A 144,179-nucleotide genomic window follows, 5' to 3' on the forward strand; every position below is an offset into this window, starting at 1 on the left:
AAGTTTGGCTTTAATTTTTAGTGTTTATATTTGATGGGAGAATATTCTAATAGATAACAGGATACTTGCTTTGTGATGTCAAAATTGTAGCTGCTTTTTTTTTTTTTTTTTAACGCAAACAGAACTCCTGTGGATCACCACCCAGTGGTTCAAAAGCTTCTGGAGACAGCCTAATGGGACCTTGGGTTTGAAACCCTGCTGGCTGTCTCTAGCGTCTGACTCGTCTTTCTTCATGCTGATAACCTTTTCTTGGCTTCCCGATCTTATTTTCCTGTACATTTTTTTGTAGGCAACCGCAATCCCTCTTTGGAATGAGGAAGGGCTAAACTGATCAATAAATAAATTAGTTTTGTGATGGAAGGCAAACCATGACCTCTCAGTGAGAAATGGTTTTCTTGTCTGTAAAATGTGTCTAGTTGAAACCCATTCTGGCTACCTCACAGGTTCCCATGCAGATCAAATAAGACAATGGTTGTTATAAAAGTACTCTGTCAAACCTTAAATTGTTATAGACTTCTAAAGAATTATTTTATTGACCCAAATAGGGGCCAATCTCATTACTAACCTGTTTAACTTTCCCTTTCACAAGGATCCAGTAGCTCCCTGTTCCTAGTTCAATGACTGAATGACATAGTTCTATTTATAATTAAAACACGGCCACCCTCCACCATGAGTTGCACAAGAACCTACTTTTTCAAAATAGACCTGTCCTTCATTTCATTGCTCTAGGTGCCTACTCTCTGCATTCTAAATGGAGAAGGAAGAGTTAGCGAATTCATTTAGCCATGAAACTATTGTTTTTTGAGTCCCTACTCTGTCTAGATGTGGGGATCCAGAGATGAAGTCCCAGTCCCTGTCTCAGGGAGTTCTCTGTTTGGTGGGCGTGACAGACAAGTCGACAGAAATAAATAGTATAAATGCCATAATAACTATATGCATAGGATCCTACAGAGCAGAGAAAACTCTCTTTACATGGGGATTGTTAGGGAAGGTTTCCCAGAGGATATGATGCCAGAGATAAATCCTGAAGGGTTTGCCGAGGAGGAGGGAGTGGAGTTTTCAAAGATATAGCAGTTGGAGTGGCTAGTGGGCTGGAGGGGGTCGTTTTGGGGAAGGTAAGTACTTTGCTATGCCTGAAATACAGTGTGTCTGAGGCAGGAAGTAAGGGTGACAAGGAAGTCTGGGGACAGATTGTGGAGGGCTTCTACGTGGAGAGCCACTGAGACTTGTTAACAACATGATCAGATTTGTCTGTTAAAATTGTAGCAGTGAGCAAAGTAGTCTGATCACCGGCCACAGAGGAGGCTGTAGTGAAATTCAGGCAAGAAATGAAATAGGCATAGGTGCAAATTTTAACAATAGGAATTTAGAAACAATATTAAGAAAGTAGAACTTGCACTACTCACTTATTCCTTGGATGTGAGGTTGTGGAAGGAAGACTTCAGGATAATGTTCAAATCTCTATCTTGGGTGAGATGGTGAATGAATCCAGAAAGGAGCATGATAGAAGAAAAAAAACTTAGTAGCCATATGAAATAAAAGAAGAGGAATCAATTTGGGGAGATGAGTTCAACTTTGGATTTGTTGAGTTTGAGGTCTTGAGTGCCATTTGGGTAAAAGTATCCATGTATAGACTTCAGAGGAGCTGTGTGAGCCAATGAAAGAGTAGGGGAAGAAAAAGTTTCCTATGCCCTCTTAGAGTTCCTGCCTGGATCTGAAAATTAGACAAACAAAAGACAAACTAACAAGAGAAAAACAAAAGATTTCATACAAGTTTCACATGACATAGGAGTCTTCAAAAGAAAATGAAGACCTGAACAATTAGACCTGAGTACTTTTATACTAGGTTTGATGAAGACTGGGCAGTCAGGTAGAACTACGATATGCCAAAGAGTATGAAGTAAATGTAGTAAACCAGGGGAAACTTAGCAAGCCCTGTCAGTATTCTTCCTGGCGTCGCTTGTCTTTGGAGATATGATGCTTTTTTCCTGCAGGTACAAAGAGGTCACTTTTCACATGAGGGGTTTATGGCCTGTAGCAGGGGAGAAGGGAGGAGGGAAGATCACAGTGACCTTTCTGCTTCCGCTGTTTTCTCAAATTCCTTTAGCTTTAAATATTCAATATGCCAAAGTGCCATATTTGGGGGTAGCATGGTCTGAACCCCGTCACGAGCACTGGAGATTTTTAGAGTTGTTACAGTAGAAAAAATAGTGATTTCCTGCACTATTCACAAGGCTAGGTCATTATCATATTTCAAGAGTCCACAAATGTCATCCCCTTCTAGAGACCTTCCTTGTTCACTGCTAAATGCCTGTAACTCAGCCTGGCACAGAACAAATGCTCAAAGAACATTTGTTGAATGGATGAATGAAGAATAAATACTTAGAAAGAGAAGAATAGGGAAGAAAATTAGAGGACATAGGCCAGAATCCTAAAGAACTCAAGTTGTCAGTAAGAGGAAAAGAAAACCGAGAAGGCGCAAAGGCAGGAGGAAAATCAGGAAAATGTAGTCTGGGAGAAGTCTATGGAAAAGTGTCCAAAATTGGAAGGGGAGGTGAACCATGCATGAGAGACTATGGACTCTGAAAAACAATCTGAGGGTTTTGAAGGGGCGGGGGGTGGGAGGTTGGGGGAACCAGGTGGTGGGTATTAGAGAGGGCACGGATTGCATGGAGCACTGGGTGTGGTGCAAAAACAATGAATACTGTTACGCTGAAAATAAAAAATTAAAAACAAAACAAAAAAACCCATAATGGCCAATAGTATGCAATACGGCTGAAAGGTTGTGGGAGGTAATGACTGAGAAGCCATCATCAGTTGTGACAATAAGGCTTTTGATCATCTTAGTAAAAGCAATTTTAGTGCCATGGTGGAAGTAGGTCGAATAGGGACTTCTAGTCAATGCATTAAATTAAGGTATGGCAGGAACCCCTAACCTTCCATAAAGACATAGAAATAGTGGATAAAATACTATCTTAAGTCTGACAATACACACAAAAAAATAAAAAACAAAAAAGGGAAATTTCCTGGTCATAGAGACAAGGCGGCAGTTTAAAGCTGAAGTAAAGTGTCACAGTTGGAACTGAATGGCCATCAAGAGTATCAGAAATGTATGTATGCCCTGGGGCTTAAGGTGAAGTCACAGCCCTGACACTGAACCCTTAGCTTCCTCTATAAAGCGAGGAGCCAGGACATCCTGTCCAGTTGGTGATACATTAGGACTCAAGGCCTAGGGTCACAGAATATAAGCAGAGTGTTCATTCTGGGCCTAGAGGACAAGAAATTGGAATCCCACATCTTAATTTGTATTAAAAAGCTGGGAAATTAAAAACTGACGTTCATCCAGTGGAATCCATAGCATGCTGGCAGAGAAAGAACATGGAGCGGTAGAAGTAGATAACTCTGCTATCCAGGGCTCACGCAGGACTTCTACAGAAAACAGCTCTCACGCTAAAGGTGAGTCCACAGTCAAGTGGACAGAGCAAGAAGAGAAATCAATCACTGCAGGGAGGGTCAGCAGCAACAATAAGGAGAGTAATCCAGGTTCCAGAAAAGTTGTATAATAAGGCAGTCTAAAAGAGACTTTAACTTAAGTACCTTCAAAACATTCAGTAACATAAAGGAAGGTCTAGAATCCATAAGGTATGAACCACACATCATGAAAAGAATAGCAGACATATTAGAAAAGATAAAAAAAAATTGTAAGAATTATGTATATATATGCACATGTGTGCATGTATGTATATAATTTCTAACATGTCATATATATTATCATGTAATCAGTAATATATTAATGTATTGTATCACATTGATTGGTTTGTGGATGTTGAATGAACCTTGCAGCCCAAGAATAAATGCCACTTGGTCATGGTGAATAAACCTTTTAATGTACTGTTGGATCCTATTAGCTAGTATCTTGGTGAGAATTTTTGCATCTGTGTTCATCAGGGATATTGGTCTGTAATTCTCCTTTTAGATAGGGTCTTTGTCTGGTTTCAGGATCAAGGTAATGTTGGCCTCATAAAAGGAGTTTGGAAGTTTTCCTTCCATTTCTATTTTTTGGAACAGTTTCGGGAGAATAGGTATTAATTCTTCTTTAAATGCTTGGTAGAATTCCCCTGGGAAGCCGTCTGGTCCTGGGCTCTTGTTTTTTGGGAGATTTTTTGATGACTGCTTCAATATAATCAGTAATATTGTATATGTGTGTCTGTCGATGAGATCAAACAAAATCAAACAATAGACTAAGCTCAGAGTGGGGATAAGTGAAGCACCCAGATTCTACACAGAGAGATGAAGAGAAGGAACTGGGGAAGAGAAGTAAGGACCCATGAGGAGAGAATGAAGTCTCACATCTATCTAACAGAAGTTTCAGAAGAATATTAGAGAGAGCTTTAAGGACAGGCAGTAGATGAAGAGTTAGCAGTAAACTCCTAGAATGGAAGAAAAATAATTGAACCATGGAAGGCACACAACTGAAGAGGCATACGATGAGTAGGAATATTTTTAATGTTTTAAGTATATTTAAATACCAAGCAAATACTATCTGTCCATCTCAAAAGGGATATTGAAATCTATGTAGAGGAATTACTAGGAATATATATACACATACACACACATGCATATAATTATAATAAAATCAGAGTGAGTGGCGAATGGAAGTAAGGAAATGAGGTTGTTGGTAAAGACTTTCAAGAATCTTGGCTGTGAAGAGAAGGAAAAATTGAACTGGAGCTAAATGAGCGTGTCTGACTAGTTAATTTCTGCCGTGTGACACTCACATGCACACACATTCATAGAACCAGTGCTACAAAACGGCAGGGAACTTTCATTTTTATTTATTTATTTATTTATTTTTATTATGTTATGTTAGTCACCATACAGTACATCATTAGTTTTTGATGTCGTGTTCCGTGATTCATTGTTTATGTATAACACCCAGTGCTCTGTGCGATCCCTGCCCTCCTTAATACCCATCACTGGGCCATCCCATCCCCTCTGAAACCCTCGGTGTGTTTCTCAGAGTCCATATTTTAAACTGAGGTGTTCTCCAAAGCTCTTCCTTCCTCAAAGCTACTCCCGCAGCCTTTTCTGCCATTTAAAATGTCACCCTTAGAGGCACCCTTTTGTTAGTATAATTGTGCCTCCATAAAATCCCCATCAGAATGAACCCATTGGGGGTAAAGGGGAGAGGTCATGCGGAGATACTGGAACTTATCCCAGCTCTGATGAGAGTATCCGATCAACTATCTGTCATCTTGGAAAGCACTGACCCGGGGATGGGATATAGGAAAGGACAATTTTAATGAAGAAGAATTAGGACAGCCTGGATCCTAGGGTTTTATGTGGAAGAGCAGTTTCCTGTGGGGCCCCACAAGGACAGTGGGCATCTGGGCTGAGGCGCTGGCTTTACAGCATTGCCAGAGGCCTGCCTGGAGTGTGTGTACACACACACACACACACACACACACGTGTGTGTGTGTGTGCACAGTGTGTTGGTTTGGTTATTTTTTTAATGTAGGTGATATAAATATTATATTAGTTTCAGGTAAACGACATAGTGATTCAACAGTTACTTACATTATAAAATGCTCACCATGATAAGGGTAATTAGCATCAGTCACCACATAAAGTTATTACAGTATAATTGACTAGATTTCCTATGCTGTACTTTTCATCCCTGTGACCTATTTATTTTATAATTGCAAGTTTGTATCTCTTAATTCCCTTTTCCTTTTACATCCATTCCCCTAACCCCCTCCCTTCTGGCAACTACCAATTTGTTCTCTATATTTTTGAGTCTGCTTTTGTTGGTTGGTTGGTTGGTTGGTTGGTTGGTTGGTTTTAGATTTCACTTATGAGTGAAATCATTTGGTGCTTGTCTTCTCTGACTGATTTTACTCAGGATAATACCATCTAGGTCCATCCATGTTGTCTCAAATGACGCTATTTCATTCTTTTTACGGCTTAGTAATAATCCAGTGTGTGTGTGTGTGTGTGTGTGTGTGTGTGTGTGTGTGTGTGTGGCATCTTCTTTACCCATTCATCCATTGATGGATACTCGGGTTGCTTCCATGTCTTGGCCATTGAATGTGGTGCTGCAATGAACATAGTGGCACATATATCTTTTCAAATTAGTGTTCCTCTTTTCATTGGTAAATACCCAGAAGTGGAATTACTTTATCGTATGGTATTTCTGTTTACAACTTTTTTGGGAACATCCGTACTGTTTTCTTCTGTGCCAGCTTACATTTCCACCAATAGTGCACAAGTTTTCCATTCTCTCCACATCCTTGCCCACGCTTGTTATTTCTTATCTTTTTGATACTAGCCATTGTGACAGGAGTGAGGTAATGACATCTCACTGTGGTTTGGATCTGCATCTCCCTGATGATGAGTGATGCTGAGCATCTTTTCGCTTATCTGTTGGCATCTGTACATCTTCTTTGGAAAAATGTCTATTCAGGTCTTCTGCCCACCTTTTAATTGTATTATTCGTTTTGGTTTGGTTCTTTTTACAGTGAAATAAAGCACTGTTGTTTCCCTAAACAATTCTTTAAAGTATATATTTTTTCAGACCTAAGGATACTAAGATTCAGACAGAGCAAGCAGGTGTGGGTTTTTTAGTGGCCGGAAGAGGAATGTAGTAAGTAGGAAGATTCTTCAAATACGTTTTTAGTATATTCAAATACCAACCAAATCCTAGTTGTCCCTCTCCAATCGGAACTACTAGGATTTTCTGGCTTGGACAGTCATTTTTCTATCATCTTTAATTCCTTTGTTAGGTTCAAATTTTATCACCACCATAATGAAATTATTTAATAACTGCCCACATGCAAATATCTGGTCCCTAAGTTCACCCCAGTCATTGCAGGAGATGGCTTGCCTCACTGTGGCATACATGCCAATTGAATTTTCATTTTGTTTGGCATCTTTCCAAAGGGATTACTTCTACTAAACCTCTGCCCATGGCGGTTGTAAATCAGTAAACTACTGTACACTTGAACATCACCAGTCACAATACGTACTGAACACAATCAGTGGGAAAGGGAAGACAATTGGTTTACAAACATGAAATAAACAACTCACGAATGTCCATCAGAATATCCACATAGTACATCTTATCTCTCCCAATCCCCAAAATGCTTCAGGGCCACACCAGTAATCAATATTTCCCAGAAAAGTAGTTTCCCTGGAGAACGGTTGAGATAAGAGATCCACTTGTTGCCGAGTGATTTAAAGTGGAGGGGCGTAAAAATGCAAAGTTTTGTAAGTTCTCAGCTGAGGGAAAGTCATATGGCCTGCTAAGAATTTAGCATCAAGAGTAATTTTTAGCCAGGTTGGAAGTCTGGCTTTACCCAATTTTGTTCCCCAACTTTCTAGCTCTTTCTCATCCTCCAAAATTCATCTTCGGTGAGACGATTTGGTGGCAGTGGTGGTGGTGGTGGTTCTTTCTGAAGCGGTTCCCAGTTCCTGTGCCCCCTACCCACAGAGTTAGCTGTGCCTTTTTTTTTTTTTTTAGTGCCCCACCCACTTTGGACATTTGGCGCCATCTTACACTGCTCAATCACACTTGTGGTTTAGTTATTTTATTTCCTTCTCTTTATCCTCCGCTTGCAGCCAGGGGGCAGTGATGGAGGGGGGCAGGAGAGCAGTTTCAGGGACATGGGATATGAAGTCAGAATGCATGGATTTGAGTCCCCTTAGCTCTATGTCTTACTACTTGCATGAACTCATTAACCTCTCTTTTGCCTCAGCTTCTTCATCTGTAAAATGGGGGTAAGTTGTAAGTATTAAGTGAGTAAAGCAGGATAAAGTACTTACTGCCGGCGATAGAGGTAGCGCTCAATAAATAAATTATAGCTCATGTGTACCTTTGCATCCCTTAGGTTTTAACTCAGTGCACAGCAGAGAGTTCTCCATAAATTTTGAATGAACGAATGAACAGCGTAGCCTCAGAAAAACTCATTTACTTCTCTTGCCTCGCGTCTCTTTGCTAAAATGAGATTGTTAATTGAGCATCAAGGTCCCTGTTATGAAATCAGGTTCTCAAATTGCTCGAGGTCTTCAGTGGTGGCAGGAGAAGTTATTAAACAATTTCAATCTGTTGATTATACTTACAGCTGCTTGTCAAAAGGGACAAGCCAGAGCAAATCAGTCCGAATGGATACCAGAGAAATCCTCGAGCTCAAAACCATAGTCCTGGGCTTCAGACCATGTAACCGAATACACTGTGTGCAATATTTTTCACTCTTTGGCTGAACTCAAGCTTCCCATAGCTGAAAGCAGATGGCATGAAATATCTTATGGTGTGGAGAGCCAGTTTTCCGGGTATGAAAAGAACCAAGCAAACTGGAGTGCTTAAACTTCCTGCTTCTGCTAAGGAGTGATGAAGATAAAGTACCAAGTGTCCTTGGGGTCTCCTCGCACTCCAAAACCCCAGATTATATGACTCTGACCGGGTTCTGGTGTTAAAGGACTCCCTGGGCTGAGAAACCCAGAAGGATATAAAGCAGTGATTTATAGTCCTTTAATTTTAGTGAGAAAGGGGGCAATGTTTTCTTAAAATGTCACTCTAAGAAGTTATTATTCAAAGCGCACAGACTAGGCTGTGTACAGATCATATCTGTTGTTTGCTTCAAAATTCACTTTTGTTTTTTAAAAAAGGAAAACACATAACTGAGTTGAAAGTCATGCTAGATTCCATCTTCTCCCAGTGCCCAAGCCAAGAGATAGCCATATCCAGGCATCACTGATCAGGAAGCCAAATTCCAGACTCAGTGCCAAGGAAGAAAAAGTCATATGTAAAGGACTTGACTTGTACACATAGACTGTATTGACAGAGGATCTTTAGTTGAAATCCTGGCACTGCCACCGATGGACACGGCAGGAGATCATTGACGGATCTATCTCTTCGTTTCTCTAGACTTCGCTTTCCTCATCTGTAAAATGGCAATGCCTACCTTATAGGTTGTTAGAAGGATGAAAGAAAATAGCATAACAGCACTGAAGTTCCTTGTCCAATTATAACCACAGCATTTATTGACTGTTCTCTCCATTTGAAACCCGTTTCGTCCCCCCCCCCCAAAAAAAGAAGAAGAAAAGAAAAAAGAAAGCAGAGTTGTGGAGTTTGAGACCACCTAGGACTTCTGCAGAGTTCTCAGATGAATTGTGGACCTGTCCTTCATCCCCTCCTTCGAATCTAGAGGATACCTTTCCTTCCAAATTCAGCTGGTTTCCAGCCCATATCCTGGTCAGTGTCTGAAAAGAAGTATGTTAGGCCTGCTAATCCTGAGAGAGCCCTGAAATAGTTTCCCATTACCTCTCTGCTTCTTTAAAAAATGGCAAATCTCGGTAGGAAACTGGTGGAAACACCGCCACTGGCAAATAGGAAATCAGTCCAGAGTTCCTTATGCTGGTCGCGGATCCCGCCCCCATATGCTACGTAATACTGAACATTAGATCATTTGCAAACACTGCATTCCCTTCTTCAGATCTTGAGTTTAGGTCACCTTCCTCCAGAAATCCTATTTCCTGAAATAGCTTAGATCCAGAAAAATTACCGATTGCCTGCTTTTGCCTCAAATCCTCACGTCATCCCCCCCCGCCAGCTTTTCATTTAGATTATTTGGTTCACTGGGCAAGAAATGAACTCAGTGTTACAGATATTTTGCCTCTGAGTTTTGCACATTTCTAGTCTGCCATAAATGTTTCATCATAGAAACACTTCATTTATGTCTGTTAGCCACCAGTCAGTTCACAAAATAGCAATTGTTCCTTCAAAATCTTTGAATATTATTGAAGAAAAATGAATAGAACTCAGAGAATCTGGGGCTTTTGTTGGCTCTGGACGCTCTGTTAGCACTGAGGCAACTCGTTTGGTTAAGAATAAATTTACTATTATCTGCAAAGTATTTCCTACCCCTTGGATGACAAACTTCACGAAATGATTGTGACTGCCTTGACTCACAATGATCCAAGTTCACTCAGTATGATCTTCCAAAGACAAAGGTACTATCTCATACCCTTGAGTTCAGCACCTTGAACTTTCTCAATAATGGTTGTTGGTGCCCCCTTTCCAGGGACCACTTCTTGGTTGTAGCCCATGGCTGTATTAATCGTCGTGCAGTCTGAATGACAGAATGAGAGCCGAGACGGGAATCAACTCACATACCCAATGAGATAGAGAACGTTTCTGTTGTACTGATAAAACTTCCATAGGATGGGTGCCCGGGTGGCTCAGTGGGTTAAAGCCTCTGCTTTTGGCTCAGGTCATGATCCCAGGGTCCTGGGATCGAGCCCCACATCGGGCTCTCTGCTCAGCGGGGAGCCTGCTTCCCTTCCTCTCTCTCTGCCTTCCTCTCTGCCTACTTGCAATCTCTATCAAATAAATAAATTAAAAAAAACACAAAACAACAACAAAAAATTTCCATAGGAGAATCAGCACTCAATAATGTTTTTTAAAGTTTGTATCTATTTATTTATTTGAGAGAGAGAGAGAAAGCACACTCGAGCTGGAGTGGGGAGCAGAGGGGTGGGAGAGAGAAGCAGACTCCACGCTGAGTGTGGAGCCATATTCCAGCCTCAACCCGGGGACCTTGAGATCATAACCTGAGCGGAAACCAAGAGCCAGACGTTCAACCGACTGAGCCACCCAGGCTGAGCCCTCAATTATGGTTTCTAACAGCCCTTACTGAAAAAGATGTTTTACTTGTACAAAACTTAAATCCCCACATACTGAAGCTTCAGCTCATTTCCTTGTGTTCTCTTTTTATGATAAAGGGAGAGACCTCCACCCCAGCAATCCTATACTTCTCTCCAGGTTTTCTTGATTAAATGACCAAGCAGGTAATCAGAGGCCTTGAACTCTTGATGCTGCAGCTGCTATGGCTAATTAAATGGCAAATAGCTGAATTCATAGATATGATTAATAAATACCATCAGGGTGCTCTATGGTTTTAATGTTCATAAATTATGACTGAACAATAACATTTTTATATGGGTTATAGGATTTTTCTTAAGGATCAGAATTAATCAGTGTGTCCCCCATTGATTTTGTTTATTTGCTTTTATTTTTTTAAGATTTTATTTATTTGAGAGACAGAGTGAGCGAGAGAGAGAGAGAGAGAGAGAGAGAGCACACGAGAGCGAGAGAGCAAGCACGTGAGTAGAGGCAGAGGGAGAAGCAGACTCCCCTCTGAGCAGGGAATCCAAGAGGATACTCGATCCCAGAACCCTAGGATCACGAGCAGGGCTGAAGGCAGACGCTCAAACGGCTGAGCCACCCAGGTGCCCTCTTTATTTGCTTTTAAGTATAAAGCAGAGGTAGCTTCAGGAAACTCTGTAACTGAAGTATTTAGAGAATGATCCCAGACAGAGGACACAGTGGGGACCAAGCCACCATCCTGGTGCAGTGCAAATCAGGAGAGCCGATCCATTTCTAGAAAAGTGGTTCTGGAGACCTTTATTTCTGAAGCATAATTCCCCCAAATGATCTGACTAGGAGAGACTCTTTGCCAGCTGATTAATGTGTCAGGTACAGTAGTCACTCTTTCTGTCCCTGGAATTCCAGTGGGACATTGACAGGATTTCTTTAAATTGTGTTTTTCTTCCTGCTTGGAGTTAAGTGGCGAGAACCTTGGCTAATGGCTTTTCTCTAATCTCCTCATTTGTATTTCTGTCCAGTCGTTTCTCTGGAATTTTGTACATAATTAGGTGGACACGAAGGGTTGGCACTTGCGGCCCAGTCTCTTAAATGCCGCCTCTGCTGCCCTACCCGGTGAATGGTGAGATCCCCGCGTTGCTTGACCTTGGTGCACTAGAACCTGTCTCCCTTTCCTCCGTTTGAGCTCATCATCAGTCCTTGCCCTGGTAACTAACTGGTCACTGAGGGGTTCTGAGGGACCGCTGAAGTGAAGGCGGAGAGCTAACCGGCAAGTGGCTCCAATTATGTTTATCTTCACGAATGATGGGTGTTTGAAATCTCTCATTTGCAGAGTTTCAGAAAGACAGCCAACTCCTTCCTGCTCAGAAGGTACTAAGGCTGCTCCTGATTAGGCTGTCTGAGTTCTCTCATTTTTACTCATCACAGTCACATCTGTTTGGGTTTCTGTCTCTCTCCTGGAGATGCCTCTTGAGAGCAGATCCCCCCAGCTTCTTTACAGAGGCTTGCCAAAAGAGATTGGCAGAGAACGACCAGCATTCTATAATCTGATAACTCAAATAACTCCCCCTGAAAAGAACGCTAAAACCTGGTTCTTCAGTGAACCCGTGAGGAACGGAGCCAAAGAGACTTGTGGTAGTTCTCTCCAGAGGCCAATTTAGGGTTTATGTTCTGGTGGCGTGAGAGGGGAATGGGGAGGGGTGGGGAGGATGAGGAGGGGAAGAATAAGAGGGAGCAGGGACAGGGGCGTATACCAAGAAATCGTAGGCTTCAGAGGCAGGAAAACTTTAAGGAAGATCTCATCCAGAGATTTTCAAACGTTTTGGTTTTAGCAGTGGAATCGTTCTTGCTGTTTTTCTAAATGAGAAATCATAAAAGGGTGCCTGGGTGGCTCTGTGGGTTGGGCATCCGACTCTTGGTTTCAGCTCAGGTCACGATCTCAGGGTCCTGGGATGGAGCCCCAAGTCCTTGGGTTCCATCCGCGCCTAGTGGGGAGTCTGCTTGAGATTCTCTTCCTCTCCCTCTGCCCTGCGTCCAGCTTGTGCACTCTCTCTCTCTCTTTCTCAAATAAATGAATAGGTCTTAAAAAAAAAAAAAGAAAGAAAGAAATCATACTGTGAGCCCAGGTATATAAAATAGATGAAAGCAGAGGTGCTGCTGTTGAAACACAGGTGAGGGAACGTATATCCCCTCCACCCACTCTCAGGGCTCTGCAGAATACGATTTGAAAGCCATTAAGATTGTCTGAAGGATGACGTTAAGGATGGGAAAACTGTAGCCCCAGCGGAAGAAATGACATACCCAAGGTCACATAGCCGATTAGCGGCAGAGACAGGATTAAAAACGCATGCCTCTTGTCACCCAGGCTAGAACTCTGTGTGAGTGAGTCCGCAGAAAGCAGCTAAGGGCGCTTTCCTCCTGAACATGATTAAGGAGAGGGCTTGGTGGAGAGTCTGCTTGCACTCAGTGGGAAGAGGAGGTCCAGGAGGAACAAAGGGGAGCGGACCCACCAGCGCAGGGCAAATGGGAGCCCTGGGATTAAGCACAGTGTGAACTGGTAGGAAGAAAGCAAGACAGGAGACAAAGACACTGTGGAAATAAGTGGGGAAAGAAAGTTCTTCACTCTCCCCCTCAGATGCCATCCTACTGGTGGAGTGGCAGTAAGACAGAAAGGAAAGGCAAAATATCCTTCTCTAGGGTGGCCTGTGGTTCTTTCTTTCATTCTGCCTTCCTAAGGTGAGTGGGGTTTGGGCACAGTTCTCGGAGAATTTGAGACTTACATTCATTCTTCTCTGAGTTGACAAGCACCTGTGAAATACATATGGGAGTTAGGAAAGGAGGAGAAATCTCCACTAACTAATGGCTAAGCCGATTGGATAGTATGATTGCATAGTATGGACCCAAAGTCAAATGGCTTTCCTTCGCCTTCCCCCTGGGTGAATCCCCCTCCAGCCACAGGCCTCTGTGAGTTCTCTTAAGCCAGGAGACAGGAAAATTCTTGCAGTCTATGGGCAGACAGGTCCCAGAGCGTTAGAGGCCCAGGGGCTCAGTGGAAGGTAACAGCATGCCGAGAGGGAGTAGAAGCCTCTTAAGGTCCATTCCACACCCCAGATATTTGGCCCTGGTCACATCGTCTTCTGAGGCCTCTTTTGGTGAGATTATTTCCCTTCATGGTAACTGGAATTTGAATCCCATTCATTCCGAGCCAGGAAACATCCTGCTCCTCTTAAGAAGCAATGTAAATCAGTCCCTCGTCAATTATTTTCAACAAACTGTTTATTGAACACAATCTATATGACAGGAGCTGTGCCAGCAGATGGGAATGTAGTGCTGACCGAGACCCAGTTCAGATTCTCAAGGCGTTCGAAGTCCAACGGGAGCCAACCAGGGTTTTTCCCTTATGAATCAATGTCTCAAGTGGCTGCTTGAATTGGCTTGAGGCGCTGAAACTCTCTTGCACCCCGTCCTCCGTGAGCTTTTGGGAAAGCCAAAAACAGAGGAGTCGACTAACCTGCAGAAAATTGCAGACCGTTAGAATGACGACTCTCCTGCAACCCTCCACCTCCATCCCTGCAACCTTCACCCAAGCCTGTCTTCGCACACCGCTATCAGAGCTTCTGATGGGGCCGCTGACATTTCAAGACTGGGGACAAGTGGAAGGGGGAGGTGGCAGCTGTTTCCCCTCTGGAGCAGGGAAATCTCCAGAAGGGTCAGGTGATACAGCTCTGATGGGCTAAGAAGGCTGAACGAGTCTCCTAGTTGGGAGCTCAGGCAAGAAAAGAGGGACAGGGGTCTGGGCATTTGGTTCTGTTTGCGTCTGTATCAATTTGGAAAAGATCTGGGAAAGGGGGAAGGGAGAGGTCCAGTAAGGAGTGTAGTGGCAGCCCCCAGACAGAGCAGCCCTACTCTTGGCAGCTTCCTTTCTGGCGTTAGAAATCAAGTAAAAGAGTAAAAGAGTAGTGCCCCTTTGAAGATGGGGTTGTGGATGGATCATTCTCTTTGTTGCATTTTTGACCTCGAAACTCCTCTTTCTTCTCCAGGTTAAAATATAGAACAGGGAAAGGACAGAACCTGTGAATAGAGAGAGGCGAACAAAAAGCCAGATTTGATTCCCGAATTGGAGGGAGAGAGGCTGCTAGATCTGGAGGAGCAGGGAAAAAAGAAAGAAAAACGTTAGGAGATCGGAGATGGGGCCAGGGCTTCAATAACGAGGTTCGGTGCCGCGTTTCCCCAGCACCGCTTTCTGTACACCACCCAAGCTCTCAAAGCAATGATTTGGGGCGGGAGGAAAAGCGGGATTCGGACCGCACATCTTGGCCTGTAATGGGAAGTCAGCGAAAACCGCTGGGTGGCAGCGTGGTGTGCGGGCGCCGCTCTGCAGTGCCCGCCGCCGCCGCCGCGAGGGCTGAACCCGTCTGCGAGCCCTGGCCTCTCTCCCGGAGGGCTGAAAGTGTCGCCGCGCGAAATGCCTCCGCGGGTGTATGTGTGTTGGGGGGAGGGGGCTGTTGTGAGTCGCAGACTGGGGCGGGGGCGCGGGGGTCTGGCGAACTTCCCAGGGGCGCCAGCCCGGGGCAGTGTGGCCCACTAAGAGTCCAACGCTAACGAAACAGCCGCCCCCCCTACCGCCCCCCACCTCCAGGCAACCCCCGGCTCCCCCGGCCCCACGACCTCCTCCCGGGGCCCCCTGCATCCCGGCCTCCCCCCGCATGCTCCGCTCTGGAAGAGGAGGGCAGGGAGCCGCGGGCGGTGGGGCAGCGCCCGAGCCCCTACAGGTGTTCGGCGGCGCGGCCCGCCGGGGCCTCGGGGGGCGGGGCGGCGGGGAGCCCGCGGGCTGGGCTCCGGGAGGGAGGGGCCGCCGGGGGAGGGGGGCCTCGGGGAGGCCGCGGCGCGCTTCCGGAGGGTGCCTGCGGCGACCGGATTGCTATGCAGAGCCTGTGCCGCGCCCAGAGCAGCAGTCGCCGCCGCCGCCGCCGCCGCCGCCACCACCGCCGCCGCCGCCGAGATGCGAGGCCGTTACCTGTTTGATCCCCGTCGGCCAGCCGGCGCGGGCCAACTTTTCCCGATCGTCAGGCCCCGAAGTTGCAAGGACTAGTCGGAGGCTCGGAGGGGCCAGGGCGAGGGCGCGCTCCCCCGCGCGCTGCCTCCTCCCCCCGCCCTCCCGCCGCCCGCGCTCGCGGCCTCTCTCCCGCCCGCGCCGCTCCCTCTGCCCGCCTCCCCGCTCCGGCCCCCTCCGCGCGGCACAGGGCGGGGGGTGCCGCCAAACTCCGACCCGAGCCACTTGGACTCGCACAGTGTCCTCGGGGCGCAGAGGCCGAGCGCACGCAGCCGCGCCGCGCTGCCTCCGCCGCCAGTCTCGCCGCGATCCCGGCCCGGGGCTGTGGCGTCGGCTCGGACCCAGGCCGCCCGCCCGCCCGCGCGGGAGCCGGACCCCCGCCGCAGGAGCCCGGACGGCATGCTGAGCCCCCTCCTCGGCTGACGGGCCGAGCGCCGAGAAGCCCGGGCGAGCGCCGGCCGGGGAGACGAGGGCGGCCGCGGCGCGAGACCGAGCGGACGCGCCGCGGAGGAGCGGGAGGCGGAGGCGAAGGCGAAGCCGGAGAGGGGCCGCCAAAGAAGTGGTGGTGGTGGGCGTCGTGGCCATGGCGGCGGCTATCGCCAGCTCGCTGATCCGTCAGAAGAGACAAGCCCGCGAGCGCGAGAAATCCAACGCCTGCAAGTGTGTCAGCAGCCCCAGCAAAGGCAAGACCAGCTGCGACAAAAACAAGTTAAACGTCTTTTCCCGGGTCAAACTCTTCGGCTCCAAGAAGAGGCGCAGAAGGAGACCAGGTTGGAAGGGGCGCTTGGCCGGCTTGGGCTGGGGTGGGTTGGGGTTCCCCCCCATACTTTACGAGTGTGGAGGGGGCTGGAGAGCGTGTATGTAAGCGTAGGTGAGTTTGTCGGGGGCCCATCTGGTGCGGATGCGGCCACCTAGCCGGTGTGCGTGCGTGGGAAGCGATGGCTTTCTCGCCGCGTTCGTAGCGGTAACTGGCTTGCTGCATTGCAACTGCCGTGGGACAGGCGCAGAGCCGGGAGCCAGAGCCGGCGGGGGGGCGCGCCCTCAGCTTCAGACGTGCCCCGTGTGTGCACGCCCGGGGGCTCTGGCACGCGTGACCCAGACGTGGCCGCCGTGTGTGTGTGTGTCAGTGTGTGGCGTGGAAACTGCAGGCGCCGAGCTGGGCAGACACCACCGCCCGCCCTAGCAATCCCGGGGAAACCCTCCTTTGCCTTTACCCCTGCAGCTCTGACCCTTCCCCTGATCCAGCTTCCACCGCCCCCGCCCCCCCCCAAACGCCGTGGGCTTCGGCTCTCTAGGCATTCTGTTTCTTCGATCACTTCTGAGCTTATCGGGACAGACTTGACTTGTGGTGCACCCTTGAAATATTTGCTGGAGAGGGGGGAGTGGATCCCTAGAACCTTGTGGCCAAGAGCTTAGTGATCTGGTTAGACTCGTGAAACTGGTTACTTGCTACTAAAATGCTGGATTGAAGAGAGAACTCACAGCCAGATTGTAGGTCCTTTGGAACCTATTCCGCGAGAAGAGTAGCGCGGTATCCCTGTGCCAGGGGAAATTTCACACAGCTCTAGGTGTTAAGGTAGAGCTTCAAGGTAGAGCTTCAAGGAGAACATACAGCTTATTTGGCCGTTCTTCCCCAAATGCATCCTTTACGCTGTTTTCTTACTTTTAACGAGCTAAATAATACTGAATTTCAGACTTACTCATCAATTTGTTCTCTCTGTATGTGTTCCACACACTATGGACTGGAAAGGCAGACATCCATTTTCTGTTTGCACGAAGTTTGCAAGGCATTCGCTGTGAATTGGGCTTGTTTTAAAAAGGCTGAAGTAGTTGCAAAGCATGATTATGTGGCCTGAATGATCACATACATATGATTTCTGTGCAGGTATCTGCATTCAGTTAAAAGCAAATTTTTGATAACATGGCTCTTATGGTAAATTAGGTACTTTATTAAATCTGTGGTGATTCATAATTGAAAATCATTGTAACTGAGAACCCAACTCATATTGCTGTATAAACTAATTTCCTTTTCCTCCCCACCAACAAACACCTTGCTCTTTTTGCCTCCCTTTTCCCTAAGGATAATTAACACGATAGGGTATGGTAATGGATTTTTTTTTCCTCCTCTCCCCTTTTCTCTGTATCACAGCTCCAATTTCCAAATGTAAGTCCTTTTTGATGGGCTTTCAGATTGTTGATGCATTTTCAACGCTCTCAGAATGGAGGGGACTAATTATTCGAAGAGCGATAATGCTGAGAGAAGTCTTTGTGAGTGTGTTTTTGGTTCCTGGTTGTCAAACCACTGGAAATTATCTTTGTATTTCTCCTTCTCCTTCCTCATGAGAAGTGGCACATCGTTAAAAGGCAGAACATGCCATTTGCCAACCTGTTCCGAACGCTCAGTGAGCTAGAGTCCCACTCTGTAAGCCAGGGGGCACGCTCTCAGAAACTAGCTGCCCTCAGAAGCTTTAGGGCTTTACCAAGGTGCCGAGGTAGAAATCAAAGCTTTCTTCAGCTTGGAGATTCCCTCCAAAACTTGGGAGTTTGTTGCCTGTTTCCTTTCAGAGGACTCTTTAAAGTTGTGGTATGACCTTTTCCACTAAAGTTTGTAAATGAAATCAGAATTTAACTTCTGAGTCTTTTCAACTACATAAGCGCAACTTATCGACTGATCCAAATCCTCCTTCTCTTCGCAGAGCCTCAGCTTAAGGGCATAGTTACCAAACTCTACAGCCGCCAAGGTTACCACTTGCAGCTGCAGGCAGATGGAACCATCGATGGCACAAAAGACGAGGACAGCACTTACAGTAAGTGACCGCGAAATAAATAGGATCTCCCAGCGAGTGCCCTGTTGACATTGCGTGTTTTCTTTGTGATTATTACTATTTTGAAATTAACAACCCTTGTGAATTTCTCCCCCGAAGGCAAAAATACAGTCAACACTTCCACACTGTTGGTGCAGGTTAACCTAAGGGAAGTTGAATGTGAAAATATGTAAAATAGTGAACTGTAGCAAATAATGCTGACACCATCTGAAGAACCATCCAAATGTCATCTCCATGGTAATCTGGATAGATTTATGGCTGTCCTTTGGATTTTATTACTTTTTTCCCACAGAAAATTTACTCACCCACACACTGATCCTGAAATAGCACGTTATCTCTACTCTTAAGAACCGGTCTCATCCCAAGAGGGAGGAGTGGTTTTGTTTCATGAGAATTCATCATTACAAGCTTCCACTTCTGCTCCCCACCCCGCCCCTCCACACACACTGATAACTCTGAGACTAATTGGGATTTTAACAATTGAGATACGTCCACAGGTGGGTGAAGGGATTTCTCTTAGTGCTTTATTTATTTTTTTCTAAGCCATGGTTTGAGTAAAGACCAAGTTGGGACCATCACGGTGAACCTAATAAAGGAAACACATCAAAAATAAAGTCAATTTTATTTCTAATTATTGAAATAATGTGATTATAAGATGTTACATAACCTTTTTATCACGTATGCTTTTATTTATCGGAAGTCATAAAAACAAACTCACAAACAATGAAGCCCTCTCTTCCCTAATAATTGGTGTTTTCTTGCCATTGGAAGATTTCTGCATACCCATTAAATGCTCCATGAGGCCGAAACACCTGGTTCTCACAATTCATTCTCTGTTTTCCCTAATTTATATTGCACTTCCTTCAGACTTTGATAATTTCCTAGAAACATCCCCTCTATCGGCTAAGAAGACAGCAAGGAAAGCCAGTGAGAAGGCTAACGAGTCCTCTGCAGCATTTTGAGAGATGGTCGGCTGCAGACAGCAAAGCCATAGACAGGGGTCCCAGTGTTAGGTGTCAAAAGAGTTTCTCACCTTTTAATAATGTTTCCTGGGCTGATGGCCAAGCTATGACCCCAAGAGGAAGTCACCTTTAATTACCCTTGAAGAAAGCCCTGGTGGTACCAAGGATGAGAAACATCCATACTGAATGGTTCTTCACTGTTTTTGCAAAATGCTGTGTTACTCTTGCGATGTTCAAGTTCTACAGTGAGTATCTTAGATGTTGTTTTGTGTATACTCCTCTGTTTGAAAAACTTAGTCAAATGTGAATAGAAGGTTTTACTGTAATTGTGTAACAGACATTAGTACATAATGATCAGCTAGAAAACATTCCGATAAATTTTAGGTACAGATCAGTATCTAGGGAAGGAATTGGGGGGAGGGGGTTGTGAGCCGGTCTGTTTTCATAAGTGCTTCTGCAAAATGGGTCCACTGGGCATCACTGAAAGGAAGTTTATGATTAGTTGCCCATGAGCTCCCCCCCCACCCAGTCAAGTTTTCCCCCCATCTATTTGTAACATCTTTCCTACATTAAAATCAGAGAAAAAAATTATTTTGGTTCTAGTGTTCACATGTGTTTCTTGAAAAGGAAAAACTTTAAAATCAGTGCATTGGTTGTGTTTTGTGAACAGCAATGTGCCAAATGTATCAAGATCACATGCTAGGCAGTCCTTTTAAGATAAACACACATTCACACATATATACACACACACGGGCACACACATATATGTATGTAAATCAAGACTCTGTTCCCTACAGTGGAGCTCTAAATCACGTAGTAGGTTTTACTCTTCAATTCCTGTGTATTCATAGCTTCTGCCTTTGGTTGCCTTATACCTCTGACTGATATGAATGGCATTTGTGTGTACTAAAGATACTCTAAGACCTTGAACGAGTGTTAGCCTGATTATCAGAATCAGTATTTAGGCAGAATGAAATAATAAGGGGGAAAGCGGTGGTGGTAAGTATTACCAGAACATGAAGCATTCAAGTGAAAAGTACCTCAAAAGAAATAGCAGGTCTGTGGGGCTTGACCCTTCCCCAGCCGCCGAATGCGACCAGAGGCCAGGGGACTAGCTAATCTTCCCCAGTGAGGATATTGTAGGGCATAAGTCCTCAGGAAACAGTCTTGTTTCATGATTAAAATGATTATTCACATGATCATCATTACAATGGAAGTGTAGCCATGTAAATTTATTCTTTTTTCTCGAAAGCCAGGCAATTTCCTTGACATTCATTAATTATTTTAAATGAGTAGAACAAGAATACAAGTTGTTTTTTCTTCAACGGTAACTCGTTTATGTAGTGTTTCCTTAACACGTATTCCTGATACTGTGTTTATTTTTTTGTTGTTTTGTTTTTAATACTTTTTAGTACCTTTTGTCATTTTTTTTCTCACTTAGTTCAAAATGATTTGATGATATTTTCATTCTGTGGTGATAAGCATAATACGATGAAACACATTCGTTCACATTTGCCCAACTAGATTTATTCCTATAAACGTATGTTGGATATTATGCATTTAAGCTGACCTTTGATGAATTTATTACAAGGGTAGATGTCAGTTCAGTAAAATCTCATCATGAGCAAACCAGCCATTGTAAATTATGTATTTCCCTCTAAAAAGGAAAAGTTGATAGACATTTCGTGGCAGCAGTTTTATTATTATCTGCCTTGGGTGCAATGAGGGCTATTTTAAAAGAATAGGCAACGTTCCCTGCACATCTCCGGCAGTGTTACTAGTTCAGTGTGTCAGGTCTCCCCAGTCTGCAGTAAGATACACTTCTATTAATTGCTCCCTTTGAAAAATTGACCTTAGCCCAGCTAACGAAGAAGGATATGTGTATCCAGTGTGTATCCAGTAAACCTTAAGTGTCAACTTACGCATGTCTCTGAGAAAGTGGTCCCTTCAAGGTAGTAGACTGAGTTTAATTGGTTTTATGTAGACACAGTAGAATAAACAAGAAACAAAAGCCCTTTTATTTATTAAAAGCTTATGCGAAACTTCCACAGAGAAGGAAGAAGAGATTTTTGGTATTTAATCAATGTGTTTTAGATACACAAATGAAATCAATTGTTTTCTTCTCATATGTAGAATAGTTTCATCCTAATTGAAATGATATCTTGTGTCCAGGAGGAAGTACTCCAGATTTAGAGAAACACAGGCACATAGGAAATTATCGATTCTGCCTAAGCTTACCCCTGATGTAATTTCTTCGAGTTTTTATCTGGAAACTGTTTTATCTGACCCTTTACACTTTCAACCAACCTAGTTTATGATCTATCTTGAATGTCTAAAGAAAAGAAAAGACTGAACTAGAATGATTAGCTGCTGTCTACTTTTGCTGCCTTCTTCAGTTTTGTTTTGTTTTGTTTGGTTTTAGAGTGCTGATTTTTGTTTTTGAATGGGGTGTCACAGAAATTTATGGTGCATAGTGAAAAATTTATGTTCTCCTCCATAGTTAACACCATTAATCAGGAATAGATAATCCCAGGCATGGATTACTGATGGATTTTGCTTCTCTTCTACCTCCTGCTATCTGATGTTTGGAATTCTGACATTTTATTGCTCATTAAAACCCACACCAGAGATGTTGAGGCATGTGGTGAAGATCAAATCTTTTTCTCTCTCTTCTTCTTTTTTTTTTTTTTTTTGCTTTTTACAAGCTACATTAAGAGAACTAAGGAGGCTCTGAGTGTTGTGATAAACGAGGTTCTAGACACAGTTCTGAATTTTATTTATCACTCCCTGTCCTCTATGACTATAACTAAACTAGGATTCAGACACAGGCTGGGTTTCTAGTTGTCTGGTGATACACCAAACCCATATGGAAGTTTTCGGTTGGTTTTTTAGATCTCAGATTTTTTTTTAAACAAGAACTTTTATGTAATGGGATTGTGAACTGTCGCATTCCAAAAGTATCATATTGTCATGTTGTCACCATTCCGATTGCTGTCAATCCGCAGATGTGTGTTGAGCACCTCTGCGAGCAAGGCATCATCAACAGAAAGAGATACATACATAAGCAAAGAGACAGACTCCTTTCCTGTGCATTGCATCGTCAAATATAGCATGCGATCCTGGCTTGCAATCTGTGCGATCACTTTCCTTTACCTCACATAACAGAAGGGCACAGCTTTTAATACGATGAGCATTGAACGAGGCGCCATCAGTGGCATGTGGCGGGAACACTTGTATTTTGAACTGTACAATATGTCCTCGCTCCTCTCTGGCAACACCCTGATTTTAAGGGAAATATACATTGGAGGCTCCCCCAAGGAGTATTCATTTCCTCACTAATATTTTTCACCCATATTGCCCCACCTACTGCAGCAGGATAGATATGCATCAAGGTAAGAGATCGCAGAAAAGCTGTTCTTACCCACATGGTGACTCTTTTACATTCTTGTTCACAGAAATGATAGCAGACCGATGTATCCTCTTCAGTAAACTTACACACCAAGGCAACAATCATCAACATTGGTCTATGACTCTTGAAAGGTGCACAGGCTAGCTTCAAAAGATGTGTGTGGCAAGCACTACGTTTTAAAAATGTACTGTTTTATTTTTATTCGCAGTGTAGGAGGGAGTAGACAGCTGGTAGGGGGAGGACGCCCACTGGTTTTCTCCAGTGAGTGGTTTGTGATTGTGAGGAGAGGCTGGGTGTAAGTTTCACGCAATCAAACCTTCAAATGGAGAAATGAAGGCCTCTTTGGTACCAGCTGGCTGCCTACTTACAACTATTTTGCTAAATAAACAAACAAACCTCTTAAGTTCATTATTGGTATTCTTTTCACCTTTGCTACTAGATGCGCAAAGCTAGGCACTGCCCCTCCACCCCCAACCCTATCTTGGAAAATGTTGGTTCTTTAAGAAATACTGAAATACTACTCTGGGAACATAAGACTACAAAATGACTTTTTTTTCAAGGCCTGGATTTATTTTTGGGTTGTTGCATTGGAAATAATACAGATAATTTAGATGAGGGAGTTAGACTAGTATCTTTTCTAAGATTCTAGGAATCTCTCCCCAACTGGTAGATCATAACCATGTCTGTGAATTTTAGCTGTCATCTAGGGGAGCGGTTTAAAATAGTTCGTTGAGGATAAAGCCATTTAATATATAGACCAGTTCCTGAAACTGTAGCTCTCCAAAAGCATCGGGATTCCCTACTTCCGACACTACACAAACCACGGGCTTGTCTCCCATTTCCCCAGGGTGTCTAACAGTATGTGGCCGTGGCACAGCCCCACTCATGCGACTGTAGCCAGACACCAAGCACACTAAAAGGGAGAAGAGGCCCTATCTATCTATGTGTAAATACACAGACATCGTTTTACCCAGCACACATTACTTTTGGAGGGCCACACCTGCTGGGAACATTGTAAAGCTATGGAATTCAGAATGATGACATCGCTTTCGCATTCTTTTTGATTCCAGCTCTGTTTAACCTCATCCCTGTGGGTCTTCGAGTGGTGGCTATCCAAGGAGTTCAAACCAAGCTATATTTGGCAATGAACAGCGAGGGATACCTGTACACCTCGGTAAGCGTTTCACGATGCTCATGCTTTGAGCATCGGGTTTCATCCGATGTGAAATAAAACATGTTGTGTATGTGTTATTGCAGATTTCTGTGATGAGGAAGAATGTTTTTGATGGAAAGATCTCATTTGAAAGGACAAATCAACTTCCAGGGAAAGTTCTGTCTATTGCTAGTTAATCGCTTGAGGCTAACATTTTTGGTATAAAATCAAAGATCCACTAAACTTTTTTTTGCGCATATGATGACATTTGGGTTATTAGTTTACATAGAATATCATAGAATGCTCTGTCTTGCTGTCCTGCTTGGCAATTCAATATATATGTATCCATGTTTCCTCCTAAAGAAACGAAGGAGACCTCTTCCTCAAATGAACTCTAGGACATGAAAGACAGTTCTGCAACTATCTCTGTTCCTTATCTTCCGTTCAACTAGGTCACATTTGCTGTCTCTACCCTTTTTCCTTCAGGCACATTTCAACCTCTCCCTGTGTGCACATTCCTGCTTTTCCCAGGAAATATGTAAACAGTGTAGACAACAATTCAGTTAGGAACGCAAGGCCAAACTAGAAAGCTTTTTAAAAATATGTTTCACATTTAAATACAGGCAGGAACAGTACAGTTCTCAGAGCAAGGATTTCATTCTTACCAGTAGACCTAGTTACCGATTACAGGAGAGCACTTAATCTAGGAATACTTTGTAATCTTCATTTCAAGTTGCAGGTATTTTCAGAAGAGGCTAGGATGTTTAAAATGGAGAGAACTGCTTGTCAGACTTCCTACTAGATAACCTTCATGGAGGCTATTACCATGGCTGGAGAAACCTGGTCCCCAGTCGGCCTGAGTGGTTAATCTATAAATACTTGGGCTCTCGCCTGTTCCCTGAATTTATTGCAAAGCCAGGTGTGTAGAGAGACTGTTGACAGATGTTTCATAGCCCCGGTTTTCAGAGGCCGGGCTGGGAAAGAGGTGGGAGAAGACGAAGACCACAAAGGGCCCATTCATTTGGCAAACCGGGTAGTCCGTTTCACATTACCGTAGACGATCAGTCACCAGCAGAACCCTCCAGCCCTGGTCACTGTCCGCTTCTTATCAGGCCACGGCAGTGGTCTTGTTGAATAAATGCAGGGGCTTTATGATTTTTACAAAGGCAAAACTTGGATTTATCACTATATTCGTGAAATCTGTCACTCATTAATACATTGCTATTATTATAAAGGATAGGAAAGAGGATTTGTTCTTCAGATCTGTGAGTTAAGGTAAGAGAATGTAATAATGTAGGATTTTAATTAACCTCATTTAGATCCACAGACTGCCTCAGCAGGGCCAAATACAAAGGTAGGTGTTTAATGAAAGAAATGCTTGTTTTCTGAAACCACTGTGCAGGCATGGGAAGGAATGGAATATACGAAGCATACTTTTGGGAAGGTGAATACCAGACGGGACAGAAGCTTATCACTAGGAAATAATTACTGGTCAAGAATCCAGAAGGTTGAATTTTTTTAAATCTTGCAACAATAATTTTAATTTTGGCAATAACCTTTAAGTTAGAGTGAGGAAAAAGTCATGTTAAGTAATATGTCAGGTGTCGCCACTCAAGAAAATGAGGGCATTTGGTATTACATTTAAGGAACCGATGTAAAAAATTCACAGCCTACCGTTCGAATTGACCATCATTTTGGCAAGTAGGTAAATGCCAACATGAGCTCATTTCTAAAGAAGACTTCCCAGGAGGAATCAGCATTGTAGATCGATGGGCTTTCTTTCTCTCTGTGATGGGCAAGCTGTGAGGGAAATGTGGGACACTTTGTACGCGTTTCCCATTAAGGTAAAGGAACCTTAAGTGATCATTTCCCATTAAAGGAAAAGGAACCTTAAGTGAGCATTTCCTATTAAGGAAAAGAAGCTGTGTTTTCGTTAAGGAGGAAGAATGTCTGATTGACATCATTGAACCCTGGAGTTCAATTGGGGAAAAAATCCAGCAAAGATTCCAAATTTTCTCCAGGATAGATTTTCCACTTCTTACTACTCCTCCTGGATCGTGGTTTGGAGTCCCTTCCCCATGCTGATCACCCATTTCGTTATCATTTCAAGTATGGTGCCCAGATGCCATCAGGATAGAATCTGTCTTAGTAATGTCCGCATCTTGTGTCGTTGTGACCAAAAAGTGACAGGAAATATTATGCCTCATCCAAAAAGAGAGGATCGCACTGCTCTTACATGAAACCATGGCAGTTCTACCACTGAAACATTGTAGGCAGTTCTGTTAAGTGCGACGTAGCAAAGAGAAAACGGGTTTCGTCGGTGACCTAAGGAGGGAGCAAAAATAAGGAAGTGAGGACTACTGACATGGGCAAGTAAAAAAAAAAATCTATTAGGACATTGCTGAAAATCATCTTGGTGGGGAATGACTAAGGGCTGCCTTAGGGCATCGGCAGTGACATTGGCCAAAGGGACGTGTACTTGTGAGCTGTTTCAGAGGTAGAATCATCAGGATTTGGTGGCCGACTGGATTTGGAGAGAACGCAGGACCCCCGTGGGTGGTCCAACATGTAGGCTCGCCACTCACTACACACAGACGTCAGTGAAGGAGCTGCCGTACAGATGCTTTTAAAAATGTGCACAATGGCAGGTTATGCGGGGGCCCGGGGGGAGAGGGAGAATCTTACCTCTGGCAACTGGTCTGATGGTGAAGCTGTTAACCATGATGTAGAGTAAAGGAGAAAGCAAACCCGGGAAGGAAGGTACCCGAGTGGAGCTTGCTATAGATCCTTGAAAATATGAACGTGGAGTTGGAGAAAGATGTGAGCTAGGGATACAGTGTGGGAGCTCCTGCATGTAGGTGGTGGTTGCTGGCGTGGAAATAGTCGAGAGAATATGTAGCACAGGAAGAGACGAGCGTTTGTCAAATAATATTAGGGAATACCATCGCGCAAGTGCCGGCAGCAGCAGCAGAACTAATGGAGGCAGATCGCACAAGAGAGAGTTTTCAGAAGAGCCCGCAATGTCAAATACTTCGGAGAAAATAAGTCAAACAAGAACTAGGACTCTATCATAGGAAGGTCTTCCGTGATCTTGACAAGAGCACTTTCAGCGGAGTCATGGAGACAGAAACCAGACTGTAGTGGGTGACTTGAGGAGGGTGAATGGGAAGGGGGAAGTAGGGGCGGTAGGTATGACATTTCTAACAGGAGACATGTGAGTATTTAGAGGAGGACATAGGACTGAGGGACGAATGCTTTTGGGGTTATTTGGTTAAGACACTTGAATCTACTTGTTACGGGAAGGAAAAGAGCCAGTCGAGAGGAAGGAATTAAAAACATAGGAAATGGGGTCCAGAAGGAGTTGAAGAGACTGACGGAATTGAGTGTAAGTGAAAGGATTAGATTGACCTTGGTAAGAGGGAGCCCACTGCTACAATAGGAGCCAAAGAGATGAGGACAGATGCAGATGGACATAGGTATACGAAGCCGGCTGGTGATGGAGAAGAAAGTTGAGGGATTTCCAGCCAAATGCCCTGTGTATTCCCACTGAAGCAGACTGAGAGGTCACCGGCTGAAAAACAGAGCCCTGGGGTGGCATGGGTGGAGATTTGAAACAGCTGTTTTGGGAAATGGGGCGTGGAAACGGTCTAATTACCAGGGCTGTGTAAACCACAGCACATGAGCCCAATCCAGGCTATAACCTGTCTTTTTAAATAAAGTTTTATTGGAACACAGTCACACCCATTCATTTACTTACAGTCTCGGACTGCTTTTATGCTACAACAGCAGAGCTGAATAGTTGCAACAGAGGCCTGAGGGCCCACAAAGGCAAAATTATTTACTATCTTAACCCTTTACCAAAAAAAGTTGGCTGACTCCTAGTCGGATAGCCAGTCTCAACTTAGCTACCTATTAGAATCACCTGGGGACCTTTAAAAAAATTCCAGTCGCTCTGCTACACTCAAACCAATTATATCAAACTATCTAAAGGGGGACGGGTCTGTGCATGAATATTTTCTAAAACTCTGCAGCTGATGCTATGGGTAGCTCGGGTTGAAAACCACTGATCTAGGGCCAAGAAAAATGATTGCTGAATAGCACTGAGAACCACCCCCGCCCCTACCATGAAGTCAGAAACCATGAACTCATATGCACTTTGTCCTTTATCTGAAATATCTGATGCTGATCATCTCACTCTGCTCTTGCAAACAAATTGACTTTATATTTCTGAAGGACTGTTTCTTGAGAGGAAGGAAAATGCTGACTCTCGGGAAAGCTCTCTTATTTTATTTCCTTGTATTTCTTTGTATACTTGGGAATTTCTGCCTGTACATCCTTCCATTTCTTTGAAATTCAGTTTTTCATTTTTTTACCATTTCTTCCCCCTCTTGTCCATTGCATAAAGAAACAATACCTCCATGTCGTGATTGCTATAGAGATAGTAATTTATTTTCCATGATTTATCTCTGAATTCCTGCACTGCACCCTCCCCCCCCCTTTTTTTCTTGTTGCCACGGGGGACAGACTTGATGTAGGCTCAAGTGGCAGTGAGAAACCATCTGTGGCACAGAGAATCATAATTAGCCATTATTTCATAACATACTTACTTTTGTTGATGATAGAACTAAGGCTTACTGGAACTGTAAGGAAATGATTATTCATTATGCATCAAGAACTTTGTTGATACCTTGGGTTTTTCTTTACCAATAATGAGTTACACATAAGCTTTTGAGAGTTCCTCAAAACTTCTTAGTATAAATATTTAATAGCATAAAGCTGTTCATAATACATATTTCAGAACTGGTTGAAATAAATAAACATTAACTGCAGAAAATCAAGGCTCTTAAATGTGAAAATATTAACAACACCCTAGTACCTGTTTTAATAAAGGAGTAATAGCAGATACTAGAAACAGAATAAACTCAAAGCTAAACCAAAAGCATTTTGCTTTGATTTTGGAATGTTCCAGAACTAGTGGCAGTCTTTTTACCTGCCTAATCACTTAACCTCTCATCAACACTACTTTTCCGTTTCCAGAGTGCGTGGTGTTGCTTGAGTTGTGTCTGGTTTGGGGGCACATGAAGACAAGTAGAAATCCTTTGACAAGTAAACTTTTCCATCCACATGCTTCTAGGGAGGACTTACAGGAGTGATTTTACTGCCTTGTTTGATGGTCTTGGGGTGACCATAGCAAATTAGATGCAAGATCAGAAAGCAGGTCTCTCTGAGAGTCAGCTTGATGCCATGGGAATGAGGTAGCGTGTCTTACTGATCCCGGGGGCCCAGTCTGTCTTGAAATCTGAAATGCGGGGGCAGATTTTGACTTCTCTACTGGATTATTTACACATACCTCAAAGTTACCAAGTTTCTTCTCCTATCACACGTGTTAATTTTGATGATCCAATCAAGATGTTGTCTGATTTTCCACTGTATAGTTCTTGCTCTTTTTTTTTTTTTCTTTTGCAACTAGTAAACAATCCACCAGGAAATGCTTTTAGTAAATACTGTGCCCTTAAAAACCCGGTTTTTAATGTTATATTTTTAGGAACCCCAAACCTCTTTATTTTTATTTTTTTTTAATTATGTTATGTTAGTCACAAAACCTCTTTAGAAAAATAAGATAATTAGTCAAAAATTTGAGAAATGACTAATGATTTTTAGGTAAGCCATATAAAGTTTACCAACACTTAAACTGAGGTTGAGAAAAATGAACATGTTTTTCGCAAAGCAAGGAAGCATCATAAAAAGTAGGATCTTCTGACAGCAGAGGATTTTCTGGGTTTAGGCACCGGGCTTAAATAGACCGTGGTTTAATGGAAGGTTAGTTTACATCGTTTGAGTGAATTAAAGTCAGTTCTGATACGTGTTTTAACTTCAGACTCTGGGTGGGGGGTTGGTTTATGTTAAAAGGCCTTAGCAGTCAAGTGCACGCGAACTCTTGTACACATTTGTTCTCTTTCTCAGATTTTAACATGTGACGATTTCAGGTCTAATTTTCAGTGATACGACTTCACAGCTCTAGCCCATGTTCTAATATAGGAAGGATGTTAAAGTTTAGATGAACTCCTCCATCAACTCAGTGTGACGAATATCCTCCTAGCCAACATTTGTAACATGGACAGTGTTCAAGTTCTGTCAAATCTATAGATCAGCAAGTTCATATAATGTAACTTCTAGGGTTATTGTCATAGAAACTTATAAATTGAAATAGAATTAAAAGGAGGACCCTGGTTTTAAACATTAAAACTGTTTAGGGAAGGGGGTGGACCCCATTATAAAAGGAAATAGATTTAAAATAACCACAAACACGATTAATATCCAGTATGGAAGAATGTGATCATTATTAAATCAAAATTGATTTCTTGGATGGATTTTGCTTATAACCAGTAGCCATCATACATAACAACCCTACAAAACTAGTAGACACAAATTCTAGCGTCTAATTAAAACTTTAGCTTCTTTATGTACTTCAGTTAATTCACAAAGTATTGAATTTGATTTGTTTATATTAATATAAAGTTAGAAAAGGGTTGACTACAAAAACTTAGATTCCCAATTTTGATGCCCATATCTAACAGGCTTTTTTGTTTTCAGTGGCCATGGAATTAAACATTTTTTAAAAAGATTTTATTTATTTATTTGACAGACAGAGATCACAAGTAGAGGGGCGGGGGAGGGGGTGTGAGCAGGCTCCCCGCTGAGCAGAGAGCCTGATGCGGGGCTCGATCCCAGGACCCTGAGATCATGACCTGAGCCGAAGGTAGAGGCTTAAACCCACTGAGCCACCCAGGTACCCCGAAATTAAACATTTTTGATGGGCATTTTCGTTTCAGATTAAGGGAATGGTAAAGGTAATTAAATGCATATACACATACTTTGGAGCGGTATCACTAAAAATGGAATATAAAGAAAATGAAATTATTTTAGGGAAAGAAAAGCAGAGAAAACAAGCACATTTTATTTGTTAATGAATGGCTCTGCTAGCTCAAGGAGCTAAATTTTACATTTTGTTTATTTATTTATTATGTTCACTTAGCCCCTGTATAGTACATCATTAGGTTTTGATGTAGTGTTCAGTGATTCATTAGTTACATATAACACCCAGTGCCCTCCTTAATACCCATCGTTTTAAAGAGGCTTTTAATTATTGTGTTGGTGCTGTTGAGGCCGAGGTCATTATATTTACTGTACTGAAAAATAAACCGTATTTAGCTGTATTCATCTTCGATATTTCTTCAGAATACCAGTGAACCAGCATAATTTTCAAACCCAAAATACATTTCCCAAGTCACAGATTATTTCACATGTTCAGTTCTCTCTCCATTTCATGGAAGTTTCATTCAAATGTGAAAGAAAATCTGGCTTGGCAGGATTTGAATATGAAATTAGATAAATCTGATTGTACGTTCACAGTCAAGTGCCTTCTCTTTATGGTCTCTGTAAAAATGTAGCCCAGATTGGTAAATTTTTCAGGATGAAGGTATAGTTTCTTAGGTAGAAGAATGACTGAGGATGGTGCTTTCTCAGAAATCAAGGAGACAATAGTAGTTGTAGCTAAATAGAGCGAGATTGGCTCCATATTCTGTTTTTGAGGCCAAGTTGAAAAAGTAATCCAAAGGAGAGGTCATGGGGCACGTATTTAAAAGAGTATCTCTCGGCTTTAATTCAGAAGCTAAATTCATATTTGTAGGAAAAAAGCCAGTCTCTTGGAGCTAAAGAATAAAGTAATTGGCAGGAATGAGGAAGAAGAATTTTAGCAAGTAAAGCCAGATGCAGGGGGGTAATTCATGCGTGCACACATGTGCGCACGTACTTACGCGCACACACAACACACATACACAAAGGCAAATGGAAGAAACCAGTCTTATGTTCATTGCTCTGTTGCTATTATGGGACTAGTTATTTTGGAATTCCCAAAATAAATCTGTTTTAAATATATGTCCTACGCTGAACATATAATACCTTTGGAGATTGCTCTAGCAACATATTTGGTAATGCTTACTAGCTTTATAGAACTGAGCAAATAAGACCTTTTAGCGACATTTCGTGTAATTATCCAGGGAGTCTCATGTCTTGGAGCTGACAGTGCTTTTAGTCCCTCCCTTCTTATTTGTATAATTTTAGTCCACAATGTGGCAGAAACAAACAGCCCGTCAGGCCCTTTTTTCTTATTATCCTTTCCATGAAAGTTGTGTCTTCAAATAGTTTACCTACTAATCTTATACTCTGTAAGTAGTAACTGATTTTTCTCCACCGCCCCCTTAGTCATACAACACTGTGTAGCAAAAATTACCTTTTTAGTAAATATTCAACTAATTAATAAAGATGTATGTAAAAAAATAAAAACAAATCATACTATTTGTGTCAGGCCTTTTGAATGTGTAAAATAAGTGAAAGGGCCCAATTACAACCTTTATGGATCCTTTCGAGTGTTAACGTTTTCAGATTACCTAAGGAAGTGAATTACTCAGGGGCCCCTGAGTGGCTCAGTCAGTTAAGCGTCCGATTCTTGATCTCAACTCAGGTCGTCATCTCAGGATCGTGAGTTCAAGCTCTGTTTTGGGCTCTGTGCTGGGTGTGGAGCCTGCCTAAAAAAAAAAAAAAAAAGTGTGTTACCGATACACAAAAAAACTTGGAAGGCAGCAGTACTGGTTTCAGTGGTTACCCCACTTAAAGGGAATTGTGACTTCCGAACAGGGAAACTTTAAATGAAAGCATTTCTCTGATCATTATAATAGCTTTAAGCAAGGTTAATAACTGGCAGGCCCCTGACTAATACATTTAATGTGTTTTGCCCAGGCTGAATGTGTGAATAGATAACATGTCTGTGCTAAAATTCTGATTAAGTTATTCATCAGATACTCTGATGCTAACTGCTTTTGACAGTCTGGATGTTGAACTGCTGGGAAAGCCTCAATTGATTTCTTGGGTAGATTTTGCATATAGCCAGTAGCCGTAATATAGAATGCCCCTTTCCATAAGGGCCCCAGATGTGGATAGGAATTCTGGCTCAGTGTAGAGCAGGTGTAGCCAGAATTAGAGGTCATGTCCATTTTTACCCAAGAACAAAATTCTTATAGATATTTGGAAATGTCAAATGTAAATAACAACCCCAAGGCATTAACAACTTAGACAACAACAAGACAGAGGATGAAAAAAGCTTAACAAGGGGAGGGTATGAATCATCCCACAATACTTTCATAATTGACGATGAGACACCAGAAAGTGACAGTGATCACTTTCAGAAAAGGGATTCCAACTGGTAAAACTCCATTATATATAGCAAACACTGTAACAAAAAAGCCTGTGCATAACAAATCCATTGTTCTCATCTGGCCACAAAATCAGCAAGGCTACAACAACAACAGTGTTTTGGTTGTTTGGCTAAAGAATTCTCTAAAATGTTGTGTAAAGTATTCCCTGGTTCCTGTCCATGACGTGATGATTCCCTGTAATACAAGTGCTCATGCAAGAACCTCTCTGCGGGCTGTTTGCCCCAAAGAAGAGTGAAGTCGAGCTTCCAAGAGACCTGGGAGCCGAGACATTCTTTACTGTATCACAGTGTTTAAGGTAGAGATCTGAAAGCTACCCCCCAACAGACACTTCTGGTCTCAGAAAGCCCCTTCGCACGTCTCAACTACCAGAGAACCGGAGGCATGAGATGGTCTAGATTTGTCAGCCAATCAATTCCCAGCTATCCGGGGAACCTCCGTAAGGTACGAGGCTAGAATCTGGCCACAAACAGTGATCACATTGCTCCGTATGGTGGCTGGAGTTTACAGTCATTTGTCCTACATTCAGAGTCCTGATTGTTAGTAGTTGATCTACCGCCGGAAGGATTGGCATAAACTCTTCCTCCCCAACTTCTGCAGCCTGGCAATGCTATTTTTAGTCCCGAACTCACTGTAAGAAAATGCCATCTAGGGAAACAATTTGAATGTCCTTGGGGATGGGGGTGGGTTGAGGGTGCCTCCTGATGGAAATTTACCAGTTGTATTAAATAATATATATTGGATATATGGCACCACAGTCTTTAGCAGATCACATTAAGACTGTGTTTCTATGTCATGGAACAGTAATGTTGAATATGATGGGAAAATGGTTGTCAGTCATAGCAAGAAATGCTGCAAGTTGGAGTGCTTTAAAAGTCTTGTAAACGAGTGGCTCCACTTGCATAACACGAGTGGGTTACAGGGGGTTCATCCAGCCAAAGCCTCGATGTATGCCCGAGCCCCCATCCCATGTTTGGGCAATGCCACTGGGGAATCTTTCCCTCTGGTTTTCTACAGTTTCATCCTGCGGTAGTAGGCGGAGCGAAGAGAAACGATGCCGACCCGTAGACCCATATACAACTTCTTGGAGCTATAATATGCAGGCTCTAGTCACACCTGCTATTTTGAGGAATACAAAGTACATATTTCTCCAGAAGGGAATGATTATTTCCTACCAGCGACTTTCATGATTGCTGAAGAAACGGAGTAAGGTTTTGATGCTACCATCTCCTTTTGCTCTGAGATCCCTGTTACTCGTGTTACTTCTCTCTGATTAGATGGACGGTTACAGGGGTGGTTAGCACTAGAGACATTAGGTGGATCAAAAAAGCACATTTAGGAAAGCTGTTTATTACATTTGCGTTCCTCATATCCCACCAACAAGAGACGCCACCCAGCCAACTCAGTGTTTCTTCGTTCTCCTCTATTCCCAAATAAAAGTATTTGCTCAAACACAGTTCCGCTCCCAGTAGCACTGTCAATAAATCAAAGCATTTGTATGCCACAAGGATATTGAATCTGGCAATTCTTAAATTTCACGGAACAGGCTCAGGAAACACTGGAACTGCTAGTGTCTCTGATCTAGGCGTGAGGACTTTATTTAAACTGATAATTAGCCTTGAGGGCAGAGCTCAACAGAACTGTGATGAGTAATTTCGCGCAGTACATTTCTTCGCCCTGGACCTTGCTGTGATTTCCGTTCACACAGAGGCCTTGCAGAGCAACATTTTAGTTTATGTGCTGTGGAATCTCTTTTGGTCTGCCTCCTCTCCAGATTTTGAGGTGCGGCTCTTTTCCCCGCCACAACTCATCATTTTTTTTTTTTTTAAAGATTTTACCTATTTATTTGACAGGCAGAGATCACAAGTAGGCAGAGAGGCAGGCAGAGAAAGAGAGAGGAGGAAGCAGGCTCCCTGCCGAGGGGAGAGCCAGATGTGGGGCTCAATCCCAAGAACCTGGGATCATGACCTGAGCCAAAGGCAGAGGCTTTAACCCACTGAGCCACCCAGGCGCCACAACTCATCATTTTACTTACCACCCGTCACTAACAGGATCTGTCTCGAACCTCTGAAACCTTAGCGAGACTAGCAGAGTTTGGACCTCAAGGGTGGTTTTTGTTTGTTTGTTTGTTTTCCAATATCTCTAACACATTCTGGTGATGTTCATCAATTTGCATGGTTCTTGCTTTTGGAGGGGTGAGGGCGTCTCCGTCTCTGGGGGCTCATTGTCATAACCCCACACGATGGGAGAAAATACATGATTTCCCTTCCTCTGTTAATATCAGGTTTTCCTTTGTGCTGGCTTGTTTAGTTTTCCCCCATAGCACAGTCTTCCAAACATTTGTGTGGACACACAGAGACCATCGTTTTATAAGCCGCTGGGTGCTAGTGTCGCTTTGGTGTTGTGGTCCATCAAAACATGCAAAAGAGGAAGTGGACAGGAGAGGAATCCTAATAGTAAAGAAATGGAAGGACTCCATGTGTGTTTGAAACAATTCTGATTAGATTTGAGTCAGACCTTATTTATTTATTTATTTATTTTGGTGGTTGGGACCCCTCTGCCTTGGCAGTGTTAGGGAGCCAAAATGAAAATGAAATGCAGTTTCTTCCCCGAGGTTATTGGTACTCTGAGGTTCCGACTAGCCTCTAAGTGCTAGGTTCTACCGTCAGGATTCAGCAGTGTGGGAGCAAGTGGCCCAGGCATGTCAGTGGTAAAGATACACCACGAGATTACAGACATTTAGTGAGTCAGCAGACAAGATTATCGGATGGCACGTAGTTTCAGAAAGGTTTACCATCATTGCCCTTTTCCCCTCATTTGTGCTAATATTCCAACAAGGAGCTATGCAAACAGGTTTTAAATGGTTTGATTACCTCCTTTAAAGGTCAGGCTTTCCTATTGTTTTATTTAGCATTTTCTGTCAGAATATTTGACAAAGGGTTTTTTATGGTAAATCTAGAAGCATGTGTACAATAGCCTTTTTATGTGGTCAGTCTCCCACTTGGGAGAGGGAAGGATTTGCCATTTTTGCCTTCATTTAAAAATGGAACCATAGTGAGATTTGGTTGGTGTAATGGCAGGTTCTTGTATTGGTTACAGCTCACATAAAAAAAAGCATGCTGATGGGAGCCTGGGTGGCTCAGTGGGTTAGGCCTCTGCCTTCAGCTCAGGTCATGATCTCAGGGTCCTGGGTTCGAGCCCCGCATCGGGCTCTCTGCTCAGCAGGGAGGCTGCTTCCCCCTCTCTCTCTGCCTGCCTCTCTGCCTACTTGTGATCTCTGTCTCTGTCAAATAAATAAAAATCTAAAAAAAAAGCATGCCGAAGGAAGACGGGCAGTTAGCTGGTTTGGACTTTTACTTTGCTTTAACCCCCAACACTTAATTAGCTGTTTTTCTAATTTTTTTTTTATTATTATTACACATTATGGTTACACATCCCTGAATGGTGACCTAAGTCAACCTTTGAGAAGCCTTACAAACATACAATCTAGCCTCTTTCCATGTCTAACTAATCCTTAAGTATAGGTGTCGTTTACACAATCTGTTGGAATCCCTCCTTTAATGGCATAATTTTCTTGGCTGACATTACGTAGACTTCATCAAGTCCAAAATTCAATAACCCAAGAAATTCTACCAAGACATCAATGTCATAATAAGATCTGTCTATGTAAAGTGTGTCGTCAACAGTATGAGATACTGACCCCCACTGATACCCTGAATCAACAGCATTTATTAGTAGTTAAATCCCACCTTTTTATGGCTCTGCACACCTCAGCCCAAGAGATCTCAAACCTCCCATGGTGTGTTCGAGTCAGGGGAAATGAAAACAGGGCCCACTGTGAAAAAAACCTGACAAATAACCTTCAGCAAGTTGCTCATTTCTGGCACATTAGTTAATTACTTCACAAATTGTTCATCGTGTTCCCATTTCTCTTTTATAAGCACACTAACACTTCCTAAATGTTACCTACATTTAATTTCTTAATGAATCGGTGACTCTTTCATAGGTTATGAATTAGCATATGGATTCACCCAACCCAGTGGCTACACTACATTTTCAGACTTTTGTTGGAGCATGAGGGAAAAGTCTAAGCCAGCTCATAACACTTGTACGGATTAAACTTTGTTCTTAAAAGTTAGCAGCAAGACATTAAAAAAAAACAAAACAAGATTCTTTTTCATGGCGAGTTTAAGTATTACAGTAATAGAAAAAATTTGTCTTTTTTATTCAGTTTTATTAAACCTCTGTTTGCTCTTACTTTTGCCACCCAACCTATTGCCGTTTCATCACGAACCAGTGTTTTATTCAATATATTGAGAAAATTGATCTTTCAGGAAGCTACATGCAGAGCTGTTATCCCACAATCCATGAGGGGTCCACAGTCCAAGGGGGACCTGCGATATAAATATACTCTCTCTGTATAGGAAGATCCCATTTGAAAGGGTTTAGTGTCATGCCAGAGAAATTTTGCTCTAAAAAGAATTTCCATTCCAAGTTCGTCCTGTCTCTAGGACTCTTAACGAATTTTGCAGAGGCAGTCCAGCATAATCATAATATTAAAATGATAATGTTAAGTATGGTGATGCGTTCATTCGGAGCCCTTCTGACTTACATCACCTTACATCACAGTATGTGTACTTGACAAGTGGTCAAGAAAAACTATCGAATTTGGATTACTGTTTTGTACTGCTGAATGAAATGCAAAGTCAAAAATAGGTATTTTTTAACAACAAATAAGCAAACAAACAAAAAACCCAGTAGCCTGAAATTCATCATTCTGTCTATTTAATTTTTTTTTTTTTTATCACTGTGGCCCAGGTTACACTAATAGGGTTCTTCGTCCTTCTAGATGTTCTCAGTGTGTATGTAATCTTTATATATTAGGCAATGCTGGCCAGGAAACATTAAGTGGCTTTCCTACAAGATACGTGAACTTTTCTTTAACTGTTTTGTGAGTCTTAGTCTTCCACAGAATTCCAGAATCCCTGCCTCTGATATGATCTTGTGGCAGACTCCTAGAGTTTCCAGAGTTTTTCTTGCTGTGATGGCAACAGTCCTTCCCAAGGCAATTACGTATCATATGTGGTCATCCTGTGTTAGTCAAGGGAAAATTGTTCCTCTAGACTGTTTTGTTGTATTTCCTCATGGGTGCTAAAAGAAGCTTTCTGACCAACTGAGTTTCAAGTCCTGCTTTTAACTGAAATTTTCTTTTATAAGAAAATAGTAGTAGTAGTTCATTTTTCCCTTCCATTGTGACATTCTGATTTCAAATGAGAGGAATTTTTTGTGCCGTTATTGTTTTGTCTGCGGTCATTTTTCTCTCTCCTGAATCGCTCCTGGAAGGTCTCACTGCCTCTGCATTTTTATTTAGCACAAGCCCCTCGATAGAAGCTAGATTACACGTCGTTTAAGGCCATACTCTGTGTGGGCTTCATTGAGTTAATTGTAAACAGAGAGATTTCAGAAGTATCTGATAGTATCAGACTGTTTCCTGGTAATGTAACAGCCTCATAAAAGCCCAAACAGGCGTCCCAGACCCCTCCCTTTGTCACCTCACATATTAAGTGAGGGTTTTGAATTTGATGCCCGTGGTCTGTAGAATCCCTTTTGCAAGTCATAAATAACCTCAGCTTTGCATCCATCATTACATTTTTAAGAAAGTCCACAGTGATGGGCTTGAGGAGAGTACAGACCCCGTGAGTACTCCTTACTACTGCTGGGCCAGGGGCTCATCTTTGAAATCTAGGGGTGCTACCTGGGGAAGGGGACAGTTTTATTTTTGTATTCATGATCCAAATAGCCAACATGGGCTTCTGATGAATCTTTCACGATAATGTTATTTTCTTTTTCGCTGCCTTGGATTATCTGGCTTACTTCTATGAAAGTTAACGTTGGGATTCTACTGGGGACGTAACTGGGCTTGACCAGTAAAGGATGACAGTTCGTGTCTTCTAATTGCCTCCACTTAATGGTCCTTCTCTTCATCTCACTGAACTGTGGAAAATGTCACATTTCCATGGTCTATGACTCAGATAATAAATGAATGTGTGAACAGAGTCAAAATACAGCAATTTGCTGTATGTTCAGCGAGGTAGACAGCTTTTGAAAATGGTAAGGTACATAGCTAGATATTTTGAAACTGAAAAATATCTCACTGGGACTAAAAAATACGGTTTTGGAGTACCCTTAGTTATCACATCCCCTAATGAGGGCTCATTTGCTTACTCTGTATCTGTGCCCCACTGGTAATGGCTGAGGAAGCGAATTAAGTAGACTTAAAGCTCCATTGTCATTACCCCACACGATGGGAGAAAATACATGATTTCCCTTCCTCTGTTAATATCAGGTTTTCCTTTGTGCTGGCTTGTTTAGTTTTCCCCCATAGCACAGTCTTCCAAACATTTGTTATTTCTCTTTTCATGCAATTTGAATTAATGTGGATAATTGTGGTCTTTAGACTCTTTACTCTCTCGGATGGTAATTATCCATTATGTAGTTTCATTCCAGACCCAGTAAAACAGTATTAGAAAAGTAGATGTTAATTGGAAGGGATCTCTGGGTGTAGCTCAATGTGTAAGATTTAACAAATATATACTCATAGGTCACATTTAAATTAAATTAAAACAAATTTACCCCCAGAGTTACCCTAGTTATATACTATGCTAACAGGTTTTACTAGTGTTACTACAAAATATTAGCAAGCTTCCAAAATATTCATGGCAATCTTCTGTCTTCTATGAATTTATCAAGTCATGATTCCCCAGAATTTATATTGGTTTTGCTGGCAGGAAAACATGCTTGAAATTTCTTTGGAGGAATTGTTAGCAGATAAACTATCCAAGTTTTGGTGGTCTGAAGAGAGAGGAAGGGCTAATGTACCCGATTTGACTTAGTTTTGCTGATCTCTTCCTTTATATTTAATTTCACTGAGAATCAAAAATGCTGATGTTTGGGATTTCCAAAAACTGAACCCAAGGAGTCCTGTCCTTATAATTCCCTTATAAATGAGCCAGGAAAAGCTATTTCACAGTATCGTTTCCTCTCATTGATCTCCAAATGGCAGTGAAATTAAAGACAACTTTTAGAGGACATCAAATCTGTCATAAAATTTTTATTTGTGCACAAATTTTTTCATTTTAGAGAAACATAGTGAGATAAACGTTCTCAGGTTCCTCCTCTGAAAATGTTTGAAGATGGAGTTGCGTATGAGTCTGTCAGGAACTGTGAGGATTCTGAGTACATTTAACTGGTAGGATAATGCTGAGGAGTTCGTGGGGTAGCTTTCGAGTGTTGATGAGTTCTTTTTCTGTCTTAGGGAGACAGCCCACCTCAGCGGTACCACTTTAGGGACGGTGTAAATGGTCCTTAGGCATGGCTAATGCAACAAATTTTCTCTCATATTTATGGAGACGTAGCAGAAGGAATTACAGTGGTAACCACAGACGGCCTTATTTTCCATGTTCAGAAGGTCCCAGAAAATAGGGGAACACCTCTGAAACCCAATACGGGCATCACAGGCATATACATCCTGGACTATGGCTTGCCGGCCCTGTAGCCTTGAGCAGTTATCTTACGTTTCTGATTTTCAGGCTCCTCATCTTAGAAATTGGGTATTACATATTCCTGGGGTTCAGTGAGATTACTTACATGAATTGTCTGGTGTACGGGTGGCTCAGTAAATGTTTGCACTCCTGTCCCAGTGGTTGAATGAACATTGGACAAAGGCAGGCTTCTGTGTAACAGAAGTTTGGGAAACATTCCTTGAGGTTCATGCAATTGTAGAGTCTAAAATTTAATTTTAGCTAAGAAGTATAGCTTATGGCAAAGGCAATCCGTTTTATAGAGTTTTTTGATGAAACATGTTTATAAAAGACATCTCTGGTGGGTGCTTTGTTACCCTGGTTCTCTCAGTTGAGTGGATTTTGTTTGTTATAGGCTAGCAGCTCTTCTAAGTTCAATGAACTAAGGAATATCGGTGAGAAAAGAAAAAAAAAAAAAACACGACACTCCTGAGAGTTTTGGTTATATAAGTCTGGGATCATTTCAGAGCTAAGAATTTCCCTGGCTCACCTCTCTGTCATGAAAACACAAGGTCCCCTCCTAAGTGTGTGCAGATGGGTTGTGACAGCTCACAGTCATGGATCGCTTTTCTTCTTTCTAGCTTTGTTGTGGACCCAAGTTAGGTTTGAATGGTATATGCCTTGTATTAGAAAGGAGCAGAGATCACAGAAAAGCTACTAAAAAAATAAAATGACATGACCGAATCTAACAGCTTTAGTTATTTATTGCAAGCGATAATTTATTTGGAGCACTACTTTATTCCCCAAGATAGCATCCCATAGTCCATCACCATCCCCACCATTCTGTTTTGCAGAGGTGTCCTAGCAGTGTGTGACTGTAACAGGCAGAACCTAAAATGAAAAGCTCTCTGGGAAAGGATCAACCAAATCGGAAGGAAGAGCTGGTTTGAAATGTTAATCATATTCCCAAGCTTTGAAATTCCTTATTGGCTGATTTATGGGTTAGGAGTTCATAGTGTGGTGAATTCCTTGCAAGGCAATCGTGACAGCCTCCGTAAAGAGAATCCACTGGAATTCCAATAATAGACCATTTTCCATTCGTAGCCCACCTGTTTTACAGATCGGGAGACTGAGGATCCAGTTAAGGCTCTCGGAATCCAGTGATAAATAGTGGGGAAGGAAACATTTATTCATGGAAATAAGCCATTACTAGACATTGAGCTGGGTTTTCTGGGAGCGTTAATCCCATCCGTGTTTAAACATACCTTTGAACCCGGAATGGCCCCACGAACCTATCCTGTACCTAGTTCCAGCTCACCCTGTTCCCTCAGGCTCCTGGACTAGTAGACCTTGTCAGGACCTAGAAACTGCAGGTTCTCCGGAGGGTGCATTTTTCGGCTTCCGTCACCCCCGTACATCTGTACCAAACCATTCAATGACACACGGAAGGTGTTTCTATTCCTTTAAAGCAAACATTTCTCGTCTATGACAAAAGCTTTTGTGATTAGTAATGATGCCTTAGCAACTAGCATGTATGTTCCCCGTAATGTAACAAGAGCTTGAATTACTATAAAATGCAGAGATCGAGAAGGTACAACAGAAATGCCTCTCAGAGGCCTCAGGCCCCATCTCGCGGCTCTCACTCCGTATACAGGAGGCACATACCTCAAAACACTCAAAATGGTTACCACATGGGAGAATCATATTAAGAATTTTATGCCTTTATAAGAGTTTCTAAAATTAGTTTTATTATGTTACCTTTATAAAAGATTTTTTAAAAAAGCCAAACAGTGGGCTCTTTAAATTGTGTCTAATTTCCCTCAGTTTTCCACTCCCCTTTGTTTGTAGTGTTGATTTAATATGCAACATTGTCACTAAGTTGTGTAGGAGATGATCAGAATTGCCTTAGTATGAAAAAAGGGCGTAAAATAAATACTAAAATAGACATAAAAGTCAGAGAATTTTCCTTTTGCGGAATTACTGTTACATAGAGTTCAAAACAGAGCAGATGACCATTATGATTTCTTGGGCTTTTCATAGCAAAATCACACAAATAGTTCAAAGTTTAAGGAATATTTAGATTTCATTTCTCCTTTGCCTTGGCATTTATTCAGGAAATCCTATTTCTTGGGCTGGGTGATGAGGACTTTTAAAAAAGTATGTATATCTAACCAACATTTCTGTTGGGAGCTCTTCACACTTGAGCTAGGCTTTCACATCCTACAGAGCCTAGCTTGCTTCGTTGGAATAAAAAAAGGGCATGAAAGAGTATTCATAGAATTAACAAGCTCCGAGCAGCAGAAGTTTGCAAGTAGCAAATTGATGGGAACGATGAACTGATTACTTGGGAAAGTGGCCAGAGTCTCGGGTGCTCTTCGGAATCATAACCGTGCCACGTACCACTACTTGGTCTCCCTGCTCGCACCTCCTCTGAAGGGGACAACTTTTTTAAAGATTCATACCTTCATTTGTTTATATTCGAGAGTATGTGCGCATGCGTGTGAATGGCAGGGGCGGGGGTGCGGGGCAGACGGAGAGAACCTTAAGCAGATTCCCCACTAAGCGTGGAGCCCTTCTGGTGGTCTCACGCCCCATGAGATCATGACCTGAGCTGAAGTCTGACACTTAACCAACTGAGCCACCCAGGCGCCACCCCCCCACCCCACAGCCCTTTGACAATTGTAGCTCCTAGATCATTGCCACACCCTACAACCTTACTCTTGGTGTAAATCTTGATGATTTCATCATTCATGTAGATCATTGCCACACCCTACAACCTTACTCTTGGTGTAAATCTTGATGATTTCATCATTCATGTAGATTACTCTCAAGTACTCTAACGTCTCAGTTCCTTGACCTTTTTCTGTAGTGATCTTGTCCATCTTACCTCAGCCATCACTCTTACAGAAAACTTAAAAGTAACCTCTAACCCCCCCCCATCTCCATTTCAACCATCCCACCCTTGACTATCCCTTTCTACCTTTACACCTCCCTCCTTCTAGTCCCCAGCCCTAACAGTGTCTTATTCCCAGCAGGAGAGCTGTGTGTTTACTCAAAAACCTTTTCACAATTTCTCAACACCCGCTGCCTCTCACTCATCTCCTTCCTCAGCTTACGTGACACAGTCTGTCATGATAATTGCCCCTTCATACACCACCAATTTAATGTAACTTTCTTGCTCTCCCCCCATTTTAAGTGACTGGCAGCTCCCCAACCCCAGTTAAATTTACATCTGTATCAGTTCAACGTCTCCACTAGCGCTCCTGGAGGAAAGCTATTCTACGGACTCTTTTTGCTTTTTATATTGATGACCACTGATGGGCCGTCAGCTGCCCAGTAAGCCTCCTGCACAGACCAGTTGCTAACTTTTGTTTTATCATCTATAATGTGGGGATAATCATGGAAAACTATGTCCTAGAATTGAGAGATTTAAATATGGTCTCATCCCCAAAGCCCCTAAAACAGTGCCTGGGACATACTAAGTGCTTCTTTCTCCTCCTCTTACCCCCTCTCCTCTTTCTTTACCTCCTTCTCCTTATTAGTATTAGTATTATTTGAATTTCTCTAGTTGAATTACTTTTATACCAACCTAGTTGATTATTTCATAACTTCTTTCTCCTGAAATCCTGAGTGTCTCACCTCCCTCCTCTGGCTAAGATTCTTGTGTCACAGAGAAAATAGAAAGAATAAAATTGCCTTGTACTTCCACCTCCATATCTACTTACCCACTGATATCTGTACCCACATAGTCTGCTTTTTCTCCCTGTTATTATGGATCCCTTCTCTTTGCTCCCACATAGGGCCAGCCCTTACAATTTTGCCCTGGATTCAACCCTGTATCTCTTACTCAAGATCATCCCTCCATAAATTGTCTTGCCCGTCCTGTGTATATCAGATTTCCCTCTCTCATGTATAATCCCCATCAGCACATAACCATACTCTTACTTTTCCCATTTAAATACGAAAAATCTCCCTTTATTTTATATCCCTCACCAGCTCCCCTTCCATTTGTTAGTTTTCTATTAGAACAAACCCCCTCAAAGAAGTGTAGACCTGTCTTCACCTCATCTCCTCGAATTCCCTCTTAAGCCTCTTCCGGCCTGTCTTTTACCACCCCTAACCCCATTATTCTACCCAGTTACTCTACACAAAATCACCAAATACCTCTGTACTTCCAAATCTAGTCACCAGTGCTCAGTCTTCCTCTTATTTGACCTAACAGTAGGATTTGATGTCATTTACCACTCCTTCCTCCTGAAAACACTTTCTTCACTTGGCTTCCAGGACACCACACTCTCTTGGCTCCCAGCCCCCCAACCTTACTGGCCCATCCTTGAGTCTCCTTGCCAGTTCTTTTCTCATCTTCCTCACCTTTAGACGTAGATCTAAAGTCTTTGGGTAGGTCCTACCTTGGGTATGTCCCATGGCTCAGATCTTGGACCTATTCTTTATCTACATTCTCTCTCTTGATGTGCCATTCTCATGACTTTAAGCACTGCCAGTGTATGAGTGGCTCTCCAAATTCTCCAGCCCAACACTCTTATCTAAAATCCAGAATCCTATCTCCAACTATTTCCTTGACCTCGCCATTTGGATGCCTAATTAGCATCTTTCAGCTAAATTGTCCCAAATAGAAGTCTTCATATCCCTTCCCCAGATTTGCTCTTCCTACAGTTTTCTCCATCTCAACAAATGGCAGAACTAGCCTTCCAGTTGCTTAGGTCAACATCTTTGGAATTGCCCTGCTTCTTTTCTGTCTCTAACATTACACACCCGGTGCGGCAGCAAATGGCTTTTCCTTCACAGTACGTGCACTTAAAAACCAAACCACTTTTCATCCCCTTCGTTTCTACCCCTTAGGTCCACCCTCTCATACCTGGATTATGGCAACAGCCTCTTAGTCTTCCCTCTTATGTTCTGTGCCTCCCCACTCTGTCCTCCATATAGTCATTCTTTTCACATGTGAGTCAGATCATAGAATAACTGCTCTGTGACATGGGCCCCCAGCCTTCTGTCTGACTGCACCCTCTTAACGCTACCTAGCTTTTCGCTCACCACTCACTATGCTCAAAGTCCTGTTGGCTTTCATGCTCTTCCTTCATCCCATCACGACCAGCCCTCCCCTGCTCTAGAGCCTTCATAACTGGCTGTTCCCTCTCTCTGGATTCCTCTTCCACAGGTAGCCCCATTGCTCGCTCTCAGTACCTTCGGGTCTCTTTTAAAATACCACTTTATCCAAGAGGCTTCCCTGACTAACATAAAATAGCACGTAGCCCCCCTCATTCTCTGTCTCCTGTCATCCATTATTTCTGTAGCACTTATGAATAGGTCAAGTCATGACAAATATGTTGAATGTATATTGGTTGACTAAAATGTTGATTTGTATATTTTATTTGTATGGTTCGTTATAGATGTACTAGAATGTAAGTTACTTGCATGGGGGCATTTCGTGTTCACTGTTTTTGTTGAATGAATGAATACGCACATGCATGTTTATTGTCTCGCTCTACTAGAATGTCAGCTCCTTGAGGGCAGGGTCTCAATTTTGTTCGGTATTCTATCCCCAGTGCCTGGAACAGTGCCTGGCTTATAGTGTGTGCTCAGTTACATGTGTGTTGAAATAGTCAACGAACTGGCTAATTTGTTTAGGCTTGCAAATTGATTCAGCATGTTTCAACAGCAATGGGCAAACTGAGGTCAATGTGGTGGGTAAACATCCAGGGGCTGTATGAAGAAAATGTAGTGATAACTGTTGACTGTCGTTTTAAGATTCATAATTTTATCTGGCTCTATGATATGGAAATGCTGACTTCTTTTTAAAAATTGCTAAATATAAATTTAAAAGGCAAAGTTTTTTCTTGCCAAGAGTGTTTCACCCTATGATGCAGAGATGTCATTCAACGGAATTGATAACTGAACCTCTATAGTCCAACCATTGTGTTTTTCTCACTTGTTTAGATTTGTTGCTAGAAAGCACTGTGAGTATTTTTGGTATACGTTTATTTCCACTAAGAATTATGTAATCAGTTTTAATATCTTTTTAATATTCTTTATGCTGATATAGATTAATAATGAGAAATAACGGGAACGATGATGGTGGTGGTGGTGTGGGTGCGTGTGTGTGCGTGCGTGCATGTGTGTGTGTGTGCGTGCGTGCATGCCACAACCAAAGAACAACTTTGAGGCTTGCATTCCAATTCACGCGCACACACACACACACACACACACACAACCCACTCACTACTAAAAAAGAATTACAAAGTGGGTCAGTCTTACAAAGTATTTTTAAGACATGCAATCATACCTATTCCCTAGATTAACCAAACTATCTAATTCTTTTATTTAGTAAGGGTCCTGAGATGACCTGTTTTAATGCAATGATGTACAGTGAACGCCTCCGTTATTTACATGTGAATTTAGGTTATTTGAGGACTCCAGAAAAGTTTGCTCACAGATACTTTTTTACCTCTGATTTTTATGTGACATGGAAGTGCAAAGAAAAACATTACGCCAAAGTCAGCACCCAGAGATTCTTGTGTCTGTCATTGATGTGCCTCTTTATGTATATAGACGCATATATGTACTCGATGGTACATAAATGTGGTAATTTTCTATATGCTGTTCTGTAACTTTTATCACTTCACATATGTCTTATATACCTATATCTATGTCAGGAAGTACACATGGACATTTTTAAAAAGTAGATAATATCCTATTATGTATGTACCAGAGTTTGCCTATCCAATCCTCTGTTGATGAATGTTTAGATTGTTTGCTTTTTTATTGTTGTTAGAAAACAACTTGTGGTGAACATCCTTGTTCATGTTGTCAATTTGAATTACAAGTATTTTTCAAGTTTCTTCTTCAGCGTCATTATTTTGTCCGCTCTATAAATGGATCATTAAACAAAAGTAAGTTTCTCCCCTATGCTCTTCTTTAATCACTGTTAAGTCTCAAAGTAGTGAAATTTGAATAAATGAGATTTTACTCTGTACTTTGTCCCAAAGCCCTCTCTTAGTATGTATTCAAAGGGAATGAAAGGGCTCATTAACGAATAGAGCTATTTGAGTTAAAGATCAACTCTGTTGAACATTTTCTCTTAAATATACCAATCTTATCTTCTTGACATTTTGTGTTATGTTTGGTGCTGACAATAAAAACTTTGGAATAAGCTATAATTTCTGCATCCATGCATATTCAGGTCTGAAAATGAAAGGAGAATATGACAGGTTTGCATGTAGCAACTTCCCACCCACACATTTCTTTCCTTTCTGATTCTGACGCTTCAGCCTTTGAAACAGTTCCCATGAGCAATACTGAGACTCAGACTACTATTTAGATCTAAAGGAAAAAACACAAGATCTTCCACTGCTTCTATCTAGCACCTGGAAACCTCTTTGAAGAAGTGCTGAAATGTAGTTATTTGTTATGCACACAGGAGAAGTCTTAAAGGTATTTTGAGGAGTAGCAAGAGGGGTAGTCTAGAGATAGGAAGGCCTGCTTGGAGCCAGAAGTGAGGGAGGGAACCCCAATCCACATTATTAAAGTGACTTATTTCTGATATATTCTTGTCAACGTAAATGGAGATTGTGTGTCACTTTAAAGCAAAGGTATCTTACTTCATTCTTGGCTCCTAGAAGAAAATGGGTAAGACAGGAAAGAGAGAGAGAGACCTTTGTTGGAAACAGTCGAAGTTTAGGGTCTGGGGAAGGGGTTTATTGGTAGTTGTCTGAAGTAGACCTTGTTCTGTGCCGGATAGAGGCAGCCCAAGTCCATAGGAGCACATTTCCTTCTTCACTATCCAAAATTCACTACAGTAGCTATTAAGACTTTTTTCATCCTTGGGGGCGCCTGGGTGGCTCAGTTGGTTAAGCGACTGCCTTCGGCTCAGGTCTTGATCCTGGAGTCCTGGAATCGAGTCCCACATCAGGTTCCCTGCTCAGCAGGGAGTCCGCTTCTCCCGCTGACCTCCTCTCCTCTCATGCTCTCTCTCTCTCAAATAAATAAATAAAATCCTTTAAAAAAAGATTTTTTTCATCCTTCATCAAAGAATAGTAACGAAAGTTCTTACAGGTCATTCAGTTCAACTTCCTTCTCCCAAAAGACGGCCTCCTCTTCCATTTCAGGTTTGAGCCCTCTCATCTTTCCCTTGATCATATCCTTTTCCCAAACCATTAGATCTATATCCATCCATTATCTTTTTTCCCATGTTTTTACTACCTCGTTGACCACTGGCTTTTTCCCATTGGCACACAGATCGTTCCAGGACTATCATAAAGAGCCCCTCCTGAGACTCTCTTTCTCCCTCAAACTGTGTTTGCCTATTTCCCTTAGTAGCCAGGGGCCCGCTCAATTTGTCTTTGCTTTCTTTTCTTTTTTTTTCTTACCTGCATCCTAAGTCTTCAGCCCTTTCCCTTCTATCTCTGCCCTCATCCCCATCCTTAAACTCCTGTTGTGGGGGCCACCCGTGGCTGCCAAATAAAATCCATGGTCCCTTCCGTCCTCACCTCTTTTCTCCTTTCTGCAGCATAGGACCGTGTTGTCACTTCCTCCTCATTGAAACTAACCCTTCTCTTCGGATTTCCGCTCTTTTTCTTTTGACTCCTCCCTTTCTTTCACCTCTTCTTAATGTCGATGTCTTCCCTGCCCCCCAGGTTCCAGCCTCAGTGGCTGTCTTCTCTTCCCCAGCTGATTAAACAACTTCTCCTGGCTCCAGTCACCATCCACGTGCCAACAGCTTCCCTCTCCAGAGGCAGGCAGACGTGTGCATCCCAGCTGGCTGCGGCACCTCTTCATTTGTCTGTCATTGATGGTGCTTCACAATAGCCAACAGTGGGTCGTTGCCTCTGTCCCCAGGTCCCCAGAGTAGAACAGAATACCCTGCTTCTTACTCTGGGGTGTCCTAGGTTCAAGCAGCCCCTGGATCATTAATACAAGGTATTTAGTATTTGCCTTTTATAAAGATTTTATTTATTTATTTCACAGAGAGAGATCACAAGTAGGCAGAGAGGCAGGCAGAGAGAGCGATAGAGGAGGAAGCAGGTTCTCCGCTGAGCAGAGAGCCCGATGCGGGACTCGATCCCAGGACCCTGAGATCATGACCTGAGCCGAAGGCAGAGGCTTAACCCACTGAGCCACCCAGGTGCCCCAGTATTTGCCTTTTAGATGCTTGCAGTGGTTGAGAGAGAGGGCTCTGCGAGGCTACGTGGCTATGAAGCCATCTCAACCGCTCCTTTCAAAGGTTCGCGATTTTGTGTAAATTTAGGAGGTAATCCTTCTGTCATTTATAAATGGGGGGACAATAGAATAGACCCCATAGGGTCCTGAAGAGGATTAAATGAGATGACACACACACAACTTTTTACGTGTCAAGCACAGAGAGTTAATAAGCGTTGATCTTATCTGCTGTTACAGTCCAGGTAGTGACGTGCTGACTTCGGGCCAATAGGTAGCAGCCTGTAATTCTTGGAAGACTATGAAGAGCTTAGCTATTCACTTGTCCTAGTTTGTTTTTTCGTTCTGAGACTGAATTAATAAGATTTCCATAAAGTCCAAAAGTGCAGTTATTCACAGGGAACCGAAATTGATGCACAAGGACACAGTCCGCCTTCATCCACCAGTCCTCATTGCGGCAATGGGATCATTCAAAAGGAAAAGGGGACTCACCGAGCCATCCATTTTTTACATACGGTCAGAACCGAAGAGAGAGAATCGGAAGTGGAACGTTGAATCTGCTGCTGTTGGGAGACCCTGGTCTGCACTCTATCTGTATGCTTACTGAAGGGAGCGCAGGGCAGGGTTTCCCATACAGGGGGCACAGGCTTCCACCGCCATTTCCACTGGGATCGACCCCACCGGTCCAGTGCTGCATGAAAATCCAGCTGCTCTGCTCCTAAGAAGAAGCTTCAACCCTGTTAAGTCTCTTCAGTAGTCACGAAATGTCCTTGTAACTCTCTACCAGTCTTCGATCGAACAAGAATTCTAACTTTCTAACGAAATCCTACCCCCCTTCACCTCCTATCTCTAAGGGAACACTGATTTTGTACATGTTTCTTTTATGTTAATCAATGTAATGTATGTTCTTTGTAGAAAAAATTGAAAATACAAAAATGTATGCATAAAAAAATCCCCCAACCAGAAACAGTGTTAACATTCTATTATAGATCCTTGCAGTGGTGCTCTCTCTCTCTATACACACACACACACACACACACACACACACACACACACACACCCTGTTGACCCTTGAACAACATGGGGGTATGGGGCAACAATCCCCACATAGTTGAAAATCTGGGTATAACTTTTGATTCTCCAGAAACGTAACTACTTATAACTTCCTATTGAGCAGAAGCCTTACTAATAACATACCCAGTCAGTGACCACATATTTTGTATGTTTACATGTATTTTATACTATATTTTTAAACTAAGCTAGAGAAAAGAAAATGCTACTAGGGAAATCTTAAGGAAGACAAAATACATGTATAGTACTGTATTTATTTTAAAAAGTCCACATATAAGTGGGCCCGCACAGTTCAAACCTGTGTTTGAGGGTCAACTGCATATATAGGTCTCTCTCTCTCTCTCTCTTTCTCTCTCTCATTCTGTATATATGTGTGTGTGTATACACACATATATCGCAACATATATATTGAGGGGTCATGTATATATATGTATACACACATGTTTGAAACGTTTTGTCATTATCATGAATATTCCCTCATACATAAAAATATTCCTCCACATCATCATTTTAATGGTGAATAGTAATAGTTGATATGAGTTGTTCTGTGATTCTTTGGTTTTGTTTTTGCGAAACTTTGAAATGTGTGCAACCGCCATGTCTAGATCAGGGCACTCAAATCCTTGGAAAAATGTGAGGAAGTTGAAGAGTTAGTCATGATCTCTTCCTTCCAGATTCGATATGGTTCTGTATCCTTCTCATCCATAGCAATAGAAATTGACACATGGGCAACTAACACTGCAAAACGTATCGTGTTTTCACATTCGTTTCTTTATTTGATCCCTGCAGCCACCTTGTGAGATCGACAGGGCAAGGGTTATCATTGTGTCTTTGTAGATGAGGAAGCTGATGTTCAGGGAGATGAAGTAACTTGCCAAAGGCCACGTGCTGAATGAGTATGTAGCCGAACCGGCATCTGCAGTCAGGTCTTCTGACTCCAAACCAGCCCTCTCTCTAGTACGTTTCCCCCGTCCCAGTGCCCCTACTGATGTGCTTCTTACTGACAACTCTTGGTCACCTGTTTCTCTTACACATTTTTTGGTCATAACTCAGAAGAATGGAGCTCTGTCACCATTTTCTTCATTCGCAGGAAATGGAATATGGGTACATTCTAACAACACAAACACATTCGTCCTCTCCAGAATGCAAATATGCTGTGTCTTATACCTACAAAGAGCTCTTCGATGCAGAATTCTTACTGCTGGGGTTTCTGAGGTACCTTATCTAGCAACTCAGGCTTTTCTCAGGAAGACGAAAATCCATTATTTTTCTCTGATAGCTTAGGGAGACGGGAGGGGACAGTGGTCGTTCGGAGTTTGAACATCTTGATTTCAAAATGTGGACAGTCAGGTTAAGAAATCTAGTAGAGATGCCAGGACATGAAAGCACAGGGCAAAAACTCCTTTTATCAAAACTTCTTAGAGAGATGCTACAGAGTCAAATAAAAAGACACTGGCTAGCCCCGTAGCCAGCCTTTAAGCTGTTCTAGATCATCTAGCGTTCTTCTCAGTTTCATTCCCGGGCCCTTGTGGAGCAGGAGTGAGAAGTGTGTGGGGGCGGGTGTGGGTGCACGTGTGTGTGTCTGTATGTGTGTGTGTGTGTGTGTGTGTGTCTGTGAGAGAGAGAGAGAATGAGAGAGACTACATGCGCCTATGCCCAGAGTGGGGTCCCTCCTCCACTGATTTTCTGGGAAACTGATGACCATATCCCTCCCAGTCCTGTATGAGCCTGCATTTAGTGGATGGCATTATTGCCCCTGCCCTTTTTTTTTCTTTTCACAGCAGATTGGTCTTTTTAATAATTTTTAAAGACTTCATTTATCTTAGAGCAGGGGGAGGGACAGAGGAAGACCGACTCCATGCTGAGTGCCGAGCCCTACGCGGGAGCTGATCCCACGACCCCGAGATCATGACCTGAGCTGAAATCAAGAGTTGCCAGTCCCTGAAACAATACATTATATGTTAACTCATTGAATTTAAATTTTAAAAAAGTATTTGACAGTGTGCAAAAAAAAAAAAAGTTGCCGGTCAACCAACCATGCCGCCCAAATCCCCCTGCTATTCTTTTAAGTTAAAAAAGTAGCACCTTTTGATGCCCCGTTTCATCCTGGTGCATGTTTCAAAAGTGGTCAGGCACGCACTTTTGCCACCTGTTCTGTGTGAGGGTAAAGACCTTGCTCTTCTTTCAAGAAGGAAGCCATTACATCTCTGCCAAATTGCCTGTATTTGATGAGCGCTTACAGGATGCTGAAACTGTCTTCTGCGAAACAATCTGCATGTTCTTTGTAAACAGGAATAAAGTACTTTTAATAGTATCCCTTTGCTCAGAATTAACGTTTGGGCCATTAGGTACAGTTCGTTAGGTGCCGATGTTTCATTTCCAAAGACCCAGCCAGAAAGGCACCTTGGAGATCCATGGATCCTAAGGGCTTATGAAATCTTTCAAAATAGTTTTCCCTGAAAGGCACAAGTAGTGGCTCACCAACCATCCCCTCAAACCAACCAGGAGCAATTGCAGTAAGTACAAAGGCTGTTCAGTACACAGGGATGGAACAGTCTGATTACATAGTCATCAAGAACATGGGGCACCTGGGTGCCTCAGTCAGTTAAGCGTCCGACTTCTGATTTGGGCTCAAGCCATCATCTCAGGGTTGTGGGATCGAGCCCTGCAACAGGCTCCGTGCCGAGCATGGAGTCTGCTTAAGATTCTCTCTCTCCCTCTCCCTTTGCCTCTCCCCACTTCCTGTCTCTCTCTCTCTCTCTCTCTCTCTCTCTTAAAAAAAAATAATTTGGAACCCTAAGAATCTCAGCTTGAACCATACCCCAGAATCAACATGAAATTTGAAGGGGAATTGACTTGACAGGTTCCCAGGCCTCACCTGACCAAAGAAGGGCAGGTGGCCTGGCTCTGTCCCTTCAAATTCATTATGAATGAAGGCATTTGAGGCTTAAGTAAGGCCTGGATCTTGCCTTGAGATGATCTCTGAAAACTGAGCTAAAGAATCTTCTCCAGGGCTAGACGCCTGTGAAGGAACTAAAGAAGAGGACCCCAGATCACTGAGCAGCCCTCTCCTATAGAGACCTTGGCTGTCTTCCCTCACTTCCGGGGAGCTCATCTCGTTCAGCGTGTCCTTGAGTGCTGAGGTTGACGCACAGCCAAGTTCAAAACAGCATGGGGATAAAAGTGAGTGGAGCAGTGGTGAGGAGGGTAGAAAAGGTTGAGAAGGGAAGTTATTTCTCATACTTTGGTCTCTTTGGACTTCTCAGAGCCGAACGAGTTACTCTGTGTTGCCTGACTTCTCGGAACCAGACTATTGTTGGATATTTGCTTCTGTTTTTATCACTTCTTTGTTTCTTTCCCCATTTCTTGGTCTTTCCACCAGTGCTTCTTTTAAACAGAGGTAAAATAATTTTTCTTGGCCCTACGTGAGAAACCCTCTTGGCATTTTCTAACTGCCAAGTGTTCCATAGCCTTCCACATCTGTGGAAGGAGTTTTTTTCTTTAATTTAATTTTGTATTAATTTATTTTCCTTTTCTCTAACACACACACAGCCTCAGATTAGTGTTTGAGGATTAATGAGCAACTGATGTCTCTCCTAACAAGTTCCTTTTTCTCAGCTGAACTTTATTTCTTGCTTTTCTGAGTATTTTCTCCTAAAATATCTTAAATGAGGTAATTTTACTGAAACAGAGGCATGATCTGTCTTTCAGAGCCTGTGCAGGTATTGAATATAACATCTCAGAACAGACTCATAATTTTGGAATAATTTGGCACTTCATGCCCCCCCAAGAAAGTAAGATGGGCTTTCCCATTATGATCCCGAACAGATTATGTTAGTCAAAGTTTGCTCCCAATGTGGATAGGGAGTTTCATGCCGTCATAATTTTCAGCCTTCACTGCATCAATCAAACAGATTGTTCTCATAGTGGTTACTTCCTGGGGAATTTGCCAGCTGGGGGTTTGTACCATGGAGCCAAAACAGGCCACTGGAGTAGCCATTCCCTTTACTTCCTCATTTATGGAGCCATTTCAGAAGTCGTTCTTGTGACAGTTGCCTGTTTGTAAGAGCGGCCATGGGGGTGAGCTAACTGAGTCCTAAATGAGGGTAGTAGTTGATCAAATGACAAAGGATACCAAAGAGACAGGTGAATCACAGAAGATGATGCTGTGGGACTTTCTGAAGTGCTTCCTGGACATGACTAGCAGTAACTAAAGTTTCAGCTAGAATGATGCCGAGTAAGTATAAAGCACTGAAAATATGAACCAGAGTGTGTCTTTCTCTTCCCTTGTGTGTATACACACACACACACACACACACACACACACACAGAACAGCCTTCTGATTTCTGATATAAAATTGAACTTCAGATAGTCGGTCAGTTTGTTCTCTAATAAATGAAACTCATGCCTTCCTATCTGAATGTCGGTGGCTAAGGTTACCCACGACCGTATGTCCATTCACGTACTGGTTGCTTTAGCGTTGACAAATCAGGGATGGCTCATTCAGGACTGGACACAGTGTGCACATGGAGCGCAAACATTGTCATTCACAGGACTTTAATGGATGTCTGTACACAGGGTCCCAGTTGAGAAATGGCCATCCTGGGTTCTGGGGTGGATTTAACGTGTACTTTTTCATGAAAGGCATCAGTAGCTTGGTAGATTTCGTTTCTTAAGACTCGTTAGTCAACTTTCAGCTCTCCGTATGCAAATAACCAAGGCTCAGAATTGATGAGAGGCCATTAGGACGTGGAAATGATGATTTGACTTTGTACAGATTGTTAAATACAGGCCATCTCAGCCTTAGTTCACTTCCCAATTCTTCCCCCTTACCTAAGGAGGCTCAGAAGATACACAACCATTTTAATATCCACCTAAGCAAAATATAATTAGGAAGATTTAAAAAAAAAAACAAAACAAAAAACTTCTGCCCTGAATCCTACATTGCACGATAGAGAACTCTAGGAGAAACACATTTCAGGTCATCTGTTCTCTCAGATAACTGATTCTGTTTTCTTTCCATTAGTCCAGGATCTAGCTCTTAGGAGTGAGGAAGGGTCTCGTCTTGTCCAAGCTGGAGCTCCTTACAGAGCACAGGTAGTTTAGAAACCCTGAGTAAAGCTTCAGACCAGATAGGAAGAAAGGAAACGTGTCCGCTGAGAGCTTCTGGAGCAGAGGGACACTCCAGCCATCCCATCTGTCAGCTGGCTGCAGAGCCTGTGAACCCCAGTCGATGTACTCCCTGGACCTCGAGAGAATGGGAGCCAGCCGAAAGCCATTCCCTCCTTCTTAATGATTATCCATTAGTATGGCATGTTTTTTTTTTTTTTTTTTTTTTTTTTTTTATTTCTCTTTTCATGCAATTTGAATTAATGTGGATAATTGTGGTCTTTAGACTCTTTACTCTCTCGGATGGTAATTATCCATTATGTAGTTTCATTCCAGACCCAGTAAAACAGTATTAGAAAAGTAGATGTTAATTGGAAGGGATCTCTGGGTGTAGCTCAATGTGTAAGATTTAACAAATATATACTCATAGGTCACATTTAAATTAAATTAAAACAAATTTACCCCCAGAGTTACCCTAGTTATATACTATGCTAACAGGTTTTACTAGTGTTACTACAAAATATTAGCAAGCTTCCAAAATATTCATGGCAATCTTCTGTCTTCTATGAATTTATCAAGTCATGATTCCCCAGAATTTATATTGGTTTTGCTGGCAGGAAAACATGCTTGAAATTTCTTTGGAGGAATTGTTAGCAGATAAACTATCCAAGTTTTGGTGGTCTGAAGAGAGAGGAAGGGCTAATGTACCCGATTTGACTTAGTTTTGCTGATCTCTTCCTTTATATTTAATTTCACTGAGAATCAAAAATGCTGATGTTTGGGATTTCCAAAAACTGAACCCAAGGAGTCCTGTCCTTATAATTCCCTTATAAATGAGCCAGGAAAAGCTATTTCACAGTATCGTTTCCTCTCATTGATCTCCAAATGGCAGTGAAATTAAAGACAACTTTTAGAGGACATCAAATCTGTCATAAAATTTTTATTTGTGCACAAATTTTTTCATTTTAGAGAAACATAGTGAGATAAACGTTCTCAGGTTCCTCCTCTGAAAATGTTTGAAGATGGAGTTGCGTATGAGTCTGTCAGGAACTGTGAGGATTCTGAGTACATTTAACTGGTAGGATAATGCTGAGGAGTTCGTGGGGTAGCTTTCGAGTGTTGATGAGTTCTTTTTCTGTCTTAGGGAGACAGCCCACCTCAGCGGTACCACTTTAGGGACGGTGTAAATGGTCCTTAGGCATGGCTAATGCAACAAATTTTCTCTCATATTTATGGAGACGTAGCAGAAGGAATTACAGTGGTAACCACAGACGGCCTTATTTTCCATGTTCAGAAGGTCCCAGAAAATAGGGGAACACCTCTGAAACCCAATACGGGCATCACAGGCATATACATCCTGGACTATGGCTTGCCGGCCCTGTAGCCTTGAGCAGTTATCTTACGTTTCTGATTTTCAGGCTCCTCATCTTAGAAATTGGGTATTACATATTCCTGGGGTTCAGTGAGATTACTTACATGAATTGTCTGGTGTACGGGTGGCTCAGTAAATGTTTGCACTCCTGTCCCAGTGGTTGAATGAACATTGGACAAAGGCAGGCTTCTGTGTAACAGAAGTTTGGGAAACATTCCTTGAGGTTCATGCAATTGTAGAGTCTAAAATTTAATTTTAGCTAAGAAGTATAGCTTATGGCAAAGGCAATCCGTTTTATAGAGTTTTTTGATGAAACATGTTTATAAAAGACATCTCTGGTGGGTGCTTTGTTACCCTGGTTCTCTCAGTTGAGTGGATTTTGTTTGTTATAGGCTAGCAGCTCTTCTAAGTTCAATGAACTAAGGAATATCGGTGAGAAAAGAAAAAAAAAAAAAACACGACACTCCTGAGAGTTTTGGTTATATAAGTCTGGGATCATTTCAGAGCTAAGAATTTCCCTGGCTCACCTCTCTGTCATGAAAACACAAGGTCCCCTCCTAAGTGTGTGCAGATGGGTTGTGACAGCTCACAGTCATGGATCGCTTTTCTTCTTTCTAGCTTTGTTGTGGACCCAAGTTAGGTTTGAATGGTATATGCCTTGTATTAGAAAGGAGCAGAGATCACAGAAAAGCTACTAAAAAAATAAAATGACATGACCGAATCTAACAGCTTTAGTTATTTATTGCAAGCGATAATTTATTTGGAGCACTACTTTATTCCCCAAGATAGCATCCCATAGTCCATCACCATCCCCACCATTCTGTTTTGCAGAGGTGTCCTAGCAGTGTGTGACTGTAACAGGCAGAACCTAAAATGAAAAGCTCTCTGGGAAAGGATCAACCAAATCGGAAGGAAGAGCTGGTTTGAAATGTTAATCATATTCCCAAGCTTTGAAATTCCTTATTGGCTGATTTATGGGTTAGGAGTTCATAGTGTGGTGAATTCCTTGCAAGGCAATCGTGACAGCCTCCGTAAAGAGAATCCACTGGAATTCCAATAATAGACCATTTTCCATTCGTAGCCCACCTGTTTTACAGATCGGGAGACTGAGGATCCAGTTAAGGCTCTCGGAATCCAGTGATAAATAGTGGGGAAGGAAACATTTATTCATGGAAATAAGCCATTACTAGACATTGAGCTGGGTTTTCTGGGAGCGTTAATCCCATCCGTGTTTAAACATACCTTTGAACCCGGAATGGCCCCACGAACCTATCCTGTACCTAGTTCCAGCTCACCCTGTTCCCTCAGGCTCCTGGACTAGTAGACCTTGTCAGGACCTAGAAACTGCAGGTTCTCCGGAGGGTGCATTTTTCGGCTTCCGTCACCCCCGTACATCTGTACCAAACCATTCAATGACACACGGAAGGTGTTTCTATTCCTTTAAAGCAAACATTTCTCGTCTATGACAAAAGCTTTTGTGATTAGTAATGATGCCTTAGCAACTAGCATGTATGTTCCCCGTAATGTAACAAGAGCTTGAATTACTATAAAATGCAGAGATCGAGAAGGTACAACAGAAATGCCTCTCAGAGGCCTCAGGCCCCATCTCGCGGCTCTCACTCCGTATACAGGAGGCACATACCTCAAAACACTCAAAATGGTTACCACATGGGAGAATCATATTAAGAATTTTATGCCTTTATAAGAGTTTCTAAAATTAGTTTTATTATGTTACCTTTATAAAAGATTTTTTAAAAAAGCCAAACAGTGGGCTCTTTAAATTGTGTCTAATTTCCCTCAGTTTTCCACTCCCCTTTGTTTGTAGTGTTGATTTAATATGCAACATTGTCACTAAGTTGTGTAGGAGATGATCAGAATTGCCTTAGTATGAAAAAAGGGCGTAAAATAAATACTAAAATAGACATAAAAGTCAGAGAATTTTCCTTTTGCGGAATTACTGTTACATAGAGTTCAAAACAGAGCAGATGACCATTATGATTTCTTGGGCTTTTCATAGCAAAATCACACAAATAGTTCAAAGTTTAAGGAATATTTAGATTTCATTTCTCCTTTGCCTTGGCATTTATTCAGGAAATCCTATTTCTTGGGCTGGGTGATGAGGACTTTTAAAAAAGTATGTATATCTAACCAACATTTCTGTTGGGAGCTCTTCACACTTGAGCTAGGCTTTCACATCCTACAGAGCCTAGCTTGCTTCGTTGGAATAAAAAAAGGGCATGAAAGAGTATTCATAGAATTAACAAGCTCCGAGCAGCAGAAGTTTGCAAGTAGCAAATTGATGGGAACGATGAACTGATTACTTGGGAAAGTGGCCAGAGTCTCGGGTGCTCTTCGGAATCATAACCGTGCCACGTACCACTACTTGGTCTCCCTGCTCGCACCTCCTCTGAAGGGGACAACTTTTTTAAAGATTCATACCTTCATTTGTTTATATTCGAGAGTATGTGCGCATGCGTGTGAATGGCAGGGGCGGGGGTGCGGGGCAGACGGAGAGAACCTTAAGCAGATTCCCCACTAAGCGTGGAGCCCTTCTGGTGGTCTCACGCCCCATGAGATCATGACCTGAGCTGAAGTCTGACACTTAACCAACTGAGCCACCCAGGCGCCACCCCCCCACCCCACAGCCCTTTGACAATTGTAGCTCCTAGATCATTGCCACACCCTACAACCTTACTCTTGGTGTAAATCTTGATGATTTCATCATTCATGTAGATCATTGCCACACCCTACAACCTTACTCTTGGTGTAAATCTTGATGATTTCATCATTCATGTAGATTACTCTCAAGTACTCTAACGTCTCAGTTCCTTGACCTTTTTCTGTAGTGATCTTGTCCATCTTACCTCAGCCATCACTCTTACAGAAAACTTAAAAGTAACCTCTAACCCCCCCCCATCTCCATTTCAACCATCCCACCCTTGACTATCCCTTTCTACCTTTACACCTCCCTCCTTCTAGTCCCCAGCCCTAACAGTGTCTTATTCCCAGCAGGAGAGCTGTGTGTTTACTCAAAAACCTTTTCACAATTTCTCAACACCCGCTGCCTCTCACTCATCTCCTTCCTCAGCTTACGTGACACAGTCTGTCATGATAATTGCCCCTTCATACACCACCAATTTAATGTAACTTTCTTGCTCTCCCCCCATTTTAAGTGACTGGCAGCTCCCCAACCCCAGTTAAATTTACATCTGTATCAGTTCAACGTCTCCACTAGCGCTCCTGGAGGAAAGCTATTCTACGGACTCTTTTTGCTTTTTATATTGATGACCACTGATGGGCCGTCAGCTGCCCAGTAAGCCTCCTGCACAGACCAGTTGCTAACTTTTGTTTTATCATCTATAATGTGGGGATAATCATGGAAAACTATGTCCTAGAATTGAGAGATTTAAATATGGTCTCATCCCCAAAGCCCCTAAAACAGTGCCTGGGACATACTAAGTGCTTCTTTCTCCTCCTCTTACCCCCTCTCCTCTTTCTTTACCTCCTTCTCCTTATTAGTATTAGTATTATTTGAATTTCTCTAGTTGAATTACTTTTATACCAACCTAGTTGATTATTTCATAACTTCTTTCTCCTGAAATCCTGAGTGTCTCACCTCCCTCCTCTGGCTAAGATTCTTGTGTCACAGAGAAAATAGAAAGAATAAAATTGCCTTGTACTTCCACCTCCATATCTACTTACCCACTGATATCTGTACCCACATAGTCTGCTTTTTCTCCCTGTTATTATGGATCCCTTCTCTTTGCTCCCACATAGGGCCAGCCCTTACAATTTTGCCCTGGATTCAACCCTGTATCTCTTACTCAAGATCATCCCTCCATAAATTGTCTTGCCCGTCCTGTGTATATCAGATTTCCCTCTCTCATGTATAATCCCCATCAGCACATAACCATACTCTTACTTTTCCCATTTAAATACGAAAAATCTCCCTTTATTTTATATCCCTCACCAGCTCCCCTTCCATTTGTTAGTTTTCTATTAGAACAAACCCCCTCAAAGAAGTGTAGACCTGTCTTCACCTCATCTCCTCGAATTCCCTCTTAAGCCTCTTCCGGCCTGTCTTTTACCACCCCTAACCCCATTATTCTACCCAGTTACTCTACACAAAATCACCAAATACCTCTGTACTTCCAAATCTAGTCACCAGTGCTCAGTCTTCCTCTTATTTGACCTAACAGTAGGATTTGATGTCATTTACCACTCCTTCCTCCTGAAAACACTTTCTTCACTTGGCTTCCAGGACACCACACTCTCTTGGCTCCCAGCCCCCCAACCTTACTGGCCCATCCTTGAGTCTCCTTGCCAGTTCTTTTCTCATCTTCCTCACCTTTAGACGTAGATCTAAAGTCTTTGGGTAGGTCCTACCTTGGGTATGTCCCATGGCTCAGATCTTGGACCTATTCTTTATCTACATTCTCTCTCTTGATGTGCCATTCTCATGACTTTAAGCACTGCCAGTGTATGAGTGGCTCTCCAAATTCTCCAGCCCAACACTCTTATCTAAAATCCAGAATCCTATCTCCAACTATTTCCTTGACCTCGCCATTTGGATGCCTAATTAGCATCTTTCAGCTAAATTGTCCCAAATAGAAGTCTTCATATCCCTTCCCCAGATTTGCTCTTCCTACAGTTTTCTCCATCTCAACAAATGGCAGAACTAGCCTTCCAGTTGCTTAGGTCAACATCTTTGGAATTGCCCTGCTTCTTTTCTGTCTCTAACATTACACACCCGGTGCGGCAGCAAATGGCTTTTCCTTCACAGTACGTGCACTTAAAAACCAAACCACTTTTCATCCCCTTCGTTTCTACCCCTTAGGTCCACCCTCTCATACCTGGATTATGGCAACAGCCTCTTAGTCTTCCCTCTTATGTTCTGTGCCTCCCCACTCTGTCCTCCATATAGTCATTCTTTTCACATGTGAGTCAGATCATAGAATAACTGCTCTGTGACATGGGCCCCCAGCCTTCTGTCTGACTGCACCCTCTTAACGCTACCTAGCTTTTCGCTCACCACTCACTATGCTCAAAGTCCTGTTGGCTTTCATGCTCTTCCTTCATCCCATCACGACCAGCCCTCCCCTGCTCTAGAGCCTTCATAACTGGCTGTTCCCTCTCTCTGGATTCCTCTTCCACAGGTAGCCCCATTGCTCGCTCTCAGTACCTTCGGGTCTCTTTTAAAATACCACTTTATCCAAGAGGCTTCCCTGACTAACATAAAATAGCACGTAGCCCCCCTCATTCTCTGTCTCCTGTCATCCATTATTTCTGTAGCACTTATGAATAGGTCAAGTCATGACAAATATGTTGAATGTATATTGGTTGACTAAAATGTTGATTTGTATATTTTATTTGTATGGTTCGTTATAGATGTACTAGAATGTAAGTTACTTGCATGGGGGCATTTCGTGTTCACTGTTTTTGTTGAATGAATGAATACGCACATGCATGTTTATTGTCTCGCTCTACTAGAATGTCAGCTCCTTGAGGGCAGGGTCTCAATTTTGTTCGGTATTCTATCCCCAGTGCCTGGAACAGTGCCTGGCTTATAGTGTGTGCTCAGTTACATGTGTGTTGAAATAGTCAACGAACTGGCTAATTTGTTTAGGCTTGCAAATTGATTCAGCATGTTTCAACAGCAATGGGCAAACTGAGGTCAATGTGGTGGGTAAACATCCAGGGGCTGTATGAAGAAAATGTAGTGATAACTGTTGACTGTCGTTTTAAGATTCATAATTTTATCTGGCTCTATGATATGGAAATGCTGACTTCTTTTTAAAAATTGCTAAATATAAATTTAAAAGGCAAAGTTTTTTCTTGCCAAGAGTGTTTCACCCTATGATGCAGAGATGTCATTCAACGGAATTGATAACTGAACCTCTATAGTCCAACCATTGTGTTTTTCTCACTTGTTTAGATTTGTTGCTAGAAAGCACTGTGAGTATTTTTGGTATACGTTTATTTCCACTAAGAATTATGTAATCAGTTTTAATATCTTTTTAATATTCTTTATGCTGATATAGATTAATAATGAGAAATAACGGGAACGATGATGGTGGTGGTGGTGTGGGTGCGTGTGTGTGCGTGCGTGCATGTGTGTGTGTGTGCGTGCGTGCATGCCACAACCAAAGAACAACTTTGAGGCTTGCATTCCAATTCACGCGCACACACACACACACACACACACACAACCCACTCACTACTAAAAAAGAATTACAAAGTGGGTCAGTCTTACAAAGTATTTTTAAGACATGCAATCATACCTATTCCCTAGATTAACCAAACTATCTAATTCTTTTATTTAGTAAGGGTCCTGAGATGACCTGTTTTAATGCAATGATGTACAGTGAACGCCTCCGTTATTTACATGTGAATTTAGGTTATTTGAGGACTCCAGAAAAGTTTGCTCACAGATACTTTTTTACCTCTGATTTTTATGTGACATGGAAGTGCAAAGAAAAACATTACGCCAAAGTCAGCACCCAGAGATTCTTGTGTCTGTCATTGATGTGCCTCTTTATGTATATAGACGCATATATGTACTCGATGGTACATAAATGTGGTAATTTTCTATATGCTGTTCTGTAACTTTTATCACTTCACATATGTCTTATATACCTATATCTATGTCAGGAAGTACACATGGACATTTTTAAAAAGTAGATAATATCCTATTATGTATGTACCAGAGTTTGCCTATCCAATCCTCTGTTGATGAATGTTTAGATTGTTTGCTTTTTTATTGTTGTTAGAAAACAACTTGTGGTGAACATCCTTGTTCATGTTGTCAATTTGAATTACAAGTATTTTTCAAGTTTCTTCTTCAGCGTCATTATTTTGTCCGCTCTATAAATGGATCATTAAACAAAAGTAAGTTTCTCCCCTATGCTCTTCTTTAATCACTGTTAAGTCTCAAAGTAGTGAAATTTGAATAAATGAGATTTTACTCTGTACTTTGTCCCAAAGCCCTCTCTTAGTATGTATTCAAAGGGAATGAAAGGGCTCATTAACGAATAGAGCTATTTGAGTTAAAGATCAACTCTGTTGAACATTTTCTCTTAAATATACCAATCTTATCTTCTTGACATTTTGTGTTATGTTTGGTGCTGACAATAAAAACTTTGGAATAAGCTATAATTTCTGCATCCATGCATATTCAGGTCTGAAAATGAAAGGAGAATATGACAGGTTTGCATGTAGCAACTTCCCACCCACACATTTCTTTCCTTTCTGATTCTGACGCTTCAGCCTTTGAAACAGTTCCCATGAGCAATACTGAGACTCAGACTACTATTTAGATCTAAAGGAAAAAACACAAGATCTTCCACTGCTTCTATCTAGCACCTGGAAACCTCTTTGAAGAAGTGCTGAAATGTAGTTATTTGTTATGCACACAGGAGAAGTCTTAAAGGTATTTTGAGGAGTAGCAAGAGGGGTAGTCTAGAGATAGGAAGGCCTGCTTGGAGCCAGAAGTGAGGGAGGGAACCCCAATCCACATTATTAAAGTGACTTATTTCTGATATATTCTTGTCAACGTAAATGGAGATTGTGTGTCACTTTAAAGCAAAGGTATCTTACTTCATTCTTGGCTCCTAGAAGAAAATGGGTAAGACAGGAAAGAGAGAGAGAGACCTTTGTTGGAAACAGTCGAAGTTTAGGGTCTGGGGAAGGGGTTTATTGGTAGTTGTCTGAAGTAGACCTTGTTCTGTGCCGGATAGAGGCAGCCCAAGTCCATAGGAGCACATTTCCTTCTTCACTATCCAAAATTCACTACAGTAGCTATTAAGACTTTTTTCATCCTTGGGGGCGCCTGGGTGGCTCAGTTGGTTAAGCGACTGCCTTCGGCTCAGGTCTTGATCCTGGAGTCCTGGAATCGAGTCCCACATCAGGTTCCCTGCTCAGCAGGGAGTCCGCTTCTCCCGCTGACCTCCTCTCCTCTCATGCTCTCTCTCTCTCAAATAAATAAATAAAATCCTTTAAAAAAAGATTTTTTTCATCCTTCATCAAAGAATAGTAACGAAAGTTCTTACAGGTCATTCAGTTCAACTTCCTTCTCCCAAAAGACGGCCTCCTCTTCCATTTCAGGTTTGAGCCCTCTCATCTTTCCCTTGATCATATCCTTTTCCCAAACCATTAGATCTATATCCATCCATTATCTTTTTTCCCATGTTTTTACTACCTCGTTGACCACTGGCTTTTTCCCATTGGCACACAGATCGTTCCAGGACTATCATAAAGAGCCCCTCCTGAGACTCTCTTTCTCCCTCAAACTGTGTTTGCCTATTTCCCTTAGTAGCCAGGGGCCCGCTCAATTTGTCTTTGCTTTCTTTTCTTTTTTTTTCTTACCTGCATCCTAAGTCTTCAGCCCTTTCCCTTCTATCTCTGCCCTCATCCCCATCCTTAAACTCCTGTTGTGGGGGCCACCCGTGGCTGCCAAATAAAATCCATGGTCCCTTCCGTCCTCACCTCTTTTCTCCTTTCTGCAGCATAGGACCGTGTTGTCACTTCCTCCTCATTGAAACTAACCCTTCTCTTCGGATTTCCGCTCTTTTTCTTTTGACTCCTCCCTTTCTTTCACCTCTTCTTAATGTCGATGTCTTCCCTGCCCCCCAGGTTCCAGCCTCAGTGGCTGTCTTCTCTTCCCCAGCTGATTAAACAACTTCTCCTGGCTCCAGTCACCATCCACGTGCCAACAGCTTCCCTCTCCAGAGGCAGGCAGACGTGTGCATCCCAGCTGGCTGCGGCACCTCTTCATTTGTCTGTCATTGATGGTGCTTCACAATAGCCAACAGTGGGTCGTTGCCTCTGTCCCCAGGTCCCCAGAGTAGAACAGAATACCCTGCTTCTTACTCTGGGGTGTCCTAGGTTCAAGCAGCCCCTGGATCATTAATACAAGGTATTTAGTATTTGCCTTTTATAAAGATTTTATTTATTTATTTCACAGAGAGAGATCACAAGTAGGCAGAGAGGCAGGCAGAGAGAGCGATAGAGGAGGAAGCAGGTTCTCCGCTGAGCAGAGAGCCCGATGCGGGACTCGATCCCAGGACCCTGAGATCATGACCTGAGCCGAAGGCAGAGGCTTAACCCACTGAGCCACCCAGGTGCCCCAGTATTTGCCTTTTAGATGCTTGCAGTGGTTGAGAGAGAGGGCTCTGCGAGGCTACGTGGCTATGAAGCCATCTCAACCGCTCCTTTCAAAGGTTCGCGATTTTGTGTAAATTTAGGAGGTAATCCTTCTGTCATTTATAAATGGGGGGACAATAGAATAGACCCCATAGGGTCCTGAAGAGGATTAAATGAGATGACACACACACAACTTTTTACGTGTCAAGCACAGAGAGTTAATAAGCGTTGATCTTATCTGCTGTTACAGTCCAGGTAGTGACGTGCTGACTTCGGGCCAATAGGTAGCAGCCTGTAATTCTTGGAAGACTATGAAGAGCTTAGCTATTCACTTGTCCTAGTTTGTTTTTTCGTTCTGAGACTGAATTAATAAGATTTCCATAAAGTCCAAAAGTGCAGTTATTCACAGGGAACCGAAATTGATGCACAAGGACACAGTCCGCCTTCATCCACCAGTCCTCATTGCGGCAATGGGATCATTCAAAAGGAAAAGGGGACTCACCGAGCCATCCATTTTTTACATACGGTCAGAACCGAAGAGAGAGAATCGGAAGTGGAACGTTGAATCTGCTGCTGTTGGGAGACCCTGGTCTGCACTCTATCTGTATGCTTACTGAAGGGAGCGCAGGGCAGGGTTTCCCATACAGGGGGCACAGGCTTCCACCGCCATTTCCACTGGGATCGACCCCACCGGTCCAGTGCTGCATGAAAATCCAGCTGCTCTGCTCCTAAGAAGAAGCTTCAACCCTGTTAAGTCTCTTCAGTAGTCACGAAATGTCCTTGTAACTCTCTACCAGTCTTCGATCGAACAAGAATTCTAACTTTCTAACGAAATCCTACCCCCCTTCACCTCCTATCTCTAAGGGAACACTGATTTTGTACATGTTTCTTTTATGTTAATCAATGTAATGTATGTTCTTTGTAGAAAAAATTGAAAATACAAAAATGTATGCATAAAAAAATCCCCCAACCAGAAACAGTGTTAACATTCTATTATAGATCCTTGCAGTGGTGCTCTCTCTCTCTATACACACACACACACACACACACACACACACACACACACACACCCTGTTGACCCTTGAACAACATGGGGGTATGGGGCAACAATCCCCACATAGTTGAAAATCTGGGTATAACTTTTGATTCTCCAGAAACGTAACTACTTATAACTTCCTATTGAGCAGAAGCCTTACTAATAACATACCCAGTCAGTGACCACATATTTTGTATGTTTACATGTATTTTATACTATATTTTTAAACTAAGCTAGAGAAAAGAAAATGCTACTAGGGAAATCTTAAGGAAGACAAAATACATGTATAGTACTGTATTTATTTTAAAAAGTCCACATATAAGTGGGCCCGCACAGTTCAAACCTGTGTTTGAGGGTCAACTGCATATATAGGTCTCTCTCTCTCTCTCTCTTTCTCTCTCTCATTCTGTATATATGTGTGTGTGTATACACACATATATCGCAACATATATATTGAGGGGTCATGTATATATATGTATACACACATGTTTGAAACGTTTTGTCATTATCATGAATATTCCCTCATACATAAAAATATTCCTCCACATCATCATTTTAATGGTGAATAGTAATAGTTGATATGAGTTGTTCTGTGATTCTTTGGTTTTGTTTTTGCGAAACTTTGAAATGTGTGCAACCGCCATGTCTAGATCAGGGCACTCAAATCCTTGGAAAAATGTGAGGAAGTTGAAGAGTTAGTCATGATCTCTTCCTTCCAGATTCGATATGGTTCTGTATCCTTCTCATCCATAGCAATAGAAATTGACACATGGGCAACTAACACTGCAAAACGTATCGTGTTTTCACATTCGTTTCTTTATTTGATCCCTGCAGCCACCTTGTGAGATCGACAGGGCAAGGGTTATCATTGTGTCTTTGTAGATGAGGAAGCTGATGTTCAGGGAGATGAAGTAACTTGCCAAAGGCCACGTGCTGAATGAGTATGTAGCCGAACCGGCATCTGCAGTCAGGTCTTCTGACTCCAAACCAGCCCTCTCTCTAGTACGTTTCCCCCGTCCCAGTGCCCCTACTGATGTGCTTCTTACTGACAACTCTTGGTCACCTGTTTCTCTTACACATTTTTTGGTCATAACTCAGAAGAATGGAGCTCTGTCACCATTTTCTTCATTCGCAGGAAATGGAATATGGGTACATTCTAACAACACAAACACATTCGTCCTCTCCAGAATGCAAATATGCTGTGTCTTATACCTACAAAGAGCTCTTCGATGCAGAATTCTTACTGCTGGGGTTTCTGAGGTACCTTATCTAGCAACTCAGGCTTTTCTCAGGAAGACGAAAATCCATTATTTTTCTCTGATAGCTTAGGGAGACGGGAGGGGACAGTGGTCGTTCGGAGTTTGAACATCTTGATTTCAAAATGTGGACAGTCAGGTTAAGAAATCTAGTAGAGATGCCAGGACATGAAAGCACAGGGCAAAAACTCCTTTTATCAAAACTTCTTAGAGAGATGCTACAGAGTCAAATAAAAAGACACTGGCTAGCCCCGTAGCCAGCCTTTAAGCTGTTCTAGATCATCTAGCGTTCTTCTCAGTTTCATTCCCGGGCCCTTGTGGAGCAGGAGTGAGAAGTGTGTGGGGGCGGGTGTGGGTGCACGTGTGTGTGTCTGTATGTGTGTGTGTGTGTGTGTGTGTGTCTGTGAGAGAGAGAGAGAATGAGAGAGACTACATGCGCCTATGCCCAGAGTGGGGTCCCTCCTCCACTGATTTTCTGGGAAACTGATGACCATATCCCTCCCAGTCCTGTATGAGCCTGCATTTAGTGGATGGCATTATTGCCCCTGCCCTTTTTTTTTCTTTTCACAGCAGATTGGTCTTTTTAATAATTTTTAAAGACTTCATTTATCTTAGAGCAGGGGGAGGGACAGAGGAAGACCGACTCCATGCTGAGTGCCGAGCCCTACGCGGGAGCTGATCCCACGACCCCGAGATCATGACCTGAGCTGAAATCAAGAGTTGCCAGTCCCTGAAACAATACATTATATGTTAACTCATTGAATTTAAATTTTAAAAAAGTATTTGACAGTGTGCAAAAAAAAAAAAAGTTGCCGGTCAACCAACCATGCCGCCCAAATCCCCCTGCTATTCTTTTAAGTTAAAAAAGTAGCACCTTTTGATGCCCCGTTTCATCCTGGTGCATGTTTCAAAAGTGGTCAGGCACGCACTTTTGCCACCTGTTCTGTGTGAGGGTAAAGACCTTGCTCTTCTTTCAAGAAGGAAGCCATTACATCTCTGCCAAATTGCCTGTATTTGATGAGCGCTTACAGGATGCTGAAACTGTCTTCTGCGAAACAATCTGCATGTTCTTTGTAAACAGGAATAAAGTACTTTTAATAGTATCCCTTTGCTCAGAATTAACGTTTGGGCCATTAGGTACAGTTCGTTAGGTGCCGATGTTTCATTTCCAAAGACCCAGCCAGAAAGGCACCTTGGAGATCCATGGATCCTAAGGGCTTATGAAATCTTTCAAAATAGTTTTCCCTGAAAGGCACAAGTAGTGGCTCACCAACCATCCCCTCAAACCAACCAGGAGCAATTGCAGTAAGTACAAAGGCTGTTCAGTACACAGGGATGGAACAGTCTGATTACATAGTCATCAAGAACATGGGGCACCTGGGTGCCTCAGTCAGTTAAGCGTCCGACTTCTGATTTGGGCTCAAGCCATCATCTCAGGGTTGTGGGATCGAGCCCTGCAACAGGCTCCGTGCCGAGCATGGAGTCTGCTTAAGATTCTCTCTCTCCCTCTCCCTTTGCCTCTCCCCACTTCCTGTCTCTCTCTCTCTCTCTCTCTCTCTCTCTTAAAAAAAAATAATTTGGAACCCTAAGAATCTCAGCTTGAACCATACCCCAGAATCAACATGAAATTTGAAGGGGAATTGACTTGACAGGTTCCCAGGCCTCACCTGACCAAAGAAGGGCAGGTGGCCTGGCTCTGTCCCTTCAAATTCATTATGAATGAAGGCATTTGAGGCTTAAGTAAGGCCTGGATCTTGCCTTGAGATGATCTCTGAAAACTGAGCTAAAGAATCTTCTCCAGGGCTAGACGCCTGTGAAGGAACTAAAGAAGAGGACCCCAGATCACTGAGCAGCCCTCTCCTATAGAGACCTTGGCTGTCTTCCCTCACTTCCGGGGAGCTCATCTCGTTCAGCGTGTCCTTGAGTGCTGAGGTTGACGCACAGCCAAGTTCAAAACAGCATGGGGATAAAAGTGAGTGGAGCAGTGGTGAGGAGGGTAGAAAAGGTTGAGAAGGGAAGTTATTTCTCATACTTTGGTCTCTTTGGACTTCTCAGAGCCGAACGAGTTACTCTGTGTTGCCTGACTTCTCGGAACCAGACTATTGTTGGATATTTGCTTCTGTTTTTATCACTTCTTTGTTTCTTTCCCCATTTCTTGGTCTTTCCACCAGTGCTTCTTTTAAACAGAGGTAAAATAATTTTTCTTGGCCCTACGTGAGAAACCCTCTTGGCATTTTCTAACTGCCAAGTGTTCCATAGCCTTCCACATCTGTGGAAGGAGTTTTTTTCTTTAATTTAATTTTGTATTAATTTATTTTCCTTTTCTCTAACACACACACAGCCTCAGATTAGTGTTTGAGGATTAATGAGCAACTGATGTCTCTCCTAACAAGTTCCTTTTTCTCAGCTGAACTTTATTTCTTGCTTTTCTGAGTATTTTCTCCTAAAATATCTTAAATGAGGTAATTTTACTGAAACAGAGGCATGATCTGTCTTTCAGAGCCTGTGCAGGTATTGAATATAACATCTCAGAACAGACTCATAATTTTGGAATAATTTGGCACTTCATGCCCCCCCAAGAAAGTAAGATGGGCTTTCCCATTATGATCCCGAACAGATTATGTTAGTCAAAGTTTGCTCCCAATGTGGATAGGGAGTTTCATGCCGTCATAATTTTCAGCCTTCACTGCATCAATCAAACAGATTGTTCTCATAGTGGTTACTTCCTGGGGAATTTGCCAGCTGGGGGTTTGTACCATGGAGCCAAAACAGGCCACTGGAGTAGCCATTCCCTTTACTTCCTCATTTATGGAGCCATTTCAGAAGTCGTTCTTGTGACAGTTGCCTGTTTGTAAGAGCGGCCATGGGGGTGAGCTAACTGAGTCCTAAATGAGGGTAGTAGTTGATCAAATGACAAAGGATACCAAAGAGACAGGTGAATCACAGAAGATGATGCTGTGGGACTTTCTGAAGTGCTTCCTGGACATGACTAGCAGTAACTAAAGTTTCAGCTAGAATGATGCCGAGTAAGTATAAAGCACTGAAAATATGAACCAGAGTGTGTCTTTCTCTTCCCTTGTGTGTATACACACACACACACACACACACACACACACACAGAACAGCCTTCTGATTTCTGATATAAAATTGAACTTCAGATAGTCGGTCAGTTTGTTCTCTAATAAATGAAACTCATGCCTTCCTATCTGAATGTCGGTGGCTAAGGTTACCCACGACCGTATGTCCATTCACGTACTGGTTGCTTTAGCGTTGACAAATCAGGGATGGCTCATTCAGGACTGGACACAGTGTGCACATGGAGCGCAAACATTGTCATTCACAGGACTTTAATGGATGTCTGTACACAGGGTCCCAGTTGAGAAATGGCCATCCTGGGTTCTGGGGTGGATTTAACGTGTACTTTTTCATGAAAGGCATCAGTAGCTTGGTAGATTTCGTTTCTTAAGACTCGTTAGTCAACTTTCAGCTCTCCGTATGCAAATAACCAAGGCTCAGAATTGATGAGAGGCCATTAGGACGTGGAAATGATGATTTGACTTTGTACAGATTGTTAAATACAGGCCATCTCAGCCTTAGTTCACTTCCCAATTCTTCCCCCTTACCTAAGGAGGCTCAGAAGATACACAACCATTTTAATATCCACCTAAGCAAAATATAATTAGGAAGATTTAAAAAAAAAAAACAAAACAAAAAACTTCTGCCCTGAATCCTACATTGCACGATAGAGAACTCTAGGAGAAACACATTTCAGGTCATCTGTTCTCTCAGATAACTGATTCTGTTTTCTTTCCATTAGTCCAGGATCTAGCTCTTAGGAGTGAGGAAGGGTCTCGTCTTGTCCAAGCTGGAGCTCCTTACAGAGCACAGGTAGTTTAGAAACCCTGAGTAAAGCTTCAGACCAGATAGGAAGAAAGGAAACGTGTCCGCTGAGAGCTTCTGGAGCAGAGGGACACTCCAGCCATCCCATCTGTCAGCTGGCTGCAGAGCCTGTGAACCCCAGTCGATGTACTCCCTGGACCTCGAGAGAATGGGAGCCAGCCGAAAGCCATTCCCTCCTTCTTAATGATTATCCATTAGTATGGCATGGTTTTTTTTTTTTTTTTTTTTTTTTTTTTTCAGAATAGATTAGAAACAATTAGCAAATGGAAAACTGAAGAGGCCCTTGCTGCCTTTGGTGTTTAGAAGCAACTTTTGAACGGAGGCAAGATGCTCTTTTCTCGAGTGAGGTGTGCCATTTTTTATCTGAATCACATTTTATTCCTCTGTCATGGATACATGCTTTCCACCACCTGAAAATGGGAATTTTCCAGATGTGGATTCAGTATATGTATTGCCGACTGCTGCATTTATTTTCAGATGCTTTTTGAAAACATTATTTAATGAGCTAATTTTCTCATGCTGAACAACATACGTGTTAAAATGATGGTTAAAGCATATTCCAAAGCCGTCTTTTAACTCGCATAGCAAGAATATGGAACCGTATTGAGGGCTACCTAGACAGTTTAATCCTTCATTGTTTAAACCGAGAACATTTTCTATTTTATTGTACTTGTCATTACCTATCACTGTACTCTTGTGTAAAAAGGAACTGTTTCATAGGAAAAAACAGCAAAATTAAAGGAACAATGGATCTGATTTTGTCAATGCTCAGGAAGAGAATCGTTCAAGTGCCAGGCCAATGGAAGTCAGGGGAATGTCATTAGGACCTTATGAATTTCAATTTTAATGATGTGGAATTCTTTATATTTCTTACATAGACTAGGGTGATGCTTTATGTAAATACAAACCCCCTCATTTCTTATATTGAGGCTTTGTTCACTCTTGGTTATTCTTCCTCCTCCAAAGAGAAGCAAAACTTGATTAATATGCAAGTTAGAATTTCTACTAGGACTGTGCTTTATTTTTCCCAACAACTAAGGTGATAAAGGTTAGAAATACCTGATGAAATTTGCATCACATTTAAAGAAATAGTACTCAGTGAGTGAGATTTTGTCATGAACATTTTCACAGCTTGATTGCGTTTCTCATGATAACCCATTAGGGACTGAATCAAGTCAAACCCTTCCTATAGAATGAAACACACGACAGTGGCGAGCAACCTGTGACAGTGAACAATTCAGCTACTCCTATACCTTATCAGCAGTCTTTTCCCTCTCTCGCTTTTTTACCAAAGTATTACAAGGCAGATAAATTAAATTACTGTCTTATACTCTTGGTGGCATCTGGAGACTGTGCGAGAAGCACAGAAAGCCTCCAAACAGAATTGTAGTGCCTCCCGGACTCCCTAGTGTGGGAAGTATCTAATACAGTTAAGTAATGCAACAGCAGTAACGTCATCAGAGTTCACGGTGAAGTATTTTCAGTCATCCCCACTGGAGCTCCAAAGCACCAAGTAGACTCAGTGTCACAGCTTAGAAAACTGCTGCCTTCCTAAGTTGGAGGTCCCTTGGTAAAGAAAGAGATCACGGTTCGGATTTATGTAAGAAGCATGAAACTCATCATTATTCCATGTCCACAAATGCAAATCATAGAAGGGCACCAAGCATCTGAGCAGGTGAGATTGGAGGGTCATACTGCTTCTAATAAACTCAAATTTATTCAGTGACCAGCCAAAGGAGAAGGCTGAGTAAGACGGCCATGATAGAGATTGGGACAAGGAGGGAAAGTGACATGGGCATTCACTAGCTAAGTATCACCATGCACGTATAGGTCCTAATTCTTCTAGTGAATGAGTAGCAGGAGTAGACTTCTGGAAAAATAACACAGTGTATATTATCTAAAGGAGCAGAATTCCTCAGATGTATTTTTATTGGACCTTTGAACTACAGAAGATGGTTTTGGAGGCAGAAATTCTTCCTGTTTAAGTTTTCTGTAGCGGATACTAAAGGGAATGTGTGTTCCCTGCGTAACTCCCCGAGATAGGATAAATTTTGAATCACTTGGTTCTAACAGTGAAACTCTCTCAAACAGAGCAACATTCAAATAAAATGTATGTCCTAGCGTACTTCTAGGAAGGACACTCCAAATCACTGGCTAGTGTAAATCACTTAAACAAAATATACAGGCAGGTTAAAGAAAGATAAGGCTTCTGTTACTTATTCACAGCCCAGAAGATTTTCAAGGAAGGCTACAGCATTTCACGTTGAAAGGACTGGGCTCTGAGAGTGGTTTCCTTTTATAGATCAAATTGGAAATCCAGGTAAATTTCATGTCCCCTGAGCAATGTTTACTAAAGTCTGGTGACAGAACCAAAGGTCCTTCCCCACTACAATTTCTTGATCAAACAGATTTAATTGGACGTACAGAAGCTTCTCCAGACACTGGAATGTGCAGACATTTTTCAGATAAACTGAAAAGTTATTTCCCATAGTGCTTCATAAGAATGATTCTTCCTCTGTATCAGTACATTGAATTCAGATTTGTCATCATTGTAACTTTTGAATTATCTCCCTAGCCAAAATTAATTTAAAAAATGCAACTTAAAAAGTACAATTGGAGTAATTGTATTAGCTGGTTGCTTTCATTTAAGCGTCCATACAAAAGGAAACAAGGTTTTGAGGATTCGTTTCTTGCCTGGGCTTCGCAGCCTAACTGATAGCAATTGCAGTGAGGGCAATTTCCGTTAGTAACTGTTGCTTGTATCTGCTTGTACCTTTCTTTTAAAGGTAACTTGTCTGTTTTGACAAGCTCACATTTTTTCTGCTCATTCTGAAAATTACTTGGGAATATTTCTTGAGTGCAGAAATTTATTTTTCCTTCTCTCTTAGAAGAAAAAAAAAACATCCCTCCCTCCTGAGCACAAATATTTTAGTCCTGGTGAAATCTAAGTGCTTGACTTCACTAGTTGGCTTTGTCTCGTGGGGTTTCAGAAATGGGGGCTTATTTCACAGTTTCCGTTTTCATGATTCATCCTTGAGAAAAGAAGACAACTTGTTAGGCCTGATAAATATTTTACTGCCAACTTGTACATGGTCATTTTAAAAATCCAAAGCAAGTCAGTAAGTCAAGGTCTTCATTAGAATCTTCTGCTGTCTTACACAGTAATTGCAAAAGAAACAGAATCATCGAAGACCTGTATTAATTAAATATTTCAGGCTGTGATTCATGGTATCAGAGCAGTAACCACAGTGGGGTTGGTTGTTTCTTCCAGCAGGCAAAGTGCTGGGAAATAAACAATTTCCCTTGTGGATTACTAGAATAAGCCTTCCTAAAACCCAGCCAGCATTAAAAGACTGGGTTTCTTTGAGCATCTAGCCACAGCTGTAAAATTCAAAATTGAGATAATAAAAAGTACCTGAGTGGCACAGTGGGTTAGGTTGTCCGATTCTTAGTTGCAGCTCAGGCCATGATCTCAGGTTTGTGGGATCAAGCCCCACGTTGGGCTCCACACTCAGCAAGGGGTCTGCTTAAGACTCTCTTTCCCTTTTCCTCTGCCTCTCTCTGCCTCCCCCATGCTCACTTGCTCTCTGTGTGTCTCTCAAATAAATAAATAAATCTTTTTTAAAAAATTAGTGGAGTTCCCAGCATCTCATGCAGTATGCTTATATAACATTGAGTTGGCATTTTAAAATAATATTTTCCAATAGATTATGTGTACCTGCGATTTGAGGGAAAAGCTTCTAATATTGGCTTTTTAGGGAAAAAGAAGAGTGCCCATCTTTAAATGATTGTGCTGGGATTAAGTCAGTGATTGCTAGAGATCTATCTGTGTCTGGTTCTAGTAAGATCATTCAAGAGCATGGAGGGATTAATGTTATTTTGATAGTAGATGCAGTCACGTAGACACTTAATCTGTAAGTTAGTGGCTTTAATGGGTCGTATTTATTCGTGATAAATGAGACCCTCAGGTATCAAAATTAAAACTAAAGATTCAACTACATCTTTCCTTTGTTTCTAAAAATCTAGTTCAGTAGTACCCTGCCCGTAGGTGGTCAATTAGCATATGCCAATTAATTAGCTTTGTTTATGCTAAGATTGATTTCCTATAATTTTTAAAGTATGAGGCTTCGTTCAAGAAGGACAATGTAAAGAAGTCATTTTACCGATAATTGGGGATCGAGCTCTGAGTGTGCAGGGATGTTTCTGTGACAGCCAAGACTGCCCAGCCGTCTCTGTTTGCCTGGACGTCGTGCCGATTTTCCAACCTTCAGAAGAGTGTCTGTCCATCTTTCGTCTTACGGTTTAGTAGTACCTGCACAGAGGATGGAAAAAGAGGTTGTGTTCCCCCCCCACCACCATTTTTTTTTTTCATTTTTCACCTCCAGCATTGAATTAGTGGTCCTCGGGATAAAGTAGCTATTAAACCCGGGTCTGGGATGCTCTTCCCAGGCAGGAGCTCCTTCCCTGGCTGGAGAGCTACGTGTTCTCCAGGATCCCCCGGTGCACTGCGATTACTCCTTCCGCACTCACCCTGCCAAACAGCATTATCCCGGCGCCGTGTCCTGTTCCTTTAACCAGGCCGTGAACGATGATGAGGAAAATTGCTACATGCCATTCACTGCTCTGTCCCTAGTGCTTAGCATCGCAGCTGAAATTTTCATGCATATAGTAGGTGTTCAGTAAGTGCTTGCTGAATGGACGAATGAAGCATCACAGGGACTGAATGACTCCCACAGAGTGGGAGTGCTCCCCAAAGAAGGTGTGTATTCTCTAGTTCCGTGCTCAAAACATAGGGTTAGCACAATCAGTGTAGGTGCTACAAATACATGCAAAGCATTAATATTCCCAGGTATGTTCCACATGTTAGCTTGGGGTTGGATGCCACATAATGATCACACTTAGCTATTAATTGCAAACCCTTTTGATTGGACAGTAAATATCCTTTCACGATCATTATGCATTATCCCGACTGCCTGGCTAAAATCTGCTTGGGGCAGCAGCCCCTAAGAGGCATGGGCACTTTCCGTGCTCTCACCGAATTGCACACCTAATCTCGGCTTCCCTGAGTTTACTAGTTGGTAAGATCCTGAATAAATGTGGGTGTGTGAGAGTGTGTTTCCGCACATCCATCCAAGCAGTAATCCGCTGATTGCCGGATACTTGGCCAGCACAGCCCCTGCCTTCTCTGAGCTTGTAATTGAGTGGAGGAAACACACTTTGAACTGCTGATTACAGCCGAACGTCTACCCAGGATCCCCTCTGCAGCCAGATGACGGTGGCAGAGCGGCGTCGTAATGGTATTCGTAGTCATGGGTATGAACGAAACCACACGAAAGGCCTCGGAATGAGGACGCAGACAAGAAGGAGGTGTGCTAGAATGAGACACATTTTTAGTAGTCACTATCCAAAGTGAAGCTCTTGCAATTCATTGCCTGGCAACAGGAAGGCGGCTTCACTCCTCAAAAGCTGAGAAAGAGCAGAGGAGGGGAAGAGCAGCCCCAGAGAAATCCCTCAGGGATTTCTTAGCCAGATGTTTACAAACTATTGTTTAAAAAAATTCCAAAAGGTGGAGGCTCCTAACCTGTGCTCCAAGGGTGATTGATTAAGGACAGAGAAAAACACAATTGACTCCAAAAACGAATTCACCTGCCACCACCCCATTTAGGAACCAGATGCCTAGATCAGCCACCAAGAAGCAGAGCTGCTGCTGATCGCAGGCGCAAATGGATTGTCAGTCCTGCCTGGTTTCTACATGGGAGGGACGTGGGGCTGTTAGCTGCGGGCACTGCTCTGGGTTTGCACTCAGGCACGCCCTGCCTGTGCTTTATAGCAATGCAGATGCCCTACAATACTGCCATTTGGTCCTGAGTTTAAAACATCTGCTTAGAAATTTCTCTACCTGATGATGAGCGAGGCAGCCCTTTACAAATCTTCACCTCTTTGTCAGTCCTCCCAGCAACCCGATGAAGAAAGTACTCTCTTCGCATTTTAAAGATGAGAAAACTAAGCTTGGAAGTTCCAGTCTGCGCCCAGTGTTACCCAGTGAGACCTGAGTTCTAATCATGGCTCTGCCGCTTTCTGGCTTGAAAGGCTGTTCTCTCAACCAGTATACAAGTCGCCTTAATGGGCAGCCTTTTGCTACTAGCCTTAGTTAGGATCATTTATCTACTTTTCCTTTCACCACTGTACGGAAATCAACAACAAACCGAGACGTTTGATAGAAGTGAACAGATCTGAACAACCAGTTTCCACGAAAAGAACAACTATGGCCTGATACGCTTGTTGCCTCACTGTCTCATGAAGGTCCGCGATCGAGTTCAGTAGTTTATATCCCAAAGAGACTGTCTTGCAAACCTCTTCCTGAACCTCTGCTGTGGGCTAAACCACCCCAGGCATTTGGTTCATTACTTACGGGTGTACTCGTGAGCATTGCCGTGGAGTCCTGGAGTACCTGTCCACTTGCCTCCGGTGGCCGTGGTCATTGGTGAGTGGAATAGGGGTACGCTGCACGTTTATTGCTGTTGCTAGAATCCAGTAAGTTTATTTATGTCAAATGCGATTCACAATTTAAACCATTCTCTTCTCTGTCTCCTTCACTGTGCTTCCTTTCAAATTATTCCTTTCTCTAAAGACTATCTGAAGTGGGGCACCGAAGTGAGTCTTCTAGCCCACTGTACTTAATTAGCAAGTTGTGGCATTTATTTCTCCTTTAAAAATCTCCATCTTCGTTTTGGTGAGTTGAAGACAAAATGGGGTCCACGGCAAAGAAATGTGATTATGACTTATTTTGCCCTCTGAAAAACCATTCCAGACAGGGGGACGTGTGTAGCTGGAGACAGCCGAGTTCTGCACAGACCGTATCGGGTTCTAAGCCCCCATGAAAAACGCACTGGAGTTAAACACGAGGTCCCTGGCTAACCTTCTTTTGATTTTTTAGTGTTTTAATCTTTCTTTAATGGATTTTAACGAAATCATCAAAAATAATAGCATTCTCTTTGGGAATACGTATTCTTCATTTCTTCTTTTGTTCAGTACAATGAACTGACATTTCTCATATGTTGAGAAGAAGATTGCACTTTCATATATTACCGAGATAAGCCCTTGAAATTTACTAGCCATCAGGATTTGCCGCTTTCAGTGATTAATTACCTGTTGGCAGGCACACTTTTCAAAGGTATTCTTTTTAGCTATTTCCTTTCATCTTAACCCACCCTTTTTTGTGAGTAACCTTTCATGTATAGCTCCAGAGAGTTTGAGTAAAGGTTTATTTTGTTTCTTTGGGCAGAGATGCTAGTTTACAATTATAACACAGATCATAACCACAGTGAAAACGAAAGCCCCAGTAACAAGGGGAGCCTGAATATAATTTGGGGATGGCTCAAATTCTTTAATACTTACGCGAAGGCCTTAATAATCTGAACTAACTCGTCCCTTTAATCTATCAGGCCGCCAGGAGTCACCCATCTATTCATTGTGTGGATTTTTATGGCACAGCTACAGAGCAGAAGGCACTGTTCCACATACTGGAATACAGCCGTGTACGAAACATAGTCCCTGCCCTTGTAGAGCTGATGTTCTAGAGTTGGTGGACAGATGGTGGATAAATAAAGTAATGCGTAATTTGCTTTGGCGAATAAACAAGCAGGATTATGGGGAGAGGGCATGCTGAGAGGTAGAGACAACTTCTGCATAGGGTGGTCAAGGAAAGGCTCTCTGCGAAGGTGGCGGGCGTTTGATAGACAAGAGGGAGGGCTTCAGAACATTCCCGATAGAGGGAATCATCAAATTCAAAGGTCCTGAGGGAAGAATATGTGTGGCGTGTTCAAGGGACAAGCTAGGAAGCCAATGTGACCGACATAAAACGCAAAAGAGAGGAAGTGACAGAGGAGAACCAGGAAGTAGTCCAGATGGGATAGCGTGTGTGGTCTTACCGCCCAAGGCGAGGACTTTGGCTCTGACTCTACGTGAGACGGGAAGCCATTGGAACGTGGTGCGTGGAGGAGCATTTGCTCTGTGGGTCACCATGGAATTGGCAAGAACGTGCAATTAGTTCAGGCCATCCCATCCCCACTGCAAGGAGGAAAAAACGAGTACATTCATTTAACTCAGCCATCAGCAATGCAGGAAAAACAACTCCCGCTGAAGTGAGTCAGTAGCATCTTCATAAACCAAAGCAAGCATATTACGCCTTAAATGATGGCTCAGTGGCCTCAAGGAAATAACGCACCTTCCCGAGCACCTAATTTACTACTAGGCTGTGACTCAGGCTCAGGGAAAATTGAACCTATTATTGCTTCCTCAAAATATAGTAAGCAACTGGGGATGAACAGTGAGACTATTTAGAAGGACAGTGAGTTCATGCTGCCAAGAAGACAGATCTGTCATCTGCAGCCGCTCTCACGCCGGCTTCGTGTGCGTGTCCGCCCTCCAGCGGTTGCTGTTTGCACACCCATCCCTTGGCTCTCCTATTTGCACACGTCACCTGATGTGTTTGTGCAAGATTAAGCGCTGCAGTTCTAATGGCTTCGTACCTGCTTGGCCTTTTCCTGTTCCTTCCTAACTCTGGAAAATCGGCGAAGTCCCGGACAGCTGGGCCTGGCTGCCGTAGCCACCCCCAGAGCTAGGAGGTTGGAAACTCTCTTAGTGTTTACTCAGAATATTTGTACTGCCCTTCATTCAGGTCACTTAGCTCTGGCCTCCCTGTTCACTCCTGCCCCCTATGAGTTTCAGCAAATATCCAGCTTCTGCGAACATTCTCTCACTAGATCGCAGGTTCAGGGGCACCACAGTATTTAAAGCGTGTTGTTTCTGGTGATTGGCATCTAGTAATCTCACCACGCAGGACGGTGATTTCAAAATGGGGCCTTATTCTCATCTGTGCTCATAGCCTGCCCGCAATCACTCGTGGTTCCTGTGATTACACTGGTGCGCGTCCGGCTGGTCAGAGGATAGGCGACTTCTGTGTTCTTTGGCACACTGTCATCCCGGCAACTTCGGTCACTCTCGTTTGATCCCGAAGGATCTGTTTTTAGGAAGCTGTTACAGTAGGTCTCTATCTTGCTGGGCCAGTGTAGACCACAGGAGTCAGTTTGGGTCTGTCGTCTCTGACTATGAGGACACAGCTTGGGGCTTTGCCTGACTTCTGGCGGCAGCTCGGGGAGTGCTCTCTGGACAACGGGCTGGGGAAGGTGACTGCTATGCCCAAAGGAAGGACAAAGTATATGACAGACCCTCAAGAAATCCTTGTTGACTTAAATGAGTATCGTCCCCATAAAATAGTATCTCAAATAATCAGTCTTCGTCAGTCAGCCAGAGATGATACCGCACATCTGGCAAAACAATAGCCGTTATATAAAGACGTTGTCTGGAGAAGCTGTGACTCACCAGGCAAATCCCGCATGGGGATTCTGTACACAAACCCACTCTTTTCTGGGGCCCGAGCTTTTACCCGCTTTACCGGGAGAACAGGGTAGAGTAGCGAGGCTCCTCTGAAAACGCTTTGTTTGCTGCGAACCAGCACTTGGGACTGACTGTCTTCTCTCCTCCCCTGAACCGTTGGGACTTGAACATCAAGCACAGAACAGGGCTGCGTCTCTGTTCTCCAGCCGCGGGTTCCAGAGTGCAGAGAATATGGACCTGTGGCGGGGAGGGAGGGGGGGGAATTGGATGTCGTACCCTCCCCACCCGCTCCGCTCCCCCAGAGAAATAACTCGGGTAGAGTTCTGTGCCTCTGGTCCACCCTGTCTCCCTGACAGTCGTCACCTTGCCGTCAACTATATTTTAGTTGGACTTCCACATCTCACCAGTTGTGTCTAGAGCTAAATGGGGCAGTTTCATTCAGAGGACTGCGATCTCCCCAAAGGGCCACGCCTTCTCTTTCTCTTGGGGAAGGCATGTCTGTCGTTTGCACTCTCCTAGTGCTGAGGAACGGAGGAGGCACGGTCATGTGGCAGCATCCCCAGTTTATTCGGAGACGTTAAAAAAAGGAGGGGCGCCTGGGAGGCTCAGTGTGTTAAGCCTCTGCCTTCGGCTCCGGTCATGATCTCAGGGTCCTGGGATCGAGCCCTGCATCGGGCTCTCTGCTCAGCGGGGAGCCTGCTTCCTCCTCTCTCTCTCTCTGCCTGCCTCTCTGCCTGCTTGTGATCTCGCTCTGTCGAATAAATAAATAAAAAATCTTAAAAAAAAAAAAAAGGAGACACCGTCCCACTGCTGATGTGAGTCCTGGAGACGTGATTGATGCCTTGGTGATACGGTTTCTCACACGCCAGTCACGTGCATTGAGCAGCACCTTTGTATGGAGCCATTACGAACCGTAAGACTAGGTACAAACACATCATGAATGTTTGTGGTTTTAGGCCCCTCGATTACCTTTTAAGTAATTTGGACCACTTATTTGCCCTTTATTGATTTTTCATCCCCAGTCACCTGGTAAAAATGAGCATGAGAGAACTAATTGAGCCTTCTTCTGTTCAGATATAATCTCATTACCCCTTTTCTTGATGCTGGGGAAACTCTTCAGAAATAATCAGTTATAAAGTGCTTTTTCATTCCAGCCAGCGCTGAGCCTGGAGGTTTCTGACAACACTGACGTTTGGCTCTTTTTCCTCTGTGTGCTGTGAGAAAAAAAGAGGGGCTGATTATTAGCAAGTGGCCCCCAAAAGAATTGTATGTGTGGTACACGGAACCATGACATGAGGCAGATTGGAGGCTCAAGAAGTTCAGCTCCTTTTTTTTTTTTAATGAAAACAATCATAATAGTGCAGAACATAAGGAAGAAACTTAGAGGGGGGGTGAGGATTGGTTACATATCATACCCCTGTGACCCAGCGGTTCTCTCTCACTGCGGTGACCATCCCACACTCCAAAGCACAGCCATTGGGTTGGAGGATACACTTGCCCATTCATAAGACAGATCCCTGCTACTTTCGGTCCTGGCCTCATTTCTCCAGTCTGGCTTAAGTGGAGGAATGTTACTGCTAGAGTTGTAGGGGAACACGTGCGAGATTGTGGAAGACCTTGAACACCAGACCAGGGAGTTTGGAGTTTATCCTGTAGGCAGCAGGGAGCCATTAAAAGATTCTGAACAGGAGGAATGTAAAAAATAGGACTTGATTTGGATGCATGTTTAGTATAAAAGTGCAATGATAAGATATATTAAGGGAGTGTTATGGTTCTGTTCACAGCATGAATATAACCGGAGAATTCATCTCTACTAGCTGTCTAGTTCAGCTTTTACAGCATGCAAATTTTCAGGGCCAGCTGTAAGAGCGTGATGGTAAAAGAACAAAGTAAGAATTGATAATGGGAATGTAATTGTAAAGAGAGGGATTTTCATGATCGAGATCACGGGAAGCACAGAATAATAATCATCTTAAAGGGTGACTGTAGAATTATTTGTTATTTTGTTTGAGTTCTTTGAAACCACTTCTATGCTATATAATTACCTTAAGTTTTAAGTGTTCCCTGCAGGGATAATTTATGCATTTTGCATTCTCATGCAAATGCTTTAACAGTCTACACTGCGGAAAATGAAAGCCAAAAATTATTCCGAGTGGGTCATGGCTGTGCAAAGCTTATGAAGTATTAATCATTTTTATAGATTCTCCTAGTTTAGATTATATTCCTGCATTGTGTTTTCAACTACGGTAACACTTAAGGAACAAATATTTGAAAATTTAAATTACGTATTTTGATAAGGAACCATAATTTGCCTCTTTTCATAATTTAATGTCATCAAAACCCTTTTTAAAAATTTAATATAAAAATGTTACAGTATCTCGGGACAGAACAAACCAAATTGAATTTAAGCTAAACTACCCGAAGCTTATTTTTGAATCACGGCTGGGTACGTGGTGTCAACACTCCTGAAAAGCACATTTTTAGAATCCAGGCTTCACTGCGGTGGCTTCTCATGTGATGGTGAGAGCGCATGGCATCACTGGCAACGGCACTTTGGTCCCAAGTCGGGAACCGTTGTCGTGTTGACTGCCACATAGATACACAGCTGAGTGTTACATTGCTCTTAATGAAAATATAATCCGCTTTATGATGGCGACATTCATTCAAAGTGTCTTATTTTAATGAACTTGCACAGAACTTCTCTGCAGTAATCCTCAGTTTTTCAAGAGACCTGGATCTCTTTGTCGTCACGGTCTTTTTCAGAGGTATGTGTATTACACATAGGAAAATCCCCAGGAAGAAAAAGATTTACTCTTCTGTCTGGCTCCTCTGTACAGATGCCCACTTCACAGGAGAACAGACCTGGCCCTGGGTGGCCTTTCAGATTCTACCCTGAGCTCTGAGCACAACTGGGAATTTGGACAGGAAACAGCTTTTTTTTTTTCCCTAAAGAGGAAAGATAATTTAATTTCCCACCTTTCCCATTAAACCTTGGTGGGGAGTGCAGGGATGGTAGACATTTCTCGAAGGTCACGGGATTATAGAATTAGGAAAAACAGATCATCACACTGACTTTCACTTTTTATTGTCTTTCTCTGTTCGTCCCCCATCTCAGCTTTATCTCTCTGTGTCTCTCTCTTCCCAGCATGTCTGCTTTCTCTCTCTCTCTCTTTCTCTCTGTCTCTCCAACACATACAGGCATGCACGCACGCGTGCGCACACATACACACACCTTATGAGATCAATCTCTGTGCCTCCTTCCCATCACCCACATCTACACCTGAAGGGGCTAAAGCCTAGTTTCAGCAAACCTGCTCTGGGGTCATCCCCAACAACCTCCTAGGGTAGAGAGGTCACTGGAAAGAAAACAAAACAAACAAAATAAACCAAATGTGCTGAAATTCAGTCGTGAACATTTTACAGTAGAATGGACTTTCCATGGCATGATCTGGGAGAATTTAAATCGACGCATTAGTGGAAAGCTATCTGGTGAGCTGGAGAAAGCAGTGGGCTGAGACAGGCTGACAGGCTTAGCCTGAGCTCGGTGCTAAGGCTCTCCCTTCCCGGGACCAGTTAGGGCTGCTGTTCCTAAGGCTTTTTTGCAGCCCCAGAAGTGTCCTGAGAGCTCAGGTTGCCTGAAGATAAGGACTGCTCCCATGTCAACACCAGCGACCGGAAACACATTCCAGTTTCCTCTAGAAGGAACTGCTTCCCGGCTCTGGAGTTCTCCAGAAGAACATGGGAAAACCAGGTTCCAGTGTGTTAGCATCTCTGGTTCCATTTCCTCAACCGTAAAAAGAGTTCTTGAGAGAGAAGAAAAACGTCGACCAAAATCTATTATAATCATTACCTTTGTTATCATCATCATTTTTCAACTGTCCCTTATCTGTCACTTGAATGCCATAACTGTTGAAGCAGTTGTCAAAAACTTTAAAAAGTAGACACTGCTTAAACGTAAGGTACTGTTAGATTTTTCATTATTGTTGTTATTAGTAACCTACACTATGAAAGTAGAAGCGGCAAAACAATAGTTTAGAACAAAAGAAGCGAGATAATAATGTACTTTCCGTGGCATAGTAATTAAAATGAGGCATACAAATGTCATTTGGCCCATTAATTCCGGATTATTCTCTTAAATATCATGTGGGTTCCACTGATACACATTAGAGTAATGCAAATTTTAGAATCTTAGGATATTTTAAGCCCCAAATTCAAAGCTCATGTGTTGTTAGCCTTGAAAAGGAACCCCTTCGGAGAGGAATTCTCACATGTTCGCTTAGTGTGTAATATGAGCCCCTCCCAGAAGTGGAAAGATGCTTCTCCACTCATTTGTTTTCACTGACAACTGCTAGTTTTCTTTTTTTCTTTTTAAAATTTTACTTATTTTTTTAAAGATTTTATTTATTTATTTGACAAATAGAGAGATCACAAGTAGGCAGAGAGGCAGGCGGGGCGGGGAAGGGGGGAAGCAGGCTCCCTGCTGAGCAGAGAGCCTGATGTGGGGCTCGATCCCAGGACCCTGAGATCATGACCTGAGCCGAGGGCAGTGGCTTAACCCACTGAGCCACCCAGGCGCCCCAATATTTTACTTATTTTAGAGAGAGTGTGCAAGCAGGGGGAGGGGCAGAGGGAGAGAGAAAGAATCTCAAGCCAACTCCACTGCAAGCACGGGGCCCAACACAGGGCTCGACCCGAGGACCCTGAGATCATGACCTGAGCCAAAATCAAGAGTTGGACACCCAGCTGACTGAGCCAGCCAAGCACCCCCCAACCGCTAGTTTTCATGCCAGTTTCAAGTTGGGGTGGCGAGGATGCCACATCTCTTCCCTATCACACAAACTACACATGAACGAGAGGGAAGGGCCCCCATAGCCGTGGGCACATGCACCTGTGCTCACCACCTTCCACGCCCCCCACGATCCCCGCTGTGCGGCCCGGGATGCCGGGCGCCTCTCGTGGGTGCAGGTGCAGAGCGCAGGTAGATGGCCCAAAGCTGGGAATCTGGGAAGCGGGAGAGGCAGGATTGAACAGAGCTCTAAAGGGATCCCAGAGACAGGGCCCACGAGAAGGAGGAAGGCCTAGACCTTCCGCAGATACTGCACCTGCCATTTAAAGGAGAACTGACCTCACAGCTCTCGTCTGTCTGTGCAACAACGATTTGTGTGAAAGGGTACCCTTGCGACCTGTGGTTTTATTGCTTGTGACATGGGAGACTCCTCTCTCAGGCCAGAGGTATGGAGTTACCACAGAGAGCCATGGTCAAGATGAATTAGACACACACAGATCATTACATACACACAGGGGCCTCTTGTGGTCCTCAACCCACAGTAGGTTCTTGGAGAGTAGGGGTCCAAAATGAATTCTTCCATCTGTGTCTTGGCTGAATGAGCCAACTTTACCCCCTTCACACTTTGGGTAAATCTTGTTAGCTCCTTTCAAGGGGCAAACGAGAGAAAGGTACTGTCTTCATAGAAAGATGACTCTCCTTGTAACTTCCTATCCCTGGAAGTAATTCGCAGGCGCAGTGTGATGTCGCGGGCCACTACCCCTCCGTGACACCTTTCTCATCCCCGGTTCATAGATTAGGCCACTGCACCTTGCCCCGCAGTTCCAGGTTTTCTGGTGTGCGGTGGCAAGCACGCATTAGTGATTTGCATTTGAGCAGTGAGTGTCGTCTAGCATCACTTTCTGACCCGTGCAAGAGAAAAGATAAGAAGCCTTCTCTGAAAGTCTTTGAAGAAGCAGACTGGGAAAAGTTTCCAACGTCCCCAGTCTTTGAATTTTCAGACAGGAGCTTGCAACAGCCCTTTAAAAAGATACAACCTACTAAGCTTCCTCTCCTGCTGACTACAGATACCTCCCAGATCTTCCTCTTGGAGATGGATTTAGATCCCGCTCTGAAGTTATTACACAGAACAGCACGGCCGCAAATGAGAAAGTGCCATAGTAACAGAGAGTATTTGCCCAGTGGGCACAAATTAATTCTAGAAAGCAGCCAGAAGACCTGGAAGTTTATTTTTAGAAAGCATATCTGATATCTGATTCCCCTCTCAAAACACACAGGTCAGCCATTCTATAGGAAAAACCCACATCCAGAGTTAATGCACATCACAGACAAGAAAAGACTGTTAGGGAGTTATTCAGCTAAGAGAAGTGTTCTTCCCTTGGGGGAAAAAAAAAGGTTACTTTACCACAGACTTTTGTGAAACAGGAAGATTAAATCTAGTAAGATTTGAAAATTAATATGCTGGTCACACAGTCTCTCTACCGTTTGTCTTACAGAAAATGAAGGGTGTCTTCCGCTCCCTAATCACATGGCCTAAACAATCTGTATTTTTCTGCAAGGGGGTGGGTCACACTAACACTGTCTTGAACCAGTTACGCAGCCTTGGAGACATGTGGCCCATCCATCTTACTTACAAATCGTAGCAAGTTACTTCCATTGCAAAACCTATTTGCTGACCATGTTTGGAACTGAATGAGGCCTTTGGATCATGTAATTTTTTAGTATCATGACAAAAACAACAGCCCCTCTTGGGCTCTATAAGGGATGCATTGTTTTTGTTTTGTCTCCTGCTTTTTTCTAGCTTAATTCAGTGTTTATAAAAATAAAACAAATCACAAGTGCCTGGGTAGGTCAGTCAGTGAAGCATCTGCCTTTGGCTCAGGTCATGATCCCGCGGTCCTGGGAGCAAATCCCACGAGGGGCTCCCTGTTCCGTGGGGAGTCTGCTTCTCCCTCTAGCCCTCCTCCCACTCATTCTCTCAATCTCTCTATCTTTCTCAAATAAATAAATACAATCTTCAAAAAATAAATAAAACAAATCGCTTTGTAAAATTTGACAGTCTGGGTAGTAGTCCCTGGTGTGAGACTGCTTTACAGAAATGTATGAAAATCCAGAAGAGGCCAATTGTATTGGACTAAATGAACTCCAGGCCTAAAATATGGTGAGATCTGTGTCCTGATTCTGTTTTAAACAGGCCATTGATTGACAAGGCTATATATATATATATATACACACTTGTCATTTTGTTTTGCAAAGAATTGAGAAAAAGCAATATTGTGCTGGCATATTTTGTGGGGTCAACCTAAGATAAATCAAAGCGTCTATGAACTATCTTGGAGTATGAAAGTGCTACCAAGAAATTCCACTGTAGTCATATAAGGAAAAATCATCCCATATCCATTTTCTTAATTATAATTTGCATTTCTTTACAAAGCGTTGCTAAATGGCATGCGTACTTGGAAGTCATTTGGTTGCACGGTATTTCACAAGGCCCATTTGTAAGCACTTCGTTTCTTCAGCACCGTGGCTGGAAGCACCGCAGCCTTTGCAGCCTGCCACAGACAGATGAAAAATGAAAGGAGGCGAAACAGTTTTCTGGGAAGCAGGCTTGGAGGAAAGCACTAAACACAAAGTGTAATTCATGGGCAGTCCTAATTTGGGGGCAGAATTTATTTTCTCCCATGTTAATAAAACACATATAAGCAGAGCCTTTATAAATGGATTCTGGAGTGAAAAAAAAATCTTGGAAAGAAACGAGAATGTATTTATTTAGCCCTGGTTTTCTGGCCATGTATTTTGAGAAATCATCCCACATTTCATGTTTAGAGAGCTGTTTTCACACACCTCATCTCGCTGGGTCCTCGTACAATGATCCAGGCAGGTCAGCAGGACTGGTAGTCCCTCCCCCCCCACCCATTTTAACAAAACTCAAGCTGATAGAACTTACTTGAAATGTTTGGCTATTTGCAGACCCAGAGGGCAAGAGTAGAAGTTCAAGGCCCCTATCTTGGTTATTAGCAGGAAATCTTACTCTTGCTGCTTGAGCACTGTTGTCTTCATTATTCCCTCTTGTCTTTCCTTTCCCTCCCTCCCTCCCTCCCTCTCTCCTTTCTTTCCTCCTGCTCCCCTCCTCTCTTCCTCTCCTCCCTCTCCAGTTTTTCAAGTTGAATGTATCTGTCGGCCCCCTTCCTCCCTTTAGCACCTGCTCTCCCTGGCCTCACAGGCAGGCTCTGACTTGTCAGCGTCTACTCTAAACCAGTCCTCTGCACTGAGCGCGCCACACTTTGCCCTTTTCGGGATCCATACTTGGGAGCTTCCAAGCTCCCTTCATATGTTATTCCGATCTTTCATTTATTTATCTCATCCTACATGTATTGATCATGGACCGTAAGCCAGGCCTTATGCTAGGAGCTGCCCTCAAGGATCTCACAGTCCAGAGGTTGTTTGAATGAACAAACCACTGTCTGTTTATCATGAATTAATAATTTTGCTTAGCTACAGTGCACCAGGTGAGTATCGATTCCCTCTCCCCCAAACTCTCCCTTCCCGTTCTTTGATCTTAGTAATAATGAAGTTCATTCACGTCAAATGTACCGTGGGAGAGAACATCAAAGTCCTGAATATAATAATTAATCCTGGATTTTGAAATCACTGATCGAGGGAAGACCTATAGAGAGAATATAGGTAGTTACAGCGTCACCCCCATGGGTCCAACTTGTAAGAGTCTATTTTTTTAAATCATTTAACGGAGTCAAAAATCGAATTTTAATTTGCATAATATTTTCATTAGTCCAGGGGATAATTGACGGGCATGAGTCAGACGTGCCAAAGTAACTGCTAACTTTAAATCTAGGAAATTAATTGTCATCCGAACATGGCTCAGAATTCAAAGAGTGACCCTGGCTCTTGGCGGTAATTGTTAAATTAATTGGATTGTCAGGCTACTGAAAATGTGGCCAGAAGACAGGACCAAGCGAGAGGATTAAAGGGAGAGATGAGTAGTTACAATATGTTTATAAAACCTGCTGAAAGGAAGAAGTCGTTTTACTACATTCGTTTTTTTAAGTGTCTTTAAGAGCCCACTCATGTATCTATAAACTGTGTTGGTTTCCGTGTTCTCTGGCGCCTGATTTACAAAGCGTTATGTGTGAATAAGACAGAATGTATTGGGAAATTCTCCTCTAGAGCAGGACGCGTGCACTTAGCCCGTCCATATGTGAAGGGCTACCCTGGATGTGCGACGCTGCTGTCACCAGCTGTGTTCAAGTCCAAGGGCTTCGTGTTGCCATCTGAGGTATGGATGACCTCAGCAGACTGTTACTCTCGTTAGATCTGAGGGAACTCATGCGGCCTGCTTAAAAAATATTCCTCTCGAGAGAAATGCGTTAAAAGGAAGCACTGACAGGATACATGGCGATCCTCAGAGCGTCAGCACCCGCTGAGGGACACGTCCCCTGCCTGGCCCCCCTCGGCCAGACCGCCGTCCCAGCCCGCGCTGCTGCTGAGCCTGCGGCACCCTCTCCGTCCTTGGCTCTCAGTATCAGGGGCAGCCCAGGGTGCAGTTGCTCCTTCTGACCCTAAGAGAAAAGGGCAATTTACACAAGTCCAAAGCCATTTGTTCCTGGGGCAAAGCTGCCTTGCGGCCCACCATTGGAGCTGGGCGTTATTTGCATATAGCCCACGTTACCGCGGGATGGCGTGAATCCCTTTGCCATTGCCTCTCGGAGTCTGCCTAGAGGTCATAAGCCCCAGTTAGCGGTGGCGAACAGTGACCATTTGTGGCTGTAAGTAACCTCCGATACATTCTGTGATTGTGATGGGGAGGGTTTCAGATGTTTTTTTCTCATCAACGATATTTCAACCTCCAAAAAACAATTTTGCCCTTAATAAAGTGAGTACACTGGTAAAAAGTGTTAGATTTTGCTCCTGGATCTGCTTATTCAGCATAGATCCTTCTTCCTTACCCAAGATACAATCATGATAACTAACCAGTATGGATTCCTTAGATAAAAGGGTTCAATATCCACTGAGAAAAGAACTAACCTTGAACTTCAAGGAGAACAGAGATGATGATACAGAGGAGATTTAAAGACAGGTTGATTATTTCATGAACTAAAAAGATGTTATTCCTCTGGGGGAGAAAAAAAATACCGATATGTGCGAGAAACAACTTTTAGGAGAAATCAATGCATAAAAAGTTATAAGATATAAAGCCCCTTTGCTTTGGTTCTCATGCCAGGGAACTTCTTAGAAGCCACACAGGGAACACCTGGCATCTTTTGAAACCTCTCGTGCATTTCTCACGATAGCAGATTTTTATCTACTGAATGTGAGATCCAGAAGGGTGACGCCGCCTCTGTTTCACGTCTGCCGCGTGTCAAGGCCACGATGGTACCTTTCTCAGGAGCACTCCCGCTCATCTCCGCATCCGTCAGAGGAGGCTGATTCCTCACCACACATCTGCCCGGCATCCTCTGGATAGGGCTTCCCCAAGACGGTCAACCCAGTCAGTACCTGTTATTTTGTGTGACTCACTGCCGAGGCACAGAGACGCACCCGTACCCCTCTTCCCTTTGCTAGTCTTTCCTGTGTTGGGTGGGATGTTCACATTCTTCCACACTGGATAAAAATGAAGGCTCTTCTGCCTACTCATTCCAACACAGGATAAAATGACAGTGTCACACACAGAGAACAGAACACTTCTCTGGTTGCTTCAACATTCTTTTTTTGGCCTCGTTTTCCTCTCTACTGAGTTTCTGAGTCCAAATTTAGTGGTGATGACTAAGAAATTGCCAGGATGTGACAGAGCATTCAGTTCATTGAGTCCCTTCCTTGCCATTTTTCAATAGTTGTAACAATCGCCAAGTTTTTCCTCCTAATGTTGTAGGTGCCAGTATCTGCGTAGTGTCTGTTATTCTTAACAGATACACGATCGCTCATACAGGCTCTGTCCGTGCACTGACAGCCTCCTTCTGCAGACAGCCGACTCCATATGGTATTAAGGAAGTTCCCTGCAGACTTTTCACTGGTTGGTACTTCTGAATCCCGGAGTTTCTCAGGCTTAAATCTGGATCTCTGAAATCCAAACCCTGTAAACAAGAGCAGAGTGGTCCGCCGCGTGCTAGGCAGCATGACCAGTCCTTTGCGAGAGGAGAAGGGGGATTCAGAAAACAAGACAAGTTCCTTGCCATCTGGAGCCGCTCCTGCAAGGCCTGAGCCCCGGGGCGAGCTAGAGGTGTCGTTAGGGCTTAAGGGAGCATAAATCCACATAGAATCGGTTCCCACGGAGGGAGATCCTCTATCCGAGCTTGGCCCTGAGGGACACGAGGAAAGCCAGCAGGCAGGCAGGCAGAAGACTGACACTCTAATAAGCAAAGGAAATGAGTGGCCTCTGGAAAGGCACAAAGGTGCACATGACCCTGTGGCAGAGGGTGAGGCTGACATCAGGGTAGTGACTGAATCATAGAGAATTTTAGATGCCGCATCAAGGAGTTTTGTTAACCGTAAAACCAGGCAAAACCATCAAAAGTTCCTAAAGGGGATGTCGCTTTAGCAGGGAAAGGTGCTAGCAGAAAGGGAGACACCGGAGAGGAGGTCAATTACAGCCGGCCAGCAGAGAGCGCGGAGGGCGCCAGCTGGAACAGTAGCAGTGGAAATGGAAGGTAAAGATCACGGGCTGGAGGGATTTGTGGATGGTGAATTTCAGGGTCCCCGGAAGTTTGAAGCGGGAGCAGCTACCAGGGTAGGATGGTGGGTGATAATGACTGAGACAGGGGAGACACGGAAGTGGGGGGTTCGAGCGACTGTGGCTCCTTCAAATAGTATCCTTCCCCTCTTTCTGTTTTGAATTCCTACCCACCCTTCAAAGCTCACCTAAAATAACAACCTCTCCGTGAAGCCCGCCCCTCTGCAGTGCCCCAGTCAGAGTGTCCAAATCGTGGGCTTCCTCCGTTCTCATGAAATGCCTCCTTTGTGTCCCCCGTTCTGTACTTGGTGGCAGCACACCTCGTGTCCAAATCATCTGGGTATATGGCCAACTGCTGCAAATACCTGGGAAGGTTTCAGAAGCTTTTAGCACGCAGTGCAGAGGATTGGTGGAAACCGCGTGTTATAAATGAATCCGTGAAGGCTGCCATCACACGAGACGTTAACTGCAGCCCTTTTGGGGGACCTGCTCTAGCAGTCATCCCACCCCACCATCTGGAAGTCTACCACACAGTATTTACGCACCTACACAGAATCACTCACCTCCATCACACATGCTGTTCACCGTATTTATTTATTTATTTATTTATTTTTTAAGATTTCATTTATTTGACAGAGAGACACACAGTGAGAAGGAACACAAGCAGGGGGAGCGGGAGAGGGAGAAGCAGACTCCCCACTGAGCAGGGAGCCTGATGTGGGGCTCAATCCCAGGACCCCAGAATCATGACCCAAGCCAAAGGCAGATGCTTAACGACTGAGCCACCCAGGCACCCCCACCATATTTATTTTTGAATGTTTTCTGACTCTTTATAAAAGTAAAACTCATCCTCTAAGGATGAGAATTTTTTTGCCCCCAAATGGTGATTTCTGTTTCTTTTTTTTTTTTTTTACGATTTTATTTATTTATTTATTTGAGAAAGCACAAGCAGGGGGAGTGGGAGAAGCAGACTCCCCACTGAGCGTGGGGCCCCTTGTGGGGCTTGATCTTGACCCTGAGACCTGTGCTGAAGGCAGACACTTTAACTGACTGAACCACCCAGGTGCCCCCCACAAATGGTGATTTTACTCCCAAAGAATTTCAGCAACGTTCTACCAACTATCCTCATCGCTAGAAGATATGTGGAGACTTCTAGTCACATTTCTTTATAGGCATACCCTGGATTTCCCTGTTGAGAATCCCACAAAAGGGAGTCTTTGCAGCCCGTAAATGGAACACCACTTCCTACATGGGATCGTTGCCTTGGAAATACATTTCTTCTTGCACAGGTCGAACTTGTGTGACTCTTTGAAGGACTTACCGAGTATGGGCCTAGGCTGAAATAATCCCCAGAGATGATTCCAGTCAGTGCCGCGGAGGCCAGACGGGGAGACTTGGTGAGCTTACGGAGCGAAACAGGTTTTGTGGATTCCCAAAAGAAAAGAAAATGTGGCTTAACTTTCAGAGAAAGGCTGCCCCATATGAGGAACCAGTCCGTCTTTGCTGAAGTGACTTGAGATTGTGAGAGAACTTCAGATTCTCTTGTGCAGATAGTGTGCATCACTTAGACTGACATCTGATGTGAAAACAGAGGACGGTAGGACCACAAAGGCATGGTTCAGAAAGGGCTGGTGTCCAGAAAGCAGATGGTATTTTACAAGGTGGTTTCCTTTCTAGGGTTTTATGAGCGGTTCTTCCTGATGAGCATCTCAGCAAATTAGCAAAATATCTAAAATGGCTTCCTTGGTGCCGCTGTCACATGGCGTTCAGCTAGCATTCTTCTCCTTGTCTCCCACTGCGGATGGACCCTCCCCTATTCCATGGGCTCCTTAGAGATGAGAATCTGCTGCTCATTTCATTTGGCTTACAAATGGCCACTTTTAATGGCTGTTTATTTCATACACACAAATCCACAACACTTGAAAGAAGGCTTTGGGTTTTTTTGTTTGTTAGTTTTGTTTTTTTTTTTTTTTGGTTTTTTTTTTTCCTGTAATAGTCTGTTGGATCAGGTCCCCTTCATTTGTATGGGCAGATCCAGAGAAAATATGGCCAAGCACATGGCAGAAATCCCATTCCAGGGTTCAGAGTCCCCTGGGCTGCTCTCTCATGTCTGCTTGTGGAATTACTGTAAATTCCTTGCTTCTCTATCAATTTGCTTGTAAACATTACTGTAAGACAAGGATGAGGTGAGGGGAGATTTTTTTTTTTCTTTTTTAAGTCAAGGTCCAATGATTAAAAAACAAATCGATTTGGTTTACCTAAAAGCAAAAGGTCGCCTTTCTTTGTAGCATCCCTCTAGAAATGGAGGCAGCCACTAACGTCACAGGGTAACACAGATTTCAGCCTCAGGCAGTTGACAGTTATAGTGGAACATTAAGTAGAAGGACCAAATGTTTATTTTCTCATACTTAATTCCGAAGGGAACAAAATGCCGTGTGACAGCTTTATACTGATCTTTCCGATCTTTAGCTCTTGCATTTGTCCAAATTACATATTATATAATTTGTATAATAACTTCATATTACAGTTGTGAAGCTCGTTGTAATTTTTCCATTCTCTCATTACAAAGAGAGCTAATCATTGATCAGGGGCACTTGCACTTAGGGCTTTTTCCAAAGCATCACGTGAATTATATGTAGTTATATATAGGCTTGGTTTCCAGTGGTAATAGTTTATGCCATTAAAATAGAGTGCTGATCACACGGGCTTGAACAAAGTCTGTCCTGAGCTCCTAAAGGTCAATAGCACATGGTTCTCCATGAAGTTCAGAGCTATAAATATTGAGCTTTCATTTATTTACTTGTCTTGCCAGGAACATTTTACACCTGAGTGCAAATTCAAAGAATCGGTGTTTGAAAATTATTACGTGACATATTCCTCGATGATATACCGCCAGCAGCAGTCCGGCCGAGGGTGGTATCTGGGTCTGAACAAAGAAGGGGAGATCATGAAAGGAAACCATGTGAAGAAGAACAAGCCTGCAGCTCACTTTCTGCCCAAACCACTCAAAGGTAAACTTGATGCGCTAGGAACTGCAGATTGGGCGAGTGCCCTTACTTAACGCAATCCTTACCATCATGCTTCGCTTAAGTGGAACGTAATTCTTCCCCATTAAAGGCAATTATGTGGAAATTTAGTAACGTTTTATAACACTTAAAACATGAAGCATTGACAATAGCATCCAATCTTCCGATTTTAATTTTCCCATAGTACATGTATAGATAGTAACACCTCGCTCTCATGGGGGCAGCTTGAATGCTAACCCAGGACAGCCAAGAACCCCAAATCTTGCCAAAACGGTCCCTGGACAGAAGCACAGATGCTCAAATGTATGCACGCTTAACGCTTAACCGCAAAGCTCCTTGGGCCCCCTGGAAGGACCCAGCGATATTGTCCCAACAGTTTCCCAGTTTGGCCTACAGTCATTATTGGCAGATCAGTAGCCAGTTGGCAAGAGTAAGGGAGAGCAGTGGGGTGCTGAAGATAAGGATGTTACAAGTAGCTGAGACGTGGTAGAGATGGGCTTGAGGATGTGGCCAAAGCAGAGCAAGACCTCCAAGAGGTCATTGGCTTGGAGTCAGAACCGAGGCAAGAGTAGCAACAGACGGTCCAATCGAATCCACATGGCACAGCTCAGAGGCCTGTATTCTGTGGCCAGACTACCTGGATTGGAATCCCAACTCCCCTCTGTCCTCACTGGGTGGGTGTGGCTGGATTACTGACCTGTGTTCCTCACCTGTAAGATAAGGATAGAGCACCCAAGTCATAGGATTCTTGGGGGATTAAACGAGGTAATGCACCTGAAGCACTGAGCACAGTGTCTAGGTTGTTGTGGGTGCTATGTCAGCTCGTGGTGTATACTCGTAGCGCAACATGACCATGGACCACATAATGCATTACGACTTGTGCTAAATATTTATGCTCTTGGAGAGTAGCCTTTCAAGCACGATAGAAACTAGTGTTTTCAAATGTTTTACATTTGAATATTTGGCTTGCACAGCATGCCGTAGATTATATTTAAACTTCCAAGAGCTTTACTAAAATGCATTTTTCATTAATGCCCTCATGTATAGAACCATAAGTGATGGGAATGAGGCATTAGAATTCTTTGCACGCTACTGCACCAAAGACTAGGTTTCGCTCAAGCTGAGCCCGTCGCTTCTCGGCAGAGTCCTCAGAAGCAGCATTCTCCGTGTTCAGCCTAGAGCAGGGAAGCCGAGTGGCCAGAAGACAACATGAGGGCCCACGCAGGGTGTACGCTCGAAGGCCTCTGACCCCGTGTTTCTCTGCTTTCCAGTGGCCATGTACAAGGAGCCGTCACTGCACGACCTCACGGAGTTCTCCCGGTCTGGAAGCGGGACCCCAACCAAGAGTAGAAGTGTCTCCGGCGTGCTGAACGGAGGCAAGTCCATGAGCCACAACGAATCAACGTAGCCAGTGAGGGCAAAACAAGGGCTCTGTAACAGAACCTTACCTCCAGGTGCTGTTGAATTCTAGCAGTCCTTCCCCCCAAAGTTCACAATCGTCAATGACGTTCACCAAACAGACAGGCAGAGTTCACTAGTCTCTCTGCCGTGACACCTTCTTATCATCCATACTAACGCCCCATAATTTCTATTGAGCTTGTGCAAAAGAATGCCAAGCTTTGTCAGTGAACTAAATCCTGGAGAAGGACTGCCCAATTTTCCCATGATCTCACCTGTGCTTTGGGGATGACAAGCCAAAAACATTTCACAGCACTAATGCTGATCAAAATTTGCTCTCCAACCAAGAAAATTTAAAAGACCACAATTGCTCTTCAAAAACAAAAACAAAGGAAAAAATCAAAACAAAACAAAACAAAACTAACTGCTTAAATGTTTTGTAGGGGCAAACAAAATTATGTGACCTGTGTTGTTTTCTTGGCTTAATGTTTTCTATCTACGCTTGATTCTTTACTTTGGTAATAGTGCAACTTTATGATTTCTGAAATTCAATGGTTCTATTGACTCTGAGTCACTTAATCCAAATCAACCAAATTCAGGGTTGAATCAGAATTGGCATCTCAGGCTCAAGGTAACAGTGTTCTTGTGATTCTACCTTTTTTTTTTTTTTAAAGAATTGTAGTGTATTCTGGTCAAGTTCTCGTGCTGTGTTCCGTGCATAGAAATTGAGGTGTCAACCCCAGTCAGTAAAGATTACTTAAAAGAAAAAAGATTATCCTCAAGTGTAGATTTCTCTTAATTCCATTTGTGTTATCATGTTCAACTATTTTTGTGGCTTCTTGTATAAAGACAGAAACTGTGGAGCTGTGACGTCGTCTTTTGTGTTGTTAAAATAAGAAACGTCTTATCTGTATATGTACGAGTCCTCCCGTCGTTGTATTTGGCATGTGAATATCGTGTACAAGGAAATGTTAAGACTGGTTACGCCTAAACAACATATACTTATACTTGCTTCTGGAAAAGTGTTTAAGACTTAGCTAGGTTTCCATTTAGATCTTCATATCTGTTGCATGGGAGAAAGTTGGAATCTTGGCATAGAGTTGCATGACATGTAAGATTTCGTGCATTAATAATTGTTAAAATCTGTGTTCCAGAAGTGGACATAGCATGTACAGGCAGTTTTCTGTCCTGTACACAAAAAAAAGTTAAAAAAAAGTTGTTTAATATTTGTTGTTGTATACCCAAATACGCACCGAATAAACTCTTTATATTCATTCAAAGAAAAATCCTTCAACGTGTATTTATTGTTTGTCCCGTGCCATTAACTGTCATAGGAACTGGACCTAAACACTGAATTATGTATGTAAGGTCACTGCCCTCAGTCTACAAGTCTAGGGATTCGTAGTCACATGAACGCTCTTGAAAGTGTGTCTGTTGTGCTAGATCTTGGACTCAGACCTCAGACTGGAACAGAGAATTCTCATTACCATTCAGTGATGGAATTGTACAGATGATACCCATGTTCTCGTATCCTCTCTGCCATTCACACCATCCGTTCCCCTTTCCAGCGCTCATTTCTCTCGGAGGAGGGAAGGCACAGAATTAAATACTTGTGGACCCTGAGCGGAATCCCTCAACCGCCCCCTGCGAATTTTCAGTCGGTAGAGAAAAGTGATACACTGTCTCCCTCTTGCTCAAGGACTTCAAGGTTTGGTTATTGACTCTTTGGGTCACTGCTTTTGCTTTCTCATCCTTCAGAAATAGATCAGGTCTGCTGGTAATAAACAACTCGAGAACCCCGGTGTCGCAGGGAAGCCTGGCAGAAGTGAAAAGTGGTCCCCATACCCCGCAAGAGCCTGTTACACCCAGCATTCTCTTTGAGCCATTTCAAGTCGTTTTTAACAGAAAGCGGTGCCTAAATACATCAATAATTCAGGAGCCAGCAAAATAACCTCCCTCCAAGTGGTGAGACTTTCACACATCTACACACACACACACACACACTTTGATGGTAGAAAATATTAGCCCTGCTACATGCTTGATGAAAGAACAGTTTTGGAAAACACTGACAAGCCTGGGCTCTCAGGCCTTGGTATACACCAGAAACACATAGAGGGCCTGTAAGACTTAGAATGCTGACCCCCGCCTCCAGAGTCTCTGACTGAGTAGGTCTGGGGTGGGCTCCAGACTTCAGATTGCTAACGAATTCTCAGGTAGTGCTGAGGTTGCCGGTTCCAGGGAACCCACTCCCCAGGAACCACTCACATACGCCCTTCCCTTCTTTGGGATTCAGACTGCGTGTTAGCACCCTGAGTTCTAAAAAGCCCCATGTTCTGGAAGCCTGCTTGACTTTGAAAAATACTGGGATAAAGAAACGTATCTGGCCATGCAGCCTCAGGATCACAGGGCACATACCGACCCCATGGCAGAGTGGGGGTCCCCACACCTGTCACAGGCTCCTGAGTCACCTGTGCTGTTGGTCCACTGCCGTGGTTTTTGGCTAAGCCTGGGAATCCGCTGAGCCTGCTGCCTGCCCCAGTCTGAGGACCACTGCTCTATGGCATAGCCCTGGATTTCAGTCGTAAGCCAGTCAAGTTCACAGAAGAGTTTGTTACAGACCCCCAGCGACTTGTTTCCAAATGTTCCAAGCATCCGTCATCCAAGTGAACACATAGGGGGAGCGAGTATGTAGTGGGATGACTTCTCCACCCAAACCAGCCGGTTAGAACCGGTCTGCAGCTAAGGGGTGGCAAAAAGCGGAGCTGAAAGCCAATTTGAATCAATGTCACTCAAATGTGCTTTAGAAGCCTCCTCTAGCAGAAGCGTGCCATCCCCAGCTCAAACTGAAATGTGCCCTCGCCAGCACGTCCATATTTCTTCTTTCTCATTAATTGTAATTTTTTTTATTATGTTAAGTTAGCCATGAATCATTGGACACTAGTGCACGTCCATTATTTCTACCGACAAAATATGGCAGTCCAGGTTTTTCCTCTCATGCTCCTCAAAATTCTTGCAACCCTGCCCAGAGCCACGCCCACATTTTAGGTAGTGATTAAAGTGGCAGCCACTTGCCAGTCCCCAAACGTGTATGGGGATCTGGCAGTGGTATCGTGGATGGCCTTTTCCAATCACAAAAACCAGGGGGAGGGCCCCGGGCTGGCTCAGTCAGTAGAGCATGCAACTTCTGATCACAGGGTGGTGAGTTCAAGCCCCACATTGGGGGTGGAGCCTACTTAAAAAAAAAAAAACAGTGGAGAACTGTAGCTAGCACCCCAAATTATGAACCATATTTACAATGATGACTTTTCGTACTTTTTCATCGCTCTGTATGCAAACATAGGGTCCCATGGTTTGGCTTGATGCAGTTAGTTACCCTGGAATGAAAGCACCAGGTTGCCATGAGGGCTCATTCTGTTGTCTTGGGTTGTGCCAGGGATGCTAGTGAGCTGTAGTACGCACAACAGGATGTCTCTGATGCAGGGCTGCTTTGTCACGCTAAATGAGAAAGAAAAGAGCAAAATCTAAACTTAGAGAAACAGCATTTGTGTATTATTCTTTCATAGACCGTCCTGGACCTTTTGTTTTGTTTTGTTTTAAGTTTTATTAATTGAAGTAATCTCTACACCCAACTTGGGGCTTGAACTCACGACCCCGCGATCAAGAATCTGCTGCTCTTCTGACTGAGCCAGTCAGGCAGCCCTATCCTGGACCTTTTTAATCTCCTAAATATTATGTTGCCTTTTTTTTTTTTTTTAAAGATTTTTATTTATTTATTTATTTGTCAGGGACAGAGGGAGAGAGAGCGAGCAAGCACAGGCAGACAGAGAGGCAGGCAGAGGCAGAGGGAGAAGCAGGCTCCCTGCCGAGCAAGGAGCCCGATGTGGGACTCGATCCCAGGACCCTGGGATCATGACCTGAGCCGAAGGCAGCCGCTTAACCAACTGAGCCACCCAGGTGTCCCTATTATGTTGCTTTTTAAATATTAGTTTGGGGCGCCTGGGTGGCTCAGTGGGTAAAGCCTCTGCCTTCAGCTCAGGTCGTGGTTTCGGGGTCCTGGGATTGAGCCCCGCATGGCGGGCTCTCTGCTCGGCAGGGAGCCTGCTTCCTCCTCTCTCTCTCTGCCTGCCTCTCTGCCTACTTGTGATCTCTGTCTGTCAAATAAATAACTAAATAATTCTTTAAAAAAATTAAAAAAGTAAATGTTAGTTTGAATTTGTTGCACAGAGAACAATCTTTGCCAAATTAACCAGGCTTTTTGTTAATATCACATGAGTACAAGGGTCTGATATTTTCTTCATCACATTTACTCTAATAAAAAATAGAGAAAAGTACATGGCATCATTTTGGAGATGTTCCAGTTTCTATGGGGGCATTCTTAAAGAGGTTTGTAACAGCTGCAACTCTGTCAATGTGCAGGAAGTTTTTTCTAGAACACTCAGCATGGATGGTTTTCAGTATTGGAATTCTAAACTAACCAGATATCAACCCAATTTCTCCTTTTCTATTAATTTGTGCTTCAAATACTCTGCTTCTCTCTCTCTCTCTCTCTCTCTCTCACACACACACACACACACACACACACACAGTCACAGTCAAAGGTCTCAGAAATGCTCTGTCCTTTGGGAGGATGAACATGGGTCTATTCAGGAGGGAGCCTGAGACAGCCAAGTTAAAAAGCCAGGGCTCCCTGGCTTCAGAAGCTGTCCTGACACATACACTGGGAGGATTGCCCAGGGTTGTCCCTTGACAAGCTCACACATGTCTGCATTTTGTACCTGGAATAATCATGAATTCTCTTGCAATAATGTGTTTGCCATTCTGTAAAGTTAACAATTAGAGTAAGTGAAATATATAAGGGTGACGAATGAGTAAAAGCTTAGCTCCTTTAAGTCAATTGCTCAGCTTGATGGCTCAGCGGATCTTTATTACCTTCTAAGCTGTCAATACCGCACAGCAAGTAACTGAGGCCCGGATAAAGCATTCACGCAAGGACAAATGGATTGAGACCGAGGCGGTCTTGCAGGAAAAGAGATATTCTGGGGTTTAGCAACAGGGGAATTTTATTTCCTTATTGGAATTAATAAAGTGGAACTCCAGTTGGAAATAGCTGTTCATTTCTACATTCCCTATATATGTAAACCTCTCTGTCACTAATACCCTTGTACAAACGGAATGATTACTCCCCAAGTGTTTTTTTTTTTTTTTTTTCTTTAAAAATTGCAAAACCAGAAAGAATTCATTCTCAAAGGCTGGCTAAACTAGTTTGCCCTTAATGAAAAACAGCTGAACAAAACAGTTGGAACAATGTTTGAGTTTCATGGTCTTTAGGGACATTTCAAATTATATCATCATTACATTAACCAACACACTGAATGCCAAATACACACAAAACATGGTCTTATAGTGTGTATGTGTGTGCATGTGCACATGTGTATGTCTGCATGTGTGTGTGCTGTGGCGCAGGACACTAACTGGTCTTGCTACCTACTTTCAGGGAGTTTTCAGTAAAGAGATCTTCAAAATTCCTTAGAGTCACATGCATTAATTATAATATCATGTGATGAAACTATGCTAGAAATCAAATACACAGGTTCTACTTCCTATAAACTTTCAGTCTAGCATACTGGATAGATACCAAATGTCACCAGCTTTTGCTAAATGCTATAAAATACGATCCAGTTCCCAGGAGAACACAATGGAGAGGGAAAAGCTGATTGGGGAAACTAAAAGTTTCGAAGTGGAGTTAACTTTCTAGTTGAGTCCTAAAAGTAGAGTGGGAATTCAACAGCTAGAAAGGTAGTGGAGACAACTCTAAGCCGAAGACCATTCTAGGGAAAGGCACAGAGTCATGAAATAGCACCAGGTGTCCAGAAAAGATTAATTAGCACGTAGGGTAACTGGACAATGGGAAGTACAGCCCCCGTTATGCAAGGGATGCTTGGGAAAAGAATGGACTCCCCACAATGTTTCATTCTGTCGCTGTCTCATCGCCTGAAGGAGACTGTGAGCCACCTAGGTCTGGATTCTTGGAGTGTCTCCGAAACAGTTGCTCCCTGTTATGTAGAAACCCAATGAGTAAATTAGTCTCTTTGGTAAACAGAAACCCAAAGAAATAGTCTATGATTCACAGCATGGCTTATTAAACTGGAGAGGACTAATAGCGGTGTGTTCTCTGTCCGCTCTGAAAAGAATTTGCCAAGCAATATGGGTCATTTGGCCACTACAATCATATGGAAAAAGAGAAAAAAAAAGGCAGCAAGATGATAAAAGGCCAACTTCCCTCAAATTCTTTCTATCCCACATGTACAGTTTAATGATTTTTCTTCCTTCAAATAAAATTTATTTGGAACGTTCAGATTCCAAAATGGTTTAAAATAGCCTCTCTCTCTCTCACGATCTCTCTCTCTCCCTCCCTCTGTCTCTGTCACACACACATGCTTATATGCAAATACGCACACACAGTATTTGTATACCTCTTGCCAGGGGGGTTACAATTTTCAAATAATGCCGTGTAAAATCCTTTTAAGTGAATCAATTAATTTGTTTTGACAAATGCATACACAATGTAACCCAACCCCCTGCCAAGATATGAAATATTTCCATCACCACAGAAAATTTCCTTATGCCCTTTCCCCATCAATGCTCACCCGCAGGCATCCAGCGGTCTAATTTTTTTTCACCTTAGATTACGTGTTTCTGTTTTACAACATACTCCAACTATTATCATACCACGTGTGCTCTTTGTGTAAGTCTTTTTTGGCTCAGGAAAATGTTTTCGAAATCCATCCATGTTGTCATGAATTCCGTCCCTTTGTCATGCTGAGCAGTGTTCCCCAACAGGAATTATCACATGGCTCGTTTATCCATTTTCTAGTTGACAACACCTGGGCTGTTTCCAGATTTGAGCTGTTTTGAATAGAGCGGCTATAAACAGTCTTACACAAGGGTTTTGTAGACATATATTCACATTTATCTGAGGTGAATACTGAGAAGTAGATTTTCCGTGTCCTAGGGTAGGTGTTTGGTTCATTTAAAACCAATGTTGGAGCACCTGGATGGCTCAGTCGGTTAAGTGTCTGACTCTTGATTTCAGCTCAGGTCATGATTTTAGGGTCTTGAGATCAAGCCCTGCGTCTCAGACTTTGCACTGGGGGTGGCGCCTGCTTAAGATTCTCTCTTCCTGGGGTGCCTGGGTGGCTCAGTGGGTTAAGCCTCTGCCTTCAGCTCAGGTCATGATCTCAGGGTCCTGGGATGGAGCCCCGCATCAGGCTCTCTGCTCAGCGGGGAGCCTGCCTCCCCCTCCCCCTCTGCCTGCCTCTCTGACTACTTGTGATCTCTCTCTCTCTCTCTGTCAAATAAATAAAATCTTAAAAAAAAAGATTCTTTCTTCCTCTCCCTTTGCCCTTCCCCACCTCCTACACGCACATGCTCTCTCTCTTTCTCTAAAAAAAATAAATAAATAATAAGCTAGTGTTAGAACTTTTCCCAAAGTAGTAAAACTATTTTTACACTCCCACTAGCGTGTATGAAAGTTCCAGTTGTTCCAAATCCTTGTCAACATTTGGTGTATCCAGTCCTTTTAATTTTAGTTACTCTGGTATATGTCTCATGGTGTCACACTTGGCTTTAATCTCCATTTCCCTAATAATTAGTAATGGCGAGGGCATTTTCATGTGCTTTTTGGCCAGTCATGTATCTGTCTTGTGAAGTGTCTGCTCCCCTGATTTGCACATTTATATATCATTTTCTATTATTGATTCTAGGGATTTCTTTATATAGTCTAGATACCATTTCTTTGTCAGATATATGATTTGTGAATATTTTCTCCCAGTTTATTGGTTTGTATCAATTTTCTTAATGGTGACTCTTAGTGAGCAGAAATTTTGATTTTAATAAAGTCTAATTTATAAATTCTTTTGTTTTATGACTATTGATTTTTCTGTCTTGTCCTTAGCTTTTATGTTTACATCTATGATCCAGCTCAAATTAATTTTTGTGTATGATGTAAGGTACTAGTTGAGGTTATGTTTTTTTATACGTGGATATCCAGTATCACCAGCCCCACCAGTGGAAAATAATTCTCTCTTCACATTAGGTTGCTTTGGTGTCTTTGTCAGAAATCAAATAACCAAGTGTGTGTGAATCTATTTCTAGACTCTTCTATTCCGTCCTAATGGTGTATTTATTGATTCTTACGCCAGTACTATCCCATCTAAATTATCATAACTTTGAAGTAGATCTTGAAGTTGGGCAATAATTACCTCAGCTTTGTTTGTTCTTCTTTCCCAAGTAGCTTTGGAAAATTCTAGGTCCTTTGCTGGTAACTGAAGGTGTCCCTCACTCTTTAGTCTTCTTCCCTTCTACTTTCCCATGCCCTCAAAGTTGCTCACATCATCGCATGTATACACTAGTCATTGCTGATTAATGAATCTCCAAATTTTAATCTCCAGCTAAGTTCAATGCAGGCCCAAACCCTAGCATACATTCCCTAAAACTTAGGCATTTCTCCATATCAATAAAGGATTGAACTCGTTAGGCTTTCTTCCAAGCTGGTCCAAATCAGGAATAAGGTCATCCTTACCAGCTTCAAGTTCAGACAAACAAGGTCTTCCAATTGCCTCTTCGTCTCCCATACTCAGCCAATCATTGAGGGTTGCCAAGTATTTATTTGCTCTCTATTTTCCACATTTTTTTTTGGCCATTCTTACTGCTACCTTCTGTGGAATATTCTACCTAGATTAATGTTATCATCTCCCACTATCTTCCCTTCATATCCTGGCTAGAAAATCTTTCCAACAATCCTCTAAGCTGTCTTATTCCCTTATTTAATAATATATGATGAATAATATATGATCAGCCTCTGGATTTGGTCTTGGAGGCCTGTCTATGTATCATCTTTCTCCCACTTTTCCACTTCATCTCCTAGGCATCTTTATAAATAAATGTGTGATGTGGTAGCTATTTGAGCCTTTCAACAATGTCATTTTGACCACATAAAATTCAGCCTTTCCAGATACTACAAGGCATAACTATTAAGAGTTTCCTCAGATCATAAGTAAAACCCATTCCTATTATTTAATGGCTACACTACATTAAAATTTCTCACCCTTCAATAACCATCTCAGCTCACATTTACATGATTTAACCGATAGGTTCTATCTTTTCAAAAGTATTCTTGGGTCCGTTGATTGGTCAAGCTCCCAGAGCCACGTTGGTTCCCTTTGTTATTCTGTGACTATTTAGCATCGAGCAAGTAGTTTGTCAGACCTATGGGTCCTCCATGACCTGAACAATGATGCTGATCAAGAATTTTCTCTTGGCTTTATTACTTGACACTTCTGTGGGCAACAGATTTTAGGTGTTCTTTTGTTCTCTTACTGTGACTTCAACAAGAAAGTTATTATCGAAATAGGCATCAGTAAACTGACAAATTTCCTTTTTGTGTTTTATACATGACAAATTTCTGACTGCATCCCTTCAGTCCAGGCTCATTGTTTCATGAAGAAATTCTTATCCTTGTAGAAAGAAGCTTAATGTGATTTTAATTTTTTTTAAAGATTTTATTTATTTATTTGACAGATGGAGATTACAAGTAGGCAGAGAGGCAAGCAGAGAGAGAGGGGGAAGCAGACTCCCCGCTGAGCAGAGAGCCCGATGCGGGGCTCGATCCCAGGACCCTGAGATCATGACCTGAGCCGAAGGCAGAGGCTTAACCCACTGAGCCACCCAGGCGCCCCGTGATTTTAATTTTATTAGAATTTGGAATATATGCACCCCTCTCACTCATTCGCTTGATGGCCTAGAATAAGACCCTTCTGCTCTCTCAGTTGTTTCGTTTGTAAAATAAGAGATTTTGAATCAATGGTGTTTAAGGACGCACCAGTTATCCTAATCTAGAATTATATTGAAGGCTTCTGTGGTTGGAATGTGTGTGTCTGCCCCCTCCACACTGATTCATAGTTGGAATCATAACTGCCAATGTGATGGTGTTAGAAGGCGGGGCTTTTGGGACAGGCTTAGGTCATGAGGATGTAGCTTTCATGAATCAGATCAGTGTTTATAAAAGAGACCCTACAGAGACCCATCATTTCTTCCTCCATATGAGGACAAAACTGGGAAGTCTGCACCCCAGAGGAGGGCCCTCACAGGATAGTGCTAGTATCCTGACCTCAGGCTTTTGGCCTCCAGAGCTGTGAGAAATAAATGTGTTGTTTATGAGCTATTCGATCTATAATATTTTGTTACAACAGCCCAAATGGATTAAGACAAAGGCCTCTTAGGTATCTGTTAGGAGAAAGGTGTTTGAATGAAGTCCTTCCCTCAAAACACCACACTTGGGCAATTCCCAGTCTATTTATACATTAAGTTGGCCCGAAGTCTAGAACTCTTCCACTACTGGACCATATTTGGACCTCACATTTTGAAAGTGAAACTTAAAATGCTAAAAGGGATGAAATATGTTACTCATATCATCAAGACTGGGGACCAAAGAATAATCGTCTTCCAAGACTGATAAGTTCATCTGCTACACTCAGTCACTCGTTTATCATTTATTGAGTCCTTGCTAAGGTCCAGGTCTCATGTAGACACTCAGAATATAGGGATGAAATTAATATGGTCTTTGGCCTGGAAAATAATACAGTCTAATGAGAAAGACAGGATGTCTACAAATAAATTACCTTGACTAGAATGTAATATAATATTTACAATGTGTTACAGGACCACACTCTGGTAAGTCAGCAACATCACAGCAAACAATAGGGTTTCTGCCACCAATTATGGAAACTGAGTCAACTCAGTCGCTTGGGCTGTAGGGTTTTTTCAGGAAAACTCATCTGCCCCTACTTTCCTGGCATTGCTAGCACAAGAACACATCAAAGATTTTACATTTTCTCAGAACCAGAATTGTTCACGCAGAATAAAATAGAAACATAGTGGGAGAATGTCCTAGATCTAAAACTACCCTTAGTGAGGTTGAAAGACTATAATTTTGAAATCACTATTAGACGTTTACAGGGTAAAATTTTAATAACAAACACACACAAATAAGCAAACCTATACTCTTTCAATTCTATTATTGCATTATCCTTGTTCTTTACTAAAAGACAGTGGTACCAAAAGGTGATGCTTCAGAACCTTTCTTTCTGCCATGATAGTCACTCCAATGGATGTATTGTGGTTCTTTTCAATTTCCTGATGACTAACCCTGACCCCTTCCCACCTCTTCTCTCTGAAGAAAGCTATCGGAATGCAGTTGCATGCAACACTACGACTGTAAGAGTAAACACAAGTCTACCCTGATCGCTTTATATGTTTATCTAGAAATAATTATAAATTCAGAGACAATGCAAAGACTACAGAGAAGTCGTTTGTGCTCTTTACCTAGTTCCCTCAATGGTAACAACTTACATAATTATAGTACGATACGAAAACATTGACATAACTAGAGCACAATATTAAAACAAGGAAAATGACATGGGTAGAATCCACAGACCATATTCCGATTTCATCCATTGTACAATGTGCTCATGGGTCTGTGTGGTTTCATGTGATTTTATAACCTGTGTAGGTTCGTGCAACTACCACAATGATCACGCTATAGAACTGTTTTGTTACCACTAAGATCCCTTGTACTGTTCCTTTATAGTCACACTTTTTTCTCTCTCATCTGCCCCATCCATAAAAACCACTAATATGTTCTCCATCTCTATGATTTGTTATTTCAAGAATGTTATATAAATGCCGTCATATGATATGTCACACTTTGACACTGGCTTTTCTCGGTCAGCCAAATTCACTTGAGATCCATCCAAGTTGTGGCATGTATCAATAATAATAATAATAATAATAATATTCAGTCACTAAAATCGATCAATAATCATGGAAATCAATGAATAATCCATCCAAGTTGTCGCATGTATCAAGCGCATTCCTTTTTATTGGTGCATAGTACTCCCTGGCATAGATATGTCAGAGTTTGTTTAATTGCCTACCTGCTGAACATTTATGTCATTTCCAGGTTTTGTCTATTACCCATAAAGTTGCTATGAACATTCATGTACAAGATTTATGGGGGCATTCGTTTTCATTTCTCTGGGATAAATGCACAACAATGCAGTTGCCAAGCATGTAATAATCACATTTAGTTTTGTAAGAGATGGACAAACTGTTTTCCACATGGCTGCCATTACTTTAAGTTCCACCATCAATGCATAGTAATCCAATTTCTCTGCATCATTACCAGCTTTTGGTGTTGTCACTATTTTTTTTAACCATTCTGATAGATCCATGTGATATATGATTGTGGTTTTAATTGCATTTCCCTAGTGCAAATGATGCTCCACGTTTTTTCCTGTTTTCATTTTCCATCAATACATCCTATTTTGTGAAATATCTATTCATAGCTTTTGTCTATTTTTTATAAGGTTTTTTAAAAATTTTCCATGGAGTTTTAAAAGGTTGTGTTATATTCTAGGTATAAATCCTTTGGCAGATGTATGGTTTGCAAGTTTTCTTCCAGTGATTGATTACTCAAAGTATGTACTTAGGGGAGACCCTTGAGGATGGTGGGGTAAGGACCCATGAAAATATTCTCCTCCATAAAAGCAATGAGAACACTGGCAGAAATTCTGAATCAACTTTTTAAGAACTCTGGAAACTAACTAGAATACATAAATAACTCTTACAACTTAACAATAAAAAGACAATAACCCACGTAAAAATGGTCACATGATTTCAATAGACATTTCTCTAAAGACTCCATAAAAATTGCCAATAAGTACATGAAAAGAGGCTCAATATTGTCAGTCATTTGGATAATGCAAATCACAACCACAATGAAGTTATAATAAATACAGCCGCCTAAGGCTAAAACAAACCAACAAAAGATAACACATATTGGTGAGGATGTGAAAAATTAGGATCCCTCACACAACTGACGGTGGGAATGTAAAATGGTGCAGCTGCTTTGGAAAAAAAAAAGTCTGGCCATTCCTGAGAAACTGAGATGAGGTTAGCATATGACACAACAATGCCATTCCTAGGTACAGACTAAAAAGAAATGAAAATATCTGTCCTCAAAAAACCTTGTACAGGAATGTTCACAGCAGCGTTAGTCACAGTAACTAAAAAGTACAAACAACCCAATCGTCTGCCAACTGATGAGCTGATAAACAAAATGTGGTATGTCTATAGACTGGAAAATTATGCATGTGTAAAAAGAGTGAAGTACCACTCGAGCTAGTATGCGCACGAACCGTGAAAGCATGCTGAGAGGAGGCAGACACAAAAGGCCACGTGACATGTGATTCTTATATGAAATGTCCAGAACAGAGAGACAGAAAGTAGATTAATAGTTGCCATGGGTGGAGAAAGGTGAGGTTGGGGAGTGAGTTTTATTTATTTTTTATTTTTGTAGAAGATTTTATTTATTTATTTGTCAGAGAGAAAGAGTATGCGCACACGCACATGCACACACACACACACACGCGCGCGCACACACACAGCCAGCTCTCCACTGAGCAAGGAGCACCATGCGGAACTCGATCCCAGCACCCTGGGATCATGACCTAAGCCGAAGGCAGGTGCTTAACCACTGAGCCACCCAGGCACCCCTGGGGGAGTGACTTTTAATGGGTATTTCCTTTGGGAATGATAAAATATTCTTGAATTACTGTTGTTTGTACAATGTTGCAAATATAATGAGAAAGGAACAAACTAATGGTTGCCGGAGGGGAGGGGACGGGTGCAACAGGTGAAGGGGAATGGGAGATACAGGCTCCCAGTTACGGAACAAGTAAGTCATGGGAATAAAAGGCACAGATTAAGGTATGCAGTCAATGGTACTGTAATAGGGATGCAGTGGGACAGACAGATGGCAGCTACACTTGTGAACATAGCATAATGTATAAATTTGCCAAATCACTAAGTTGCACACCTGAAGCTAATGTAACATGGTGTGTCAACTATCCTCAAATAAATAAATAAATAAGCCTGTGCAATGTACACTTCAAAAATTGCAAAACTTTATAAAAAGTACATAATTAGCTTACATAATTCGGTCTTTGAACTAGCATTGGTAACCAACTGTGTCTGCCATCTTTCACAACTTCCGTATCCTGTCAACGCAACTGAGACGTCCAGCTCTGGGGAACAAAAAGGGAGAGTGCTTCCTAAAGCTCTGTCACCTGAAAACTGGTGTTCTTTGGGCTGATATGGTCCCCCTCTGCTATTTCATATGCTGGTGTGTCATTCTGATGATAAAGAACTCCACAGCCCTAGGGTCTTTTTTTTTTTTTTTTTAAAGACATTCAGTAGGGATAATCATTGTACCTTTCTTAGAGTTTTCTTACGAAGATTAAAGCCAAGAGCTTAGAACGGGCACTGGCACCTGGCACACAAGAAATGTTTGCTCTATTATATAACACAAAAATACAGGTATAAAACAAAAACAGGGCTCAAATAAGAGCTTAGTGTTTTCTACCATTATTGCTGCTGCTGCCGCTGCTGCATTATCCCTTTTGGAAACTAACAGGGCCATGTTGTGTAACCCATTGGTCTTTCTTAGCCTACCCCCTATCCAAATGAGTAGTCATTATGGAAAAAGAATGATCATTTTTCTTTTTTATTATTACATATGTAATATGTTGGCTGTGATTTATAGGAAATAGGAAACTGCTCATATGTTTTTGGTTTTTGTCCATGTTCCTGGCTCACAGCTCCTAAAACACTGGGAATTTCCCACAATAAGGTTGATAAATGTCTCTTTTGTTATGTTAATGAGTGACGGTTGGACACCCCCCCCACCCCAGGGGCGGGGCTGGTTGTTAGGAGGACCTACTATGTGATTAGAGGTTTGGAACTTTGAGTCCCATCTCCCAGCCCAACTTCTGGGCGGGGCAAGGGGCAGGAAGTTGAATCAGCCAATGGCTAATGACTTCCTCATGAATATGCAATGAAGGCTCCATAAAAATCCAGAAGGCAGCCATGCAGAGAGCTTCCCGGTTGTTGAATGCATATACTTGGTGTCAGCGGTGCACCTGGAGGAGCATGGAGTCCCGGTGCCGTTCCCCCGTCCGTCACCCTATGCGCTCTTCATCTGGCTGTGGATTGGTATCCTTTATCCTGTCCTTGACTGGCAACTCTTAAGAGTTTCCCTGAGTTCTGTGAGCCGCTCTAGCAAACTCGAAGAACCTGAGGAAAAGGTTGTTGGAACTTCCGCCCTGTAGCCTGTTGGTCTGAAGCACAGGTAAGAGCCTGAGGCCTGCGTCTGGTGTCTGAAGTGGGGGCGTGGCGGCAGGCTTGTGGGACGGAGCCCTTAACCTGTGGACTAGTTCTGGGTGTCAGAGCTGAGGTGCGGTGAAATTCCCCCCACGTTGGAATTGGCCCTGGCAACCCCAAAAGAGTGGCTCTGAGAAAATTTGAAATATGTAGAATATAAAATATATTTCAAATATAAAAATTACCAAATTAAAAATAGCCAATATGTATGTGTGTGTGCATATATACATATATATACACACATATATATGTTAAGTTATATGTAAGTTGTATGTATATATTTCTTGGTTATGTGGAAGCCCATTTTTTACGAGAGTGGTAATTTCAAGAAATGTTTTGTCACACACTGAAACAGGCAATGTGGTAGAATATCAAAGCTGGAAAGAATCTTGGTTTATTGTCTCTTATTTCATGCTTTGAAAACATGCCCTCTTCTGTCCTTTTCTTCTGTTCATTTATTCCTGAAGTTCATGGTACAAATATTGGATAGTTTACTCTTCTTCAGTATAGTTTTGGTTGAAAACTATATTCTCCTCCAAACATTTATTTTTACAGACCAGGAAATGGAGAAATTGAAATTTTAATTCCTTTGTCCTTGGTCCCAAACTTCATAACTGAGCCTCTTTCTAGGTCCCAGACCAGGGCATTACCTTATTGATTGGACTGAGATGCATTTGATTTAATGTCCAGTGCCATTTAGCAGGACGTTTGCATTTGGATTTGAGATATTTAGTTTGCTTCTGAATGTTTATGTGTCTTCATATGTTTAAAGTGAACTTCAGAAGGGGCGCCCGGGTATCTTGGTCGGTTAAGTGTCACCTAAGAATCGTTAAGCAACTCTTGGTTTGGGCTCAGGTCGTGACCTCAGTGTTGTAATGTCAGGATTGTGAGATCAAGCCCTTCATCAGGCTCTGCACTTAGAGCAGAGTCTGCTGAAGTTTCTCTCTTGCTCTGCCCCTCCCCACTGTGGTCTCTTCTCTCTCTCTCTAAAATAATAAATAAATAAATAAATAATGAACTTCAGGAACTCTACATAAGGTGGAACATGAACAGAAGTGTCTACCTCTTCCCAAATATCTACCTTTGGAATAAGCACAGAAATTAAAAGGATGGCAGGGGACCTGTTTCATGTTTGGAAGGCAGGTAGGAATGCTACTCACACACTGGAAATTTCAAGACATTTCTTCTAAATATTATGAACATGTCAGCAAACTGAAGAAAGGTCCAAATCCCAGTCTCTCTCTTCTGAAAAGCCATAACAGAATATGGCTACATGTAGAGGCCATGGTGGGAAAAGCTAACCATTACCACCTCATTTGGAAGGCAAAGCCTTCCTTGGGGCAGATGTGAAACAGGCCTCCTCCAGCCCCTTTGCCAATAAAGAGCCACAGTATCCACAAGCAGCTACCCTGGAAGGCTCCAGAATGCACAGAGCTACCAGAAGCAGAAAGCCAGATCTACAGATGGCCACACTTCTGACAACAGCCCCGGGAACAAGGCCAGACAGAACCATCAAAGAGCTGGAATGGAGGCTAAGCTAAAAGACATCTAAATACAAGAAGCTGTCCCACAGCTCAGTGGCTTTTCCGAACAGAAGAAAGTGATCAGAGAGAGATGAAAATCTTTCTGGAACTTCCCAAAGCAACAGCCTCCTCTCCATGCTCTGTGCCATCACCAACCATTACAGTGAACGTATATATCTGCCCATTCTCTTGAATAGCAAACTGATAGATAGTAAATGTATAAAAGGAAAAGCCATGCACATTTGCCTGTGTGTGGGAGAAAAATTTAATTTGACCATAATCCCCTCTTTCTTTTTAATATTTTATTTATTTGACAGAGATCACAAGTAGGCAGAGAGAGAGGAGGAAGCAGGCTCCCTGCTGAGCAGAGAGCCCGATGCGGGGCTCGATCCCAGGACCCCGGGATCATGACCTGAGCCCAAGGCAGAGGTTTTAACCCACTGAGCCACCCAGGCACCCCAACCCCCTCTTTTTCATGTAATAATAATTGGCATTCTGCATTCACAAACTGTGTTTTGGGAAATAGTTTTAAGGGAAATGTTTTAAGCTAAATATTATCTGCTCAGGTAAAGTATTATAGATATATGTTCTGATCCTTTGCATAACTGAGAGAATGACTAAAATATCCTTTCTGATATCTATCTATCTATCTTCAATGACATTCATCAGCGAAAAGTCATATATATGAAAATGAATAACCCAGAAATGGAAAATGTGCCTTCTGAAGCCAGTTAAATACAGTTAAATAACTTGAGTCTCATGCAGCTAATTGTTTAATGAGACCTTCCCTGCATTCCAAAGGCTGAGATATATAGGTGTCCTGAAACCTCTCCATCCTAAAGTGAGGAGCTAAGTCACGTATTAGGACTTGCAAAGCCGTGTACCCAAACTTACATCTACCACCATGTGTCCATCATTCATCTCTAAGTAATATAAACAGAGGCCAAGAATTCTTTGAGAAATTGAAGAGTGTGACACATTTAGACTTTTGGTGTGACATATCTTTTCTCTCATGGGAACTCACCATGGTGGAGAGGCAACTTTCTTCCCACATGAAGCCAAGTCAGGACCACTTCAAGAGAACTGTTTGGAGAACTTGGTATAGGACATTGATATTACACTGAACCGGACTCTTCATTATCTGAATGCCACTGGAGGATTTTTCTGTTGCCTGAGGATGGCCAGAAGAGATATGGAACATACCCAGTATTTTCTCTAAGGTCAGGCAGGAATACACTGATAAAACAAGTCTAACAGGAGGTGCTGAGGAATGGTCAAAGAGCTTCCTCCAGTTTCTACTGAGGCCAGGTCATTCAATGAACAGGTTCAGTAAATTTATAAAATATAATTTAAATGTCATAAATGATTCTTGGAAAAGACGCACAAGAAAAACATCTAACTCAATAGTAACCAACTTGATCTCAGATACAGGACTATGAAAAAACTTTAGGGAGTAAAAGGGAAAGAGAGGGGAGAAATGCAAGGGAACTTGTAGGAGTGTAATTTATACGGTGTTTGAGTTGTTAGCACATTATCCATCTCCTGCTTTTCCGGTAACAGAACCACTTGTTCCTTTTAGGACCCTATTTTTGGGCTTCTTTTGGGATTGAGCTTTCCTTGGACCACTACATGAGTGAGCATATGCTCAGGCTTGGACATGGCGTACCATTTTCTGGTCCATTATAATTGGTTCAGCGATGCACACATGTTAAGGCTAAGGCGATCACGGTTCTCCAAGGGACTTTTCCTGAAGTGATATGGCAATAGGCGCTCTTATTCTCTGGGATCAATATTTAGAAACAATATGTTTCTAAAAGTCCTGGGGGCCATCTTTGTTACCAAATGAATCAGCCTGAAGTGAAACCAACCGAAAGAGAAGTAGAAGTAAGAGCAACAGAGGAGCGCCTGGGTGGCTCAGTTGGTTAAGTGTCTGCCTTTGACTCAGGTCATGATCCCAGGGTCCTGGGATTGAGCCATATGTTGAGCTCCCTGCTTGTCCCTCTCTCTCTGCCTTGCCCCCTTGCTTGTGCTCTCTCTTTCTCAAATAAATAAAATCTTAAAAAATAAGAGCAACAGAAAATTGATGGCATCATTCTTGTCTCTGACTACAGTATTGGCTAAAACTACAATCACTGCACTTTACAGTTATGTAAACCAGTAAATGCATATCCCTGGTATTCAGCTGTTTTAAAAATGCTTCCAAATTTACTTATGTGTTATTATGACCATAACCTTAAATCCAATAAATATGATAGGAAACCAAAATCACTGACCAATTTTATGAAAATAGATGCAAATACCTTGAATGCTACCTTAAAACTAAAATCTAGCAGATAGTAAATGAATACTATATCAATAAAAATGTGCTTTACTTCATAAATGCAAGGAATTAAATATTGGGTAATTTACTAATATATTTCTTGCATTAATAATTGAGAAGAAAAACCATAAGTTTACCTCCATGGATGCCAAAACACATTGTCTTTTTTTTAAGTCTATCAAAGTGTTATTCAGCTACAATAAAATACAACTTTAACTGTGCAATTTATTGAGTTTTGACAAATTGGTATACTCCTATAAGCACTACCATAATCAAGATATAGAACTTTTCTATTATCCCCAAAAGTCTCTTGTGCCATCAAAGTCCCATTATGACCCCATCGCTGTCAGTCCTCCCCTAACCCACACGTCTGGCACTAGCTCCCGGTAACTTCTGATCTGTTTTCTGTCACCATAGATTATGCTGTCTTTTCTCTAGTTTTATATAAATGGAATAATGCACCATGTACTCTCTGTGTCTGGCTTCTTTTGCTCAGCTTATTTTTTTTGAGATTCATCAATGTATCCTGTATCAGTAACTCATATTCCTTTTTTGTTGTTAATAGTATTCCATTGCATTGACGAGTTGATGAATATTTGGATTGCTTATATAGTTTTTGGCTGTTACCAACAAAGCTGCTACAAACATTCATGTACAAGTCTATGTGCAGACATATGGTTTTATTTCCCTTGCATAAAAATGTAGGTGTGGGATTGCTGAGACATGATAAGTGTATGTTTAACATAATAAGAAATTTCTAAATTGTTTTCCAAAGTGATTATACTATTTTATATTCACACCAAAAATGTGTGACTGTTCCAGTTGTCATTTACCATCTTTTTGTAAATTTTAGCCAGTGTAATGGTATGCAGTAGTATCTCCTTATGGTTTTAACCGGCATTTTCTTTTTTTTTCTTTTTTTTTAAAAAGATTTTATTTATTTATCTGACAGACAGAGATCACAAGTAGGCAGAGAAGCAGGCAGAGAGAGAGGAGGAAGCAGGCTCCCCGCCGAGCAGAGAGCCCAATGTGGGGCTCAATCCCAGGACCCCGGGATCATGACCCGAGCCGAAGGCAGAGGCTTTAACCCACTGAGCCACCCATGCGCCCATAATTGGCATTTTCTTGATGAATAATGATGCTGAGCTTCTTTTCCTGTGCTTAATGACCATTCATATACCTTTTACAAAGTGTCTGATCACATCTTTTGCTCATTTTCATTTGGTTGTGTACCTTACTGTAGAGCTGTCTTTTTTTTTTATTATTATTAACATATAATGTATTATTTGTTTCGGGGTAGAGGTCTGTGATTCGCCAGTCTTACACAATTCATAGCACTCATCATAGCACATACATACCCTCCCCAATGTCCATCACCCAGCCACACCATAAGCTGTCTTATAGAACTGTAGGTTGTAGAGTTCTTTGTATATTATGTATGTAAGATTTTTATCAGCATGCTTTACAAAACGATTTCCCCAAATCTGAGACCTGCATGCTCATTTCATTAACCATGTATTTTGAGGAGCAGTATTTTTTAATTTTGAAGTCTGATTTTCCAAATTTTCTTTTCGCGCACTTCGTGTCCCCTTTAAGAAATCTTTGCCTTGGGGCACCTGGATGGCACAGTTGGTTAAGCGGCTGCCTTCAGCTCAAGTCATGATCTCAGGGTCCTGGGATGGAGCTCCCTGGCAGGCTCCCTGCTCGGTGGGGAGTCTCTTTTTCCCTCGCCCTCTGCCCCTCTCTTTGCTCATGCTCTCCCTCTGTCTCTCTCTCTCAAATAAATAAATAAAATATATTTTAAAAAAAATATTTGCTTAACTTTAGGTCAGAATGATTTTTTTTCTTTATTCTGTAAGTTTTATAGGTTTAGAACTTAGATTTAGGTCTATGGTGCAGTTCAACTTAATTTTTATGTATGGTCCAAGAAAAGGATCAGGTTGTCTTGCATCCAACTGTTTCTGGACAATTTGTTTAAAAGACTGTCCTTTCTCTGAATTGTCTTTGCACCTTTGTCAAAAATCAGCTGGTCATACATGCATAGGTCCATTTCTGAACTCTTTCATTCCATTGGTCTACATGTCTGTATCCTTATGCCAGTACCACAATGTCTTGATTACTGTCACTTTATTTTAAGTCTTGAAATCAGATGAAGTAGACTTTCTTAACTTCATTATTTTTGAAATTTGTTTTAGTTATTCTAGATCCTTTGGATTTCCATATACCCTTTTTTAAACTTTTTAAAAAGATTTTATTTATTTGACAGAGAGAGACACAGCGAGAGAGGGAACACAAGCAGGGGAGTAGGAGAGGGAGAAGCAGGCTTCCCATGGAGCAGGGAGCCCGATGTGGGGCTCAATCCCAGGACCCTGGGATCAAGATCTAAGCCGAGGGCACCTGGGTGGCTCAGTGGGTTAGGCCTCTGCCTTCGGCTCGGGTCATGGTCTCAGGGTCCTGGGATCGAGTCCCGCATCGGGCTCTCTGCTCAGCGGAGAACCTGCTTCCTCCTCTATCTCTCTCTCTGCCTGCCTCTCTGCCTACTTGTGATCTCTCTCTGTGAAATAAATAAATAAAATCTTTAAGAAAAAAAAAAAAGATCTAAGCCAAAGGCAGACACTTAACAACTGAGCCACCTGGATTTCCATATACATTTTAAAATGATCTTGCCCCAAATTGGTTTTTAAAACTTTTTCAGCATTTATTCCTAATAAAAATTCGTAGTAAATTAGAAGTAGGTAAGATTTTTACATTTTCATAGCATGATTATGTCTATCCATCTGTCTCTCTATCATCGCGTATATGTGCCAACAGCCAGCATCATACTCAATGCATAAATGTAAAAGATATTTTGAAGCCACTAATGACTACTATGAACATCACTAATAATTAATACTACTTTTATAAAATGGCATAGTGTTTAAGAACACAGATTTTGACTTCTGACTTCCTGGGTTTGCATACAAATCCAAGGCTTACAAGCTGTAAAATTTTAAGGAGGCAGTATAATTTATCTGGCCCTCAGATTTGCATCTGAAAATGAGGATGATAATTTTTGCTTACTCCTAAGATTAATATGAGAACTCAATTGGATGATGCATGTAAAGTGCTTAACCCATGTCCAATTCATACTAAGTACTTAATGGATTTTAACTGTTAATGTTATCACTATTGGAATTTCTAGACAGTGTAATAATAAATAAATGAGAAAGAAATTTTAGGACATAGAAACCAATCTTTCCTTGAAATTCTCTTTTTTTGGGGGGCTCCTGTGACACCACTTGGTTGTCCGTCTACCTCATGGCCCCCTCCTTTCTGTGTCCATTACTGGGTCTCCTTGTTTTCCTGATACAACCTTGGAGTGCCCCAGGGCTCAGACTTTGAGATCTTGTCTTTATATGCAAAATTATATGGAGATCTCATTCAACCCAATGGCTTTAAATTACATCTCTACAAATAGATGAATCCCAAACTTCGTCTGCAGCCCCGTCATGCCCCTGAACTTATTCTTTGTATTTTTAACTGGCTACATGCATCTCCACTTGGATGTTTACTTGGAAACTCAAACTTACTGTGTACAAGGCCGGACTCTCGATTCTTCTTCTACCCCAACCCTGTCTTTACCCAGACTTCCTCATCTGCTTAATAGATAAACCATTAACCCAGTTGTTCAGGCCAAAACCAGAGAAATACTTCACCCTACTGTTGATCCCCTTTCTCTCATAATTTAAATCCTGCCCATGAGTAATTATGATCAGTTCTATCTTCAGAATGTACCCCCAACACCATCATGTCTTGTCTGGACTATAGCCTTTTCTCTACTACTTTCCAGGTCTCCATCCTGCCCTATCAGCCTGTTCTTTACATAGTAGCCAGAGTAATCACTATAAAATTTAAGTTGGATCATGTCACCTATTCATTAAGATTATTTCATGGTTTGCCACCTTGCCCAGAGTAAAAGTGAAACATTTACAAGGCCATACACATTCTTCAACCCTCACTACTTCTCTGACCTCCCCTCCTAATTCTCCCTCTTGCTCACTCCACACCAGGTACACTGGCCTTCTCCCTTTTTCCTTTAAAATATCACTCATTTCTGCTGTAAGGCAGCACTTTTCATTTGCTGTTCTCACCATCTGGAACACTGTTTACCCAGATGAAGATCTTGTCATGGCTTACCCCCAAACTTCTTTCAAGTCTCTTAAATGCTACTTTGTCAGAGCATCTTTCCACCCTACTTAAAATTGCAACCTCTCTGCCATCATCACTCAATATCCTCTCTCCTTGCTTGATTTTTCTTCATAACACTTATCACCACCTGATATATTGTAGAAGGTTTTGTTGGATCATTATCTCTTTTCTGCTGTGAGGGTAGAGTTATCGTCTGTCTCGTTCTGTGGCTGGGGACATATCCCCAGTGGGAGGGACAATGTCTGGCATAGATTAGGTACTGAAATGTGTGTCAAATGAAGGAAGGAATAAATGAATTGTTATAGTCAAGTGACATTATAATCAACATGGAAAGAAAAGAGAATAAACTAATAAATAGTGAAGAAAAATAGAAGTGGATTTATTACAAGAGTGACAGAGCAAAGGTGAGGGAGAACTTGAAATAAGTGAGAGTTAATGAAAAAATGGAGAGGAGCGAGGCAGAAAATAGAACAGTGATTGTGATAAAATATTAGAAAGGAAAGGAACTACATTGGGCAAATCATTAGTGAGCATATATAGTGATTGTATTTTTGTAAGATAAGAATGTGAGCTCCTTTTTTTTTTTCTTGGCCAGGGATGGACTAGGTACAGATTTTGAGGAGGGGGAGTATTTTCAATCCAGGGCCACTGCGGGCGTTTCCATTAAATTTTGAAGCCAGAACTTACAGTCTTCAGAAAAGCACATGGGCAGTTGGGCAGATAACTCTCTGTACTTCATTTAACCACATGCTCATTTGGATCCTGAGTATTACAGCTTGAGGATCTGCCTAGGAAATAGAGCCATAAATAGTGGGGTAGGTTCTGCTGCTTACTTTTTGATATGAATAAGTATTTTTATATTTTCTTAGCTTTTCCTAAATAGACAACAGAAATAATGCTATATAGAATAAAGAAGTAGGCTTAACTAAAATTAAATATCAAAGCCGTTTTTATATACCAATATTACTATTTCAAAAATATAAAGTACAAAAATCCTATTCACAGTAGTGAAAGATATATTGATAACTAAGCACAAATAATGTTTAATGTTTATATAAGTAAAATTGGGACATTTGGCAGCATAGAAAAAAAAATTAAAATAGAAAGGAGGAACCAAGAAAGAGCTTACATGTTCAATAAAGGGCTATCTGCTTAATAGAGTACTCCCTTATCAATAAGGAAAAATTGATTAAAAAAATTGAAAACAATAAAATTTTAAAAATCAAGGGGTGAATAATCATTAAATCAAAATGAACATTTTCAGCAAACATACAAAGACTGCACAGCTTTATTAGTATTTAAAGAAATGAACATTAAGTTAAAACATCGCTTTGAAATATAAAAGTATTCAAGGCTGGAAAACTTTGAGGGAGGGGCACCTGGCTGGCTCAGTTGGTAGAATATGCAACTCTTGATCTTGGGGTGTAAGTTTGAGCCCCACGTTGGGTATGAGGGATAATCAAAAAAAAAAAAAAAAAAGAATGCTTTGAGGTAATGGGAAAGCTCCAGCCAACACTGTTGATCAGGGTATAAATTAATAAAATCATCTCTTGAGGGAAATTTAGTAATGTGTATAAAAATAATTTGACATTTTGTATCTTCTATGACCATAAAATTAAGTAAGTAAGTAAAGTAAGCTTTACGCTCATTGTGGGGCTCAAACTCATGACCCTGAGATCAGGAGTTACATGCTATACTGACAGAGCCAGCCAGGTACCCCTCCATGACCCGAAAATTTTATTGTAATATTTTAATCTTAGGAAATAGCCATAAAAATGAAAAACAAATTTTCTACAAATATGTTCATCGCAGCTTAAAAAAAATTAGAGGCAACTTAAAATGTCCATCAATAAGGAAATGGTTAAACAAATTATGTTTCACTCACCATAGAGATGTATTCAGGTAATAAAACAATCTTATTCTATAAAAGAAATTGATATGATATATAATAAAATGTTCACAAGAATATCTATTGGTAATTATTATTTTCTTTCTATATTTCTATGTTTTTAGATTTTCCATATTTTAATTAGAACTTACTACATTAATATTCATACAAAATGATGAATAATATTTTATGAAAAATGATTTGGTTGAGCCAGATACTTTTTTGGGGAATAAATTAAATAGTACAAGTTATTTATTCACTCCACAAATAATTATTGAGCTTATACTATGTGCCAAAGAATGTTATATGAAGCTAAAACTGTAAACAAAATTTACAAAGTCTTCATCCTTACTAAGTGACTCTAGTCTAGAGGGAAAGACAGTGATTAAATATGTAGCACAATGCCAGGGGCTATGAGGACAATATAGCAAGGTAGGGTGATGGGGGTATTTTAGAAGAAGTAGATGAGAAAGGTCACTCTGAGGAGTTACTATGTCAGCAAAGATCTTATAGAAGTGAGGTAGCCAACTATTTGAAGAGTCACAGAAGGAACATTCTAGTCAAAACAACAGCAGTTAGGTGACATCAGTGGGAATAGTGGAGTAAGGAACTTTGAAACCCCTTTCCTCCCAAAAAGCAATAAAAACGCTAGCTAAAATTGTCAGAATCAATGTTTCAGAACTCTGGAAATTAACCAAAGGTTTGGAACAATCTGGGAACATTTATTCAAGAAAAATAGCTGAATCTTGGTAAGGATGGAGAGCTGTGTGGCATTTCAATCTGCCATATTTCTCAGCCCCTCTTCCCTGCTCCATAGCCTAAAGAGCCAACAACCTGCAGCCAAAGTGAGGGGCAGTAGTCCAGCAGCCACCGGAGAGGACAGTCCCATTCCCATCAGTGTTTAATCTGGGGTTCTCTGGATACTATAAGCCCTGACAGCTGTGTAGGGTTTGTTTTTTTTTTTTTTCCTGTTTTGTTAATGCAAGGGCCTGACTTAAGCTTTGATTGCCGAGGATCTACTTCAAAGTGGGTTGTCTGGATTTAACACGTTGTCAGCCATGTGACTAGACAAAGAACCAGGCCACCCTGCATTGAGGCTCCTCTGTTTTAGGGATCTTGATCGATTTAAGTAACTGAGCAGTTGGGCCACTTGTCTTTAACCCCACTCTTTAAATTCCTGGTCTTATGTTTTAAGTTCACCAATAGAAATGAGCCCATGAAACCCTATGTATGGTCCACCTTTGACCCCAATAAAAGAACCTCATCCCATTTGCTTGTTCACTCTCTTTCTCTCTGCTCTCTGAGGGTTGTTGCTGAAGGGAATTTTTCAATAATAAGAACCACAAGGGTCAGTCCTAACATTGGTTGGGGAAGAGGTATCTATGGAAAGGCTTCCAGGGACTTCTAGCCCATAGCAATCCTAATGATAGGCTAATACCAGCATAAAACACCGTAGAAGACTCCATTCCTGAGACTTGTCTTTATTCAACCTAACCCAAAACTCACCTAATGCTATCTTAAAGGAATTTGTTGAAAACAATTGAACAGTTGTTTAAAATTATAGCTGTTTGAGGCAGTTGGTAACAGGGCAAACAGTAGACCAGCCAAAAGCTTAAAAGGAAAGCTTGAGGGGCACCTGGCCGGCTCAGTCAGTTAAGTGCCTGCCTTTGGCTCAAGTCATGATCTTGGGATCTTGGGATTGGGCTCCCTGCTCAGTGGGGAGTCTGTTTCTCCCTCATCCTCTACCCCACCCCTTTCATGTCCTGTCTCTCTCTCTGTGTCTCATAAATGAATGAATGAATGAATGAATGAATACATAAATACATAAATAAGTAAATAAATAAATAAATAAATAAGGGAGGAAGGAAGGACAGAAGGAAGGAAAGCTTGGGAATAAGATGGGGCTTTGAAGAACTGACATAGTCTGGAAAATCTAGAAGGCTATGCACATGTGTAGAGAAGGGTCCATTCCTATGATTTTGTGAGTGTTCAGAACATACCCAAGAGCATCCTAAGGTGTCACCTTGTATTGAACTTAAGGCTCTTCACAAGCAGGAATTAAAGACTAAAGGAGTGGTGAGAACACTCTGGAACTCATGAACATGAGGGCGGAGCCCCCAGGCTAACACTGGGAGACTTTTAGTTCCAGCATTTAGGAAATCTCTGTGTAGTCATTAGTTGACCAATAATCTAACTAAGCAGAGACTTCAGTGGCCACACACAATAAACAATTTGCTTATACCACACACAGAACTTCAGAGAATTAGTTCGGGAAAATATCTAAACAAACAAACAACAGACAAGAAAAATCACAAACCCCAGAGAAGAGGAGGAATCCAATTTCTGGAGTTGACACATTATTTTATATAAAATGCCCAGATTTCAACAAAAAGTTGTGAGACATGCAAAAGAAACAAGAGAATATGGCCCACAAGCAGGCAGAAAGTCGTCAATGGAAACTGTCCCTAAAGAAGCACAGATTTGCACTTCAGTAGACTTCAAATCACCTGTCTTTTATATACTCAAGATCTAAAAGAAGTGTGGACAAACAACAAAAGGAAACTAGGAGGCCCATGTATCACCAAATAGCGAATATCAGTAAAGAGAAATTAGGTATTTACAGCTCTAAATTTCATTCTAAGCATTGCTTTAGTTTTGTAAGTTTTGTTCTGTTGCACCAAGATGCCAGCAGTGTGATTGGTGAGTAGGGGTGGAGTTTGGGATATATTTAAATGTAGGGTACAGTAAATTTGCTGAAACACTGAATCTGGGTATGAAGCAGGAGCTAAAACATGAAGACACTGAGGATCTTTACCTAAGCAATAGGGTTTATGGTGGTGCTGTTCAATAAGTTGGGGAACACTGGGGAAATCAATCTCGTGGGTAGAAATCCAGGATTTTGTTTGGGGCCTTTTAAGATTTAGGTGCTTATTAGATGTGAGTCTGGATGGTAGAACCTTGATAAAAAAAAAACCTCAGAGTAAATCCCCCATAAGCTCCACTATTTAGAGATTAGATAAAAAGAGGAGTGTGGAGGCCAAGAAAAACAAGGCTGTACCCACCTCGAGTCTAGCCCTGACATCAGTACAGCCATCTTGGCAAAGCAAAAGCTGGCACCCTCCACCCCCTCTCCACCCACTCCCCTCCCCTCGGTAGTATGTGTGACATCCCTCAGCCACCCCTGGCTGCCCTAAAAGAAAAACAAATAGTTAACTTGCAGAGATCACAATCCTGCAAGACAGGAGTCTCCCTTGGTTTACAAATGTCCTAGAGATTTAACAATAGCACAATTTCCATAGGCAAATAACTCAGTTCCCCAAGCCCTAATGTCGCCATCCCCACCATAAAACTGAAGGAGGCTGAGGCAGAAGGAAATGGAAATAAAGTTAAATTTCTTCTAAACCCAAATTTCACTAACAAGGACACTTGATAGAAGTGTGAAACTTTATCTCTTAACCTCCAAGATAGTGTCAGCAATCATTCCCAAGCATATGAACCACTGATATACATCTAAAGGGTCTCATGAGAAGATTTTTATTACTAGTAATAAATAACCTTTCCCCCAACAATAGCTAGCCCCTCTAGGTCCTGGAGACCTTGCTTCCAAAATTCCTTAGAGACTAACATCATCCCCTTTGTCCTCACCCACCGCCGAGTCCACCCCTACTCTGCCTTTAAAAACTCTGACTGTAGTCTGGTTCGAGGTCCAAGTCCCTACTCCGCTGCATCAGGTATACTTGGGCCCAAGCTTAAGCTTGTCAAATAAACCCTCGTGTGATTGCTTCGGTGCTTGGCTCCTTGGTGGTCTCTCAGACGTGAAAACTCGGGCGTAACAAGGAGGTTGAAAGCCAGCAAAGGAGACTGAAAAGGAAAAAGCCAGTGGGGTTTGAGGAGAACCGAGAACTGTGGAGTCCTAGAGGCCACGTGAAGAAAGGGTTCCAAGAAGGAGGCTGTGATTAACTGTCAAATGTTGATATATCCTTAATGTAAGGACTGAGAACGGATCGTTAGATTTGGCAAGGTGAACGTTGTTCCAACAGAGCGGAGGAGGCAAAAACCTTCTAGGTGTGGGAAGTGAGAAAATGAAGATGGTAAGTCTACACTACACCTTTGAGGGGAGTGTGGCAGTCAGTGTCTGAAGTACTCTCCCCTGATTGCCTGACTCCCGGTGTTCACACCCCGGTGTAAGCCTCTCCCCTTGAGTTCCGGCTGGATGTAGTGACTCACTCCTAAGAATAGAATGCGGCAGAAGTGATAGGGTGTCACTTCTGGAAGATTAATTTACATAAAGACTGTAGCTTCTTTCTTGGCTTTTCTCTTTCTCTGTCTCTGTCTCTCTGAGCTCTGGTGCTGGGAGAAGCAAGCTGCCATTCCAACTCTGGAAAGGACCAAGTGGTGTGGCGAGGAACTAAAGACTGAGGTCCAATAGCCCACGAGAAACCAAGGCCTAGCAACAACTTGGTGAGTGAACTTGGAAATGAATCCTTCAGCTCCGTTGGTAATGGGACTGCAGCCCTGGCTGGCAGCTCGATCCCAGCCTCATGAGAGAGCCTGGGCTAAGCCACCCACTAAGTTGTTCCCAACTTCCCGATCCAGGTGAACTGTGAGATAATCTATGACATTTCCAGCTGTTAAGTTTTGGGGAATTTGTTACACAGCCACAGATAACTAACACAGGGGTGGAGGAGTGTGGAGGGTAGTTGTATGGTCTAAGCAGTGTTTCTTTTTTAATGGGGAGATTTTATAGCATGTCTGTTTTTTCTGCCTGTCACAGGTCACTCTCGTCTGCATATAGTTGACACAGTAGAGAGGAATGCTAATTGTAATCCTTGCACAGGGATCCAGGACCAGGGTGGAAATGTTGCTGTTAAATAGGAAAAAAGGACGAGGCAGTGTGTGTACAATGTAATTGGGTTAGTAGATTTGATGGTAGAAGGATGTGTAAATTCTCTTCTGACTACTTCCATTTTCTCAATAAAAGAAGGGAGGTCACCACCTAAGAATGAGCAGAGAAAATGAAACTAAACTAGTGATAAGTACTTTTTTGTAATGATTAACCTATGGTATAAAGACAGTTCATAGGATTTGAGAACAACAAAACTGTTCCTGCACAAAGTAACTACGATTTCTCTCAGCTGTCCTCAGAATGCTCCTTTAAGCTTTTAAATCTCCCATCCCTTTCCCTAAATTACATAAAGATCTAATAAATAGAAGCTTTCCCACAGCTAAATACAATGGCTGTAGAAATTCCTGGGAAGCCTTCTTTGGAACATCTCTCTATGAGGACCATATGCACAAGTAGTACTGAGAAGAGTATGCATTTGAAGGTATCAAAAGTGGACTTGGGCACTTAGACCTCACATAATTGAGACAAATGCTGGGACTAAGATTGGAAATCCGTGAGCTCTGAAATCTAGGTACACTCGAGTCTGGTCAGGGTAATTTGGACTAAGTAAACTGGTCTCAGTCAGAACTGGAGAGAAGTTGGCTGGGAGCTCAGCTAAGGATTATCAAGGGTTACAAACTAATGAAAGAATTAGAAATCCACAAATACAAAAGCAAAACCATCTAAGAAGCTACACATATAATGAGACTTGGAATTGACATCCTAATAGCCCCATCATTGGTAAATGGATAAATAAAACATGCCATAATTCCAATCCACTGAGAAGTTCTCAGAGCATGATTAATAGGAACTGAGCAGTAATTCAGTGAACCCGTACTACAAATAGAAAGCTTCAAAGTGTAATCAGTTCTGATGTCTAAGGTCCAACTACCGTCCCCGAAAAGTTTACAGTGAGAGTCACTTTCACTTTGCCAGTGTTGATGGGAAACATTTCAGATATGAGTCCACATATTTGGAAGCCAATTTGAAATAGATGGAGACTCCGGAATAATCACAGTAACAGCAGTTGAACTGACTTGACTCTATGAACCAAATATGTATTCCCTCTTCTAAGCTAAGTCATAGATTGAGTCCAATGGCTGATGAATCTTCTAACCTCATCTCACATTTATCTTTACCTTGTCTACCCAGTGTACCTGGAGATCTTTGTGCTTATCTATAGTGTGAGGTATCTGAAGTTCCTATCTAGATAATGGGCATGATCCCCATAAAGATTAGTTTGGTCCCACAAATTGGAAGTAAAAGGAGTGCCTTTATAGAAAGGAATGGTGTGCTCTTAGAGCACCATGGCCAAAGAGATCTCTTCCGCCATTCAAGTCCCATAGTACTTTATCTCATCTCTCTGGCATTTATTATGTTCTGCCCATTTTGTAGTTATCTGTGGATGTAAGTAATGAACTTAGAGCACCTTGAAGATATATTATGACATATATATAATATGACATATATATTATGTCATATTCATCACCAAGTATGGTATTCATTACAGCTATTCACCAAAATATTTCTGATTCTCCTTCCAGAAATGGTAGGAGGTGGCTGACACTTCCCTGTCTAGCCTCTAATTTACACTAAAAATAGAAGAAAATACCCAAACCACTAGAACTAACTGAAGAGTTCAAAAAGGTTGCTTAACACAAGTCAACATAAAAATCCATAACATTTCTCTAGATCAATAATAAACAATTAGAAAATACAATAAAAAAATAATGTAATTTATAATAGCAGGCACCATTATAAAGTACCTGAAACTAAATCTAATTACGAAAGCACAAAATCTAATGAAGAAAATCTAAATGTTTACAAAGGACCTTGAAGTCTACCTGAATAAATATATAATATCTTTTTGTCTGATTTCTACCCAAAATGATCTACAGCTTTGATGCAGTTATAATAAAAATCCAGCTGTATTTTGAGAGTAATTGGGCATACAGACTCTAACATGTACAGGAAAAAGTAAATGTCCACAAATAGCCAAGATAATTCTAAAGAAGAAGACCAAAAAAGGGTCTTGTCTTACCAAATTTTAAAATACATTACAAAGTTGTACCAAACCAAGGACAAATTATTTAATAAGTGGTATTGGAAAAACTGACTTACCATATTGAGAAAATGAAATGAAACCTGTACCTGTCACGATGTACAAAAGCCCCAATGGAAGGCGAAGTTCTAACTTCATTAGAAGAAAATATAGCAGATCCATTTATCATTGGGTTTCAAGAGGATTCCTTAAGAAACTTGCAGCAAGCACAAAATGTAATGGGAGGAGTTCCACTTAACCACATCAAAAGTCAAAGCTCAATTCATTAGAAGACACCACAGACAAAGAATGATGAGGGACATATTAGGGGAGAATCTTTTGCAATGTCACAAACACAAGCAGATTAATATCTAGAACAGTAGATCTCAATCCTATCAGATCTAATGTTCTCTTAAAAAGTGTTTTGTAACCACCTTATATTACCCTGAAATCAAACTAGTAGATAATATTATCTACCAACACACATAATTAAAAATAATTATTACAGTGTCCTCATTGTCATATCAGAAGAAAGAAAAGGATAATAGTTATGTGTTTCAAAATGTAAGTGATAGGGCCAAATACTTTAGAAGACGCAGGAAGTAGAGAGATGTTGCGTATAGACACAGAATCACTAGGAATGGGACAGCTATAAGTGTACGCCAGGTATGTTTTATTGCAGTCACAAATTCTTGAGCATTGTTGCCATTGGTTTCCTGCCTTTCCAAAATGATAAGCAAACCTAGGTAATCATATGAACAAAAGGGAGTAGCATTCCTGAACAAAATTCAGGACTACTTTGTGCTTTAAATTATCTGAACTCAGAACCCAATACGTTTCACACACAAAGAGCTTTGTCATCTCCTCGAGTATCTGACAATATATTTGAAAGTTAGGAGGGATAAAAGAATGGTGTGTGCGTGTGTGTGTGTGTGTGTGTGTGTGTGTGTGTGTGTGTGTGTATAGGATGTCTAACATTCCCGGCCCTCATTCACTAAAACCCAGTAATACCCTCTGACTATTGGGACAACTAAACTTGCCCCCACAAATTTCCAAAATGTCCACTTGGGAGGAATGCTGTCTCCATTGAGAGTAGTGGGTCTAGATATTTAAGAAACTCATGCAGGTCAGCAAGACAAATAGACTTTGCAGAAAAGAAAACTATGGAAAGATCATGGAAAGGTAGTTCACAGAAAGGGAGCATGAATGAGTAATAAATGTATGAAGGGATGATCAATTTCATTAGTAATTCGAAATACACAAGATGAGACAGAAACATTATATTACTTTATGCTCACAGCCCAAACTTTTAAAAATGGATACCACACAGTGCTAGAAAAGATATACATAATCAGGAATCCTCAGCTATGCTTGTTAGAAGTACAAACTGATGCAGCTATTATGAAAAGACATTTAGAAGTTCCTAGTGAAAACAGAAATGTGTGTTTCTCAGGATCCAGGACTTCCACTCCTGAGTATTGAGCCCAGAGAAATCGCTGTACAGACAAACAAACACATGTAGGAGTACGTTCATCACAGCAGTGTTAATAACAGAGAAGCATTAGATGCCATCTAAATGTTTCCAAGTAGAGAAATGCATAAAGTAAGGTATGTGCAGGATGGAATATGATATGGTAGTAAAAACTGAAATTGATTAGTGTATATTTCAACAACATAATATTGAGTGAAAAGAAAAGGAACTGAAAAGAGTAAGATGTATAGCCCGATACCGTTTGTATAAAGGGTAACACCAAAATTATACATCACTGGGGATACTTGTTGTATGTGCATAAAATGTCTGGAAGGTAGATTGAAGAGAGCCACATGTATTCAAGATGAAGTCAAAAGAACTGCATGTTGGTTTGAAGTCCATGTTGCACTTTGAAGTTGAGAGATAGGGGAGGAAATGAGGGTGGCAGTACTTGTAGAATTGGGGGCAATAAACACATTCTGGAAAGCAGAAATCGTATGGACAAATGAGTCATCATTAGACAACCATTGCATTCCCAGGGAAGACTATCAGTCACTATTCTCTAAAAGTCCACAAAGAAAAAGCTAGAGGGATCTACATCAGAATGACAATAATATATTCACAAGATTTTGCAGGAAATCATGATGGTGTCAGCAATCAGTGGTCTTTTTCTTTGGTTTCATCTCCATTAGAAGCAGAGCCAAACAGTCAGGTTTTCTGAAGCCGAGATTTATCTGCTGCTTAGGTGCCTAACAAGACACTAAATGCCAGAAGATTTTTGTGAAAGAATTACGAGATCATTTTTAGTTTCTGCTAGATACTATCAAAGCCTAGGAAGCATGGGGAGTTTGAAGGATTGACAGATCTAAGATGGTAACACAGGGATTGGGGGAGTCTGTCTCATTACACACTGGCTTATTAGGAAAAGTACCACCACTCATATAACTTGATCGTGTATTTACATTAGCTGCTGTCGTTGCTCATGGTCAGCCCATTATCCTTGATTAACATACATTAATCTCAATACAAATTTGCCTGTGTGTAGAGTGACTCATCCCTAATGGTTGTGATTTTGTGCAATTACCAAATGACTTTTGCAAAAAGAAAAAAAAAGATCTGAGCTAAATTTATAGCTAAGGGATAGCAGAAGTAGTCACTGCTCTGATTTCCTCTCGCTTCACAGAAAGAAAATAGTTGCCCCACAAATGAGTACTGGATTTTGTTATCATGGGTCAGCCACAATGGTGTCCTCTGCAGGCTGTGTATGGTACATTTCATTATCTCACAAAAGCCCTAGAAAGAGTGACTGTAAGGCTCTGCTGTATGACCCCAGGTTTCATATATAATTTTAATGAATCTCTGTATTCCATAAAATAAGAAATTAATGAGGCACCTGGCTGGCTCGCTTGGTAGAGCATGCAACTCTTGATCTTGGGTTTGTGTGTTCGAGTCCCATGTTGGGTATAGAGATTACTTAAAAATAAAAATAAAAATAAAAATAATCTTAAAAATAAAGAAATTAGGTATAGATGATCTCCAAGCTAGTTTCAAGCTAAAAAAAAAATCTGATTCAGGTTTGTCAATTGGGTGAGAATAATTCAGAGACACACAAAAGTGAATCACAACCCGTCTCTAGAGGTACATGATTATTTTTGAAAGGTAATTTTCACATTTTTAAATTTGCTCCATTTTTAAAACTATAACTTAATGATACGTATGCAGGGTAACAAATATAGGTACCGAAATTAAAAGCAAATATGCAATTCAAAAGAAGTTTTGAGGTGTCAAAGCAAATTATATTAGAAAATTGCAGTGACCTTCTAAAAGAGCCTCACTTCCTAATCTCTAGAAAGGCTAGAGAGAGATCACAAATAGGTGGAGAGGCAGGCAGAGAAAGAGGGGGAAGCAGGCTCCCTGCTGAGCAGAGAGCCTGATGGAGGGCTCGATCTCAGGACCCTGAGATCACAACCTAAGCCAAAGACAGAGGCTTTAAAGACTGGTTTTACCAACACATGAGATGTTAGAAATGGCATCTCTGTATAGTTGTTTTTTTCTTGTGCTGACCTAAATTTCTGTACAGGTGTAATCAAACTTTCAGGGTGATTTTTACCCAAGCACATTAGCATCTACAAGGTATCTGAAATTCCTGTGGAGTAAGAGAGTAGAAATGATTCCAGGGCCATCTATTTGAGCTCTTAATAATAGTCCTTTTCCAAAAAAGACCTCAGAGTCATAATCTGGAAAACCAGGGCCAAAGTAACTTCTGCTTTCCGATATGATAGAGCTTGCTGCACCCAGTACCCAGTCCCTGCCTGTCACATTCCTTCCTTCTGCAACTGGGAGTAGCTTCTGTGTCCCGTTTAAAAGATCCAGGAGAAATTAAAAAAAAAATTCCCCAAAAGGTCAGGAATCTTTGCCCAGTTTCCTAGAGTGACCAGGAAGTGGGAGGAATCACTGGTCTCTGAAGTCCTCTTATGAAAGAAAATGTGCTTACATAAGATACCATCGCATATATGACATCGAAATTGTAGTTTCACAGAAATAATTTTTCTTATACATTCAGTTTTAAAAGGACTTCAGATTCTGGGAAGAATTTCTATTTATTACCAGACCAATTGAGCACTGAAAAAAAATTCTCAGTACCCCATCAATGCTCTCCCTCATGCAACAGAGCAGCCTAGTCTGCCCGCAAGAAGAGAAGAAGAGCTAAAGATTGGGTCAAATGATGAAATCACAGGGTCTTCCCAGGGCGGTGAGATTGACTAGATTACCCCCCACTCTAAACTGGGTACCAAACAGTTATATCTTCAGGGTAGAGCAGACCACCGATGGTCTTGGGTGGTCTAGGCAAGACCCCCGATGGGAAGGAGTACAGACTACATTGGGACTGAGAGCACCCGCCCGCTGGCAGTTGACAATGAAACCATGGACTCGAAGCCACAACAGTAAACATTTTTTTAAAATTCTACCACAACAATGACAACTTGGAAGAAGACTTTGGGCTGCAGATGAGAATGCAGCCTGAACCCAAACCTTGATTTTAGCCTGGAAACCCCAAGCATAGAATCGTGCCTGAATTTCTGACAGACTATGCGCTAATAATTGGTTGTTGATTTAAGTGACTAAGTTTGTAGTGATCTGTTATGCAATAATAGAAAAATAATCAACAAACACCTGAGCAATGGGAACTATCTGTCATCAACTATAAAACAGATGTGTTTACGGGTGCTTAAAGAAATGAAAGAAAAGCTTTAAAATATCAGCGGGAAACAAGAACCCATGAAATTTATCAGATTTCTACAGTTATCCATGGTAGAATACGAAGGATTGGATTTACTTTCCTGACTTACACAACTAGAAAACTTGATAAAATACATGAATCAATTGCTTTCAGACTGGACAGCAGGCAGCACAGGACTATTACCCCGAAGAGGAGAGAAAGAAATGACATGACCCCTCTGATTCCCTCAACCTATTGCCGGGAGGTGCTTCCAAGCTACTGTGCAGAGGGAGGGGGAACTGGACTGAAAAGTCAAAGATCAAAATGTAGGGAGGCCAGTGCCACTGGTGATCATGGGAGCAGAGCACCAGAGAGGAGAAAACTGCGGGCAGAAAACTCCAGAGATCTGCAGAGGTGTTCCCTTGAGTCTTTGGCTTATTACTCCCGTGCATGAATGAGAGGAAACTGCCAGACACAGGAAATAGAATCACTGTAAAGCACCAGGCTGAACAATTTCCGCAGGTCCCATAGGGCTGAGAATATTTTGTGTTCCCACCAGCCAGAGTGGAAAAATGTCATAACACGCTGTGCTTAGGGGAGAGTTGTCAGAAGGATAGCCCCATGGTGGAGGAGATATATTAGATCTTGAGTAAAGAATACTATAAGAAGGCTCAAAGGTCCCTAAACATTGGTCTTAGCAAAGATTTTTTGTACACAACAACAAAAGTGCAGGCAACAGAGGCAAAAATAAGCAAGTGGGACTACATCAAACTAAAAAGCTTCTGTACAACAAAAGAAACAATCAACAAACTGAAAAGGAAACCTATGGGATGGGGGGAAATATTTGCAAACCATCTGTCTGATAAGGGGTTAATATCCAAAATAGGTAAGGAACTCATACAACTCAATAACAAAAATGCAATCAGATTTAAAAAAATAGGCAAAGGACTCGAATAGACATTTTTCCAAAGAAGATAGAGGGCCAACAGGGACATGAGAAGATGCTCTCCATCACTAATTATTAGGAAAATGCATGTCACAATCACAGTGAGATCTCACCTCACACATGTTAGAATGGCGATCATCAAAAAAGATAAAACAGCTGTTGGCAAGGTTGTGGAGAAAAGGGAAACCTTATGCACTATTGGTGGGCATGTAAGGTGGTGTAGACACTATGGAAAACAGTATGGAGGTTCCTTAAAAATAGAACTATCATCAGATCCAGCAATCCCACTTCTGTGTATATATCCAAAGGGGATAAAAACAACCCACCCATGTTCATTGCAGGATTATTCACAATAGCCGAGACATCGAAACAACCTAAGTGCCCATAGCTGGATGAATGGATAAAGAGAATGTGAGATACATATATCCATTATCATCTATCTATACACAATACACACACACACACACACACACATCATATATGTATACATATATATATTTATATATGTCTCTAAATATACAGATATCTCACAATGAAATATTATTTAGCCAACAAAGAGCAGGAAATCCTGCCTTTTACAATAACATGGGCAGATCTACCTTGAGAGCAGTATGCTAAGTGACGTCAGTCAGACAAAGAAAGACAAATACTGGGGGCATCTGTCTCAGTCCATAGAGTATGTGATTCTTGACCTCAGGGTAATGAGTTCTGATCTCAGGGTCATGAGTTTGAGCACCACGTTGGGTGTAGAGATTACTTAAAAATAAAATCTTTAAAAAAGAGACAAATACTGTATGCTCTCATTTATATATGGAATCTTAAGCTGAAGTCATAGAAATAGAGAGTAGAATGCTAGTTCCTAGAGGCTGGGGCGTTGGAGAAATGAGGGGATACTAGTCAAAGGGTACAGACTCCCAGCTAAAATATGAATAAGTTCTGGGGGTCTGACATACAGCACGGTGACTGTGATTAACAATACGTATTATATACTTAAAGTTAAGAGAGTAGATCTTAAATGTTGTCACCACAAAAAAATGTAAATTGCGTGAGGGGGTGGAGGTGTTATTGTGATGATCATTTTGTAATACATACATGTATCAAATCATGTTTTTTTTATATCTTAAACCTTAAACTTACATATGTTATATGTCAATATCTCAATAAAGCTGAGGGAAAATGTAAAAAATAGGTAAGACAAGATGCCTATATTGCTCTCTACAAAGGATGAACATGTTGTAAATGAACATTCACAAACAAGTTGAAAGCTAAAAGATGGAGAATAACATATAAACAATACTGTAAGAAATCTGGAGTGACTATAGAAAACATAGTTCAAGACCAGTAGTTTTATTAGAGGGAAGGAAAGGCATTTCTTAATGATAATAAACAATGCATCAAGAGAATGGAAAATGCCAATTCTGCATGTTCCTAAAACACAGCCAAAAAAGGAGAAATGAAACAAATTTGACTATGTTAAAGAGACAAAAAGATAAACCCACAAACATAATCAGAGAATTCAAAACATCTTTTCTGAATAACTGATCAAACTAGATAGAAAATAAGTATATAAAAGATCTGAAGAACACTGTTAACACCTTAACCTAATTGGCATTTATAGAATTAAAACCAAAAAACTAAATATATATCCTCTTTACATGTATATGGAATGTATACCAAGATAGACCTTATACAGGGACATGAGTCAAGTTTCAATAAATTTCAAAGTTTGAAATCTTACAGACATGTTTCTGATTAAAGTGGAATTTTATTAGGGGTGCCCGGCTGGCTCAGTCGGTTAGGCATCTGCCTTGGGTTTAGGTCATGATCCCAGGGTCCTGGGATCAAGTTCCGTGTCAGACTCCCTGCTCAGTGGGGAGCCTGCTTCTCCCCCTCCCCTTCCCCCTGCTCGTGTGTGCACACATGTACTCTCTCTCTCTCTCTCAAGTAAATAAATAAAATCTTAAAAAAAAAGAAAAGAAAATATATAGGGCGGAATGGAGTTATCCTAGCAATGAAATAAGGTAAAATACTCTACATAAGCCACCATTCGACAGAAAATAAGAGTAAAGGTTGAAGAATTATATTTCATAAAAATTAAAAATAATACAAATAGTTCATTTTGTGGGGAGGCCTGCTTGTCCATTCCAGCAAATAGAAGAGTGAGATCTGGACTGGGCTAAGGCTAAGAGGGCTTTGTGGCTCTCTCACAAATCATAATTATTGTGGGTGAACATTAGACAGTGAGTTATGTGTAAATATATAGATATATATATTTAAAAGATTTTATTTATTTATTTGACACACAGAGATCACAAGTAGGCAGAGAGGCAGGCAGAGAGAGGGGGGAAGCAGGCACCCTGCTGAGCGGGGAGCCCAATGTGGGGCTCGATCCCAGGACCCTGAGGTCACAACCCGAGCTGAAGGCAGAGGCTTAACCCACTAAGCCACCCAGGCGCCCCTGTAAATATATTTAATGAGCATTATGAAGCAAGAAGGATCTCTTGGACTTATTTACAGAATCACGTGTTCCAAAGAGCCGCAGGCCCCCAACCAGTTCTATTACTTTCATCCTCAGAGCACTCCTGTGTAGCAGACAGCAGCCATGCTGGGTCGGTCCTTTGCCTTGACAGATGGTGGAAAGCTGAGACAGGATAGTTTGCCAGGCAGTGGGGAGCCGAGAGGAACCCAGTGTGTAGACTGTCTAGTTCTCTGTTTGAACTCTGACCTCTCATGCTCAGAGCACCCTTTTGTTTCTCCACAAGGTCTAGCCAGCTTTCAGAGCCAGTGGCCCCAGCATCCAGCAATCACGTGAGAATCAGGCCTAGGGGCACCTGGGTGGCTCAGTCAGTTAAGTGTCTGCCTTCCTCCCAGGTCATGATCCCTCAGTCCTGGGATCAACCCCGGCGTTGGGCTCCCTGCTCAGTGGGGAGCCTGCTTCTCCTCCTTCCTCTGCCTGTTGCTCCCCACGCTTGTGCTATTTCTCTGTCTCTCTCTCCAATAAATAAGTAAAATCTTAAAAAAAAAAAAGAGCCAGGCCTAAACATCTGGTATATGTGGAATAAGGTAGATATAGTTGTGAACTACACTAGAACTGTGGTTTGCAGGCATAAATTTGCTTAATTCTTGTGAAAACCCAAAGATGGAAGAACTTGTTTTTCCCATTTTACAGATGAGGAAGGTGACATTCAGAGGGAATAAGTGAATTCCCAAGATCACATGGCCAGTAAGTGGTGAGCTGCTGTTTTGAACCCAGTCCATCTAGCTCTGTGGCTCAGGTTTTCTGGCCAGCCTCTTACCAGCCTTCTGGGAAAAGGCCAAAGGGGCCCCAGAGAGCTGCCTTCCTGTGTCCAATGAACAAGAGAAAACCTCAAGTAACGGCATCGTGGAGGGTGAATAGTTATTGTGCATAAAAATTAATCTCTGGGTTTTACATGTAATGTGGTGTCTGTTTTTTAGGTTCATACGAATGCATTAAAGTGGTTTTTTTTTAATTTAATTTTTTTTCAGTGTTCCAAAATTCATTGTTTAGGAATTGTATTTTCTTTTCTCACTTGGAACAGAATTTACATAGAATATATGTACATCTTTTAAAACACAAGTTAAACCACGTTTAACTTTGATGTTCTATCCAGTGTGTGATCATCATTGGTGTTTCATAGGAGAATGAGATTGATAATTGTATTTACAACGGAATACATAAACAAATCCATTCATTAATATCTAATAACCATTGAGAACTGCTTATTTGGCATGTCTTAGACCAGAGAGTAGCTTATAGGTAATATGCCTAATTATTTGTCCACAAGAGAGGTTGGAAGGATCTTTTCTACCGGAAGAATCACAGTACTATCTAATAATGCCTGCTTCAAGTCCTTTTTTGGAATGAGACAGCTTATAAATAATTAATACATGAAACCAACATGCCCATTATTTCTCTGTATTCTTGTTTACCATTTCCTTCATCACTCCTCCATCTTCATGTTAAAGCCTGTGTGCCGTTAAGTTCATTCCAATTGTTACGTCACCCTCCCCCACCCATCCCCACTGCTGTCACCTTCTGACCAGCTGGCATTCCCTAGCGTGAACCAAGCCTTCTGTATGTACCTCCTCATCTTCTGCTCCACCCCCACTACCACCACTATTCCGGGAATTCAACAAGCCTAGGAGGCCCCCTCCCACACCCTGTCCCCGCCAAATTTCTGGCCTCACCAGGGTCTTACTTCCTCAGAGCCAATGGGGAAGGCTTCTTATCCCCACTACCCCAGCCTCAGAGCCAGTGGGGAAGCCTTCTTACCCCCACGCTGGTTAGGAAGCCTTCTTACCCCCACTACCTCAGCCAGGCACTCCCACCAGGACCACCCTCCACACTGGTACCAGTGGAAACCGCCCCTCCAAAACCACTGATTGAAGTGGCCCCCACTGACCACATCCTCTATCCCTCCCACTCTCCACTGAACTTATTCTCCTGGGTAACTCCCACATGACTTCCACCCAGTATGACTACAATTGAGAGTCAGAAATAGGCCAATGGAATTCGCTTCTTTATTGGCGTGTGCAGGTGTTAGTAGCAGAGGGCTCCTTCTGTGAAAGGTTTCAGCACTGGGTGAGGTGGTGTGGACTCCTTCTAGGCCCTGGGACCCAGGCACCAGTGGTTCTTGCTGGACTAGAACATTTCAGAGCTGAGAAGTGGTATCATCCTCAAAGAGGCGGCCGTTCTGCATGTTGTTGTTCACGACCCTCTGAACCCTGCAGTTGTGCTGGGCCTCGTTGCCCACCAGCTCCAGAATGTTGGTGGCCACGTACTTCAGGATGGCCGACAGGCAGACCTGGCTGGAGAAGCTCAGGTTCTGGACAGGCTGGTGCTCCTGCAGGACGGGCTCTACATGGCTCACAGGGACCTGCAGCTTGGTTTTTGTGGAGCAGGACGATGTCTGCTTCCCCAGCTTGTAGGAGGCCTGACTGCTTCTTTTCCCAGACATGGTGTTGTGCTCTGATCGGCCTACCTTGACTGTCCAGCTACCCTGAGCCTCTCAACACACCAGTCACCAGTGCTCGCTCACGCCCACTGTGTCCCCGCGCTGCAGCCCCTCATTGGTCAGGGAGCAGCCTTTGTGACATCATAAACGTTGCTGTGTCATTGGTGTCCACTGGGCCCTGATCAGGCCTTAGCCTAAAAATGTGTGTGCTGGGCACTCAGGGGTCATCCTAATGACTAGACCAGAATGTGACACCAATATATGCACCGGCATGGCTGGTAACACCTAACATGGCTGAGGTAGAACAACTAGAACTCTCTCATACATGGTTAGCAGTGTGGGGGAAGGTTACCGCCACCACTGGAAAAAGTCTGGCAGTTTCTTATAAAACTAAACGCATGTACTGTGTGATGCAGCTATTTTCTCCTGGGTCTTCAAGAAATGTAAAAATCTTGCCCCCCCCACACACTATGCACCAGAACGTTCAGAATAGCCAACACTGGAAATAGCGCAGGTGTTTATCAATAGAAAAAAGAAAAACCATGGTATATTCATAAATTCAACAGTAAACAAAGGAACTGCTGATGTACATGGTAGCAAGGGTGTGTCTCCCAGGTACTGTGCTGAATAAAGGAGCCAGACGCAAGATGTATGTTGTATATGTATGTGTCTATGGAGTTCTAGAAGAGTCAGAATTCTGGTTGCCTCCAAGGTGGAGGAGGGGCAGGGCTGATATGAAGGAAACTTTGTGGATATAGGTGTGCATTGCATGGATAGATACATTTTTCAAGATTGTGCTTTGAAATGTGTACATTTTAACATATGCCATTTTTTACTCACAAAAGAAGTATATGGGGGTGCCCAGGTGGCTCAGTCGGTTTAAGGGTCTGCCTTCGGCTCAGGTCATGATCTCAGTGTGATGGGATTGAGCCCTGTGTCAGGCTCCCTGCTCCCTCTCCCTCGGCCCCCACTCCCCCACTCTCTCTCAAATAAATAAATAAAATCTTTAAAGATAGAGAAGTGTATGAGTGTAAGAACCCAGCAGGGAAGTGGTGGGGCAGATACAGACGAAGCGGGAGTGGCAGAATGTTGGTACTTGTTGAAGCTAGGCGATGAGTACATGGTGTTTCATCGTATCATTTTGCTGCTTTTATGTTTGAATTTTTTACAAAGATATGAAAAAGAAACAAAGGATGAAAGAATGAAAGAAATAGGCAGACGTTAGTAATCCATCATACTATCCTTGTCTAAGAATCGTCTTTAGTCCATCATCTCTAGTAACTAGAAGACCTCATGAGAGAACACTTATTTTCCATCCTTGGCCTGAAGTGTACACTCCTGACTTCATTCAACACACACACACACACACACACACACACACGTGTGCGCGCATGTGCACAGAACAAAAAATAACGAGAACAACTTATTCCGGTATATGAAAGTACTTACCTTCAGGTGATAGGATTATGAGGGTTTTCTACCCCTTCTATATTTTGCTGCATCTTCCAAATGAATGATTATGAATATACATTTCTTTTCTAATCAGAAAAGTAAACCATATTTAAAATATCATTTCTCATTGGGTTTCTCCTATATTGTTACTATGGTTTCAAAAATTCAACAGGCTTCACCACATTATCACTCTTAGTAAAAGCAATGCTGCTGATCATATTATTTGTTAGCAAAAAAAGACTTTTGCCAAGGTACAAGCCTCCAGGGTCCTTTTTTTTGTATAGATAAAAATGCAGTACCACATAAGAGATCTGCTTATTAGACATTGGGCACGCTCTCTGTAGAACCAAAATAACTCTTCAGAAATTTCCTGCCAAATTCACAGCTAAACTGTTATGCAAATGTAACTACATCTAAATTAAAAGTGTTGAGATGATACAGCCAACCAACTGAAGTTTGAGTGCTTTCGGTGGTGTAGGCCGAAAGGTTGGGGTGTTTCAAAGTAAACAAGATGCATCACACTTTATTTTGTTTCCTGTTTCACCAGGAGTTTACAAGGATGCAGGAGAGTCAGAATGATAAGTGAAAATAACATAGAGTGAAGGAGAAAGGAAAGGGTAGGCTTAAGTGTTTGAGGGAAGAGCATCGAACTGGACATGAACTTAACTGCAGGCAGAATCGGTAAGCCTTAGAACTCTACCTAAAAAGGGGATGCCCGCCTTTGTATGACATATGTAAGAGTTATTTAACTCTCTTGCATTTATGTCTTGCCTGCTCAACTTGATTTTAAAATAGCTAGCCCCCAAAAGGAGGGAATCTATCTTTTACTTCTGGCTACTTGTGATTGAGCTAGCCATAAGCTCTAAGAGGGCACACTAAATCCTCTGTAGTCAGACCCTTTGGACCTAGCCCAGTGTCTCAGACATAGTAGGCACTCAGTATTTGTTGAATAAATGAAAGACTCTTCCCAACAGCATGTTACCTGGAGCCTTGCCCACAGTAGAAATTCGGTAGGTCTGTGTTGAAGTCGTTTTCCATCAACACATGTGTTCATCCCACGAATATTACTGGGTATGTGCTACATGCCAGGCACTCCCGTAGGTGCTAGAGACATGGCATTGAGCAAAGTAACATCCCTCTTTCCATGGCACTTACATTCCAAGGAAAAAATTACCATCTAGACAGTAGAACAATATAATTTTTAGTTTTCACTGACGTCATGACAACCATCCCCCATTTTAAACGATGCCATACTAATCAACACCTGGGTGCGCTGGGTCACCATTTCACTCTTGTGGCACTTTGCGTGGGTAGGGGAAGGTGCTTTGAAGTGACACATACCTAATTCTTGCAACCGGAGGACTTTCCAAGATAACATATGAGAATTGCTACTGAATCTAAAGTTCTTGAAGACTACATCCTCTGAACCAGGAGAGAGATGGTTTCCAATAGAAACAATTTCTTTTATTGGCAAAGATGAATTGTTCCACTATGACTCTCCTCTTTCTAATTTCCTGGCTAGTCGAGATCAATCAATACTCCTTAGACAGTACCCATTTAAGGCTCTGACAAGTGTTATTTTTTTAGAGGCCATTCTTTAAGCTTCTCATTAATGAAAAGCAGTACTGTAGTGTTCATTGCTACTTCCACTCTGTTTCCTGGCCTTGCTCCATCTGGTCCTGATATTACAAACAGCTGAAATCAGTACATTGTGATATTATGCAAATGTGCTCTGGCAGATTGAGCTAAGAATAGCATGCATTGGGCTATTTCAATTTATTT

General features: G+C 42.2%; 2 protein-coding genes across 2 annotated transcripts; one reads left to right on the plus strand and one right to left on the minus strand.

Annotated features, from left to right (window-relative positions):
• Nucleotides 1-16,296: 16,296 nt before the first annotated feature.
• On the plus strand, nucleotides 16,297-99,488 carry LOC111158970 (fibroblast growth factor 13). Its single transcript, XM_022521315.1, has 5 exons — nucleotides 16,297-16,483; nucleotides 18,410-18,520; nucleotides 23,980-24,083; nucleotides 96,597-96,795; nucleotides 98,082-99,488. The coding sequence occupies exons 1-5, from the start codon at nucleotides 16,297-16,299 to the stop codon at nucleotides 98,216-98,218; spliced, it is 738 nt and encodes a 245-aa protein (XP_022377023.1). The 3' UTR covers nucleotides 98,219-99,488.
• Nucleotides 99,489-140,642: 41,154 nt separating this feature from the next.
• Nucleotides 140,643-140,948, minus strand: LOC111158966 (histone H2A-like). The gene has a single exon (XM_022521314.1). It carries the CDS (start codon nucleotides 140,946-140,948, stop codon nucleotides 140,643-140,645), a length of 306 nt encoding a protein of 101 aa, XP_022377022.1.
• Between the last annotated feature and the right edge of the window lie 3,231 nt (nucleotides 140,949-144,179).

This window comes from Enhydra lutris, unplaced genomic scaffold (assembly GCF_002288905.1).
Source record: "Enhydra lutris kenyoni isolate GAN:26980312 unplaced genomic scaffold, ASM228890v2 scaffoldscaffold65, whole genome shotgun sequence".
NCBI classification, from domain to species: Eukaryota; Metazoa; Chordata; class Mammalia; order Carnivora; family Mustelidae; genus Enhydra; species Enhydra lutris.

Coding starts and splice junctions, on each gene's coding strand:
- LOC111158966 (XM_022521314.1), bottom strand. CDS start 140,948: ATGTCTGGGAAAAGAAGCAGTCAGGCCTCCTACAAGCTGGGGAAGCAG.
- LOC111158970 (XM_022521315.1), top strand. CDS start 16,297: ATGGCGGCGGCTATCGCCAGCTCGCTGATCCGTCAGAAGAGACAAGCC. Junction 16,484..18,409: donor GAGGCGCAGAAGGAGACCAG/GTTGGAAGGGGC, acceptor TTCTCTTCGCAG/AGCCTCAGCTTAAGGGCATA. Junction 96,796..98,081: donor TCTGCCCAAACCACTCAAAG/GTAAACTTGATG, acceptor TCTGCTTTCCAG/TGGCCATGTACAAGGAGCCG.